The sequence below is a fragment of the Dysidea avara genome, chromosome 8, assembly GCF_963678975.1.
Source record: "Dysidea avara chromosome 8, odDysAvar1.4, whole genome shotgun sequence".
In the NCBI taxonomy this organism is placed as follows: Eukaryota; Metazoa; Porifera; class Demospongiae; order Dictyoceratida; family Dysideidae; genus Dysidea; species Dysidea avara.
This window is the reverse complement of record NC_089279.1, coordinates 12,528,902-12,639,176: the sequence shown is the minus strand read 5'-3', so window position 1 is coordinate 12,639,176 and position 110,275 is coordinate 12,528,902. Positions and strand designations below refer to the sequence as shown.

At 37.3% G+C, this 110,275-nt stretch overlaps 7 protein-coding genes, 1 long non-coding RNA gene and 2 other non-coding genes across 15 annotated transcripts; 8 read left to right on the top strand and 2 right to left on the bottom strand.

Annotated features, from left to right (window-relative positions):
• The first annotated feature begins 5,792 nt into the window (after positions 1-5,792).
• Positions 5,793-18,285, top strand: LOC136263387 (uncharacterized). The gene is made up of 2 exons (XM_066057898.1): positions 5,793-6,167; positions 17,880-18,285. Exons 1-2 carry the CDS (start codon positions 5,828-5,830, stop codon positions 18,158-18,160), a joined length of 621 nt encoding a protein of 206 aa, XP_065913970.1. The 5' UTR covers positions 5,793-5,827; the 3' UTR covers positions 18,161-18,285.
• A 15,383-nt stretch (positions 18,286-33,668) lies between these two features.
• LOC136263961 (uncharacterized) lies at positions 33,669-35,524 on the top strand. 2 transcript variants are annotated; one of them, XR_010704882.1, is made up of 3 exons: positions 33,669-34,065; positions 34,151-34,689; positions 34,748-35,524. It is a non-coding gene; the product is annotated as an uncharacterized lncRNA (long non-coding RNA). The 2 variants fall into 2 exon arrangements; XR_010704881.1 differs by having other exon boundaries at positions 33,669-34,566; positions 34,622-34,689.
• A 617-nt stretch (positions 35,525-36,141) lies between these two features.
• On the bottom strand, positions 36,142-51,380 carry LOC136263953 (codanin-1-like). Of its 5 annotated transcripts, none has more exons than XM_066058619.1 (36): positions 51,066-51,376; positions 50,105-50,526; positions 49,893-49,970; positions 49,756-49,831; positions 49,644-49,698; positions 49,237-49,305; positions 48,834-48,946; positions 48,696-48,776; positions 48,500-48,569; positions 48,215-48,309; positions 48,048-48,158; positions 47,930-47,981; positions 46,508-46,654; positions 46,219-46,385; positions 46,076-46,160; positions 45,953-46,024; positions 45,842-45,896; positions 45,734-45,793; positions 45,604-45,677; positions 45,373-45,446; positions 45,223-45,321; positions 45,130-45,169; positions 44,800-44,882; positions 43,394-43,457; positions 43,269-43,347; positions 43,141-43,215; positions 43,021-43,086; positions 37,658-37,710; positions 37,259-37,313; positions 37,119-37,201; positions 36,932-36,992; positions 36,832-36,881; positions 36,725-36,779; positions 36,457-36,671; positions 36,343-36,406; positions 36,142-36,294 (listed from the first exon to the last, which is right to left on the bottom strand). In XM_066058619.1, exons 1-36 carry the CDS (start codon positions 51,323-51,325, stop codon positions 36,164-36,166), a joined length of 3,489 nt encoding a protein of 1,162 aa, XP_065914691.1. In that variant the 5' UTR covers positions 51,326-51,376; the 3' UTR covers positions 36,142-36,163. The 5 variants fall into 5 exon arrangements, 4 of the variants coding, with proteins under 4 accessions (XP_065914691.1, XP_065914692.1, XP_065914694.1 ...); XM_066058620.1 differs by having other exon boundaries at positions 45,740-45,793; XM_066058622.1 differs by lacking the exons at positions 49,893-49,970; positions 50,105-50,526; positions 51,066-51,376 and having other exon boundaries at positions 49,644-49,681; positions 49,756-49,798.
• LOC136263952 (E3 ubiquitin-protein ligase MARCHF6-like) lies at positions 51,355-62,500 on the top strand. Its single transcript, XM_066058618.1, has 32 exons — positions 51,355-51,465; positions 51,793-51,889; positions 52,588-52,620; positions 53,312-53,352; positions 53,591-53,734; positions 53,928-54,000; positions 54,801-55,722; positions 55,839-56,015; positions 56,199-56,268; positions 56,536-56,582; positions 56,627-56,659; positions 56,717-56,768; positions 57,407-57,465; positions 57,516-57,596; positions 57,810-57,838; positions 57,898-57,937; positions 59,137-59,211; positions 59,267-59,321; positions 59,400-59,479; positions 59,616-59,684; positions 59,738-59,788; positions 59,917-60,017; positions 60,276-60,416; positions 60,536-60,575; positions 60,665-60,817; positions 60,975-61,044; positions 61,096-61,274; positions 61,393-61,527; positions 61,682-61,768; positions 61,821-61,953; positions 62,104-62,239; positions 62,300-62,500. The coding sequence occupies exons 1-32, from the start codon at positions 51,420-51,422 to the stop codon at positions 62,343-62,345; spliced, it is 3,495 nt and encodes a 1,164-aa protein (XP_065914690.1). The 5' UTR covers positions 51,355-51,419; the 3' UTR covers positions 62,346-62,500.
• LOC136265271 (U5 spliceosomal RNA) lies at positions 58,080-58,198 on the top strand. Its single transcript, XR_010705465.1, has one exon. It is a non-coding gene; the product is annotated as a U5 spliceosomal RNA (small nuclear RNA).
• Positions 62,423-69,016, bottom strand: LOC136263958 (WD repeat-containing protein 88-like). The gene is made up of 12 exons (XM_066058628.1): positions 68,800-69,016; positions 68,637-68,747; positions 68,498-68,583; positions 67,784-67,847; positions 67,499-67,622; positions 65,010-65,133; positions 64,842-64,955; positions 64,167-64,234; positions 63,756-63,838; positions 63,354-63,422; positions 63,180-63,275; positions 62,423-62,639 (listed from the first exon to the last, which is right to left on the bottom strand). The coding sequence occupies exons 1-12, from the start codon at positions 68,857-68,859 to the stop codon at positions 62,526-62,528; spliced, it is 1,113 nt and encodes a 370-aa protein (XP_065914700.1). The 5' UTR covers positions 68,860-69,016; the 3' UTR covers positions 62,423-62,525.
• Positions 66,301-67,297, top strand: LOC136263959 (CBP80/20-dependent translation initiation factor-like). Its single transcript, XM_066058629.1, has one exon. The coding sequence runs from the start codon at positions 66,344-66,346 to the stop codon at positions 67,166-67,168; it is 825 nt and encodes a 274-aa protein (XP_065914701.1). The 5' UTR covers positions 66,301-66,343; the 3' UTR covers positions 67,169-67,297.
• A 21-nt stretch (positions 69,017-69,037) lies between the features above and the next one.
• LOC136263957 (pyruvate dehydrogenase phosphatase regulatory subunit, mitochondrial-like) lies at positions 69,038-85,560 on the top strand. The gene is made up of 19 exons (XM_066058627.1): positions 69,038-69,332; positions 70,280-70,413; positions 70,501-70,582; positions 70,683-70,764; positions 71,035-71,116; positions 71,965-72,086; positions 72,886-72,906; positions 72,957-73,029; positions 74,871-75,047; positions 75,724-75,848; positions 76,569-76,702; positions 77,816-77,932; positions 79,716-79,813; positions 79,862-79,989; positions 81,488-81,630; positions 82,085-82,286; positions 82,332-82,421; positions 84,802-84,981; positions 85,034-85,560. Exons 1-19 carry the CDS (start codon positions 69,121-69,123, stop codon positions 85,388-85,390), a joined length of 2,559 nt encoding a protein of 852 aa, XP_065914699.1. The 5' UTR covers positions 69,038-69,120; the 3' UTR covers positions 85,391-85,560.
• Trnae-uuc (transfer RNA glutamic acid (anticodon UUC)) lies at positions 70,848-70,919 on the top strand. Its single transcript has one exon. It is a non-coding gene; the product is annotated as a tRNA-Glu (tRNA).
• Positions 85,561-88,499: 2,939 nt separating the features above from the next.
• LOC136264629 (uncharacterized) lies at positions 88,500-92,322 on the top strand. Its single transcript, XM_066059409.1, has 2 exons — positions 88,500-88,594; positions 88,725-92,322. The coding sequence occupies exon 2, from the start codon at positions 88,725-88,727 to the stop codon at positions 92,262-92,264; it is 3,540 nt and encodes a 1,179-aa protein (XP_065915481.1). The 5' UTR covers positions 88,500-88,594; the 3' UTR covers positions 92,265-92,322.
• Positions 92,323-110,275: the final 17,953 nt, after the last annotated feature.

Here is a 110,275-nt window from a genome sequence, read left to right as displayed (position 1 = left end):
CAGCTTTGTAACTGTGGTCAAGCTGGCAGGCAGATGAAAGTTTGAGTTTTGGTGATTTTTAAAAAATTCTATATCCGGCTGCCTGTAAGTGTTTTCATATTTGATGGACTAATATTATTCTGTAAACGTGGTTTTAGCCATGTAAGATGTTTCTAGTATGATTTTTAAAGGTAGAATTTTAGGAAGCGTGTGTCATTTTTGGGAATCCCTACTTAAACAGTACAGTACTACCGTACTGTTTGAAAACATGAAGACAAACAAAATGGCAAATTTCAGATTTGTCTGAAATACACATGCTGTTTTCTTTCACTTACTAGCTCATTCAAACATAGGCTTAAACAATATACGTGACCGGATCTGGGAAAACCAGACATAATGGTACAAGCTTAAAAATTTTCACTTTTTCAGTATAGGCTATTGATTGCAATGTATAAAATATTTGCGTAAAAGTCGTAAAATTTTTAAATGCTTTGTTCTTTATGAAGAAAGGGTGCAATGATAAACACATGGGTACCATCTTATTCGCCTACTCAGGAGGAGTCCGAAAATCTTTGTTTCGTAGCAATAGCCTAAATGATACATGAATTATCGGAATTTGTTTACGGCATGTTGAAGCGGTCTTACGCAATTGATTCTTTATTCACTGATTTCATCTCTGTATGTAGTGAAGAAAGGTGGTAGGAAACAAAATTCACCATGTAATGGACTCCCCTATTCATGGCAAACACGATGGTGCAAGTTGCAACTCTTTATTCCATTGCGTTTGTAAGTTAAAGTTGTTTTTGTAAGCACCTGTAATTTATTTTCCTATTACTTGCTGTACAAATTAATCTTTCTGTTGCTGCTACTTTGTAGGGCTGTAACTCTAAAAGTTGTTGGCATACAAGGCTGAAACTTGGCCAGAGCATGCACTTGGCTAAGTAGATTATAAATATTTAAAAATAAAGAATTTGAAAAATGCACCATTATGTTGGGTTTTCGCAGATCCAGTTACATACATATGCAAACACAAATACCAATACAAATACACACGCCTGTACAAAAACACTTGCCTACACAAACGTACAAACTTGGACATGGTCTTCTAAAAAAAAGTTTTTAATGTCTTGAAGTGTCAACTATTCTACGAAAATATCTTGACACATCATACAGCTACCATGTTGTGTAATTTTAGGTAAGAACTTCTATTTTCCAGATACGTAAATTAATGTTCCCACCTCATAGAAGGCCACGCCCTAGATCGCACATGATCTACAGGTACCTGGACGTTGCTTTTCAGGCAAATCCATATACACATCCTCAACAAGTTTCTTCACCACCAAGTCGTTATTTCTATCTCCATACTCACACAGTGCCTCTAAAAACTTCTCGAAAGTTTTGGTCTCACCGATCATCAGTCCACCTCTCATTGATTCTAATAAAAGGCGTGTCTTTCCACTGTCGGTGTTTTCGCAAGCAACACTTTGAAGTAACATGGTATCTCCTAGTAATCCTTTGCTTATAAACGTAGACAGCATTAAGTTCGCCGGCAAGGCCTGCTCTAAATTACGGTAATGTTTTTCAAATGCAGCGAAATACGTCATGCTTGGCACTCTCGTCTACTAAGAACTAGTCTCGCCCCCAGACAACAAGGGTCTGGTGACACGCAATAAAAACGTTAGGCAGTATAAAATAAAGCCTTACAATTTCCATATGACATCACGTATTACGTAATCTGAGGCATGAATTCAAATAGTCAGCGATGATGGAGCGCTGCTAAAGATCCATGATGCTGCCGTAAAAAAGCATCGGTGTAGACCGTGAATGGGACACAACGATAAAGAACAAAGTGAGTTCTAGTTGCGTGAAAGTATAGGAATATCTGACGTCAGAAGCGTACTCGAATCTGATTGGTGACCGATGAATTCTCGGTCGTATACGTCACTGCCAAGAGTTTGTATTGCGTGTCACCAGAGCCTTGTGGTCTGGGGGCGAGACTAACTAAGAACATGGTCTTAGAGAACACGTACATTTACGAGACTATAGGTTTCGTTTTTTTCCCCTACCTAGGGCTACTTATGAGGCCCATTGCTGGGGAAGCATCTGATGATCTGCAAGATATGGAGCGGCTTCCCCGGACACACATGGTCGCTGATCACTATAGAGAAAAAGACGGTGCAGCGAAGCCATGCCAAAGTGTTGCTAAATAGCTTTGTTTCCGTGTTTGCTGATTTCTACTAAATTATTAACAATGTTGTACAAAAATATCAATTTGATTCATTTCTTCTCTCTGTCTCTGTTTAAGTCTTAAGCCACTCCAAATAAATTCTCTGTTTCCAGTCCACCGCCCGCATCATACTCGTGCAGGCCTAGCCTTTTGGTGCCACCCCTTCCTATTTGGATGAATTAGATAGTTAAAAAATAAATAAATAAAAAAGCTCTAAACATTCCATTATTCCGTATTCTTCCAATTATTCTTACATACTGACAGGCTCACCTTGAAACAATGTTAGCTCACGTGTCCACAGTGCTATTAAATCGGCACAAACTTCACATTTGTGTTATTTTGCAACTTAAGAAGAAGAAACAAGTTTAATCATGCTTTTATGCAGCTTTTTATGGTTGTGCCAGACAAATAATGGCTTGAAAAACTGCCAATATTATAATGAAATAATGGAAATGGACCGCCCGCCCGCATGCAGATATGCCTGAGTCCAGGACAGGAAACAGAGAATTTATTTGGAGTGGCCTTAAAATCAAGTTTGTTTAACATAACGCTAGCATAAATTGAGTAGCTAATTATTAGCTACATGCATATAAACCTCACTGCATGGTCATCTTTAGACAGCTTCTACTAAATCAACATTCCTTTGAGTAGCTATATGGAAACCAGATGGCAGAGGTATATTCTATAGTATAGGCTGACTAATCACATACTGTTATAACATCTTGCTTTCATACTATTTGGACAGTGCTTAAGATTATGCTGGAGAAAGCCTTTCACTTTGTTTGCTTTACTGGTAGCAGTCTTAACATGAACATTCCATGTGAGATGTTCATCAATCAATATATAGGATGATATACTCCGAGGAATTCCCACCTTGCTGAATTAAACAGCACATTCCACTTTTTTGGCCCACTATGCAAGAGAATACAGATCATGCAGCCTGCATGTAGTTTGTGGCATTCATCTATACTGTCCTTTATCTTACACACACATCTAACATTGGTTGGTAAATCATTAATAAAGCATAAGAAGAGTAAGGGCCCTAAAACAGAACCTTGTGGTACCCCAGAGGTAACTTCAGCTGAAGAGCTATGATGCGTGCCTATCAAAGCCTTGTTGTTTTCTCTCAGAAAGAAAGGCAGTCAATCAGAGCTGCATGTCCACAAATATCATAATGTTAGTTCTAGTTTGTGAAATAAAAGGTTATAATCCACTTTGTCAAAGCCTTAGAAAAATCCTAAAACATAACTTCTATTTGTAAACCATCATGCAAGTTAGTTGATAGTGTAGTTGAGTCTCAATAATCAATTTTGCTGGAATCCGCGTGTTGTTCATCACATATTATATGTAATGGTTATCTAAGTAAGTGAGAAAATACATGTGAATATAATATGATAGCTATGTTCCAACTGTTTACAACATAGCTATGCTCTAGTCTTGTGACTAGTTATGGCTTACCAACTTATAAACACTCTCACATAGGCGGTGGAGACGGGGGGGCCATGGCCCCCCACTTTTATGGGACACTTTGCAAGAAAAGATCGAGATACTCTAATAGAACAGGTAACATGAGCCCTCTTCAAACTTGTTAAGAAGATCGATATACTCTAATAGAGCAGTCAGGTATATACTCTAATAGAGCAGTCAGGTATACTCTAATAGAACATGCATTTAAATATCCATGTCCATATGAAGTTTTTCAGACATTCCAACCAGCGTTGAAACCGGGTCGGGTCAACCGGGTCACATTTTCTCCGGGTCATCCGGGTCTGACCCGGTTTACAAATTATCCGGGTCTGACCCGGATTGTATCACGTGAGAAACTAAATTGATCGTTTAACGACGTGGAACCTATAAATGCTAGTCGTGTAGCTCTTTCGTGAGCCACGCCCACTTATCGCGTTACAAACATACGCTCAGCCACGCCCATTTATTAGTAAGTGCAGTCTGTGGCATGTAACTGTGTCCGTTGCTGTGAGCAAGCTTATGTGGAGCCACGCCCACTAATCGATTATTGTATGAGTTGTATATAGTCTAGGTCTAGTCTTGCAGCAGGATAAGTACTTTGTGAGCCACACCCATTTTATTATATTGGGAAAATGCAATACTAAGTATGTACGAAGCCACACCCAATTGCTGTCTGTAAACTCACAGTAACTACGTGGAACCAAACCCACTGACTGATTTTAAATTATAAACTTACCGGCGTAGTTATCACATAACTACTCGTTTACTCAACATGAATCGAACGCTAAAAACGTAGTCTCGCTCGCTCAAGAATACCCGAAACATAGCTCTTATCGCGCGCCTCGGCTTAATTCAATCCGGGTCACATCCGGGTCAAATCCGGGTCTGACCCGGATTGCTATCCGGGTCAGTGGGTCATCCGGGTCTGACCCGGATTGCTATCCGGGTCAGTGGGTCATCCGGGTCAGCAGTAGTGACCCGGTTTCAACGCTGATTCCAACATTAAATGCAAAACTTAGCATGACCTTATACTGCTATAGCTTTAGTGTGCAGTGTTTAAAGATATAGAGCTCCAGTAATTTATCACTTGTGTTATGCAAAATGAATTCATGCTATGCATATTTGTATAGTATTATTGTTTTGATTGTCATTTGTATCAGTGGATTCATGGCTCCTATATACCACAGTGAGATATAACCATCACTTACAGATTACTATGTGTTCTCTCTATGTGTTATGCTGTCTGTTTCCACTAGGTGACTTTATCTAGTACTACCTTCATCCCAGGGGCACTTAATGCATCATAATTAATGTACTTTTTTGCATAAAATATAGCAATTTGCTGAGTTTTGATTTATTAAAATATTGAAAGTCTCCCAGCGGCTGGGGGCTGCGCCCCCAGACCCCTGCTTCTAGTAACTCAATGCTGGTGCTGGAACCCCCCTTCAAAACATCCTGGCTACGCCCCTGAGTAGGGATCTAGATACTCTAATAGAGTAGTCACAGTATTCAGATTTCTGAACACATAGCTACATGTAGGAAATCTAACAACACGTCAAAGTTTTGTCAGAGGAAACGTCCAGATACATGAAATTTCCGATGTTTTAGGAAATGTCACAACATGTGACATTTATGGTATACTGATTTACTCCAGGTTTGATATACTAAATTCAACACTGACATTTCCATGCTGATTTTTGGTCTGGAAATGTCACTTTCCCTGTGTTGCCATCACCATACTGACCATAGATAGCATGTACTACATACCCACGTAGTATATACTATCTATGCCATCACTAAAATACCGGAGGTGTCGGAGGGATTTGATAATGATTGATTTTCGTATGATTTACGTGAATGACTGCTCTATTAGAGTAGTTCGATTGTATGTACTGAAAATCAGTTTTACTGAGTGGACTCCCTGCTTAAAAATTACAATTACAATGTAAAAATTTTCGTGTAAACTTTTTGTACAAGTTTTTGCATACGAAATTATTTTACAACGATAAAGTTCTAATCGAAGGGCGGCTGCACCAGACTAAGGGTGGCAACTCCGGCTGTGGGCGCACTCCTGCGTACACAGAATAATAACCGGAAATATACGGAGCAATTTAGATTTCGGATTTCATTTAGATTTCAAAGCATCTACAGCTCATGGCTCACTTTGCTGTATTTGAAAAACATTACCGCAATTTGGAACAGGCCTTGCCGGCAAATGCAATGCTGTCTACGTTTATAAGCAAAGGATTACTACGAGATATCACGTTACTTCAGAGAGTTGCTTGCGAAAACACTGATTGTGGTAAGACACGCCTTTTATTAGAATCAATGAGAGGTGGACTGAAGATCGGTGAGACTAAAACTTTCGAGAAGTTTTTAGAGGCACTGTGTGAATATGCGGACAGAAATAACGACTTGGTGGTCAAGAAGCTTGTTGAAGATGTGTACAAGGATTGGCGATTTCCCGAGAACCTAAAGAGACAACGTTATGCAGGTATCTATCTATCATTGTTCAGTGTTATTGGCAGTACAACACACACAAACGGTATGCAATTTGCCTGCCCTAGTATGCCCTATAGTTCCAAAAGTACTCAATCTGTGTGTATGCCTATATAGTCTTGCATAGCCAGACCACTACTTTTTCTTTGTGTGAGGGTGGGGAACTACTCAGACACTGAAAAAGTAGTAGTCTGGCTATGTGAGACTATGCCTATGAAGTGTTTGAAAAAATAGCTCTAGTTAGCTAGTTTTGCATACATCTGATGGAACATACGTAGCTAATTATGAAGAAGGTTGCTATAGACGGGTTGCCTATTTAGGGCATGTCCCTTGTGTAACGCGAGCAAATGCGACTTTCCGTTTTACGCATGATTACAATGTTGGTCTAGAAGTCAATAAAAAACCTATTTTTAAAAATAGTTTGACAAACATTTTTGATTCTTCAAAGGTACAAGGTGAGTTAAAATCATCCAGTCTATCATTCTAAGTAGTAGCAAAGTCTTACAAAGAATGTTTTCAGTGAGTTTTATCGCTATCCAAAAACCCGAGATTGAGAGAAAAGCATCTTCTCGTTCAGCCTTCACCTTACACGCTGGATATGTTATAGCTCGAACCTTTCTCTATAACATACTTTCTGTTCTGAAGGCTGGTTAACTCTTGCTTGCTAAAGTTAACCGAAACGTTCATTTTCTCCATTAGCCGTAATATATTTTTGACTTAGCGAACTTGGAAAGTATGTGGAAAATTTACGGTAAAACGACCACGCCTTAAAATGGCAACCCGTCTATAAAAGCAGACAATATAATCATGACGGAAACACTGTAATTTTTTTTTTCACAAACTAACCTGTAGAACTATTTCACTGGTTTCATTGTAACACTAATGCAGTGAATGTTAAGATGTCATCAGAACGTTCCCTTCCAAATATCTGTCATTCCATTTGCCATAAAAACATTACGTGATTTTCAACCTTAAAAATGACATGCTTAAATTTCCTGTGATTTCTTTCTGCTAAAGCTCATTTTAATTGCTATTCACTACTCTTCCCAAATCTAGTCCAGAATCTGAGGTATCTATCACATGTTGCGGGTTGTTGTGCCTTTCATTACATGCCCCTGAAATGTCCAATACAAAATGGATGGGTTTGATGCCCCAACATCTTCTGGCATCATTGTACTCACAGAGAGTTGTTCTACACATACCTATCACACCTGGAAAGTTACTAAACAAACACCAGGTGGGCAATACACAATAATTATTTAATGACTTTTCAATCAAAATGTATTGGACATGCCTGTTCCAGCTGGTAGTTTTGCCATGAGCAGAAGTATAGCAAATGTCCACAAACTTCTTGATGTGACAAAAAAAGTGTACCAAAAAGGTACAGTTAATGAAAACACAGGCAGGGAGATTGAACCCTGGTCAGTTAATAGCTTGAGGTTAACAGGTTAGTGCACAAACACCAGCTATGCTGGTAGACCTTCAGTGTATCTGTAACCAGTCTCTGTCTTTGTAATCCTACCCCCTGTTTGTGTCATATATACATTGTAAAGAATAACAACAATGTTGTTTGCCTGACAGGAATGTATTTCTGTGAATCTTCCTTATACCAGTGTATTCAACACACTATAAAGAGCAAACAACAACAAGCATAACGTAGCACCAAAAACATGTATTGGGACGGTATTATGATTTGGGTGAACATAATCTAGCAACTCAAATATTATTGTTGTAAAGTGATGCTATGTAACAGTTTTTTTCCACAGCTGTGAGGGATTTTACTGATATGTATACCCAAAAGCCTGATTGAATGTAAATATTGGCAAGACCCAAAACAGTCTGGTATAAGCATCCTGGGCACACTCCCCTGATAGGTAAAAGAACAAAGAGCACTCACCCTGTTTCTGTTATGCATCAATTGATAGCAGTGTTAATTGCATGGGATGATAGCCCTCAGAACGTTATTCATGTACCACTATGCTTTAAATACAATGCCAGAAAAATTGTGTTTGTGGGATTAAGCCTACCAACTTTGCTATTGGGAAGGTAAGGTAATACATTACATGAAGTACTTAGGACTACGTATAAGTTACTCACCTATTTATATCTAGTTGTCCTCTTTGTCTTGTTCTGTGGTCTGCTGAATGGCTGACACATGATAGGTGGAAATACACATATATGCATTGCCCAGACAATTATTTACATATCATTATGTTGTTTAGTACCTAGTGCAACTACTAGACTAACCTGTAAACCAAAACCCACAATTTAATGCTCCATGCCAATCAATATAGCGAGTCAAAGTGTATCATATCTTTGACCTGGTTGTGCATAAAAACCATGAGCAAACCGCATTCCCATGATATTGCCTGGGCAATGTGCAAGTTACACCCTCAGCGGCGCCTTTGAACACCCTCAGCGGCGCCTTTGAACACCCGTACTAAAGTGAGTTAAAAGTTGAGCCTTAAAATGTGTGCCCAAAGAGGTATGCTTAAAAAGAAAAGATGTGTCAGTACCTGGATTCAAACCCACTACAGTGGATCCCCAAACTCCAGTAATCTGAACGCTTGCTAATCTGAACAGTAGAAATGACTGTTCTATTAGAGTAGTTTGCCAACAAGTATATGTTCTATTAGGGTATTTAAACTGGGCTCAGTATATAATCAATGGGTTCACTAATCCAGACAATTTCACTAATCTGAACAGACTTGTGTCAACTTGAGAACAGAGCTGTTTGGATTAGTGAGGATTCACTGTATCTTCTACATGCTAGTTAAGTGCTTTACCACTTCAGCTATTTGTACTATGATTTTCAAAGGAATGTAGCCCAAGTTTTCTCTAAGCCATGGCCTTCAACGGGCTGTAGAAGACACGGAAGCATGTATAGATAATAAAAAAATTTAAGTAGGCAGTTGATGAGTTCTTCATTTTGAGCATTAATTGTTGGAAAGACTGGCAACTAAACAGCATGACAGGCAGACAGACAGCTTTATATATAGATAAAAATCAAAGTTTTCCATTCGGGGGAGGAGGAGGAGCTTCATGTGGCCATTAATGGTCTGCAATTCATAATCTTTGCTATACAATCTTGTTCAGCTTTATAATCTGTCAATCTCTGAAATGTTATCTGATTGTAAATTTCAGTTTTAGCGACAACCGAAGTTCTTGTAATTGTGTCCTAGCATGCTGACACAATATATGGCTTATTTCACAGGTAGCGCTCATCTTTGAGAAGGCTAGTTATTCCTGAAGTATTGTTGAGCTTGGCAGCTTTATGTTGGCATATACATGTACAACAGCAGATGTCTACATTTGCATATAGGTTCCCTATAATTTTGGTGGTAAGTGTGTTTTATTTTAATGTGTGTAGAAGAAAATTAGGCAAATGTAGGAGACCTATATCTCAGCTGGGACAATCTCTGTAAGATAAGTACTAGTAATAGCATGGGTAGCAGTGAAATTTGGGATAAATACCACGAGTGTTGTATTGGAAAATGGGGATAAATTTCATGAGGCGAAGCCGAGTGAAATTTACCATTTCCAATACAACAAGAGTGGTATTTATCCCAATTTCACTGCTATACCCATGCTATTCCCAGTTAATACCATACTCGCTGCACATAGGAATGCTGTGCATTAGCATTGCTATGTACGCAATTTGTCACTATGTACTAAACACACGTCAACACTAATTGGCGCTACATTGTTAACATAAATTCTAGCCAATGAAATTGCAATTACAACTTTTTCACTGCTGTCAGTGAAATACGGGATAAATTTCACTGCTACTATTGAGACTTTTGTATGGGCAGTGAAACAGGTATGGTATTTTGCACAGAACTTGCACTATGAAAAACAGATGCACGTATAAAGATTACTTCCAACCGTGCCCTATCAGATGTGTGCACAAATGCAACAGTAGGATGGCATGCAGCTTTAGACATCCATAAGACAAATTAGTAAGTTATACTTAGCATCAGAAAATAATTTAACCCTGAAAACCACACCCTTTTTGTGGCTTGGATATTTTGGTGTGGATATCCATATTTACTGGTGTTGGTACTTATAGTACTTTATACTTATATCTCTATGTTTTCTACAAGTACAATTTAATAGTCATGACAAGTAATTGCGCCCACAGAAAATTATATGTTGTATTGTATATCACAAGTGTAATGGAAAAATTAGAATTTTATATTTAGGTAGGGATCATATAAATAGAAGCAATGAAACAAGAGAGGTCAGCAGCTATACTAGTGGACACTTAATCCCTAATTCAGTCATATGGCTACAGAATATATTGCCAGATTGAATTAAATGTCCATGTATATACTGTATTGCCTCGAATTACAGCCAGTCTTGTATAAATTCCTGGTCCCGAATATACAGCATATAGCATCATAACAAAAATAAATGCCGGGCCTTGAATAAATGCTGGGTTTCAAATAAACGTCTAGTGCAGTCATTATTTCTAACAATTCCGGGTTGTGGTATCAACAATGAAGTGAAGAATGTTTTATGGAGTTCCTTTTAAGCTTGAATCTGTGAAATATGCTGAGACAAGGAGAGTACAACACCCAAGGTATGAAGTTGACTCGTGAATGCTGATCAGGTATATAAACGCCGGTTTCATATAGTCGCCGGTCTCATTTAGTAGCCGGGATAAAAATTTGCTTGAAAGAAATAAATGCCCGGGCTGTAATTCGAGGCAATACGGTACATTATAAACTACCTTTATTTCTACAATCCCTACTCAAATACAAAATTTCGTACACTTGTTTGTTTACTTATTTGCAATATAATTATGACTGGTGAACCAATGCATACCACATCAAAAGAAAGAATAGTACTGGCCAGATATTATAAAAATCAATAAGTGACTTAATGTGCACCTCAACTATCAATTATTGAAAGTGATGTGGCCATTATATTTTATCTTTAGCATTGTTCCATCTGTGGTACAACATTACAAATAATCAACTGTATAAGAAGTGCCAGGTCATTACGATTATAGCAACTATAATGTGCACCCTGACTGAGAAGTGAAGTGGCTAATAGGCTTCATTTTCAGCTATGTTCAGCCCATTACACAGCATTTCAAATGAAGAACAGTACAATAAGTACCTCTGCAATCAATCTAGCCAAATTACGGACGATTCCTCTTGTGACACCCAGATGAACTGAACCCATCTGGCATTACTGCGAATCAACAACTAGCTATGCAGTAGTGAAGAAAGAAACAGAACATAAAAGGAGGACAAAGGTAAGTCTATGATACAAGCAGTGCACTGTAACTGCTGTAGTTAGCAAAATGGCACATCTTGGGTCAATACAACATTGAAATCAAGCCAGAAATCAGCTAATAGAAAATTCAGCTAAACAGGTTAAAGAAAAAAAACAGCTTGGCAGTATTGATTATACATAACCAAGCCCAAAAATACCTTCAGAGCAACCCCATGAAACCCTTCCAACAGGTTATATTGAAGTTTTTTTTGTGAAGGAAAAGTGACACTGGTTGTACGTTTGGTGATATTTTTGGGCAAGTAAGTTCAAACCTCATGTCCTACTATTCTACTGTTAATACTGTAGCTGAAATGTAAGCCCAGCTGTGAAAAAGATGCAAAGACCTTTAGTTTGAAAAAGGAGTAATAGTGGCAGCTATACCGTACTATAATGTCAATAGATTTGTAATATTGTTACAAATATATCGACACTGATTGATATCATTGCAGCTACCATTGATATTATATAAACAGAGTGATTAATGATTGGAATAGTTTACCAGATTATATCATAAATGCTGCTGGTTTGTTAACATCTTTCAGGAACCTTTTAGATGAACATTGGATTATTTTTATATTAATTGATTTGTATGTATGTATATTGAGCAGGATTCACATGATTGTGCCTTTTTCCTGAAATTCAGCCATTCTTGTTTATATAACAAAGCTGTAGTCAAGAGTTTATACTGTTGTATTAAAAATGTTCAATTTGTTACTTGCATTCAACCTGATTTAGAAAATGTGTGTATTAATGCTGTATTAGAGTATCTCATACACTTACACACTTGATACCATCTAATTAAATGTGTGTAAATGTAATAAATTTTACAAGCTAGTAGGGATCAAGTACTTAAACCAGGGAGTGCAAATTTAATGCCTACTTTAGCTCATCTAATTAACAACAAAGTAGCATACATATGGCTCACTTGTTTGTCAACTTTTTTATAATCCCACCAAACCAAAGTGCCAGCTTATGGTCATATGCAACAAAATGTACACCAATATTTTAATTGCTACTGTAGTCATTTTACATGATTTTTTACCTGTTACACGGTCCTACATATAAAGAATGATGTGTGAAGCTAGCCTGCAATCAATCTACTTGCATGGTATAAAAATTTCCATTTTATTCATATGTGATAGGCAAAACATATCCATTGGTGTGCTTTTGCAAGTTGACACCTCATGGTGTCAGCAAAAGGAAACAGGATGCAAATGCGGACAAAGATCATGACACATGCATTGTATGTACATATATTGTGGTGCCAAGTGAGACACCTGTTGAGGTGAAGTGAAGTCTAACAGTCAAAAATTGAACCAGTAATCTTATTCGCCATTCGTGAGATACGGATAAGCAGAATTTGAGGAAAACGGGACGGGAACGGAAAGTGGAAACAGGAACGACCCACGGAAATTCCTGATAAAGGTCATCAAGGGTCATGCAATATGCAGGTTGGACAGGTTGGATTTTACTTCTTTGCGGCATTGTTTGAATCCTTCGCTAAAACAAACAAAACATTCTAATAAAGCAGTCACCTGCATTAAAATACCCTAATAGAGCAGTCAAGAATGTTTTCTTAACTATCCCACCGGGGACCCACATTGATGTCCTGTGAATTGATGGGCTACATAGCTGTCATATTATAGGTATCTAAGTCATCAATATTGAAAGTTAGCTACTTCCTTGAAACCTTACAAAGGATTCTAATTAACTGACAGTGGTAGTTGTACCTGCAACCTCAGGAATAAGTCACATGATGGGTATGTGGTAGCTGGAGTATGTGTATAGGTACATGGCTCCAATGAGGAGACTAAGGACAATATGAACAGTCATGCATGGCGACTCCTCTTGGAGCCACTTCACTACAAGCATACCAGTGCTGCATACGTACTCCCATCATATGACTTCTTATCTGGAAGCAGTAGTGTGCAGGTTTCAAAGCCTATAATAGACACTGTCAGTTAACTAGAGTACTTTGTGTATCGCAGTTTTCATCAGTATTAATTTCAAGTCAGCTATGTTCAATATTTTAAAATGTTTATGCCAGGTTTTCAAAGAAGTAGCTAACTTTCAATATTGATGACTTAGCTATATAGTCTATCTATGACAGTTATAGTCCATTAATTCACAGGCCATCAATGTGGGTCCCTGGTGAGATAGTTAACAAAACGTTATTGACTGCTCTATTGGAGTATTTCAATGCAGGTGACTGCTCTATTAGAGTGTTTCGATCATTTTAGTGAAAGGATCCAGACAATGCTGCAAAGAAACATTGTGCTGTAAAATTCAACCTGTCCAACATGTGTTATTGCATGATGACCTGTATTGGGTGTTTTCTGTGGGTAGTTTCCATTTCCGTTCCTGTCCCGTTCCCATTTTCCTCGAATTCTACTTACCCATGAGATACACGCATTCTCTGACAGGAAAATCATGAGACATTTTAACTATGTAATTATTGTCTGTAGTTTATTATATTCATGTGTGAGTAATTAGCTTGTGGACTGGTCTATTGTAGAGAGAAACTATTTTTAGTAAATATTCATTAACTGTAGGCTATGAATATATGAGGGGGCATAGGAAAAGGGACCTATAGTGGTTAACATGGAATTTGAGTTATGCTAATCAAAGAATTCTACAACTCACCAGCTATTCATATTTCAAGTCAATACTCAATTGTTTCACATAGTTATGAAGAATTTAAAGACAAGTGTGATTTCCCAATGTATGTAATTTACTATAATTACCTAACAATAAACGGAAATTTACTGACTTTTACTCAAAAGTTAAAAAGTCTCTATAGGTCCCTTTCCCTATGCCCCCTCACATATGTTTGTATTTGTCTATGTATTGCAGAGCCTGCTCTCACTGTGGTAGTTCCTGTGTGTTGCAGACTTGGGATCAAATACAGTGCATAGTATTTACTAATACAAATACTAGAAATTTTACAAATACAAATACAATTGCAAATACTTTTGTCAGGATAATATTTAAATACAAAATACTTTTCAAAGTGTTTAAATAAAATTTTAAATACTTTGTTGTTAATAGATTTTCCAAGTGACTCAACCATTTAATTGTCTATCTACACTGCAGTGACTGTACGCGTGCATATACCTTCTAATCTTTACACATAATATCAGATTGTTATTACCATGAACTACAGTACTGTTATTAAATTGTAAGGCAACATGCTAGCTCTATGTATGTACAAGAGGTGTACATATGTGTATTGTACACTAGTGATTGCATCATTATATCTAGTAAATATCAATCTTTTATCTGTTTGCCTACATCTCTCAAACAGAAATGATTTTCATGCAATGCTGAAAAGTCTTTCAATGGGTGCATACAAAGCTGGCACACACAAAATTTGGGTTGCTAGTTTAGCCAATAGGGAATATTTAGTTTAGTAGATCCTTCTCTTGTGGTAAGTATGGTGACAGTAAATATTCTTCGACCATTAAAGTGGTATAATAGTATTAGATGATACTGTACCACCTATGAAGTCATTGTAAATGTTATTTTCTTGGTTGGGGGCTCCGACTCCTGATATTCAAATGACATCGCATATGATCACTTGGGAGTCATGTATATAAATGCACTATCCCCTGCTACTTAGGTCTTTACAATAGCTTGAAGTGTAAAGCTGCATATATATATATATATATTTAGAAGTGCTAATGAAAACTTGCTGAGGTATAGTTTTATGAGAAATGCATGCAATGCCTACTGCCATTAAATGGTAATTTGATTTCACTATAATTATGGTGGAGAGGAAATAATGAGCTAAGAAGGAATCAATGCAACTTGCACTCTTCTAGATATGTAATTACACCACTGAATGAAGTTTTGACAGAAGAAAAATTGACAAATTTAATGAATCAGTTAAAGTTTTTAACTTTTTCATACTACAGGAGTTCAATTCTATATATCTCTGGCAGTAAAACATTACCCATTATTTACTCTTGACATTATTTATATATAGAAGACTAGACTGAACAAGCAAGTCAGACATACCTATGTAATATTAGTGACCATAAACACCATTACTTCCTAGTAGTTGCCAGCTCTTTCACTTACAGTAAGCACATGCCTTCTGCCATTTACTGAAATCATATTATGTGCATTATGGTCTGTTCTTGCTCACCTGAGCTCTCCTTTCTTACCCCCCTCCCTCCCTCTGTGGAGGAGCTAGCTGTATTTCTTTTGATTAAAGCACTAATGTATGTGTTAAATTGTGTTTATGTTCTCTTTTGTGTGTGTGCTTGCCTTGCCAGGGCTCCAGCTGCTTTAAAGCTCCTTGGTACCCCTGCATCTAGGCCCCTTATTTATTTCCTGTACATTTGTGTTGAATCATAAGATGTATAAATCAATCTTGCCATGCCAAAATCAATTTACATAACCAGGGGCGGATCCAGAGTTTCGAAAGAGGGGGGGCACCTTTCTGAAAAACAGTTGAAGACCAAAAAAATTTGCTGAAAACCAGTTGAAGACCAAAAAAAAAAAAAAAAAAAAAAAAAAAAGGTCACAACAATAATAGCTAGTTATCCTTACCTACTATATCACGTCTGTTATGTAAAATAAAATCCTATTTGTAGCTTCATAGGTAAGCTACACTGCCTCATGAACATTGTGACTGCTTTATTAGAGTAATTGACTGCTCTATTAGAGTATATCGATCTTGTATGCAATTTCTTGAAGGGGGGGGGGGCATTTGCCCCAAATGCCCCATCCTGGATCCGCCACTGATAACTCATGAAAATATGCATATTACTGCCATATTACTGGAACCAAAATCAAAGCAGCTGTCAAACTGTCACTCAGCACGTTTGTGTGTAATAAGCACCTCTAAAAATAATTATATATTGCTGGTATTTACCATGTTCATAGCCTTTCAAACAGCTTTTAAGCACAAAGCCAAAATGTCAAAGTCAACAGTGAGACACTACTAAGAGATGATTATTTTGTTACTTCAAATATACAGCAACTATCTGCTCTTCCAAACCACCTACAACTTACTCTGTTTGTGCCCCTCCTCTCTCCAGCTCCTGGATCTGCCTTTGGGCTAATAGCCTGTGCTGTGCTGGCTGACCAGTTAACCCAACCAGTAAGACTAGAATCACTGGATTTAATTTATAGGTATGCTTGAAGATTTCGATGATGGTTGTTTGTGGTCAGCAGCAGTGAATGTTCTTACTACGTTTTGTTCACATAAATGGACGAGTCCTGGGAATATCATAGAAATATGCTTATTAAGTATATCGCAATCAAAACTTTTAGTCATTAAGAAGACAGACTAGACTTATCCAAGTCCGCAAATAGATTGATGCAGGAGCAGCACAAGTGCAATACCTGTTCTACTGATGATGATAAAACTATTCCATGAGTTTCTAATTGTTTCATGTTCTTGTGTGTATCTCAAGTTGACAGTTGTCTATACCAGTTAAAGCACTGCCTAGGCTCATGCTATACATCAAATATACCACTCAAAGAGTGCAGTGGTCCCGAGATGAAACATAACACTTGACTTTGCCTATTTTCTGTGCTATATTTGACGTCAAACACTCGCGGCAGTGCTTTATCTCTCATGAATTTATTAGCTATATACTCAGAGAAGCTAACTATATCTTAGAAGTTAAAATGGGGTTTCTGGACAAAAAGACCAAACTTCCCTATATCCACCAAAACTATTATGTTAATCATGCTTATATACTCATACACATATGGTATAATATCATATGCGTGTGTGTGTGTGTAGAGACCCGCCGATTATGCTGGCATAATTATGAGCATAATAGGTGTCTGAAAGCATTGAGCATAATGCTAGCATAATAGGTAGAATATTTGTGTAACAGTATGAATTCTTGCTTATCAAAATAGCTATCACAGAAAGATCGATATACTCTAATAGAACAATCACATAACTGACTGTTGTATTAGAGTATATCGATCTTTTCTGTGATATGCATTTTGAAGAGTAAGTTTGTGCTTCAGCCACTTGTTATTTATCCATAAATTGAAAATTATTACTAGAGCATGAGAACTGAGGCATAAATAATTGGGCATAATTTGAGCATAATGGGTAAGTATTGAGCATAAATTTAAGTATAATAGGTAAATTTTAGAGCAGTGCAGCATAGCATAATAGGTAAAATTATGAGCATAATCGGCGGGTCCCTGTGTGTGTGTGTGTGTGTGTGTGTGTGTGTGTGTGTGTGTGTGTGTGTGTGTGTGTGTGTGTGTGTGTGTGTGTGTGTGTGTGTGTGTGTGTGTGTGTGTGTGTGTGTGTGTGTGTGTGTGTGTGTGTGTGTGTGTGTGTGTGTGTGTGTGTGTGTGTGTGTGTGTGTGTGTGTGTGTGTAAACAATGACGTACTACACAGAACAATGTTCACAATTACACCATGTATATTCTGTTGTTTTGTAGGAGATAGAATAACTCCTACCAACATTGCTGAAATACTTAGACAACAAGGCCCTAGCAAATGGTTACGTATCACTGTATTTGTAATTGCTGTGGGTGTAGTCTTGTTTTGTTTTCTACAAGCAGAAGATGCAAATAAGCCAGAAACAGATATTACGGATGATATTGATACAGATAATTATCATAAGCAGGAAACAAATATTACAAACATGCTGTTCCTTGTGATAATGTTTGCTATAAGCATGTCTGTTATTCTTGTTATCATTGTTGGTAACTTTATATAACCACAAGTTGTCCTTTTGTGGTACTGTAATATTTGTGTTGATTGTATACTTTCTGTTAACTTTTCATCAAGTTACGTTGTTCTGTTGTAATGACTATGAATTTCAAGATGGTCTCTAAACTTTGTACATCATTAACTTTTAGTCCATTACTTCAGAATCTTTAGTATCAAGAGCTTATGAATTATTGTTAGTAAGTATCTGTCAATCTACTTGAAACACTGCATATCGAGATAACACACTCAGTCAAGCTATATAATTTACTTTGTAACTAAATTAATGTAGTTATGGATCTTGAAGTGTACCACATTGCTAGGCACCGGCCGATTATGCCGGCATAATTTAAAGCATAATAGGTGGCCAAAAGCATCAAGCATAATGCCAGCATGTTTGAAAAATTAATTAAATGCGCAATACGCGCGCCTGAAAGAAAGCAAATATTCACTGCCAATAGTATTATTAGTGCGTTTTATAATCAAAAACACGTAATACAACTTATTAAACCGTTTCTTTGTTGGTTATTCACACTTTGCAGAAATAAGATCGAGATACTCTAATAGAACAGTCACTTACTCTAATAGAGCAGTCAGGAAAGGCTGATATACTCTAATAAAACAGTCACTTCTAGAGCATAATTTTGATTTTGAAAGCATAATTTTGAGCATAATAGGCTTAATTTTTGAGCAATGCTCAAAAGCATAATAGGTAAAATTTCGGGCATAATAGGCCGGTGCCTACACATTGCGTTATATGTACTACTGCAGTAAATATAATTTATTACTCGGTAACCACTGTGGCATACACTTCAGAACTGACTGATTTGATGAAATATTGGTAGACTACAAAACTGTTCTTCACTTTATTTAGTTAAATGCACTGTATCAGGGTACTTTAAATGCACTGTATCAGGGTACTTTAAATGCACTGTATCAGTGGTACTTTAAAGAGCAGGGTGGAGAATAGTATGCTGGGAAGTAATATAGACATTTAGTAGTATGTACACGTTGAGCTGAATCCTCAGAAACATGAAAATCACGATCTTGAAAGTTGAAACTTGGCTCATTTGTAGTACTGTTTGACTCACTGAAAATATTTTCAAAACAAATGCCTGACACGATACATAAATGTATGGTCAATCAAAATTTTCACCATGAATTTCCTATGTGGAAGCCATAAATAAATTATAGATCCATTATTACTCAGGAACTTGTAATGGAGCCAAACCACACATGTCTGTTGTCAACACTTACTGTCACCACTACTCAACTGGTTGGCTGAATTGTTAATTCTCTTGAGAAAAAAAATCTATTTTTCATTTTTAGCTGTTTTTCAGGATCCAGCTGAACTCATAAATACTGAATATCAAATCCTTTGTTTCCAATGTAAGGACAACTGATGGTCAGTTGTAAGTATTGTAGGTATTCTGGCAGGTCTTGTCAACATATCATTTTCAAGCTGACAGATTGACCAAACGATTAAAAAGAACTCTTGAAACTGCTGCACAATGTTGTGTCAAAGTGAGGAAGCAGATTCTTGTAGTACGTGAGATAAATAAACGTGGAACCAGTTGGTGAAATTGACATCTCTATCTAGCTGTTGCAGACTCCAAATAGTTCCACTACTTTCAATTTATTTAAATGGAGCTACATACATATTATATCGAAAATATTATTGAATTGTACAGTTAGCTGACTGGAGTATATAATTATATAGTATGTATGTAAAGACTTGAATGTTATGTCATATTACGTGAGATTTAGTACTTAGCACTCTTCCATAGGTAAAGAATGCATGTAATGGCATCATTACTGTTGTTGTTTTTCAGAATTAGGTAAACTACAGAAAAATAAAAACAATCACATGCATGAGCCATACACTTGAGGGCTGTGATACTGTATTACATATTATGCAATGTTTATATATGGAGACAGTACCGGACCATGACACTGATCGTTCAACACAGTGTGGTGTACATAAACAGTTTTTATTTACGTATTTGGCTGATTGAGTGTATGTATAAATTGGTGACTGAGCATTGACAAATCCCAGAAACCAATTTTCTTTTGTCTTATTACCAAAAAGTAACACCGGCATGCCGTGACAAATTAATAATTGGTTTGCTATAGAAAGTTTTATGCATAGGAAACATTTTAAGGCAACTTTTCACTATAATGACACTATTATACATCCTCACTTATAATTGATCTGTGCAGAGACTTCGGCACTTTAAAGTAAGTGATCATAGCTGCCTTTTAATCACTACTATATGTATGTACATGTGTACTGTGAAATGTCCACTGGTATATTTGCATGTATAACCTACATATACCTACAGATATACTAGTAGATATTTAATGCATAATTCAGTAGAGACTGAATTATCTAGGGATTAAATGTCCACTAGTATATCTGCAGGTATCTCTTATTTCACAACTTTTAGCTATTCCGGTCCTTTTCCCACTTTTTAATTTGATCCCTAATCAAAGTCATGAAGGAGCGTGATATATACTAGCAAGGGTTTATAATATTTGTATGTGGCGTGTGTCTATAATTGGCTTAACTTTGAGTCTATTATGTTCCAAAATTCACCTATTATGCCTTTTGGAATTTCCCCAATTTTCTGCCTATTATGCTTGTTTTTATGCTTTTCAGAAATGCAGTGTGCTTTTATTTTGTGTTTTTTTCTTTGTGCAGAGAAGTTCTTTATATGATACAATGTAAATGGAGAAGTGTCACTTCAACTGCTACATAAAAATAATAGCAATAGCTTGAAATTGGATATGCTCCAGAGTTCGTAGGCATATTAGAGCAGGGGGTCTGTCTAATATCTTTTGTATGCAAATAAAAAGTTATGTATTGTTTCTGATTGATCTTCTGAGTAGTACCAATTGGTCTTCAAAGGACAGCAACTGCTCAGTATAATATGTAATTTGTATTTGCATCACCATGTCAAGAACATATTAGCCTCCTGGTGATAAGCTCTTAATGGTTCTTATTCTCTCTCTTTGCATGCAATGACTGTTCTATTAGAGTGTTTGACTGTTCTATTAAAGAATTTCGATCTTCTTGAAATACTTCCTTGGTTTTATATCATTCCAGACCTCATGCACTATTTTCAATGTCCAGACATTCACTAGCTATCTGACTCAACACTAATTTTATTATCATCAGAACTTCTATTGTATTGTTTTCCAATCGAGCTTCCATTATAAGGCCACTAACTTGTCACAGTCATCAACCGCCTGCACCAAAATTTTCTTTTGCCCATACGCACTCATTATTGCACAAGATTGCAGCATGGATTTTTTGAGTGTTGTGGTAGTGGGTTTATCACGTAGAAAAGTACTATTTCCATGGAAAATTAACTGCAATCCCATTGAGATACAGACACTATTTATGAATGTTTTTTTACTTCTGTGTTGATTAGAGTGCTTTCTGGAGTATCAACAACCACCAAGGCATCAACAGTGAGTGCTACAGTGTACATTAGATTATACACTAGCATTGGTACCGTGACCTGAGCTGCATGCCCTATGTGCAGGGCCATCATATCTAAGAGTCATAGTAGCTTTAGTGTTAGCGATTCCGGGAGAATTTTAAAATTAATGGAAATAGTTTTTATTTAGCATAGCCTTGTGCAGTAATCCCTGAGGATCTCACAAACACTTAGTTTTTAAAAATCCGTCATAGGATGGTAGAGCTATAAGCTATTTTGTCCTTAAAAATAGGCAACATTTTCTCCGTATCTTTCCATTGAAAATAGTCCCTAAAATGGCACAATTGAACAAATGCTTATAACTGAGCTTTGCAATAACATTTTGAACTTCTGTTTTCTGTTATAAATGCCTTAATACATGGACCACAGTGTAACCTTACTTGTAAGATCTTCTGAATAAAGGTCACCAGCCATTAAATAGTTACAGGCATTTAGTATCTCGCGGCTGGCAAAACAGCACACACATGGTTATTTGCAACCATTCTGTAACAGTCACCTCCACTCAAAAATACAATGTGCATGCAAAGCAAGGAGTTGTACTGTTGATTTATAGCTGCTTATATGATTATTTTTTCTCTTAATGTACAGCTCCTTGACAGCTACCAAAATGGTGCATCAAAGAGATGAGCTATTTGTGGTGCAAATTTGCTGACTTTTAGCATATATAGTAATATTGAAAACTACATGGACAAAAATGCTCACCTTGACATAACTAACATGTGCTGTGTCGTTTCTTGCAAAGAGAACATAACATTGTGGTGGCTATATTGCAAAATAATCTTATAATTGGCATAAAACTCCACAAACATATTTGTAGCAGAAAACTAACTGCACCATCGTATTCCTTGCCCCCAGAAACCCTAGAAACGATCCAATTGTATGATCAATCACTCGTACGGCAGCGAATTGATTGTGCCAACTCTCCAATGGAAGATTCACGGAGAAAATTTTATGCAAAATTTATGGAATTCCGGAATCGCTATTAGCGTTGCTACTTCAGCTACAAGCTTTCACAGCCCCTCCCCCTAATAAGACTGACTAGCCTACACGTGCTAACACCGCTGCTGTTTGCTGCTGCTGTACTGGGGTATGGTACATTACCCCAAGACTGGTGGAACTTTCATAAAGGACTTGAAAGCTTTGTTATTGAAGTTGAAGTTTATGTGCACTTGTTTTACCCTCAGTGGGCACCAGTGCTTGGTGTGCACCCTGCCAATAACCTAAAATAAAGGATTATTATACTTGTTTAGTACAAATATGCTATGGCTTGTGCAATAATGAGATAACCCGCCTGCCCGTGTTACTCTATGGAAAGTTGATGAGAAGCAAGTTAGCTCATTGTAGTGGCCTATATAATCATCATTATCACATTTTATCCAAAATCTGATGATGAGACAGTCATGTTATATAATACAAATTTTCAATGATTGAAGCTCAGCTAAACTGCTTTGCCATGCCTTGGTGCTAGTTGGCATGTGTCCAATAAATCTCAAACCCACAATGAAAAATATTATTTCGTCGAGAGCGTAAACTTGTAGTAGTGCATTTTTCTACTTGTTATCAGGATTCATTTCACCATCCAAAACAGGTTAGCCCTTGACTTTGTGACTATTATAGCAGAAGTTATACTTAATGTGGCGGAAATTTGCCCATTATGCTCCTAATTATGCTCCATTATGCTTTTCATCCCCTATTATGCCAAAAATTATCATGTGCCGGCATAATCGACGCAAGCCTAGTCTATAACTGGATCGGAGTACATTCAGCAAAGACACTAGCTGCTGCAAGTAACACTTCAGCCTTCTGTTAGAAGATATTAGGCTTGATGTCGACCTTATCAATGTCAATTGTCACCTGTTAACAATTCTCTGTCATCAGTAGAGGTATACATATAATGAAAGTGAACTTGCAGCAGTGCTTTTGTACAGCTGGCCATACTATATATTATTAGCAGTTATACTATGATACTAGTGGTTTCAACCATTGTTTAATCTCATGTGCATAATAGAGCAGTCATCCTATAGCTATTTACTCCTGCTCAGTGGGTTGTTGCATATCACTTTATATACTGGCTTTAAAAAAGGAAGCCATAGTGAGTGAAAGTCAATACTTGCAATTGTGTGCTATTTGTAAATTTAAGGGTCTGAACAGCTCTTGCAGTATAATATTGTAACAATGAACTCAGCAATCATTTTATTTACTCTCTCCGTTATAGTGTTAACACTCTATGGCTGCTTATTAACTGTTATAATACAATCAGGCACAACCCAAGCAATTACTACCACTATAAGGACAAATTAAAGGCATTCCACAATGGTACAGATATATCCTAAGTGTTATGCTCCCTTACACCTTAACTTGTGGTGTTTACATATGAGCTCCTATCTCATAAAGATGAGTGATTAGCCTGATCACATTATAGGTACAATGATCTTAACGTTATTTTGGTGTGATGGCTGCTGTTTTCAGATCATGCATAAGTCACACACAATTATGCTTACCAGGATGCCATGGATAGCGAGGTAATTCTTAGATGATGAGTACTTAGTTTGGCACAAAAAACGCTTCGATACGTGTATCAGCTGGCGAGAAAATCGTTGGACGCCATCGGAATTGTGGACAGACAGATGGCTTTTCAGCTTTATATATATAAGATATAGATGATAGAAAAGCTGCATGCTGTATCATTAGCTTTATTCAGTGATATCTTTGTACTTACTAGTACATTAAAAATTATAAAATAAAAAATGAAGTAGGGATCCAAGTGATAAAAAGTAGTGAAACAAGAAATGAACGATGGTAGCTATTACAGCATAGCTCAGTGGGAAATCCCTACTTTGGCACTGGACACAAAGTAATTGCTATACCATGCCAAAGTAGGGATTTCCCACTGAACTATGCTGTAATCGCTACCATCGTTTATCTCTTTTTTTCACTACTTTTTATTGCTTGGATCCCTACTTCATTTTTAAATTTATGATTTATGATATACTAGCAGGGGCGGATCCAGAGTTTGGAAAGAGGGGGGCACCTTGCTGAAAAAAAGTTGAAGACCAAAAAAAAAAAAAAAGGTCACAATAATAGCTAGTTATCCTTTACCAAATATATCATGTATGTTATGTAAAATAAAATCCTATTTATAGCTTCATAGGTAAGCTACACTGCCTCATGAACATTGTGACTGCTTTATTATTAGAGTAATTGACTACTCTATTAGAGTATCTCGATCTTGTATGCAATCTCTTGAAGGGGGGGATTTGCCCCAAATGCCCTATCCTGGATCCGCCATTGACTAGTTTTAGTTTTTTGTTAAAGCATACAATCCAGTCGCTGACACTTTATCATGTTTGGAAGCCAATGCTCTCCACACAGATACAGTTATAGATCTTAAGGCAATTGCTGCAACACAACAGACTGATCCTACACTCATTCAACTTCAAAGTAAATGTCCATCACTAAAACTCCAAGCTATGCCCCTACCTACATCTGATATGACAATACTATGTGAAGGGTATCTCGTCCTTACGTACCCAAACAGTTCCGTCATGCAGTTTTTGATTGTTTACATTGTCTATCTCATCCCAGCATCCGAAGTACAGAAAAGCTCATTACTGCTCGTTACATTTGGCCTAATATCAATAAAGATGTTCGCCACTGGACCAGAACCTGTTTGCATTGTCAACGATTTAAAGTTCACAGACATACCAGAGCACTACTGCGTACGTTCAAGACACCAGACTGTAGATTTGATAATATTCACATAGATATAGTGGGTTCCTTGCCACCTTCCAATGGATTCACTTATCTATTAACTTGCATTGATCGTTTTACCCACTGGCCAGAAGCTTTACCAATCAGCAACATTACTGCAGAGACGGTGGCACAGGTTTTTGTTCAAGGATGGATTTCTAGATTTGGTGTTCCATCAACAGTTACCACAGACCTAGGGAAGCAGTTTGAGTCAACATTATAGAATCACCTAATGCAGCTCTTGGGATGTAAGTGTATCAGAACCACCTCCTACCACCCAATTGCAAATGGACTTGTGGAGCATTTCTACCGTCAGCTCAAGTCAAGTATTAAGGCATATGTTGATACAACTCAGTGAGCCACAATACTCCCTATGATTCTATTGGGCATTCGCACTTCACTCAAACTGATCTACATTGCACCACTGCAGAGCTTGTATATGGCACCGCCTTAAGACTGCCTGGAGAATTTTTCAACACCTGTGCAGACACCACTACTCCTGATCCATCATATTATGTCACCAAACTTAAAGCTGTTATGTATCACCTCAAGGCAACACCTCCCAGACAACCACTACACAAGAATACTGCTGTAAGTACTGCCTTATCAAACTGTACACATGTTTTCATTCGCCACAATGCAGTATAAGAAGCCCCTGCAGCAGCCATATGATGGACCATTTCAAGTAGTAAGCAGGGCAGATAAGCATTTCACAGTGGAGGTTAAAGGGAAAAGGGAAGTTATTTCCATAGATCATCTGAAACCTGCTTTCCTTGAATCCCCTTCCCTACCACAACCAGACGTCAGCAATACTCCAGTTCCCCCCTTCCCCCCACTGCTTCAAATCATGACAGAACAATTACTCATTCAGGTTGTCATCACTGCTTGAAGGTTCTTAGTTTACTAATTTGTTAAGATGCCTTACTGTAGATATACTGATAGTAAAGTGTCAGTAAACTTAAGTATATGGAACATAATTATTTTACTAAGTTTTAAACTCTCAGTAAAACATCAGTGAATGCGGGTTTACTGAAAAACTATTAAAATAACAAACAATTAACTGTTCCATGTACTGGGGATATACTACTGTAGTAAACTAAGATACTTCAAGCAGTGCATGTACACAGGCCAAAATATCTTTCCTAACTTTTTTTCTGGTGGGGAAGTATCGTAGAGACAGTTCACGTGAACTGATGACTTCCTTAATTAGAACCTTGGGACACTGTGACTGTGTTGGGTGATTTTGTGTATTGACTATTGTGGAGTACGTTTGAATTAGTGTATGAAATTACAACAAATGCTATCCCACTAGGGACCTGTGAGAAGCCTTAAAGCCTGTAAATACAGGGAGTCCTGAAATATGTAACTAAAATGTGAAAAATGCAGAAAAGACTCAGTGGTGATTTGTCCCAATATGCCAAACTAAAACAACTATTACCAATCACCTATCGTTATTATTACTGGATTGCAAATTTACACTGTGGCACGTGATCACAGCAAAGTGAACTGATCACTGAAACAAGTCAGCATAACAGAGCAGGTGTAAAGTTAAGGTGGCGCTGAACCAATTAAGAGCAGCCACACAAAGTTAATTGTACAGCATGTTTGTGGTAATGCGTGAACAAACGCGCATAGACCACAGCGAAGTGCCTTAGTGGATGAACAAAACAAACTGTCAGACGGGTGTTACTATTCAGTGGACTGGACTACTGGACTGGAACACTGGACTGGATTACTGGACTGACATATTTTTGGTTTTTGTACATTCTATGGTTGGATTTATGGGGTCTTGCTAGTAGCTAAGCACCCTTAGGGCACCTGTAGCCCACTTCTAAATGCTGAAGACGAACAGTGGAATATGCGAAAACTAGCTGTCTCTTAATAATTTCGCTATTATTATATAACACTTATTCCTTACCCTGGTGTGTAGTAATGCTGCAGGCAGTGCAGGGAATGTGACAGCAATAGTTAACCAGCGATCAACTTTCTAGTAGACAATATCCTTCGAAATATCCTAAGCAAGCTTGAGGAGCAAGCTAGTCTTGCAAGGCCAGAACCTTAGTTCAGTGCAGGAGCTTACCAATTCGATTTTTCAGCACGGGCACTTAGCTACAATCTTTAATTGATAAGCCCCTGCACTGAAACAGAAGTCTATAGCAGTGAGACTAGCGAGACTAGCTTGCTCCTCAAGCTTCAGTGCTCTAAGGGTATCTTGAAGGATATATTGTCTACAGGCAAGTTGATCACTGGTTAACTAATGCTGTCACATTCCCTGCACTTACTGCAGCATTACTACACACCAGGGTAAGGAATAAGTGCTGTATAGTGGCATAATGAACGGTAGTAAATACAGTTTTCGCATATTCCACTGCTCATCTTCAGCATTTAGAAGTGGGCTACAGGTGCCCTAAGGGTACTTACTAGCAAGATTCCATAATAAATCCAACTATAGAATGCGTAAAAACCAAAAATATGTCAGTCCAGTAGTCCAGTCCAGTATTCCAGTCGTCCAGTCCAGTAGTCCAGTCCACTGAATAGTAACACCCCTGTCAGACCACCCAGCTACTTTTGTTGATACAACTAATGGGGTGTAACTAATCACTGGACTGGACTACTGGACTGGAACACTGGACTAGACTACTGGACTGACATATTTTTGGTTTTTACACATTCTGAGGTTGGTTTTATTACGTCTTGCTAGCTAAGGGCCTTCAGAAAACTTGCAGTCTGCTACTAAAATGATGAGTGTGAGGAGAGAAGTAAGCAAAAACTGACTTTTAGTGATTTCACCTCTATTTGTTATATTCTTCTACAGTACGTATACCTATACTCCTTATCAGTATGCTGCAGGGAATGTGCTAGTTATGGTTAACCAACAATAACGTCTTGGAGATAGTAGCAAGCTTGTACAATGCTAATAAATTTGGTAACATTTTATAGTACGCCAACCAGCACATGTAAGAACTAATCATGATAACAGAAAAAACCTACAGTTGTGCAATGAGTTTGTATATTGCATGTAGGAATGAACTTAGCTACAATAGATTGTCTTAATTAGGAAGCATAGGTTGTGTCCCAGGGGTCTGAGCTATTTAGTTGAAGGATACAGTATATCATTATAGCTAGGTAGCACAAACATAGTAAAATGATTTTTGATTAGCTACTGCTATATAATTATTACAATCTCCAAAACACAATAATAAGAAGTGTATAAATGCTGTAGAGCATAACAAGTAGTGAGAAGTCAGTTTTTGCTTACTCCTCACCTCATACTCATCATTTTAGTAGCTTCATCATTTTAGTAGCTGACTGTGAATTTTCTGAAGGCCCTTGGCTAGCAGGACTCAATAAAACCAACCTCGGAATGTGTAAAAACCAAAAATATGTCAGTCCAGTAGTCCAGTCCAGTGATTAGTTACACCCCAACTAATGTTTAGTCCCACTTTAAAATTATTAACTTGTCACAACTCTGGCTAATTTATTGGCAAATGGCCAGCTGCCATCGTGTGATTCGAGGCGTGATTACTATAATATCAAGAAGTTTGCGGAGATTTGGTCCAGCTGCACCGATTTGTTCACTATAAGTTGCATAGTTTCTATTGTACTGACACTTTGTACTCACATATCTTTTCACTCAAAAGATGAATTTCAGATTCGCAAGTACCATGAGAAAGAGCAACTCTTGACCAACAGGATGGTACCAAGTGAAGTTCAGTACACGAAAACTCTGCTCGTCATTTTCACAATAAAAGAACATAATCATCTGCAATACATTTCCAATGGGCATTTTGATTATTCTAATAGATTCATTCATATCTCGTGACATGTTTGGATTATCCCGGATTCGCTGCTAGATTCTTTTAGCTTATTCTTGAGCAATTCCAACAAGCCATAGTGAGCACATATAGCGTAAACTATCACTCGTCAAAACAATGGCAAAGTTGGAGGGTAAGTAGAATTCTAGGAAAACGGGAACGGAACGGAAACGACCAACGGAAAATGCCTGATGAAGGTTATCATCTCAATATACGGGTTAGATTTTACAGCATGATGCTTCTTTGTAACATTGTTGGACCCTCCGTACTGTTCCGCTAAAATGATCGAAATTCTCTAATAGAGTATTCACCATCCATTAAAATACTCTAATAGAGCAGTCACAGAATGTTTTGCAAACCATGTATCTCACCAGGGGCCTTTTAGTATTGAAAGCTTGTGAATCATTGTACTATAGCTGGCAACCCTCAGCCTCTTCATTGGAGTCACCTCAGCCTGACACATACTGTATCTACCGCCTACCTAACTTTTATCTTGACAAGGAACATCTTTATGTAAACACTGTCAATTGATTAGAATACTTTGTAAATCACTTCATTCTTAATTGTTGAATCTTTTGTATGGTTTCAAGGACAAGGAGTATAGTTATTTCAGTTGTTTTTTCTCCTTTCTGCAACTTTTCAAACACACCTTAAGTAGCTAATGTCTTAGTATCTAATGTCTTTGAGCAGGCTGTAGGACCAGGTGTCTTACAGACCTTCAGCACTTGTGCTGTAAAGCTTTAATGAAAACAAAATTAAATAGAGTGTTGATGATATAGCTAGTGTGTGTCATATGAGACCAGCCATGCACGTCTTGGAGCTGACAAGCAAGCTAACAGCACACCTTATCATACATAACTCTTATCAGGAAGTTGCATGTAAGTGCATAGCCTATATAGACACTGTCTTCAGTCTATATAATTAGAATACTTCACAAACTTCTTCAAGCATGTTTCAGTGTTGAATCTTTTTAAATGTTTATAGTTTTAAAGGAACAGTTAACAGTCAGTGTTGATGACTTAGCTAGTCTACATACCTAATCTTTGCCAGCCATATCATTCACAGGTTTAAAGCAGGTCCGCATAGTTTACAAAAACATTCTTGACTGTTCTAGTAGAGTATTTTAATACACGGTGACTGCTCTATTAGAGAGTTTCGATCGCTTTAGCGCCGGAACAGTACGAAAGGGTCCAACAATGTTACAAAGAAGCATCATGCTGTAAAATCTAACCCGTATATTGACATGATAACCTTCATCAGGCATTTTCCGTTGGTCGTTTCCGTTCCCACTTTCCGTTTCCGTTTTCCTAGAATTCTACTTACCCGGCCAAAGTTGGAGGTTAAATATGTGCGTGATTCTGAGTGAGATTATTGCTTCGATTTGGCATGGACTCCGTCTGGCTAGGTCTGAGTAGTAACGCACAGCAAGGCTTAACTATAAATCACTCCTTAGAATTAATACAGAGCTTTAAAACGATTTTATTGAAGAAGCTCTGTATGCGTACTAAAGTTCTAATGCACCTGTCATGAATACACTATACGCAGCTTAGACAGTCTGTGACGACTCCTTTAAGTAGAAATCTCTCAAAACCTACAAAAGTGGAAAAATAGCAACAATAAAGTCTTTAATCAATGAAATATAACAAGTAAAAATAATTGCAGCTGCTAAATTGCTTTGATTATAATTAGACTAATAACCTGCAGCTGGCCTCAAACTTCCGTTTTTGAGCCAAATTTCCTGATATGCTGAGATACGGACCGTGCCCTAATTAGCCACACCATCTCCTTTCTCGCTAAATAACTTCGAAGTTATGGGCCACCCAAAATAGTTCATTAAGCACGTGGGTTGAAACAAATTTTGTGTGACCGGACTTAATCGATTCAGCGCCACCTTAAATGGGTAAGTGCAGGCATTACTAGACTTTTAGGGTCCTTGCTGAATAGCAGCGATTCTGCATCTGAGCATGTCTTGAACTTTGAAGTGACAATTCACATGCCTATTATGGCATTTTTAGTAATAAAAATATTTATCTATAGCGTCCCCCATTCTACCAACCCTTTCAATTATCCTCACCATTTACACTAGTTCTGATATCTTCCAGCGGTCTAGGTTTGGTGCGAGATTCGGAGGGACTTCCTTGTGCCATCTGTCGTAGTAAAAGACTGATACTGACTAGACAGCTACTATATTTAGCCCGGTAGCTATCCCTCTCAATTATCCTCACCATTTAGCTACACTACTTCTGAAATCTTCCAGCAGTCTAGGTTTGGTGCGAGATTCGGAGGGACTTCCTTGTGCCATCTGTCGTAGTAAAAGACTGATACTGACTAGACAGCTACTATATTTAGCCCGGTAGCTATACGTAATTCATTAGCTGCGCGCACGAAACCCAGGAAGTTCTCTGCAGGAAGTTAAAACACTTGTCACCGATCCACGTGATCCCTTCATTCCACTGAAGCTATCCATCAAATACCGACTGAGATAACTGCCTAACTCAGTAAAAATGGAAGTGACTAAATTTATCTACACTTGTACACTAGTGATCTCTTCAATTACTTAATTACTTATCCTTAATTAATTTACTTACTTAATTACTTATACTTAATTAATTTACTTACTTATTTACTTACATTCTAATTTAATTTGTAACTAATCATTGTACTATGCTCATGCATATGAGTCTTACAATTATAAAATATAATAATAATAATAAAAAAATGGTCTCCGTTTATAGATAACCATAGATAACAGCCTAGAGAGAACTGAGAAACCATCATGATTGATGAAAATATGAGCAACAAACAAAAGTGCATGTGAGCATGTGAATTCTCGGGCAACATGTGATCACAATCAGGACCACGAATGGAACCAATGTGGGCATGGCAAGGAAGAACAAAACACAAAAATATGTTATAAGCTACCGAATCAGTATAATGGTAGGCATTCCAGTATCCGAGATTTTTTAATAAAAAAATTCTCCGTATATTCCCCAATAGAACCCTGGCACAAAAGAACAACTCGTATTTAACTTGGGATTGCTCCGTCATCCAAGCTCCAATGAGGATGAAAATCACTGTGGGGTTTGTCCACACGTTGATCATCATGAAAATCTTAGTTTTATCGTGCGCGTTACATATAAGTAAGTTTTGTGTTGTTTTGTAATCTTTTCAAGCCTTATAATGTATGTAGAATACTTTAAAACTTAAAAAAACGTACTGTCGGGTGGAAGGTAGTCACTGGTGCTTACTTTAAAGTGCGTAGTTACTTCGCTCGGGTTAGCGATTTTCAGCTCCAGAGCAATCTTCTGGTGGCTGTGTCATTAGCTCAAAAGTATAAACCACTTCAAAGTCGGCATAACAATACCATGCATAATTGAAACCACAACTCCACCTTAGGTATTGTTGCGTCATTGCGGCACCTCCACTTTAGTTGTTTACCTTACTGATAAGTTGTTAACTTGATGTTTTTACTTACTTGACATAGCCTCTTGCCTATAGGTATACACCATTGTATTGAGAAGTGTGCAATAGGTGAAACATATTTGCTCACCACAAAGTATACAAAGATAGCTGAGATCTGATATAATCTGAAGTTACTCTCATTACATGTACAAACTTGCAGATAGAAGCAACTGCAGTTTCAAGATAGTCCAGATTGCTAGATGGCTTCCTGATTCAATTGTGCCATTTTTCCCTTTAAAATGTATGGGGAGCCCCGGAGAAAAAATGTACCTTTTTTCACTGAGTTTTTAAGCACTGTGCATGCCAAAGTAGCTAATTCCAACCCAACAAACTATATATTTCTGAGATCGGCAATCAATACTCTATCTATTGAGCATATAAAAAGCCAAAATTTAAAAATCGGGCTGGAATGCCTAATAATGATAAGCACTTAACCTAATTAGTGTGCCACTCTTTACATTCCCTTGCTCCTATCTATATATGAGCTAACCATAGATATGTTATCTATGAGCTAACCAACACGATTATTGTTTTTAGTACTCAGTTACAAGTATAGCATGGGGTCAGAACCAATAGTGAGTAAAGCCTGCATGAAGACTTAAATCTCAGGCTCTGGGCAGGGGCATTTCAGGGATTCCCGGAAGTGGGGGGGGGGGGGATTTTCTGGTCCCAAATGCCCTATCCTGGATCCGCCATTGAACATACATTTTATAGCTAGCTGTAGCTATGTTCTGCATGTGAACACTATCCCACTAGCAATGGCGGATACAAGCATGATGGGGCATTTGGGCAAATGTCCCCCTCCCCCGTGAAGGGTCATAGCTAGCTATTTCTTTTGATAGAAATATTATACACTTTATGAAACAAAAGTCATGCATAAAAACTGCACATTCCAACCATTTATTGCAAACTCACTTGAAACCAAAGTCAAAACAACAGTGAAAGCGTTTTCCGCACTTGCGTACGTACTAAGCGCCTCTAAAAGTATTTATCGTGTTGATGGTGTTTAAGACTTCACAACCATCTGCAAAGACCATAATGACAAAAATCAACCTACTAAGGAGTGATCACTGCTGCTTGAAAGGTACAGCAACTAGCAAGAGAATCTGCTCTCCCCAACCACCTACAACTTAGCCTGTTTGTGCCCCTCCCCTTGCCAGCTCCTGGATCCGCCCCTGACTAGGGACCTGTGCAGGCTTAAATCCTGTGAATACAGGGAGTCAAAAACAAATGTGAAGAATGCAGAAAAGAATCCCAGACCCAGTGGTGACCACAACTTGCAGTCTGTTATTTGATGTTTAAGACTTTTATACAGCTTTTAAGACTTCATGACCATTTGAAAAGGCCAAAGTGGCAAAAAAATCAACAGCCTGCAGCTGAGCGAGGTACTATAATGGCTAAGAAGTGATGATTATTTTGCTAATTGCTGCTTCAAAATACAACTAATAAGAGAATATGTCATTTATGTAGATCAGTCAGGAATAACAGTGGGCCAAGGATGCTACCTTGTGGTACACCCGACAGTACTGGTAAAAAGTCAGAAATAGAAGAACAGATTTTGACACACTGGGAACGATTGGGCAGATAATTGTTGAACCAGTTCCAAAGATTACCCGTAATGCCATTGTGTGACAATTTAACTAGGAGTTTGTTGTGTGGCACGCTGTCAAAGGCCTTACAAAAGTCTAGACATATGGAGTCAGTTTGATGGCCTTGAGATGTGGCTTGATAGATGTCATTTAGATATAGCAAAAGTTGTTGAGTGGTGGACCTGCCAGGCAGAAATCCAAACTGGCATGTAGTGATGTTGTCAAGTACATGATTGATAATTCTATTGTAAACAAGAGATTCAAGGACTTTAGAGGTGTTGCACAGAAGGGAAATAGGTCTGTAGTTTTGCACAGATGATCGTTCAGCTGATTTGTATACCGGTACTATTAGATGGACTTTCCATTCCTGAGGGATAGCACCTGTTGAAAGGCTTAAATTGAATAGACCAAAGTGGACGAGTGAGTAACAAGGCACAGTGTTTCAAGATCTTGGGGCTCATTGTGTCAATTCCTGTAGCTTTAAAGAAGAAGAAGACTGTAGTGCATTTTACTACTCATTGTCAGGAATCGTTTCACCATTCAAAACAGGTAATATGCTCCTTTATGCTTTTCATCCCCTATTATGTCAAAAATTATGCTGGCATAATCAACGCAAGCCTGGCTTCCATATGTTTATATGTGATGGTGATAATAGGGCAACCCAATTTTTAATTCAGAAGATTGCTATCGATGTTCAGTGTGGCAATGCTGCTTCAGTGATGGCAATGATTCCTTCATCATAGGATTGGACAGAGTTTGCCTCTCTACCCACTGTTTGAACGTGAAGGACTTTTATTGATATAAATTATTGTTCGCAAAAAAAATAGCTATATAAAAAAAGCTAAATAAAAAGAGTGATGGTTAGACAGGAGTGGCCACGGGGGAGGATTTCTTAAGTTCCCAAAAGTAGTCAAGCAAAGACCAAGATACCCTAATAGAGCAGTCGCCTTAATACTATACACAATCAAGCATAAAGTCATAAACTAACTGTCAACAAGAGTACTTAATAATAGAGGGAGGCCTCCCTCCTCTATTAATATGTACTCTTGCTGTCAATAATGTTGTAGATGCTGTAGACCTTCAAAATGCTGTGCTGGACACAAAGCTGTAATAATAGTGACTACTTTAATTTGTTTTATTTTCGTGCAAAATTTTTCTGAGTACTACACTTAGCTATTTTTAAATTATTTTTGTTTTAATAATTTTATTTTACACTTAGCGAGTATTTCATAGCTAACACAAGCTGACTATATATGGCTACATGTCATTTTTTACTGAAGTTTTACATGGATCAATGTGTTCATAACAGTGCTTTGCACCAATATTATGCCTCTATAATTTTAGGTTAGTGATGACAGCAAGGTGTTAAGAGCAGACATGTGTAGCATTTAAAGTTCCATACTGTGTGCTTTCACATGGAATACATTGTAGTCAGACACTTTAGTGGTTATAAATAAAATGGCAGATATTTGTATGAATATCAGAGGGGTAATAGATTAAGCAGTACTGCAGCCAAACATAAACTTGTATTATTACCCCAAGTTATTGTGTAAATACTTTTCCAGGAATCAGCTTAATAAAAATGTACTATCTAGTGCATGCTACCGATGTAGTAATTATTTCTATGCAAGAATATATGCATTATTGCATCTTACTATAAGAATCCCTAAAATTTCTATATGAAAAAGACAATTTATGCAACCCTCGTTTTATCCGAAAATTGATTCAATCAGCATTTCGAATGCAGGTGACAGTAGCATTGAAACATGTGTGTGTTCTATTAGAGTATTTGAATGGATCCAAACATTTCACTAAATTGAATTGTCTGATAGTGAGACCATGGGGTTCAGATGACCAAGAGTCTACTGTAAATTCATGTTTAAAATGTTGGCTATCATATTGGATGAATTAATTTACAATAATGACTATATGACTTCAACACAGCTGGTATATCATCAATTCCTGACTCCAAAACAACAGCCAGTAGCCTCAAAAAGTGTACATCTTTCATCTCCACCATACTGCCTAATAGGGACATGCATACTTGATATACTATGCACAGGGTCTCCATACTTGAGATATCTTGTGTAGAATCAGTGTAAAATAGTTTCAGAAACGTGTATGCACCTTGAAGACACTAAAAAAGATCAGCCATTTTGATAAAAGGTACGTACACAATGTTCTTACTTGAGCTTTTTTGGTGGGATCATCATTTAATTCCTCAATTCTACACACCCACAAGGCCTCGATGATGGGTGATGTTAATATGTTATGGCAGAGGAGGGTAACTAGTGTTTCACTGAGGCTGCTCCAGATGTTAGCCACACTGGTCTGACTAGTTAGGTACAACTGGAATGACTTGTGTGATAACAACTCGTCACATGGCAGACTTAATTTGGCAGCTACTGACACAAGTACTATTTTCAATATGTGAAAGCTCAAAATCCAACGCTACCTTTTAACAACTTCCATAGATGTACAATTGCATCCAATAATGAACATTGCTTTGCCTGAGTAGAAAGACACTATTCTTGTTCTTTCAACTTTTTAAGAGTGGCCTACCATGGTTGTTGAATGTGGTATATGACTCCTTCTCAAATTCCCAGAAGACACTATTAATACACACTCATACCGAGATATCAGTGAGGATCCTCATACTAACCTAATATTACGCTCAATTGAAATGTTACACTGGCTATTTCAGAAGAACATCTTGGCAATAGCTGGACAAGGAATATAGTCATCATCACACCACATATGCATGTGCACACACACATTGTGCGTGAGTTAGTGAGCGAGTGAATGCATGCGTGCGTGGGCGATCAGCTATCACTTACAATACTACTAACCTGAGGTATTAATACATCTGGTATTATGAAGAGTTCTCTAGCCAACCAAGTGGTGACTGAAGTTACCAGATCCTGCAGTTGTCCTGTACAACAACAGTTTACTAAATACAGTATAGTGTGTGCAAGTGTAACACAAGAACCTTGATCAAATAACGTGGTGGCATGGAGTGATGACTCGACTTCTTTGACTTTACCCTAGAAGATGGTAATGTATTGATACACAGTACATGAGTGTACAACACATTTGACACCACAAGATCCACATATGTACATACACTATTGGGCATTTTGCTCACAAAACTAGTTACCAGATACTACAGTAAACTTTTTATGGCAGACAACAACAGGTACGTGTATTTAAATATGACTAGGGCCAACCTTTAGGACGAAACTATGATGATATGGCCATAATAATTGGGTCATGAAGTATACTTTGACTCCACCTGACATTCCCACATTAACATCTGGGACATACAAAGAACTCCACTGTACTGTACATTACTACATGGTACAATTTCATCATAAACTCTTGCTCATACCATTAATACATCATATCCCGGCAGTGACTCAAACATGGTAGCTGTGGGTATCCCTGTAAAGTGAAAACAGAGTATACATGTGTAGCATTCTTCAATAAGTTTAAGGTACTCTTAGCAAAATTATTTGGACTGTGTTACTCAGAGGAATAGGAAGCATGGGGCTAGCCCAAATGTGGACTTAACACTTTTCACAGTGCTTGATAACAGTATATAGACACCAGACAATTTCTGGACAAATTGGCCAATTTCTGACCATAATTGTATTTGGCAAGACATAAAGGAGCCAAAAAAGCCCAGAGTGTGCATATTTGGTTTACTAATAATAGCTGTCTCTTGGTTGCTAGGAGATTATACCATCACAAAATTAATGCCAACCCATCTGCTGTACAGAAACCTCACAAAATCAGGTTGTATACAATTACTGGACTGGACTAGTGGACTCAAGTATTTTCCCTTTTTAAAACCAAATATTTGGGCAACTGGTTGTAAGTATGCTAGTCTCATGTAGTTAAACCACTCCCCCACACAGAAAGAAACCCACACACAAACAAAAGAAAGGTGTGATCATGCCAGACTTGTCAACATTGCCCAGTTTCAGCTCTGTACAGAGGTTCTAATAATTCTTGTATGTCAACAAATCTAAAAAAAGAAGTCACATGCGGTAATTATAGTTTAAAGTTCAAAATGAATCAATTTGATTGGTTGAAATATTATGCACGTGATTTCGACTGTCATTGCTGCCATGTAAAAACTGTAGAACCTTTGTATCAACTACGGAATAGCAAGACAGTTAACTGTCACTAGTGTTCTACGATACAGTACATTTTGTGTATCATCATGATGGTATCAATAAACTGTTTGATACGATACTGTATCATGATACTATAATGAAGTGGTCATGGCTGGCATATTAGCTATTAGTTGTAACAACATCCAATTTATCAGAGCTGACACTGATTCTACATTCACTGCATATACAAACTTCTTTATTCAGTGAATGCTGATAAACTTAACTACAGTATTATACTGATGTGACAAATAGCTAGTGTGTTCTGATATATATGGAAAACAGAGTTGCTGTTACAAAGCACATCTCCCTGGATACCTGCCTCTATTACACCACCCAGACAATTAACTACCACAAACATTTTAATACATGTTCCCACAAAGGCTTGTCCAGATTACTCCGCATTTTGATGAGTTGTCAAGATGGCTACTATATACAGCAGATCGTTTACTGCTTAGTGGTACAGTTCTTTGGACTTAAAGTGTAACAGCTACTATTTTCAGAAAACCCAGCTAAGAATATTTTAGCCATAACAGCAGCAACACTTATACACACATATTTGTATGGCTTCTCATAACATTGCATTTTATAGCACAGGTAAATAGGGGGGCTTTCTATTTGAGTATCTAGATCACTGTTAACTACAGTAATAGAGCAATCACTGACTTCTATATCGATATTTTCTAAGTACAGTATCGTATTGTGATACTTAATTGCTGTATCAATATGTATTGCAGATCCCTAACTGTCACCACTTAAATTAGCTACTCCATGACTAGGATACATGGTTACTACAACACTACATACACATGTATTGTATGGTTTGTACTTCATGATAAGACAAACGGTAGTTGTACAATAGAGATTATACCAAAAGAGAGAATTGCACGCAATCCTAAGATAACAGACAGTGCCAAGTAGACAGGTTCACCTGCACATTTTACATCCTTGTAGCATAGGCGGTGGAGACGGGCCAGGGGGCCATAGCCCCCCCACTTTTATGGGACTTTGCAAGAAAAGATCGAAATACTCTAATAGAACAATCAGGATCTAGACACTCTAATAGAGCAGTCACAGTATTCAGAGAAATAAGGAGATATAGTTGCCGGTGGAGGCAGCTATTGTCAGCAAGTAGTTACCTTTTTTTGGTCCACTTCAGCTTACAGCTGGCCTAGCCCCCTCACTCTTTAGCCTGCTCCACTGCCTTGCAATGTAGCAATAGCTACAACCACTTGCCCAAATATGCGCTAAAATGAATGGGGAAAAAAAACTGAGTCCAAGTAGTCCAGTCCACCAGTCCACCAGTCCAGCCCAGTGATTGTATACAACCACAAAATCAATTGTAATAGTGTATCAGCACATAAAAGATTGTCTATCCTCAGCACAACAAAGGGAATGCCTACAGCCAGAGTGCCTTACATCAGAGAAAGCCTACTACAGGCAGTGTTATAGACCACTTGTGTCTGTACAAAGTGTAAGTATGCCCAGACAAGTTTGGATTTGTCAGGACATTTTGTCCTGGCACTTAGAATTCTTATCGGGTGCACTTTTTTCCTATACTCTAATTTTAATAGAACAATCAGTGAGCAGTAAAGTGTTCAGGCACACTGCACGAAACAAATATTAGTTTACACTAGGGTTGGAACAAATGTACAAGTACATCCTCAGAAGCTTCTTTTGAAAATGCTACTGAATCTTCGAAGCTTTGTGACAAATATCAAGACACAGAAACCGGCGCACCACACTGTGGGTATATTGACAGAAAAAAAGAAAACGTCATTTTCACACTTTTGTATCTCAGTGATCCCTTATCCGATTGGAACCAAATTTGCTACAGAGTTGCCCGCCAGCCAGGGGAGTCTACATACCAAATTTGAAGGAAATCGCTCCAGCCATTTCCGAGATACGAACTGCCAAAGTTTCGATTTTTTTTTCTTCGTGTTTTCGCACACTTGCAAAAATTGCTATAAAACGCGAACGCGTGCTCCGATCGCCTTGAAATTTGGCACACAGATAGGGAGTCCAAAGGCGAATCCTAGCATCAAATTTGGTGTAAGTCCGATGAATGGTTCGGGAGTTATGACCGATTATTCGCGTAAAACAAGATCGATTTGTTGTCACGCCTACAGGGTAAACCGCTTCATGGAATGAGTTGAAAATTGCTATGTAGATGGAGTAACCATCGTAGGAGTGCCTTTTGGTGGTTTGAAAAGAATCGAGATAAAGACCATGGAGATATGACACAAAACCCAACCTGTGTCACAATTACGCGATCGATTTTTATGAATAAAAAAAGTATTAGCTTTCACGCCTACTAGGCAAACCGCTTAGAGCAATGAGTTGAAAATCGGTGTATAGCTGGAATAATCTTCATAGAAAGTCCTTGCAATAGTACAGAACAATCGGATTACAAACCACTGAGTTATGATTCGAAAGCCAACTCCGTGTAGCAAATGCGAGATCGAGATACTCTAATAGAACAGTCACCCTAATAGAGCATTCAGCTAATTTATTATTCCATTATAGAATGCTATTACATTACAAGTTATTCTGTAGGGAGTTCAGCTGCAAAAAGTTTATCTTATAGACAGTTCAGCAAGGAGCAAGTCACCCTATAGAGAGTTCAGCTATAAATATATTGCTGTAGTGATTCAGAACATTACAAGTCACACTGAAGAGAGTTCAGCTATAAACAAGTCATGCATCCTGCAGAGAGTTCAGCTACAAACAATTCACTCTGTAGAAGTTCTGCTACAAACAAGTCTTCGTGCAGACAGTTTAACAACCAAAATCCACCATGTAAAGACTTCAGCTTTACTAGCAAGTTACTCTGTAGAGAGATCAGCTAGAAACAAGAGAGAGCTCAGCTAGAAAACGTCACCTTGTAGAGAGTTCAACTACAAACAAATCACACTGTAGAGAGATCAGATAGAAGAAGCCACCTTGTAGAGGATTCAGCTGTGAAGTGATCACCCTAGAGAGAGTTCAGCTACAAAGAAACCATCCTGTAGAGAGATCAGCTAGAAACAAGTCACCTGTAGCGACATCAGCTACAAAGAAACCATCCTGTAGAGAATTCAGCTACAAACAAATCACCCTGCAGAGAGTTTGGCTACAAAAATCACCCTGTAGTATTCAGCTACAAACAAATCACCTTGTAGAGTGTACAATTAGACACAAGTCACCCAGTAGAGCGATCAGCTACAAGAAGTTACATTGTAGAAAGATCAGCTAGAAGAAGTTACCTTGTAGAGAATTCAGCTACAAAGAAGCCATCATGTAGAGAGTTCAGCTACAAACACATCACCCTGTAGAGAGATCAGCTACAAACAAGTCACCATGTAGAGATATACAAATCACCATGTAGAGAGTTCAGCTAGAAACAAGTCACTCTGAAAAGAGCTGGTTCAGCTACAAACAATGGGAGTTTCAGCTACAGTTCAGTTATGTACAAGAAGTCACCTTATTACCTACAGTATGATTATCTTTCATTGTTAAATATACAAATATTTTTAGTCAGACAAAAACTGTACGCAACATTTCTTCCTTTGTTCCACAAATTCCTGCAGAAAAGAAAAAAAAAACAAGTTAGAAGGAAGCACCAAAGCCAGTTAATGGCCGGCTTTGTGGCTTGCAATACAAAAAGAAGTGATATCTAAACCAAAACAGCCAAGCTGTAAAAAAAGAGTGCGGCCCCCAAAAAGGCCAGGATGAAAAAAGATGTGAAATCCAAAGTGGCGGCCAAGAAATGGCCGTGATGGTAGGTTAATGGCAAAAATTTTAATTACGACAATTCAGGTGAATTTGGTGCCGAATCCTAGTGGAGGAGGCAACGCAAATTCACCTGAATTGTTGTAATTAAATTTTTTGCCATTAACCTACCATCACAGCCATTTCTTGGCCGCCACCTTGGATTTCACATCTTTTTTTATCCTGGCCATTTTTGGGGGCCGCACTCTTTTTTTACAGCTTGGCAGCTAATGAACACAATTGGGTATACACTGTCATAGGGATGCCACCTCATATGTCACAACGTAATTTGCTCTAAAAAAATCTAGCAAAACATGTTTCCCTTTGGTGAACTTTCAACAGAATAATACACATAGTTTTTGGTCTCAATATTCAATTTGTACATTAAAGTAGCCAAATTTGTGTGCTATTTTTCTGTCACGACATAAATGGGCCACCACATACATGTCACGGGATTTTATGTTACAACGATATGTCATGTCACAACTATCATGGCATCCCTACACTGTAGTACAAACTCCTACACTTTGTTATAGCTCCAGTACAACCATTGTTTAAACCACAACTACACCAAAAAATATATAAATAGCAGCTTCCACATGCAAGGAGTGACATTGTGCAACTGGATTAACTTTTTTAGTATCCATGGTAACGAAGCTTTGGTGGGCATCCAAATTTTATGAAACTGCACGAAGCTTCGGACCATTTGTCTCAACCCTACTTTACATTTATGCCAGTGCCTCTGTTCCTAAACTAAAATTATTTTTCCACAACCATTACTTTATATCAACAAAACATTTAACTCTAGCTACACATGTATATTTACCACTTTGGAGTTCCTCTGAAGCGTCTTCACAGCAGAAGTAGCCCTTACTGCTCAGTACTCTGTCTCCTTTTAAAGTTCAATATAATATATTTAGCAACTAAAAGTATGTACACAAAGTACCAGATTTTTTTGCAGATAATGAGATGATTTTCTTCGTGCTTGAAAGTTGTTTGTCTAATTCAGTGGATAATAGTCCTATAAATGATACTATTGTAATGTACTACCATTATAGTAACAGATCATGTGACCTCTTGCTTCCCGACACACCCACTTCCGGTGATGCTCTTTTGTCATGGAAACGGTAACACTGGTAGAAGCATCCAACACCTTCAGTGCCACTGGTTTAAGACTTAATCTGAAACAATACACTCACTGTTTCCAATGGTGTTCCAACAAGAAGTGGTTGTAGCGCTGATCGCACAGTAACACTACAGTAACTAAAGCACATTTAAGAGATATGATACCAAGTATCTTGCATATTCAAACTCCATGATATGTTTTATTGTCCGAAGGCTATTCTGCTACTAATGTACCATAAGATATATCTTTACTACTGAACTCTTCACTGGCCACATGTACTTACATAGATGCAACGATATACAAATGAAGAACAAAAAGCAGTCTAACCAGTCCACATTTAGTAAGCCAATAGTGGAAAGGGGGACCAGGGTTGTACTTAATTTGTGGTACCACCTGGTTAATACCAAATATCACCTTAGTTCTCAAAATCAATGTGGCAATTGTTTAAAGTCTGGCCACCACATGATGCTTGAAAACATTGTTGAAGTCCTTATTCTCTAAATCGATCATTGCACAACTTGAGTGTGGCTACTGTTGAAGGAGTGGCGCTTAACCAAGTAATACGGTATGCAAAGATTCCTATCCAGAGGCTTTTTGCTCTGGTTTTATCACCTGAGATGTTCTATAATAGAACCATCAGTGGTGTCCAAATAAGTGATTTAGAATATTGTCATACTTTTAATGTAAATATTTTTTTTTTCAAAATTTGATGACTCATGGATTGATTCTACACAATATCGATGGTAATTACAGAATTTGTTCCCTACCCAACTTGTACTGACTGTACATGTTCCTCTGTCTCTGATTTGACAATTCATTTACAAAACTATAATATTTTAACCCTTAAACAAGCCGGAAAATTAGCCCAAATACACGTGCCTTGCACAAAGCATTGTAACTTATCCTATGGCTACACACTTTATGTCATTCTACTTGTGATGTAGCATGATACCAAGGGTTTTTCCTAACACTAAACAGTGAGGCCAAAACTAGCCATGTAAATAACTTTTTGGCAAGGAAACATGCATACCTTTATAAAATGATCCATAACTCGATGGTGATTATTCTATCAACCTGCAACAAGTCCTGCTTGTTTCATCAATAAATTTTCTATCAGGCCATATACAACTCACGTGAGTAAACCCACAATCAAAATTAAGGACATGGCAAGAAAGTCAAAACATGGAGACGTGACTCGCTCTTGTTCATCACTTCATAACATGTACGTAAGCCACTGTAGTTACAGTGTTCATTTAACCTTCTCCAAGTAGCTCAGTGAACAAACTTTTGAACAATATTGTGTTTTAGATTATAAAAATTAAGTTACCCTACGTAATGTCACCATGCGTGACCATATTGTGTAAACACACATTCCCCAAAAGTTTTTAGCGGGTTTAAGGATTAAGTGTATATAGGCTGTTCAGCATAAAAGCATTCATGGTGACTATCTGAGGTGGGTTTAACTCCATAATGGCATACCTGTCAAAGTGCTCCTGTGTTTGCTGTATTACAAGTTGTGTATACTTCTGGATGGTCTGAGATACTAAAACTGGTGACACATCCTGTAAAAGAAATACATAACATCATAGAGTAAATAAAATTTGCACATCTACAAAAGTCTTCCTTATATCTCATTTAGATCATGCACACGTACGTACAGTGAAATAAATATTACACCTATGATTAAACCTAATTAATGAGATAATAAAGTGCTATGTTGAGGACCTACAGACTAGAGGTGACCACTGTTGGTCTCATTAAAAGTGGCCACCGAATGATGTTTCACAATGCAACTAACTATCTCCTTACCAAAAATGTTTCCACATCTTCATCACTGTCAATATCACCACTGTCATATACAAATGTTCCATCATTATTACACAACAGTTGTGAGGTACTTACATGTTGTGTTTGATCACATGTACTAGGTCCCTCAGGCCTAACAAAACACACTGAGGCAATATGTGTTGTTCAGTGTGTACTACAATATTGGTTGACATCCTAGGGGTATATATTACATGTTATCAGAGTGAGCAGCTGGGTTATTCATACCTTTCTGCAATCATTTCACAAAGCTTCTTCAGATAAGATGGTTGATTTCTGAAGAAGTTTTCTTGCAACTGTGTCTATGAGAGATTTACAACTTACCAAAACACTTAATTAAACATATAGCATATACCATTGCCACAATTGAGGTATTGTGCAATGTTATGCACTAAAACACAAACACGCTGCACCCAAAGAACACCACCCTACGTACATACACACATACTACAAATGTACCTGTATTTGTTTTTCTTTTAGTAATGACGGATCCTCAGATATCATTGACACTGGTTTGATCTTACGAACACTAGCTATAGTAAAATGCCATATCATACAAATTAAATTTAAAACATACAAAATGAGGTACTTTTACGTGTCTTGGATAAGCTCCCAGCACTAAACTCAGACAACAACCTGTGGAGCTCTCCTATTAGACACAGTATAACACATATGTCTTAAATTCAAGCATGACTACCTAAATATGGACAACATCTTAATAGCAGTGAGTCATCAATCATCTCCAAGTAACTCTGTTACACATGACAGAAGTAAAGATGACATGATACTAAAATACTAAATGCCTTACTATAGTGTAATCACTGGAGGTGGAATGCTTTGGTGCTTCATTGTAAAACAACCCATTACTCAGTGCATGGAGCTATATAAGGAATATTAATAGTTGACATGCACACGTAAAGGTTATATGTACCTCAAACAGCCACCCAAGTGATGCCAACAGCAACATATGACCTGCTGAGAATGAACCACCATCTTCTTTTATACTAGACAATGATCTGTATTAAGGTAAAATGTTACTCTTTAGGTGTATGTTCTATTAGAGTGTTTAGTCACCTGTATATGCCAATGAGGCTTGTCAACAGCTCACAGTAGTATGGTACGGTTAAGGCTTCAGAGTCCATCATGGCACAGAACTCCACCACCCACGGGATTGTAATAACCAAGTTGGTACCATCATTGCAGCAATCCTTCACACACTGTAAAATGTTGAAGGGCTCCACCTGAATATGTACAGTAATAGAGCAAGTAAATATATACACCTGACAGCATACGAATTGCATGTTTATTTTAGTGTATCATAAATGTTGTTAAACTAACACAGGCAATGTTTCTTCTTACATACCTGAGTTCTCTTTTCAGCTGAAAAACTGGCGGGAACGTTCTGGTAGGGAAGGAACACAAGGAAGCCAAGGTACTTGGCTAGCAGTCTCAGTGTTGTGATAGTATCAGCTAGTTCTGTAGTGCTCTCAAACTGTGACTTAGTGTTCAGCTGAATAACAACATGAAAACATGACTCCTAGGTATTTTAACCCTTAAACCCACATAATCCAGAAAACTGGATTTAAACTTAATAAATATGCATACCTTGCACAAAGCACTATAACTTTTGAAGCGTCCATCCTATGGCTATGCAATTTACGTCATTCTACTTGTGATGTAACAAGGATTAAAATGATACCTAGGGTTTCACCCTAATGCTAAATGATGAGGCTAAAACTATAGTATGTATGCATTGAGCTGAATCCTCAAAAACATTTGGATGCAATTACACATGATCTTGAAATTTACAGTAGCTCATTTGCAGCACTGCTTGACCCGCTAAATATATTTTGAGATCTTTTCGTTCAAATGTCTGACACAATATTTATGGCCAATTAAAACAATTATTTCCTATGTGGAAGCCATAATAGTACAGTGTCCTGGAGCCAAACTAGACATGTCTGTTGTTGGCACCTTTGCTGCCACCACTAATGATCTGGTTGGCTGAAATATTAACTCTCTTGAGAAAATCCACTTTTAATTTTTAGCTGTTTTTCAGGATCCAGCTCAACTTGCACATACTATAGCCGTGACATGCAATCCCTTTACGTAGTTTTATAAAATGGTCAATAACTCGATGGTGGTTGCTCCTATCACTTTGCAACAACTTCCATTCAATTTGATGTTAAATCTTCTATTGGGGTATATATATATGAATCACGTGAGTAAACTCACAATCAAAATTAAACACATGGCAAGAATTTTGAATACAGAGACATGACTTCATCGCTTCGTGACTTCATTGTTCATCGCTTCATAACAAGTAAGCCAGTGCAGTTACAGTGTTCATTTAACCTTCTCCAAGTAGCCCAGTGAACAAACTTTTAATTGATGTATATTTGTAAGCTGTAAGAATTAAGTTACCCCACCTAGTGTCGCCATGTGTACTCATATTGTACAAACATGGATTCCCCAAAAGTTCTCTGCAGGTTTAAGGGTTAAATACAGCTGGCAAAACAAAACGAATGTTGTTTGACCAAAAACTGTCTGTTGGTATCATTTTTGGTACGGTGGGACCTCCATTATGTGAACACTTGTGTGCTACAAAAATTGTCCAGAAAAGAATTTACCAGATAAGTGCCACTTGTTGCTCCGTTGAACTACTATACAACAATTGATGAAATACTCTAATAAAATAACACTTCCATTGTTCCCATTAGGATTACTGCACCCAATAAAAGCTTCCAGCAATCATGTACGTTTCACATTTCTATTTATAACTCACTCTTGTTATTTCACTAAATAACTGCTGTTTTAAAAGTTGATTGAAGGTGTAACTATGAAGAGATAAAAGTTACACTCAACTAATAGCACACTGCATGCTGAATTACACAAGTCGCTACCTGTCTGTGGCTAAGAGGAATTCAGTGTAGAATTGTTCTTGTTGGGTGAAGTGTGGTGAGGGACATGGTCCACCATGTGAAGATGACAACTTTGAGAATCTTTCATGAAGTCTGGAGGGTTACAGTGTGGGTCACTTAATTGATAGACACAGCTAGTATACACCCACCTTAGAAATTTGTTGGGGTTAGACTTTTTAAGATTATTGACCACTTCATTTTCTGGATCTTCAACATTCCCAATCTTTTGTGTGTGCTTTGAGTTCTAAAGTATATTATAAAAATATAAAACTGTAACATGAAAGAAATATCAGCAAGTGCAAATGGCATTAACTTGTGCTTTAGGAACAATATGTTGTGTATATATTAATGTATGGCATACAGTTAGTAGACGTTGAGAAACATATTGCTTGTCACTTTTGGTATCACATCAGGTAGTACACACAATACTTCACCTCTACTAATTGTCTCTGAAACAATTTGGCAAAATGTGGCATCCCAGAAGAGTCACAGTCCATCATTGACCTGTACAGTGTAGTACACCACAACAAAGCAGAGAAGAGAACATTAAAGGTAGTGATTACAGAATGTGTTAGTGCATATGCTTGAATACCAGTATGAGATTAAGAATACACACAACACATTATTTACCTGATTTTCTCCTTCCCTCTATGCCAGTTAGGGTTGTCCTGATTCTTCTCCCATTCTTTAAGCAGCTCATAAAACATGTCCCTTTAAGAGTATAAGTGTGTACGGCCTGTGAATTGTACTAGTGATGGTGTGATATACCTTTGTTTCTTGAAGGTGTGGAATGCTCTGTCTGAGATGAAGTTCTTTCTGTTGTCAGTTTCCACTTGGAATGGTACACCAAATGTATGATGATGGGGTAGTAGATCTGGTCCCTGTAAGATAATGTGTGGCATGTATATGGTATTCTATACTATGTCAGTAGTAGACTCAGTAGTCCCTATACATACATGTACATGTATTGTCAATATGCAGTGATACATACACTACACTATAGCACACATGTACTCTACACACACACACACACACACACACACACACACACACACACACACACACACACACACACACACACACACACACACACACACACACACACACACACGGACACATACTAAAACAACTACTATACACATACATATACACGACATGTATTGATCATTACAGTTTGTGTTTCTTTCATCTGGTAGCAGTGCAGAAAATAGTTACTCAGACCAGGAGAAAACTCCTCAACCTGCCCATATCAACAACAAGATAACACACCCATATCAACAACAAGATAACACACCCAGCTCAACAACAAGATAACACACCCAGCTCAACAACGAGATAACACACCCAGCTCAACAACGAGATAACACACCCAGCTCAACAACAAGATAACACACCCAGCTCAACAACAAGATAACACACCCAGCTCAACAACAAGATAACACACCCATATCAACAACAAGATAACACACCCAGCTCAACAACAAGATAACACACCCAGCTCAACAACAAGATAACACACCCAGCTCAACAACAAGATAACACACCCAGCTGCAGTGACACAACAACAGACAAACTCACTCGTGAGTTCTGTGATAGCAGGTGAAGTGTCCGTCCATCTAACACAGCAAATAGACTACATGAAAATGCACACATAGACAAACAAGTTGGAAACATCACAAATTTAACTCACAATTTAACATGACTGATCACAGCAACAGAAAAATAAACACAATTAGAAATGTTAGAAAATGGAGCATCCTTCAAAACTGTAATATAAATTGCAACAATAATAAATTCAACATGTCAAAATACGTAACATATATCTACCTGATGCTTTATTAGGACGGAGAGTTAGCAACTGTATCAGAAAATAAAGCTCTGTAGTGATATTGGGAACAAGCATCTCTGTACAAAAACATAAGTATGACGGTTAAATATTTACATATATTCCACTGCATAATTGTGCACGTATGAATATCTAACAAAGAAGTAAACTCACTACACCACACAAATACACAAACATCAATATTGTTCATCACCTTTAAGTAATGTGGAATAGCAGAGAGCAATATTATCAAGTTGAACTTTATCAGAAACAGCTGACAATGATATCACTTCAAGATCAGTAGTAACAGTACTTCTGCAGTCATGTGGATGAGTCCTGCTATCCTTACTATTAGCAATACTACTTGTTTCGGGTAAATGACTTTCAAGGGAGAACGATTCTAGTTTGTTATCTAACTGCTTGAAACCTTTTCTCTGTTTCTTGTTGTGTTTATTGCCTTGTTTGTTTCTCTCCTCGATGAGTAGTCGATGTTCTTCATGAAGAGTAGATGATGCCAAAATGGTGGGTGTGGAGGTGAATACTGAGTTAATGGCAGGTGTAGATGTGCTGGCCTGAAATACTGTCGTGGCCTTTCCAATGGGAGTTGGGTTGATTCTTCTTGGTTTTGAGTGATTCCTACACATTGCATATGTGACATACTAACCAAAAAGCTTGAGTTGATCAAGTCTACACACGCTTGTGCATGTTACATACACATAATGTATGCCAAATATACAAGAGAGGGTTTCAGCCAGAGGACGTTGGAAGCATTCATGTGAGCCCAATGGTTTTGTATTATAACTATACTGACCTCCTTGGGTGGTGAAATATTTCTCAATTGATGAAAATTAATGCTATGAGTACATGCATTAAACCCCGGTAAGCCCCACTGAATACGTACGTAGGTTAGCTATTTTTTTTTAAAACTTGGGTTACATATAAATCACATGAGATCTCGTGCCAGGCCACAGCAGCAGTAAATGTCTTTGTTTACGAGCTAGAAAGACAGAGAGAGGAGTCACACTCGAGAAAATAGTATGAATAAACAACCCAAAGAGTCATTCTATGCAGCGTACTTCACTTTACTCACATTGTAAGAGTTAGGTTGACTGACAAAACTTAACAGCAGCACAAAACATGTAGACTCTGCACATATGCCACGCATCAAAACATACCATGTAGACTTCTTTGTCTGCACCCCAAGTGCTGGAAACTCTTCAGGTGACTTAACATCCGGTATCTTTTTGTTCTGACAAGGACTGTGCTTCTTTAAAACTGGTGTCACTTTGGTAGCATCCAGTGTTTTTACACTCTTCCCACCATCTCTCTGAGTTATCAATGGTGTAAACGTCTCCTGGAGGAAGGTAAGGAAGTTTAGGATCTCTTTGAAGTTTGGAGCACCAGTCTCATCCCTGATTTTTGTTGTAAACTCCATACACGTGTCCCTGTGACGTCACATTTTCTTGATAACAACATCGCGTGATACTAGTTACGCCGAGGGGCTTTCCGAGGACGAATCTTTGGAGAAAATGACGGACACGGCAGCTGAAACTGAACAACCTCGCAGAGAGGAAGGTAAGCCTACCTTTCAGTACTAGGCGCAGTGTCTAATAAAGCAATTTGTACTGTTTAGGAAGCCACGTTTGGCGCGCATTAATTAGAATTGTCTTATTTCTAGTACACACACCACTTCAAGTATTTGTCCGTTGCACTTTTTATAATTTTTAATGTACTAGGGTATTTATCCGTCTGGTTGTTTAAGCTGTAAACTGACCATATTTTGCTCCACTGACATTTTAAAACTATGAATATAAGAAATGGTAGTATGCGAACTGTGCACAAATGTGTTAACGAATCTTATGCAGTATTGTCAATTACAAGTATAATGTTTTGTATGTGTAGACATATGTCGAGTGTGCAGATCAGGACCTACCCCACCCAACCCATTATTCCATCCATGTATGTGTACTGGCAGTATGGGACATATACATCAGGAGTGGTATGTGTGTATGTGTGTGGAGTGCTTATACAATGGTGTTAGAGTTGTATACACAAACGACTCATTGCATGTGTCCACAGATCTATTCAATTCTATTGGTGTACAATTGTTAGTTTGTAAAGAAGAAATGTACTGCATGTATTTTATTAACGTGGATAAAAGTTAGTTATTGGCAGGCCACCTGACGGTTGAAAAACTATCAAATAGTTCCATGTGCTTAGAACTTCTTGTGTACATGTACATGGTTATGCAAATAGAAGTACATATGTACTGTAAGGCTGATGAAAGGAATGTGCCACTGTGTGATGCAAGACTAGGCAACACTGCACCTAACATGTACACTAGTTATACATTATAAAAATACAGCTCAATTCTTGCATCATACTATCTGGTCTCTATATGTATACTGCACACGTAATAAATACACTACGGTTTTGTGCAGCTGTGCCATAGTTGAGGTGCTCAATGTACAGTGTAACTTGGCCAGCTGTTCAGAAAGACTCAACCCCTCTCAAATAACTGGCCATCTTAAGTAAGAATGTTGCAATACTTGTGATACACCACAAATTCTAGCCGAACGGTCAACAGGTCCAGTTGTGGTCTGTGTGATAAGAATTTAGTGCTCTGTTAATAAACGAGTATGCCTTCAGAGCTATATACACATCACATGTTATTATACATGTTATTTATTATTTTAGCTTGTTGCAGTGGTTAAAACACAGTGGGAAAAAGTAAGTTTTGTTTATACATGTGTAGATGGTTCTGTCTAGATATGGTTTGTAGTGTGTCCATATGTGTATATGTTTGCCTGTGCTAGAGATCAGTACCAGAAATTGTGATGTAGGCAATCAATGGTTTTCCTGAACCTGTAAAGTAAAATAGTTGAACTAAAATGGAGCAGTTGTGTTTTCAAGTGGTATAATTTTGCCGACATACATGTAGCACTTTAAACTGTAGTTTTCTAGGTATGTATGTATCTGACAGAATGCCTTGTGTGTGTATATATGTAACAAAATTTACAGGTGAAAGTGATGCATGGCTTTAACTGAACTCTCAACTTCTTCATCTGACCTTTGTCCTGAAATTAATAATCCTGACATTGACATTAATGCTTTGGAGTCTGGGACATTCCCCAGGATTTTGTATTTTACAATTTACTGCCTATTTTCTTAATATCTTTCTTTGTGTTGATGGGACCTGGAATCTAGTGACTGTTTAATTTGTTAGATTGAGATATGTGGAATAGAAAAGTTCTACTGAGAATGTTATACAAACATTAACTTCTTACACTTGATTCCTCATACATATTGTCTCTGCTATACTTTTTGCTTGAGTTGTGTACATGTGCTAGAGTTTTTAAAAATTAATTTTTGTACACTCTGCTATTTCATCCTGTATAAATGCTGTTATATTCACTTGCAGGTATTGTGAAGTATGCAATCATCAATTCACATTTGCTCCAAGTAAGTAGCAACAATTTGACATCCTGAGGTGATATAGTTGGTGTATATGGTGAAGTTGGGTTTGTGAAAGGCAGCTAGCTATATAACTTTGTACAAAAAAATTAGGGTTGCTACATACGTATTTACAAAAATCATTTACATATGCAAATACTAGCTTGATCATGCACGTATGAAGTTGAATGAAGTTTATTCACTTTACCTGTAATCATTGTTACTGTGTTGTTGTTTGTGTTTGCAGTTTATCGGTCGGACATGCCGAACAGATTGTCAGTATCGGACTTAGTAGGTGGTATTAGTAACAGTGCTGTCCGTAATGTCAAGCAGTGGGCACACCTCGGCTTTGTGGCCTTCATCTGGTTACTCTTTGTACCAGTTTGTGTGTGTAAGTCTGTGAATTATAATAGTGATGAGTATTACTGCTGTACTACTGCCACAGACATGCATGTGTGCACACATACACACACGCACACACATGTGTGTGCACGTTCATGCATGTACAGGCAAATTTTATGGTACATCATTGTGTGTGAAATGTATAGGTAATACACAAATAATTTGGTTCTGTCATTGCACAGGTCGGATTTACAAGTTCCTTTTCTTTGACTCATTTTGGTCCATCACTACTCTACCAATAACTATACTATCAATGTAAGAGACACAGTATGGACTTCTTACTACATGTGTTGTATCAACATATTGTGTGTATGTGCATTTGTGCTTACCTACATATATATCACACTGGAATGTGCACCTAAACTTATGACACCAGACACTTAATACAGTAGCTCTGGCCCCACAACTGATCATACACTGGAATCTGTTATTGTGGAGGTTTCAAAATAAGAACACATGACGTAGTTAAGGTCCAATAACTCTATTAAGACTTACCTGAAAAGTAGGACACTTGTCCCAAGATGTCTTGGTTTCGTTGTACATGCATGTTGATGGTCATGATGTATGATCCCATAAAAGTGTATGTACATCAGGGCTGAGCGATATTATCATTTTAACGATATATCGCGATATTTTGAAAGTATCAATATCGCGATATTTTGTTATTAACTATCATGATGCCATGCCTGTACATTATTGTCATTAAAAATCCATTTGTTGTGCAGTACTAGGCTAAGAATCCAGAACCTGATTACCCCTGCAGAGAGGTGTGAACACCATAACATAACCTCAAAGCATGTGTTACAATAACTGTTACTGTAAACAAGGATGATAGTGGCTAGTTTGATGCTATCTTTAAAGACTTCCTGCAGGAATACTGAGGCATACTGAGCAATACACTATGTAGCACCTGACTTATTTGTAAGTATAGTGAACAGTATCATGAATAGTGGCTTTAGTATCGATCGTGATACTAAAATGGCAGAATCGCTCAGCCCTAATGTACATGCAATTTGTTATCTTTGCCATTTATTGTCCTGTTACAATTTCTGTAGAGACAACTGGTTTGTTGATTGTGTCTATGGGATAGTACTGGTGATAGTCACGTTAGTCGGGTTTGTTGGGTTAGTCTGGTTAAAGGACCAAGTTGGTGGAGGAAAGGGACCTGAGTGGCATGAGAACGATCAGCGTCTCTTACAGCAAGCAAGACAGCGAGCATCAAGAATTAGACTGCAGGAGATGCATGAAGAAATGGAATTGTCTAGTGAAAGTAGTACTCACCGTACCACCCACCCAACTAGACTGATGTTGAACCGGCAGACTGCTGATTTGAAGGAGCTTATACAAACTCAAGTGGTTATTTTACAGCAGATTATGTCAAAGAGATTTGATGCTCCATTGGAGGAAATGCAGTATCGAGAAATGGAGTTATATCACAAACTGTCAACACCCCAGAGAAGATTTGAACAGCTGTTGAAGCATGTTAGGGAGCGGGAAGTTTTATGGCAGGAACGGCAGATGAATAATTTTCTTCGTGTAAAAGAAGGCCTCCCTCCTGAAGAATGGGTGGACCCAGAGTTTGATTCCTTTTCACCAGTTGCAGTTCAAGATGAACCACCTCCAACAAGGCTCACTCAAGAACGCATTAACGAGGCACGCTCACATGGAGCAGAACTGGAGCAATACATCGCAACAGAAAAGACTAAAATCCCTCCCAAAACTTATCGGGGATTGTATTCATCTGGTGGACAATTTGACTTGAGAGATGTTCGCATACTGTCAATATTTAACAGTCCTGCACCTCAACTACTCACTATTGGAGATAGAGCAGCACTACAAGGTGAACTGGATGCTCTACAGTCTCAGATTAGGAGTACCATCGAGGAGCATGAGCAGCACAAGGCAAAGTTGTTTAGAGTGTTAAAAGTAGAAGAAGAAACTGATGTAAACATGGATGGAATGAGTGCACAAGAGCAGGTACTTTGTTATTACAGAATTTTTTTTGTTATATTAGATGACTTGCTTGTGTGGTTTATATCAGAGCAACATGGCAGAGCTTTCTTGTATATTTGCTTGTTCTTGTTGCATTTTAGTTGCACATTAAGAGGATTAGAGATCTCCAAGATGAGTTGAAAAGGGTTAAGAAGGATGAACGAGTGTTGCAGCATGAACAGAACAGACAGGCTGACAGAGAGAGGAACCTGGATATGCCAGACCGGCACAATCGATGGATTCCTAATATACTCAGGAATGATGAAGTCCAGGACATGGTGTGTTTATATGTATACATGTGGGTGAGCACATGTACTTATAGTGTACCTGTGTGTGTTTGTCTGTCTGCAGGTTATGTATTCATGTTACGTATGTACATATATGTGAGTGTAACATAGTGTGTGTATTTGTTTGAATATGTGCGTAACACCTCATGACTGCATTTATTTGTTTTGTTTTAGTTGGATTTTCGTCGACAGCGAAGACATGGTCACATTGGAGATGCCCTTGCAGGTCTTGCTAGAGATGGAGGTAAATGATCTCCGCACACTATTCACTTTGCAGCATTCACACCAAACATTGCTGTGTATGATGTTTTATTAGTTGTACTGTAGAACCTGTTTTCAGTAAGCTCTCAAAAATAGGAGCAAGCATTTTGGTACCAACAGGTCTGGCTCCATACATTTACCTCTTAAAGAGAAAATCCACTGCATTGCAGCAAGGAAATGTTCTAGTTTGCTGTGAAATCCTCCCATATACCAACTATGTATGCACACTACTGTCTTGTTTTCTATACAGACTTGAACAATGAATTAGACAACCTTGGAGATCTCACTTGGGATAAGGTACATATCCTCAATCTTTACATAACTAACTTACCTGTTTACAGCTACTTGGATTGGATGGCTCCTTCAAGTTTCTGGTGAGTATTTAACAAAGTTTCATCTGGAAATTAAATTATTTTTCTCTTCCTTTTTAGGAACATGTGTTGTGGGTCATCCTATTAAATTCTGTCATCATTTTTGCACTTGGTGAGTCGAGGTATTAGTATAGCGGCACAACCAAAAAATCATGCACTTTTTCATAAAGTCATGAAACTTTCCACATAAATAGTACTCCTCAATACATGTATTTTTAGATATAGTGCCATCGCTGATTTGACCTTTGGTGACCTTTACAGCCATTTTTGTACAGAAAATTGATCATTTTTGTCTTTAACTCCCTGAGGCAGTAATTAACTTGTTAAAACATGGTACCAAACAAAAGATCTTGCTGATAGAAACAACTTGGTTTTTATTTGAAGCCAATAGGTAATTTCATTACAAAGTTATGATCATATGTTGTTTCTATCAGCAAGATCTTTTGTTTGGTACCATTTTTTAACAAGTTAATTACTGCCTCAGGGAGTTAAAGACAAAAATGATCAATTTTCTGTACAAAAATGGTCACCAAAGGTCAAATCAGCCATGGCACTATATCTACATGTATTGAGGAGTACTATTTACGTGGAAAGTTTAATGGCTTTATGAAAAGGTGCACAATATTGCCAATTATGAGGGCTACGCCGCTGTACTATATTGAAAGAATGTTATGCAATTCCCAAGCTGGATAATCTTGTGATTAAATTCTTAGTAGCATTTAAAACTGTATACTGTTACCTTTCTTGCAGGATACCTCCCGTACAAGTTTGGCAAGATAGCTTGTAAGATTACCCTCGTATGGAGCTATGTGAGTGTCATAACAGTATGTATCATTACCAGTCTCTTATTCTCTAACAGATTGGAGTGTCACCGTTCAACATCGTCTATGCTCTCCTTGTTGGCTATGTCATCATCGTTTTGTTTATTCTTGCTATATATGTATCCATTGAATACATTGTGTGTTTGTTCTTGAGTTGTACAGTGGAACCTCTCTTAAATGGGCTAGGTGCTTGAGATTTTGTTGCAACATAGGTACCCTTTTCTTGACAATGCAAAACAAAAGGCTTATTATGAGTGCGCGGCTGTTTCCGCAGTCCGTTATAAAGAGGTTTCGCTGGATTCTGAAGGTTTTAATTCCTTAATACACACCAGTGGCTCTGCACTTCCCTGTATTTACTAAGGTGAGTGCTATAAACGAGAACTTACTTATTGTTTTTACGCATTTTCGTGATCTCTGCAGAGTGAAAATGTTCCTTGGCGTGGTGTACATCTCACTGAAGGTAAACTGATGCTATGAAACGTCGTGATGAATACGATGCCGCGAAGCACTTTAAGTGCGATGACGATGTTTTAACGTTTATTTTAAACCCACAAGTGAATCGTACGCGAGCGTGTATAAAAGCATTCGACCTGTAATATGCGTTACTCTGGTCTTCCTTCAGAGCGAATAAATCTTTCGCCTTTTACTAAAGATTTCCGTGGAGGAGGACACATAATGAGTATGAAATGAATATTTTTTGTACGTCCCACTATGTGGGGCTTAAAACTTAAAAACAAAATTGAAATATAGATAGCTAAGTTGATACTCTGCTTGGCTTTTGAAAGAAAAAAAGTTACTCCTAGTACGAAGAGTTCATAATTATACATACTGAGGAGAGTATCCTACTCTCATATACCCCTGTAGAAGGGCGTATCGTAAAGTTATGACGTAACAACTTCATAATACACCCTGTAGAAGGATACCCCCGTAAGTTACGTTGTAACTTCACGATACACCCTGTAGAAGGGCATATCATGAAGTTATGATTTAACACTTCTGGGTTCGCCCGTTTTTCTTTGTATAATTAATGATGTCATTAGTTGAACATGGTATCGATTGAACGCGTGCCTAACAACGTCGCTAGCAACCAAATTAACTCCAGCTCTAAGCATTTCTCACCGAACTACAATCGTTCCTTCATGGGTTAAGACTGCTTCGTAGGCGTTTCTTGCTAGGCCATTCACAAATACGGCTATCCTGAGCGTCGCGAGTGTGAAATGGTGCTAACGATTCTTGCACTTTTACGGCTGCTTGCACGTCACAAACCACAACATCTTGTCGTTACGTCATAACTTCACGATACGCCCTTCTACAGGGGTATATGAGAATAGGATACTCTCCTCAGTATATATATTATGAACTCTTGCCAGTACCAATCATACCTTCAGTTGGTAATTTTGGTTTCTGCATATTCTGTCACTTTGTTGCAATAATTATTCATAAGCACTTTAAAAAAACATTCTTGAGGAGTACAGAAAATTACTGCATGTTTTGTGAAAGCTTTGTGATGAAATACATGTGTTATCAGACAGACAGAGTCTGAATTTCCTTTGTAATCTATTGGGTTTTGCTGTCCATTACTGGATTTTTATATTCACCCTTGTTCTTTCAGTGCCTATAATATACACAGTATTTTAAGCCTGACACTGCACTCCACAGGTTGGACTGTTGCTAGGAGTAGAGGCTGGAGTGTTCCCACTGATGTGTGGATGGTGGATTGATATCTGTTCTTTTGTGAGTGACTTGTGCATGTGATTTGTGCTAGTATTAACTTGTTGGTTTTCCATAGTCACTGTTTGGTAGTATGTGGAAGGATAGGCAGCAAAGTCTTGCAAATACTCCAGGTGGGTGGGTGGGTGGTGCTTCTGTCACTGAGAAAGTTGTTCACTAAATATACACTCACCAATACTTGTCTTCGTCAGGAACGATAACTTTCTTTCATTGGCTTGCTGGGATGGTGTACATCTTCTACTTTGCTTCACTAGTGATGTTACTCAGAGAGGTAGGTTGGTAAAGTTTCACTGCTGTGTTGTCCTTCACTGAAGATTTCTTGTAATGCTTTCCACCAGTATGGTAGTCATATGTAACTGGATATGCCACTACAAGACATTAACTGAATTTATTGCCTTTCACCGTAGGTGTTGAGGCCAGGAGTGCTGTGGTTCTTGAGAAATTTGAATGATCAAAATTTCCACCCTGTACAAGAGGTGAGTGAGTAGTGTGTGTATTACCCTAAATGTTATCTGTACTAATTCATTAGATGATTAATCTTCCAATGACTCGTCATGCAAGAAGGTTTATAATGTCTTCTGTAAGTTTTCATGATAGTATACTATACATGCGTGTGTGCACGCACGCATGCACGCACTCACATTTGTAAAATTCACTTTTGGTATAAGGGAAAATGAATTAGACATCATCGTTTCTTTGTCACTATAGCTGATGTTTGGCACAAGTGTACTACTGGTCTTATGGCTACCATGTGCCTTGCTACAACGACTATGGCCAGGATTTTTACCTTACAACCTCAGCCTACCCAGGTGTGTATTTGACTAGACTGTAACATAGTGTACGCAAACTACAGCCAGCTTGCTATTGCTGGATATCATGCTTCAGCCTTGATGCATAATGTGGTAGATGTGAGGTGGAAATGGGAATTTAACTGTCCTTTTTTGTAATATGAATGCTGTATTAATGCTAGACACTTTGTTATGTAAAATAGTTCTATAATGCATTGTAGAACTCAGTATGAATGCTTTCAATTGTAGAGTATCTGTTATCCTTTCTCTACATTGTAGTAATATTGGTCCACTACATGAGATCCATTTGGAGCTGCTACTACTTCACTTTGTGTTGCCAACTTTATTGGAACATGGCAATGCTCGAGCTGTCCTGAAGGTCATAGTTAAAACATGGGCTCATACTGCAGCTAAACTATTGTAAGTATTAATGAACCTATTTGTATTCATGTAAAACACATGTAGAACTTGTTGTATAGCTTGTTTGCTATGCTATTAGTTTTCATGTACCTGTTTTGAGCATGTATAACCTGTTGTAGTTCTCTTCAGTCATATCTCCTTGATCTTCCACAAACTGGGGTAAGCCACAGTTTTGTGTGCTTGTGTATGTACACAATTATATAGTACTACTAGTTGAGTTCACTGTGTGTACCATTAAACTGTTTTAGGGTTTTGTGGTCAGCATGCGTGGTACAGTGATCCGTGAGTTGCTTCCTGATCTCAGTTATGACAAGCCAGCGTATGAGGGAGAGCCGCAATTACCCGGACCAGGATTTGCTTCATTTAAGCCGTACCTACGACCATATTATTTCAGGCTAAGAGTAAGTAGTTGTTAGTGAGATACTTGCACAAGTACACATGTGCAGAGTCTGAGACACATGAACACAGAGGCCTGACTGACTGACATGTGCACACACACACGCACACACACACGCACACCTTTGCTGTACACAGAAGTTATCATGTCTCTGTCTGCAGATGATTGGATTTTTAACATTCACAATAGCCAGTGCAGCTATTTTTAGTGCCCTCATCTTGAGTGTACCAGGTAACTTGTACTGCCTTACCACTTGATTGTTACTAAATACATCTATTGTAGTTCTGCTGGGTCGTAGTATTCTATCCTTGTTTGGCATCTTCTCTGCACCAGAGATTTACACAGCAGCAATTGGATTCTACCTTATATGGGCATTGATAAAGTGCATTGCAACCCTAATGCAGTATGCCACTGCTGGCATGAGATCCTTCATGTCAGAATTGTTGAAGTGGAGCATCATAGTATGTGTACCTATGTATTGTGGGATTAGGTTTTGCTTCAGTATTTTTTTCTGGCACACTTTTATGTCGATAAAAAGCAAACCAGGACAGTTTTCATTATCTTTTTTATCCTTGGCAGGGTTGCAAGGCTGTAGTGGCTGGTGCTCTACTGTTCATTGCAGTACCACTGCTACTGGGACTACTGTGTGACTTAGTGGTGATCGTACCACTGAGAGTACCACTAGATCGTCACCCTGTCATCAGCCTCACCACTGTGAGTGCAGCAGCAATAGTGTTTGTGGCATACTTTGGTAGTAACCTTTTAATTTGCTTTGGTTTTTGCTATCGTAATAGTTTTCAGGTTTTTTGCAGATGGGCACTTGTGTTGGGATCAATAAGTGATTTTGTTTGTGGTTGTGTTTTCTCAGGATTGGGCCTTAGGCCTGCTCCATTTGAAGTGTCTGTGTGGTGCCATCTGGTTGGGCAACTCGCAAACAAAACGGACCTTAGAAAGGGTAAGACTAAAACCAATGTTACTAGTCTTTACATCTTACTATATTTCTCCAGATATACACTGCAGGTGTGAAGAACATAGACTTGACTTTCATCATCAGTGAGCTAGCTGCCCCTGCCATCATGGGCTTATCATTGACAGCTGCCATACCTTATGTACTTGCTGAATTGATGACAATAGTTCTTGGTAGGTGCTTAAAACAGGCGGTCACTTAGCAGTGGTAGTAACTTGTTTTGAAGTTGTGGCTTATATCCAAGCATTCATTGAGAGTATGTAGTTTTTTTTAAAGTGTAATTTTTATTCTAATAATGTATTCAATACCCTATTCTTTTCCAGGTGTATCAGATCCATTCCAACACTTTGTACACAGGACAATTTACCCAGCCATCGCTTTACTGTTAATCTTTGCGATCCTGATGCACTCCGTGATCAAACAGTGCCGCAAGATGTATCAAAAAGTCAAAAACGATAAGTACGTAATCAACATGTGTATGGTGTGTGCTTGCTTATGCAATGGTTGTTTTTCATGTAGATATTTGATTGGTCAAAGATTGGTAAATTATGGAGAACTTAACTAGGAGAATTTAGCTTCTTTATATTTCATGTAGTAGAAGTCACATACATATTATAACTATATATCGTATGCTACTATGACTATTGTGATTTTCTTTTTTTGCTGTTTTAAATGGTATATGATCCATTGCACTTTTTATATACATATTTGTCAAAGTGATCGGGTTGTTGTTGTTGTCATAGTTTTATACTACTTGATCCATAAACGTTCTTGATGGGTTGCGTAGTCGGCAGAAGACACACTGCATGTGTTCCGATGGCTCCTCACATCTGGCAAACTGTTTTCCACATATGTAGCACTAGAAGGAAACATGCAGTACACTGTGTACAGTATTGTGTTAAGAAAATGTTGACACACAAGATGCAGGGCTCGAGAAGACCTCAGAACAAAAATTACCTTGCTATATAAATACCAATTTATGAGGGGGTGCACTATTATAGTCAGTGTACAGACCAGTCTACTTGAGGATCATTCATTTTTTGTAATTTCAAGTAAATCCAAGGATAGAAATTTCATGGACAGCTGAGCAACTACAAAATTCACATGCACATGTCTCAGACCAACTATTTTATCTTGTCCTTTTCCAGAGGTAAAATGGAGTCAGAGAGGTCTTGGAGAACCTTACAAATGGAATTAAAATGTATGTTCCTTGAGAAAGGATCCACTGTATAACGTATTCAAAATTTTGTACGATACGAAGAATTCATTGTTAGAGTTGAATCTGGGACCAACCACTAGTGTTTTAATCATCAAGGTAGTTAATGGATATTTTGGGTGTGCCATTTATGAGGTGTCCAATCCTCATTAACAATTTCATTATAAACATGATGCTACTCACTCTGGCCATGTCAATGCCAAATACTTTCTTCTTTTTCTTTTGCTTGCTGTGCTCCACAGCATCGTGTTCAGTGTTCCACACTTTTACCATACCATCCTGAGTGATGACAACACTTAAGTTACATGTGCATGTGTGTGCGTGCATGTACATACATCCATGGATGGTATTACATACCTTACTACAAGATGCTATCCATTTCCTGTCCTCTCCAGTGGAGACACAGTTCACCCAACTTGTATGACCCTAATGTACAATCACAGGTATCAGTTAAAAAAATGTTGCTATTAATATGTACATGCAAGCAAGAGTTTGCAATAGAAACTGGTTGCAAGACCATAGGAATAGTGTGGATCCAAACTTTGATTATCATCAAGAAACATTGTGATGTCCTAATTTCAGGGGTGTATAAAGTACACCATAATGAACCCGTGCATTTACAAGTGTGAAAGTGTCCTTTTTGAGGGGTCCCACTGTACGTACTTTTCATACGTATCATATCAAAAGAAGTAAATCACAAAATTCTATGAGGTACGTACGTAGTAGCTACCATTTAATATACTGCTAAATAATGTATACCTTCAGTCCCAGTTTGAGTTTATTAATTCCAGTATTGTAGACGTTGATGTTGAGGTCATAACCTCCAGACACTAGCAGAGAACCTGTGAGAAATGGGGGACTATCAGTTGTGATTGAAGTGGCGATCACCTTACCAGGGGTTAATCTAGGGAAACACAGGGGTTAGCTATTCCCCCCCCCCCCTAGGTTTATACCTAAAGTCTTGAGAAATGGAAAGGTTTAATCGATCCCAAAGCTGTATAATCAAATGGTCAATATTCAATGACATCACAGTAAAATTTCACCAAAATTGAGTATATTTACACCTAAATTTTCCTGGGGGAGCATGCCCCCAGACCCCTCTAGAATCCAAAGCGGCTTACTTTGCCTCCCTCCCCCACAGCTTAATATTCTGGGTTGAGCCCTGCTTACCATCTCTACTGAATGCACAAGAACTAACAGATCCTTCATGATGTCTCAGTATAGCTGGTCCCTCACTCCTACAGTGAAATAGAAGTGACACATACTTGTGATGTGAGGTACTCCTCATCAAATGAATGGATCAATAATAGGAGCTTAAATTACTACAAATCACATGTATGGAAAACTAGAGAGAGCAGCTGTACGAAATTTTAAATAGAACCTCTAGACACTTCATTTATTGGCTACATCATTAATAAGACCACCTCAGCATGTCAAGTACGTAGGTCCCAAGGTGTTCTTCATGGCCTTATTAATGAGACTACCTCATTATGACCCCAATACAGTGGAGAGTCGATTATCCGAACTAATATGGGAGGATGGGTGTTCGTATAATTGAATAGTACGTATAATCAAACATCCAATGATGTATATTGAGAGTTTTGTTCAATTACTCTAATAAAGCATACACCTATTGACAAAATACTCTAATTGAGCAGTCACTGTGGTGTGCGGATAATCGACTCTCCGATGAACCATGCCATGTAGCTCCCAAACATAGCTTATAAAGGTGTACTTCATTATTACCTCATTGATAGACAACTTCAGTATATACAAGCTGTTGCTGGCATGGCCAACCCAGCCATTTAAAGATATTTTTTTTACAAACTGTATTTACACACATACCTGTATATTCCAGTAGCAATATCATACAATTGTACAGTCTTATCCCATGAAGCAGTGGCCACATAGTGAGAGTCATATGAGAAAGAAGAAGAACTGACAACATTAATGTGTCCCCTGCAACATCACAGCACTGTTTAATTCACAGCATATACAAAGAGACAGACATACTTTAGGTTGAGAAGAATATGTAACATTCGGGTGTCCCAAACTTTAGCAGTTTTGTCCATGGAAGTTGAACAAAGTTCAGTTCCTCGAGATGACAATGAACACCCCATTACTGTGTTGGAATGACCTGCAACAAAAAACATGAGAGTGATTCCTCTTAGTAGCCATTCTTCTTAACCATGCACACACACACACACACACACACACACACACACACACACACACACACACACACACACACACACACACACACACACACACACACACACACACACACACACACACACACACACACACACACACACACACACACACACACACACACACACACACACACACACACACACACACACACACACACACACACACACACACACACACACACACACACACACACACACAAACAAATACCACATGCGTAACGGAGCCTCCGTAAACTAACAATATCAACATTCATATCATATTCTAACCAATCATATTGTATTTTGTGTATGTGCGCATATTATACTTAGTTACCATTTTAGTCATTAAAAAGAGTAGCTGTTATTTACTGGTAACTCACTAATTCGAAGGCACTCCTATGTACACAAGCAATGAAATGACAATTATTATAACGCCTGGAAATTTTCTGAGAACTAGCAACAACGTTTAAGCGATACAGCATGTCTAGCCTATGTGTTGTATGCTACTAGTAGTGGCATGGGAGAATGGCTCGAAATACTACATACATTGCTGTATGTCCACATCAGGGATCTTTTCTGCATGCTCCACAAAAATTTGGTTTCAAGACCCCTGATTCCCTGTATTAAGTGTGCAAGATCCTTACAAGGCTAGCAAGAAAAGGGACATTTCCCTGCAAATTTCTTGCTATTTGTCCTTGGGAGGTCCTTACCGACAAATTTAGAGATAAAGAACCCAAAGTGCTCCTGAGCAGTAAATTAGATTTTTGAAATAGAGAAGGTGTCTACTGATATCACCAGCAATACGTTGTATCACCACATGCACAGAAAGTCAGGGTGAGACAAGTAGAATGATGGCTTTCTGCACAGCATCACATATAGTACTGAATCAATCTCATTCAGTCTCTGCAATATCATTGAAGAAGAAAACCATGGTTATATGAGAGTACAAAACACACAACCAGTGTACATGTGAATATTATTCACATATCTCATCAACACAATAGCTAGGTCAGGTTGTGCATGGGCATGGAAAAATTAAGGAAAATACCATTATGATTGTTTATTAGCAAGAAGGGCTACGGGGGAATACCCCAAGGGATTGAGACATAACACTTATCACGTAATTCCTATTAATGCGTATCATTTAGGAACAACATGGCACAGGTGGGAATGGGTAGAGGCTCGAGCGCGATTAGACGCGCGTCAGACAGTGGACCAGGGAAACAATCCACACAAGATAGAGGTGTAGACGCACCAGCAAATCTTGACAAACTGAAGGAATACCTCTATTCGTTGACTGAAGAGAATTTCAACCAGTACGGAGCGAAATTTGGGATGATGACACTGGCGTATCTCACCAAACGACCCAAAGAAGTCTCTTCCGTCGCGTCATTGGTATACGGGGCAGCTACTACATCGAAAGAGACTACCAGACTGGGCGCCATGGTGTGCAAAATGATCATTTATCCAGCCAATATGTTAGCAGAACACGAAAATGCGACGAAGGAATTCAGAAATACTATCGTGACGTTATTGCATAAAAATTTCGATGATAAGAAACAAGTCCGCGTGAAATCTATTGAAATGTGGCTGGCAATCTTTTCTTTCCTCAGTGACATGTACTATTGTATGCACTCTTCAAACAGAAAGGGCTGGAATTTTATTGGCAAGGCCATCCTGGATGCATGCCGGTTCATGCTAAACAATGACGATTGTGATGATGATGAAATTGAATGCCTCTGTCAACAGTTGAAGGATAATGGCAAACCACTTGAAGAGACAGATCCAACTGGAATCGAATGCATCATCTCTGAACTTCGTACTAGAGTAATAATGAAAAACACTACCCAAAGAGCTCGGTGTCTTTGCATGGATTTAATAGAATACAGAGCCCACGGATACAGTGATCCTGGTAACAAGCTCTCTGACTTCTATCTTGTAGCATTACAAGATGCAATTGCTAATGATGAGACACAGTAATGGTTTGCCAAATTGTATGGATTTTGTGCTGGCAACTATATCATGTGAATGCTACTACAAGTGTTGATGGTATTGCTATGCTTTGATTTGTTTTTAACCTGTGAATAAGTGTGTATGTGATTTAATTTATCATGGGTCCAGCAAATTGTATAGCATATACAAACGTGTCACTTAAGCAGTGTGCCTGAGTCCTGTGTGTTATACCCATAGAGTTATTGAAAACTGCCAGTGAAATTTAATCCCAGAAATGAGCAGTTCAATGTACAATAATTCAATTCCATCAATACACAAAAATACAATATTTTGAAGGTAGTGGTATAGCTAACAAACCTTTAGCAGTTGAGATGAGTTGCCCAGAGGCAGGGTCATGAAGATAGATCGATTTATCAACTGTTGATACAACATAACTTCCAAGACAACAGCAAGTCACCAGACTATCATATACCTGTGACCACTGCAAGGGATCATGAAAGACAATAAATATTGTTCTTTACACACCAGGGGTATAGTGCTATACATGTGCAAACATGTACGATAAAAATTTATTGGCAGTTATTTCAAGTATCAAAATAAATTTCATTATGATTGTACCTAACAGTATGTGTAAATACTGACCAATTTAGTTTCAGTTTCAATGTCCCATAAACACACTGACTTGTCCCAAGATCCAGTCAATACTCTACAGCAGTTAACACAGTATTAAAGACCATATATTGTTATAGTTATACAGACTAGTACCCTCTATGGTACTGTACACTGTTCTGGGCACATGCTGCAGGTAACACATACACCACTTGTGGATATGGCTATAATGGCAGGAAACCTACCCCTGAAGGTATGATAGAGACTCTCACGTTGGCCTGCAAGCCAACAACAGGACTCACTCAATCATTTTTTTTCACTGTAGCAGAGGGTGTCTTGATACTATAGACCAGGTCAATGACTTGGGTCCCTATTAATTATCTATCCATATATGGGCCCACTCATCTGGTTTAAGTATATATATTATATATATATATATATAGGTAGGTACTCAGCATCACAGGTGGGTGGATACGTCACTTGAAGTAGAGTGAGGTGTGCACATGCAAGTAATGTGAGTGCTCCAGTCATTCGCCCAACATTTCGGAGGCCCCAGGATATGGCAAGGCATAAGTGTTTTATGAGCAGAAGATCATGATGGTTTTTATCAACTCAGTCTGCCACTATTATAGGCAGAAGGACATCACCTTATACACCATAGATGATTCGACACATGCAATAAATAACAACAGACCGCTATTAATTTTATTGTGACAAGTACAAAATGATTACCACTCTACACCATACCTATTGTTGGTTTCATCCACACTACAAGACACCACGTTGTGCTCATGAGCCTTAACGGATGTCAGGTTCCTCCCACTAACTGCATCCTACACACAACAAACCCTGAGATATAGGATAACATGTCACCTAATGTTGGTACCCATAACGCCACTGTATTGTCATCAGAGCAGGTAACAAGATGTTGATCATTGTGGAATAGCTGACAACAATTAGCTTGTGACTTGTGAGCACGAAATTCTGTGATCCTCTCCTTGAGCATTACAGGGTAATAACACAGTAGTGTACTGTATGACTTGCGTTACTTTATCTGAGTGATCTTCCTTAGTCGATACCTCCATCGTTGAGTTTGAGGTGGAATCCATCACTGAACTTCTTTAAAATACATAAATTGTTGACCGTTTGTTAAACTGCTAGGGCATGCGCATGTTAACATTGTAGATTGTGTCTACAACCTTCCTAGTCTTCGACAGCACATAGTTAAAAGCGCGCTTCTAAACAAAATACCACAATCGAATAACAGTATATTTTTTGTATTTAGCAACCGAATTTGAGTGCGCTAAAGGGCGCCAAAGATTGCGTCATGATTTTGTTGTTCTGCTCAACAATGTAACCATGTTGTAACTATGCTGGCCTCGATGCTGACACTGGGGACGCTGTGCAGGGTGACAACACGATGTACCGTCATGTCGCTCAATGGAGTACCACTCAGATGTTATTCTAGTTTACCGGATCAAAGCCAAGTCGTTATATGTGGTGGAGGTATAATTGGTTGCTCCGTGGCTTACCACTTGGCGAAATTGGGCTGGACTGATGTCCTAGTGTTGGAACAAGGAAGGTATGTGTTAGATTACCGGGGGTCGTAGATCACTAGCTCATTTTAAAGGTATGTGTGTACATTTTTTAGCGGGACTCCACTTGCACCAATAGATTTAGTGCAAGTGGAGTCCCGCTTGTCTAATGTCAGAGTAACATGCTGGCTGCGTTACTCTGCTTTTCTATTGTCTTTTACAGTTGTCCAGCACGTGCCTTTCTTTGTGCTGGGGGTGGTAGGCAAGGGCAGTCCATCAAGCCTGGGTGAAAAAAAAAGTATGTAGGCTCCGAGGGCTCGGTAGGCTCCTCGATGGAACCCAGTTAGTTGAAATTATAGATGTATTAATTAAGTAAACACCACACCATAGATCGTATGGGTACAGTTATTACTAAGTCAAGATAAAATATAGTAGCTAAACAGGTTAGCTACAGGACTGCTTGACCTGCTAACATTATTAACAGTTAACCACTGTCATTGCAGCAGTAACCACAGTTGTGACAACAGTAATTTAGCTCACTGTCATAATATAGCCTGCTAAATGAAGTTCACCAGCTATGCATATGCACACTATTTGTCTGCTGGCTGTGTGAAAATACACTTTAGGTACAGGGTTATAAAGTTTCCATTATACAGTTGCCGAAGACATTTTCATTTGCGTGGCATTGTAGGCAAGTGTGGTTGTGGATTAAACCATACTGAGGTTTGATACTTGTATGAGTGCGCCATTCTCTCAAATTTTGTCTTGGCCTATGTTTTGCTTGCACCACAGAGATGTTTAGTCATGCCATACTACCATAGTTTATTATATGAACATGGATGTGTGTACATGATATTTTTCAGTGGCAACATTATTTGATACACTGACTACATGCACACATCCATGCTTGTGCACGTGTGTGTACATAGACACGTATTCACACCACAACATGCACACTCATACACACAGATGTTCATCAGGTTTCTTTATGCAGCATTACTGGAGGCACAACATGGCATGCTGCTGGTTTGATCAATCCTCTCAAGGGTGGATTCAATGATATTAAACTTGGAATGTATTCTGTCAACCTTTTCCCCCAATTGGAGAAGGAAACTGGTTCATCCACTGGTAAGTGTGCATGATAAATGACACCACTACTGTTGCTTTATACTTGCACTGGGGTCTTTGGATTTCATATCTTTGTTGTTTGTATAGGTTGGAAACAGTGTGGTAATCTTCATGTAGCCAGAAAAAAAGATCGAATGACGTCTTTGAAGAGACTTGCTATAACTGCTAAGTAAGTCTAATTGTAACTTTGAAATGTTACGATAACTTAGTTTAACTATTTTACACTAGATACTAGATAGAACTGGTACCTTTGTGTATTCTTTGTACAGGATTTGTGGAGTAGAGGCAGAGTTGCTAGCACCTGAAGAGTGTTATAACAAGTGGCCTTTGATGAGATATGATGATATACAGGTAGAACCTGTTGTGCATATTTGTGGCTAAAGCTACGCTACACTCAGTTTATTTAGTCACAAATTCATGGTTGAGTGTGTCAATCCCATGTGGTCTAGTGGTTAGGATTCCTGGCTTTCACCCAGGCGGCCCGGGTTCGATTCCCGGCATGGGAAGACTTTTTTTTTCGCTTTACACATGCTTTTGGTGACACGTTTTTTTCGTTTTGCGCGACTTTTTAGTGACACGTTTTTTGACAACTGTTTATAGTTTTTATTTCCTTTTTTCTAGGGTGGTCTATGGGTTCCTTCTTGTGGCTGTATTGGTCCCAGTGACCTGACCTATGCCTTCATGAAAGGAGCTACCAATAAAGGTACACACTTGCACCCATTGTGTTTGATGATCATTGTATACATCATTTCTTACTATTTACCGTTGGTCCTTTTTGTGTGAGTATCTTGATTGTCATCCACAAGCTAGAGAAGCGCATAAGTCTTGACTGTTGTGGATCCTGTAGTGCCAATCAGGGTGTTGTGATAAGGCAGTATGACATTCTGCTCCGCACTATAGTATGTTCACGTTGAGCTGTCCTCTAAAACATTTAATAACTCATGAATGCAATTACACACGATCTTGAAATTTGGCTCATTTGTAGTACTGCTTGACCCGCTAAAAATATTTCAAAATCTTTTTGTTCAAATGTTGGCATAGTATTTACAGCCAATCAAAATTTCCACAATACATTTCCTATGGGGAAGCCATATAAGTGCAGTGTCCATTACAGCCCTTTCCCGAACTTGTAACGTAGCCAAACCGGACGTGTCTGTTGTTGACACCTTTGCTGTTACCAATAATCATCTGGTTGGCTAAAATGTTAACTCTGTTGAGAATAAATCCAATTTTAATTTTTAGCTGTTTTTCAGGATTCAGCTCAACGTGAACGTACTATAGTTCAGTTTTGTAGCTAGTATACTTCAAACTTCCAAGTGTGAATTACTGTAGATAGAGCAGTAGATGTCTCAAATCAGCCAGTTTGACTAAATGCAGATACTTATCAAAGTCTACTTCTGTTGTGCTTTGTGAACCCTTAGCAATAGCTTAATATTTTTTGAAACCTCAACACTAAAATATTGTATATAGCACTGACCACATCTTCTATGCCTCTATACTTCTTACTGGATATGCACATTATTCTTCTTTCATGTACTCGTGTTACTATAGGAGTGAAGATAGTAGAGAAGGTGACTGTTGATAAAGTGTTGGTCAGTAATGATAGAGTGTGTGGTGTGAGGACTAACCAGGGAGATGTGAAGTGTGAAGTGTTTGTCAACTGTGCTGGACAGGTAAACATGTGATTGTGTACAAAATGATAGATTACAGTTGATTTCTGGTTGGTTGATTGATCATGAACATCAAATATACAAGTCACGTGTTTGAAAGTAGCCAGCAATATTCAGATTAGTTTCATTATGCACATGACATTTTCTGTATACTTCATGGACAACCGATTGTTAATCGACTATATATATATGCAGTCTAGTTGGCTGCTTTCAAAGGGTATTGGGCCTATTGGCCATCTTCAGCCTACAGGTCACATTTTATGTCAGAAAACCTTCCAATAGGTTGTTGAAGGCTCACAATTTTTCTACTCTCAGCTAAAGTGCTAAGGCCATGCATTATTTGTTGTATGTTTTGCTCACCTCTTAACAAGCCACTTTCAATAGCAGTTTACTTACACATACCTTTAAATGTGTCATTCATGTCAGAAGTTATTACTTACATAATTGAAATATTACTATTGATTCTCAAAAAAAAGTTCCAAGCGTTTAAAAAAGCAACATGCTACAATGGGATTAGATGTAGCAACAAAGCCTCTCTTACAAAGCCTCTCAATAACAAGACCTATGGAACAAATTCACCTGTACTAAAGTGGTAGCATCCATATTCCAGCAACAAAAAGAATTTATAGTCCCAAGAGTTCATTACACTATATGTATGTCATTTATAAACTTGTCATGTATTTTAGTAGAGTGATCAGACTGTAAATAATCAAATGCATTCAAGAGCTAATAACATATGACTGTAATGTATATCACTTTCTGCATTTATCATTCTGTTATCACAATGTTTGTATTTTTCTAGTGGGCAAGAGACCTGGGACAGGTCAGTATACAGTATATGTCACTAGTAATTCATTACATGACCCTCAATAGCTATCTGATCCTCCTGTTAGAATTCCCATACATTCTAATGAACACTTCTACATTGTTACAAAACCGCTAGAAGGTATTTCTGTCTGTACTACACAAAGAATAAAATGAAATACATGTGTATTATGTAGTACAGTTTGTATGCTAAATGTGTATATGTGACCAGATCTGCGAAAATCCGACACAATCGTGCAAGCCTAAATTTACAGTATTAATACCATACCTGTTTCACTGCCCATACAAAAGTCTCAATAGTAGCAGTGAAATTTATCCCGTATTTCACTGACAGCAGTGAAAAAGTTGTAATTGCAATTTCATTGGCTAGAATTTATGTTAACAATGTAGCACCAATTAGTGTTGACGCATGTTTAGTACATAGTGACGCTAATGCACAACATGCATATATACAGCAAGTATGGTATTAACTGGGAATAGCATGGGTAGCAGTGAAATTGGGATAAATACCACGAGTGTTGTATTGGAAATGGGGATAAATTTCACGAGGCGAACACTTGTGGTATTTATCCCAAATTTCACTGCTACCCATGCTATTACTAGTACAAAGCATTGAATACATTGGGTGAAATACTATTGAAAAAATTCCGTAAATTTTTTGAACACCACTTTCTTAGTGAAGGAAGGGACTAACAATAAAACCCTGGATATCGTCTTATTCACCTGCTCAAGAGGAGTTGGAAAATCTTTGTTTCGTTGTAGTAGACCCAAGGATACAGAAGTTATGAGCGTTTGTTTACGTCATGTCAAAGTGATTGTATGCGATTGATTTTTCTTCACGAAGTTTGCCTTTGTATGCAGTGAAGAAGGGTGAGTAAAGAAAAAAACTTACCCAGTAATTGATTCCCCTGTTCATGGCGAACACGGTGGTGAAAGTTGTAGCTCTGTACCTCAATTCGTTGGTAAGTTACAATCGTTTTTGTAGGCACCTGTAATTTGTTTTCCCTATACAAATCGATTTTTCTGTTGTTGCTATTTTGTAGGGTTGTAACTAGGGCTGGGACGAAGCTTCGAATGCTTCGTGGGTTCGAAGGTTAAGTAAACTTCGAATTATAAAAGTATCCTTCGAAGCTTCGTAATGTACTCATAGTCTACGAAAGAATTACAAATATACGTCGTCATCTTTATTGCAGCTACTTATTTCTCTTGCGTGATCAACGTTCGTCTCTTCGCGATCGATCTTTGTGTGCCACGCCCACTTTTAAAACCATTGCAGTTCAGCTTGCTACCATAGTTGCAGCCTTAAAACACCTTATAAAGTGATAGATAATGTATGGAAAACATACTTTTAGCCATTACTTGGTGTTTACCTATGCATGATTGCGGTATAGCAGACACGCCCATTTGCAATCGATTGATCGCGTCATTCAGTACTGCTGCTATGCACTTTCCAAATGCTTACAAACTTATTAAATAGAGGTAAAACTTAAGAAGGATGTGCATAAATGCAAGAAAACCTGTAACTTGAAAGCCAGCACCGAAGCTTCGAATGTTCGAACATTTTATTAGCGAATATTCGAAGGTAAATTTCAATATTCGTCCCAGCCCTAGTTGTAACTTCTAAAGTTATTGGCATATGAGGCTGAAACTTCGCCAGAGGGTACACTTGGCTAAGTAGATTATAAATATTTTAAAAACAGGAATTTGAAAAATGTGCAACTGTCGGGTTTTTGCAGATCCGGTCACATATGTTGTAACCATCTGTATAAGGATGATATTCCATCCAGTTCTTGTTTTTTTATTTCTGATGTACTTACCTTTTAAAGAAGTCCTCAGTGCTCAAATACTCTAATATAACACACAACGCACATGTAGAATGACAATAAACTACTATTCTACCCCTTGTATACTTTCTGTATAGTGCAACTGTTATACAAACTCTTTTGCTGCCATTGTTTGTAGAGAAGGTTGATGCAATGCTGCCATGCCTGAGAGACATGGATGGGTGTGTGTACTTCCGAGAGTGGGGTGGAGGAATATTAGCTGGAGGATTTGAACCACTCAGTAAACCAATCTTCACTGATGGAGTCCCCACTCCTTTTGAGTACCAACTACTGCCTGAAGACTGGGATCATTTTCGTAAGCTAGCAATAAAATAGAGGTTTGCCATAGATAGAAAACAAGATTTTATGAATCATGTGATTGGACTACATGAATAGCAGTTATGTGAACACCTAGAATGTTTGCATGAACTTGTGTGTGTGGAAACAATTACTTCTTGTTTTCCAAAATTTGAAAGCATCTGTTTAGAGATTGTATGCTCTATTAGAGTATTTGAACATATACTCTGTGTATAAATGAGTGGGCTTCAATCATCCAAGCAGTTCACTAATTTGAACACTTTATTTACTGCTTGAGACTATTAGGGTTTGGGTAACTGTGGTTCTAACATTTAATACGTCTCAGTTATATTAGCTGCTCTGTCATCTTTCTTTCTTAGTAAAGCAATTATTTGCTTCTGTTATGAAGCTAGTGTTCAGGTAATTGACTCCTGCTGTACATTTTATAGCATTCAAGAAGCAACAGCTTGTGAAGTTCACCTCCTTAAAATGTTTACTGTATGTTCACAATTCAGATAGTCAAATATTCTAATAGAACAATCACCCATGGTGTTCAAAAACTGATTTTTACTGCCACAATAAAGTCTTATACATGCATAGCATATAATATGGACCTACATAACTATAAGATGTATTCTGTACTACACTTAATATTATCCTGCTGACTTCACTATCTCTGCACTGTTGTCCATCAGAGCCGTTGATGGATGAGATGTTACATAGAGTCCCAGCACTAGAGAGAGCTGAGATAAGACAGATGGTTAATGGACCAGAGGCCTTCACCCCTGATGTTCATTCCATAGTTGGGGAGGCACCTGAAGTGAGTTGTATACTGTACCTAAATGACCATTGGCAAATTTCTGACTGCTCTATTAGAATAGTTGTATGTTGCGGGTTTACTCAGACTGTAATACATTTGTTTGGCTATTTACATTACTAACTGGTCCTGTGGAATTTGATAAGAATTTACCGAGAGTATGTCCACTTATCAAATTGTTTTCTATGATACGTGTGTAATATGGTAGTATACAATATGCATGAAAATTGTTCTTTCTGTTAACATCACACTGGTGTGGTGCACCAGCTTCCTTGGCCAACTGAGACACTACTGTACCTTGTGTCTTGATATGATGACAATGTACACGTAGTTAGCATGATGTCCACAGGAACCCATGCTGGTAGTGCCAGTTCTGCACTTCTGTGCCAGGGGGGAGGGTGGTCACATGTTATCATTCATCTTGTGATCTCAAAGAAATGTTAGACTTTATGTTGAACTACAAGGTGTAATTCAACATTGAAACCTTCTAATATTCTAAAGGACAAATTTTATATCCATACCAGTGCGTCCTAGGGCTCTTACTTCTCAGTGCAATTTACTGCTTTTCTAGCTGTTAAGCAGCACCTTTCAAAAATGCTTGATTGCATAGTTTCACATCACAATATGACATGTAACCATTATTAATCAACCTCTTCTGATACATAATCTGTTGTCTGAATAATGTTTTTTTATCTGCTTTCTTCCTTCTGTGTGTGATTGTAGATAAAGAACTACTATGTTGCTGCTGGGTTTAACTCTAGTGGGATAAACAGTTCAGCCGGTATTGGACTAGTGATGTCAGAGTGGATTGTGAATGGCTACCCTCACATTGAGATGTGGCCAGAAGACATCACCAGGTTAGCTTGGTGTACTCCAGTGAAATATTGTACTGTGGGAAAGCTTGATGTGTGAAAGAATTGATATACAGTATCTCTTTGGAAGTTACAGACAATTACAGTGGGACCTTCGTTATCAGAACACCTGTGTGCCAGTTTATTTGCAGCAACAGTGTTCGTGTACAGTACCACTCAAATGCAACGTTGTCTCGCAAGATTGCGAGTGGTTAAAAAACTCACTAATTAAGGGGCATGACACCTGTTTCGCTTGTGAGTATTTATCCCAAACGAAACGGGATTAATGCCCAATGAATACTTGTAATTGAAACAGGTGCCACACCCTTTAACTAGTGAGTTTTTTTAACTGATCGCACTGTCGTGAGACGACGTTGCATTTGAGCGGTACTGTAAGTGAGCATATTGATTTGTATACACATACAGTGTATATAGCTTCATTTAACTGCTCTAATAGAACATACACTTATTGTACACCAGTTAATAAAGTTTTCTAATAAAACTGTAACTTAGGCTGTTCAGATAATTAAGGGTTGATATTCAAATAATCATGGCCATACTGTATTGGCATTTTAGTAGTGATACTGATTTACTGTATTGAGCTGTGTATTAGGCTTGATTGAGATATGTGTGCCGACACAATACTCTGACGACTCAGCACCCATACTAAATTTTACTTGCATCTGCAAATGCTTACTAGTAGTCCACTAAAATATTGGTACCAGAAATTCATCAGCAGATCAGTTAAATAGTGTAAAACCCAACTAATATAACTGTTGCTAGAGTATCAATGAAAAAGCTCTGGAATATGAAGTGGTTAAATCTTTGCATGAAGGAGAAAACAGCTTTGGGCCAGTCAGGGATCAATCCCAGAAAGTTGAAGTGAAATAATTATAGTTGCCTAGTAAGTTAGATTAGAAATGAGATAGTACTTTAGTGAAGGAATTTGTGACTTGTTAATACTGCCAATGCGTATATGCAATATTGGTGGTAGCAATGTACCAATATCAGTTGATCATGTCGAAAGGATGTAAGAATATATTGTTCTCTTGATTCCCCATACTTTCTTGTTACACATACTTAACAAAGACTACAATTATACTTGTGCCTGTATTGCAGGTTTGGTGCTCACAACCTCAACAAGAACTACCTCAGTGATCGTATAGTGGAGGTACTGGGGAAGAGGTATACTGTACCATATCCCAAGTTACAACATGACACTGCCAGAAGAATAAAGTGAGTTGTTAACTTGTTCATAGCATGGTTTAGGATTGTCATTGCATTCATCCTCTATAACACACCATCTTACCATGTTGAACAACACATAATGAACAATTTGATAGCTAATGATTACTTTTCTTGCTAACACAATAATGGTTCAAATGGAAATTTTTACATTTGAAAAGCTTATTATAGCTGTTACAGGGGATTTATTACTTCTTGCAACGCAAAAGGCAAAATTCAAAAAGCGTAAAGCGTCATATGGCTTCTTTAATTGACCAGTGTTGTTCTATAGTCCATATTAGGAATGATAACAGTAAACAACCACCATAATGGGAGTGAACTACACATGTTTGTGGCTAGTTAACATGTAAGAAGCCATACCACGCTCTACGCTTTTTCACTCTCCAATGTTGCAAGTAATAAATCCCCTGTATCTATCATACATGTATATATGTAGGGAAGATGAAAGTGATGTACCTTTGTTGTGTCTACTGCACTGTAATAAAACAGTCACCTAGGTCCATTGTATGTGATTCATAAAAGACAATAATGGTCTGGAGTAGAGCTGAGTATTGTTAGTAATCTGTGGTATTTATGGTTTTAATACTGGTTTTAATACTGGTTTTGATACCGCCTGTTTTTTTTTTAATACCACCATACTGTCTGGGCACTATGGCCTCCCTGTGGGCTTGTTTCATCCCATATTTAGAAGGTAACCAGACATGTGACAATGTTTGTAGGCAGGTGGTGATGTAGTCAGCTAACCAAACTATGTAAACAAGTTTGTTTGTGGTAAAGGCTTGCTGAGCTACCATGGGTATTTGGTTGGGAGTGTATAAACAGTGGAATGGACTACTGGAATGGTGGAATACTGGAATGGTGGAATGGAATTTTTAAAAGTTTAATATCAGTTTTTACATCCAAATAAGTACAACTCCTCCCATTAAGCAAGCAAACAATAGGATTCCCATTGAAGTCAGCTCATTTAACATACTTTTCCTCACCACAGCACTTGTATGACTTATAACTCAATACTTTAATACTTGTCTGAAACTAACTGTCTCAATGAAGGTTCAGTTCAGTGTGCACTGTGGCACTGCCACAATGAACTTTGGCTTAAATTTTGTTTTCTGACATAATTGTAGAAAAGGCTCATTGTAAACGCTAACAAGATAGTCCAATTTCACTTTACCCAAAGATTTTTGCTTAGGCTCCTAGGGTAGTGGTAAACACCTCGTACAGGCTCTGCCTTCTGTGTTCACCCTCCAGTGCCTAACTGGTAAAGTTGATAATAAATAAATGAATACTTCATTATACAGTGAATGTACTTTTACAATGCATACATGTAATCAGCTAGCTAGCTAACTTCTTTACCATTTGGGAACAAGTGTTAAGTCAGGAGTCCCAATAAACTGCTATTGTGCATGTTCATAACTGACTTGCAGTACATTACATTGGTAAACTTTGTCTATGGTGAGGTGAATTATGCTAAAAGAGCTGACTTTAAGTGGAGTCCTATTTATTTGCTTACTTAATGGGAGGGGTTATACTTATTTGGATGTAAAAACTGATATTGACCTTTAAAAAATTCCATTCCACCATTCCAGTATTCCACCATTCCAGTAGTCCATTCCACTGTTTATACACTCCCTATTTGGTTGGCTTTCACAGTAATACCGTGATACTTTGTAATACTGTGATACTTTTTATGGAATATATACCGTTTGCTATTTTTCAGTACCGCCCAGCACTAGTCTGGAGTGATCATGTATTAGTTGTTGTTGTTTTTGTTTAGGTGTTCTCCACTCTACTCAACACTTGACAAAGCTGGTGCTAGTTGGGAGGCTAAAATGGGATGGGAACGACCCAGCTGGTTCACAAGATCACCAGATGGTTAGTAGTAACTTGTACAGGTCATTGTTGTGATGTAATGCTCTACAGAGTCTCGAAAATTTGTGGGGACATTTGGTAAACCAAACTGGTTTGATAATGTGTGTGAGGAGCATACAAAGTGTAGGAATGAAGTGTGTGTGTTTGATATGACCTCATTTGCCAAGTTTGAAGTAGAAGTAAGTGTGATAAGCACTCACTTCACCAATAATATCTTTTTGCACTCTTACACATAGCCAGGAAAGTTTATTGAGTGAGACACACATAATCATTCTATTTAGAGTAATGGGGTGTAACTGCTGTGTTAGAGTTTTTTTTATCCTGGATTCTCTCCAGTGTTTTTTTTTCCCCGAAGCTACGTACCGTGGTTGCCTCAAGGGTAGCTACTTCCTTAGCTGTGGCCATGCCAAATAGAAGAATCTATGCACCAAAGGAGTACACATGCTAAAAGTCATTGTTGGCAAATACTCAGTAATAGTAGCACACAGGCCATGCCTTACATCCTGTTCACACTACCTTCTGACCCAGGTACAGCACGGAACAGCTCGAAATAAATTACAGTGTAAATCAAATTCAATCAATCAAGCTATCTCGAACAGTGCCCAGCATGGCAAACAATCGGCTTGCATGGGTTGGCCCAGGCTAGGATACAATGTGAATGCATCCAGTATGGCCAACTCGGGTTGACAACAATAATTTGCTTTTGTTGGCCACACAGTGAGTATATTCTACACTCTAAAAGTATTCTATAAGCATGCATGGCTACAACGTGACATGCAGCAAGACACACTATGCCTCCAGTAGACTCCAAGTTTTATTCTACTGACATTAGCAAAGGGGGCATCCGCTGGCAATTCAGCAACTTTAGTAATTTTCAGTAGTTGTATTGTGCACTTAAACAATAAATGGCTTATTATACATTGTGCACTTGTTTTGTTATAGCTCATTATTATTTGGCGTGTGCAATCCCTAGCCCACTTGTTGAACGGGCTGACTCGAGTTTGGTTGGCCCAAGTTGAAAGTAACCTGTTGGCTCAAGGATGACAGTGTAGGCACCCAGAAGGCTCACCACCTGGACTTCAGTTGTTACATGAGACTTGTGCAGTTGACATTTACTCCCCCATTGTACCACCAAGTCCATGCAGTTTAGTAGACTCTTCAGGCAAACAAACCTCTGGAAGGAATGCAAAATAGTAGGACTGGATCATTAACCTGTTCCAAATCTTACAAAAAAAATGCTTGAGAGTTTGCAGGCCAACACGAGGGACCCATCTGGCCTCCACCACACAGTAGTGTTGCTGGTACCTACACTGCCAACAAGTAGTATAATATTACCATGCCCGCAAGGAGGACACATACACACACATACATGTACATGCATACTGGTAAGCACTTTAATAGAACGGTCACTACTTTGTTTATGTGTGGTTTTTAGCAATTTCACTTGACACAGTGCAGTAATAAATATCTGTAACTATAATAAGATAGCCAGATAACTGCTTACTACTATCCAACCTACCAACACTATCCTCTATAATGCAACCACTTGGATTTTGTAGCCAGTAGCTCGTAGAGCCTTAGGGTTCTTATAAACCTATGTTGTGTAGAAAAGTGGAAACCATCTTGGTTAACATTTTATGCTGTATTGTAACACACTGTTTTCTGCTGCATATACAGGGTGATGGTGTAGTGGAGAGTATGCAGATGTTATGTTCTAACAATGTTGATGTACCAGTTGGTAAGATAGTGTACACTGGTATGTTGAATGAGAGAGGTGGATACGAGACTGATTGTACTGTCACCAGAACTGCACCTAACAAGTGAGATACATTTATTCACTCCAACACAGTTTATCCTCAGTTATCCAAATAATTTTGTTCCTAGAGTTAGCCAAAAGTGTTCTTATAAGTGAATTGTTTGGATAACTAAAACCAAAGTTATTGCTGAAACCCCTTGCAAAGATCCATTCAATTACTCTAATAGAACACACACTATAATGACAAAATATTTTAGTAACTGGGATTCACCAGTATATATAGGGTGGACTGGCAATGGATTATTGTGTTCATTTTCTCTGTACAAATCATCCCATATTGAAATGGAGGATGCACTGCATAGCACTATGTATGCGTTTACATACTTTTGTGTCATGGCAGCTTCCTTGGATGAAAAATGCATGTCTTACTATGTGTGAATGCCAATTATTAGTTGTCCAGGTTTATTGTCTATTCATCTATTTCAAGTGATGTTTTCTACGTTTTGTAAATTGTCTAGATATTTTGTGGTATGTCCTACGGCTCAAGCCACTCATGATGCAACATGGATCAGTAAACACTTACCATCCTCAGCACAACTAAGAGATGTGACCGGTCAGTATACAGTACTTGCTGTGATGGGGCCTCACTCCAGAAAGTTACTGCAAAAAGTCACTTCTCATCCTCTTGATAATGACAACTTTCCCTTTGGAACATCACAGGTGGTTAATGTTATGTATTCAATACTTTATGTTGATGTGTTATAGGTAATTGAGATTGGATATGTACCATCAGTGAGAGCATCTCGTGTATCATATGTTGGTGAACTGGGATGGGAACTGTATGTACCAAATGAGGTGAGATGATATTGAGTATATACAAATGTATGTTTCGCCAACTATAGTACATTCGCGTTGAGCTGAATCCTCAAAAACATTTAATAACTCATGGATGCAATTATACACAATCTTGAAATTTGGCTCATTTGTAGTACTGCTTGACCCGCTAAAAATATTTCAAAATCTTGTTGTTCAAATGTTTGACATAATATTTACGGCCAATCCAATTTTTCACAATACATTTCCTTTGGGGAAGCCATATAACCACAGTGTCCATTACAGCCCTTTCCCAAACTTGAAATGGAGCCAAACCGTACGTGTCTGTTGTTGGCACATTTGCTGTTACCAATAATCATCTGGTTGGCTGAAATGTTAACTCTGTTGAGAAAAATCCACTTTTAATTTTTAGCTGTTTTTCAGGATTCAGCTCAACGTGAACATACTATAAGGCTGTGTGATGCACATCTGAGTAAATTGTTTTTATCCATATGCTGTGTAATTGAAAATTACTGTACAGGTTATATAAAATGCCACAGCATAAAGTGTATTTGCAAAGCTCTAGTTCCACCGTAGGAGCACTTATACTTAGTATTATTACCAAATAGCCAAATATGGAAACAGTTCAGTGTTGATGCCAGTAGCAGTCCCAGTGTAGAGGCAATTAACATTTTCCAACAACGTATCATGGTACACTCTACTTATGCAACCTGTTTCAGTCTGAGATTATTGCTTATAGCCCTTCCATGTCAAGTGAATGATGTGATGACTCCTCACCCCAACCAAAAGACGAACCATGTGTGACTAATGTCTTCAGACAAGTGTAACACAATAACGGCTAAGGCTATGGGCTTGCTTTTTTCACTATTCAATGTCGCTTCAGCCTGACAGGTGCCTTTTGGCATACCACAGTACATACAATGCATGCATCATGGACTTACCAGTGTCCTCCTTTGTGTCCCATTTCTTTTTTGCTGATAGTCCAAGGTGTCAATTTGTGGCAGTTTGATGGCTTCCCTACCTTTGTAAACGGTAATCATCCATATTTTCTGTGGTGACTGAATTGATTGCAGAGGCGCTTCTACTCTTCTTCGTTAGTAACACTTTGTAACAGGCTGAGCATAACTGAAGGTGAAACATAATGACCACTTCACTTTTGAGTCAGTAATGGATAGTTGGGACACATGAATCGCCTGTATTTTCCATGGTGACTGGATTGATTGCAGAGTCCGTTCTTTGCTTGTAGTGTTGTGTTACAGGCTGAACATTGCTGAAAGTGAGGTGTAATACCCATTTTCTTTCGAGTTAGTAATTATTGGGGCGTGCATTCAGACAAAACACTGATTAACTCAGACACCATTCTTTCTTGTGATGCAGTATGCACAGGTTCACTACCAGTCATAATAATGTTACAAAAAAAGTAAACTATAAGGGAAATTATGTTACATTAGGGATTGTAGAAAAAAAAGTAGGGAAACAAGAGAGGTTACCTACACCTGCAGATATACTAGTGAACATTTAATCCCTAATTCAGTCTTGGATATACTCTGAATTAGGGATTAAATGTCCACTAGTATATCTGCAGGTGTAGGCGACCTCCCTTGTTTCCTTACTTTTTTCTATGTTCCCCAATCGACCTTATAATTCATAATTTCTCCTTACACTTGCCAAGATGTAGGTTTTGCTATTATTGCACAGTAGTAATGCAATATTATCCTCATAATGTGATAATTATATATTTGCATGTAACGTGTAGTGTTGCACCGATAATTGGTTGAATAATTGGCAACAGCCGATATAAGATGATTTTGCAGGTATCGGCATCGGCTACGAAGGGGAAATTATTTGCCAATAACCTAAACCCATAATGACAGTAATAAATACGTGACAGTATTAAAATAAAGTAGTGAATACAGAGGTAAGCGGTAAACATTTATTTGTTGTACCTGTTTATAATAGTTAGGCTTGTTTATCTGTGAATAGTGTGGCTGCAAGGCTGTAATAGGCTGTGTATATTTATCGGCTGCCCACGCAATTAACCAATCACTATTTGCAAAGGGTCTGGAATCCCACTAAAACTCTGTTTGAGAAGCTGACTTAGGTGTTTTATAACTACTTGACTTTCATTTCCATGAAAGGCACACTGGTAGCAAACATTGTAGAATCAGCTGCCCACGCAAGTAATTAAATTATTGCAATTAATGTTATACACACACATAAACTTTAGATGATTTTTGCTCCTTCTCCTGTGACCTATAGAATTGAAGAATATCGGTAAATATTGGCATATCGGCTACAAGAATGAGTGAAAAATTGGTATCGGTAAATGTGAAAATATGCATATCGGTGCAACACTAGTAATGTGGATTGTACATTATAAAGCTTGAATTCTTTTCTGCAGTATTCTTATGGACTATACGACAAGTTGTTCAGTGTTGATGGTATTCATCCACACAATGGCGGTTATTATGCTATTGATAGCCTCAGAGTTGAGAAAGCTTATCGTCACTGGGGAGGTGAAGTGAATGCTGACACTAATCCATGGGAGGCAGGACTGGGCTTTAGTGTAGATATGAAAAAGGTAATGGTACTCAATGATCTGAATGCTTGTCTATATATAGTCTTTCCATTAGAATTTTATAGGCAAGCAGGCACTTGTAAAACTAAAGCAAGAAGGAATCAAGCGTTGTGTTGCTATTTTCACTTTACAAGAATTTGACATGGACAATCTCATGTGGGGTGATGAGGCCATCCTGAGAAATGACAAGATTGTTGGCTACCTCACTTCAGCTGCATATGGCTATACTATTGGTAGACCTGTAGGAATGGGACTGGTCAGAAATCCAGGGAGTAATGGAGAACTTCTCCCAGTCACTAGAGATTACATACGAAATGCTAACTATCAGATCAACATTGCTGGTGTACTGTATCCAGCAAATGTCAGTCTATCAGCTCCTTATGATCCCAAGTCACTACGTGTACATATGTAAATTATCTTTTTAATTTACAATATAATGCCACCTAACTATTAGTATTTGTTCATGTATTTATTATGTGTACACATGTTGCTAAATGCCATGCAAAGTGGCTTTAATCTATATAGATGTAATCAATTGTCCATAGTTATTTTTCTATTATAATACATATGTACATATGCTCATATTTTATGCTTGCTTCATTGATTGTGGCTTTACCACAAAAATTTTCGGGTTGGTCTCCGCTGAGATAATTTTAAAAAATGTATTCACAATAAAAACATTATGTTGCACGCCTCATTATGGTTGCAACATTTAATGATTCTGTGGATAGCTGCAAGTAGAGGATCAGCTATATGGGGTTACATTTATTCATTCAATATTTTACATCCCATCTTACAGTACATACAGTGCTCCCTCCATTATATCCGAACTCATTGGGCCCTGAGTGAGTTCAGATATATAATTGAAAAATTTGGATAACAGAACTCCATTCAAATACTCTAATAGAATGTACACCTGGATCATTCCATGCCAAATCAACAAAAAAAATCCCAACCCCTTTGGATTTTCATGAAATTTGGCATAGACATGGACTCTACTAAGAAACTTTCTTGCACCAAAATTTGGCTCATTCTATTGATCTCCCTTTAAGATATGACCACTCCAAGTTTATTACAAAATTCTACACTGGTTTAATAAAATAGCCATAACTTTGTCAGTGATTATCACAAAACCTTTCTGTTTAGATTTTTGGAATGCTTATTAAATTCTCTTTCAAGTGATATATAATTCATTATAATTATTCAAAGGAAAAGGTCAAACCACAAAAACGTTACTTTTTCCTTTGATCTTTCTTTTTTTCAAAAAGGATAGTTCATTACTTTCATTTATTGTTCAAATATTCTTCTAATACCCTTCTTTCATTACAGTAAGTTTGAAGTTGGGATGGCAAGTAGATCGTGAGTTATGGCTACATTCGTAATTTTACATGCAACCGGGAGTATAAGTATGTATAACAATACGAAATTTTAAATTCAATTATAGTATGGAATCTCATCAGAACGTGGCCAAGTTGCAATACACATACAGTTGGAGGCATAGTATAGAAGTATGATAAGGTGATTAAACAGAAGTATCAACACTCACCATTGTTGAAGCCACACCAATATCCCCTATTGTTATGCATATTGATGCAGTTATGATAACCAGCATTTAGTGCAAACATCATCAGGAGTCCATAATAGAGATTTTATGAACTCCTGATGTTGGGTTTGGTAGCAAATTATCTTATGAAAGGTTTGACAAAATTGTGGAAACTTAACATTAACATCATGAAGTTGAAGGATAAATCATTCCTTATTCACCAAATTTGCTGGACATCTGTACATGTCAGCAGACACTACATAATAACAGAAAAGTTTGGTGGAGAATTTGGTGAATAAGGGATGATTTACATTGGAACCTATCTAAGCAGGTCAAAACTTTGGGCCAGCCACCTTCAGGCAGGTGGCTGCTTTTGACAGGTGGATTAGTGTATAGATATCTCATTTGGAGAATTTATAGTTGGCCCTTATATGGTGGCCTTTCACCAAATCAAAACCCTCCAACTTCATAATTTTAATAGAGGCCTATTGTGAAGTTTCCACAATTCTAGATCTGTCTAACCTTTCTCATAAAACTTACAGTATCATAAGACAATTTGCTACTAAATGCTCCCACTATATGGCATCAGGAGTTCATAAAATGGACTCCTGGTGGTGTTTGCACCAAATCATGTTGTTATCATAACTGCATCGATATACATAGCAATAGGGGATATTGGTGTGGCTTCAATATACTTCTGTTTAATCACCTTATGATACTTCTATACTATGCCTCCAACTGTATGTGTATTGCAACTTGGCCACGTTCTGATGAGATCCCATACTATAATTGAATTTAAAAGTTTGTATTGTTATAGTAGTGTTCATACTTATACTCCCGGTAGCATGTAAAATTACATACGTAGCCACAACTCATGATCTACTTGCCATCCCAACTTCAAACTTACTGTAATGAAAGAAGGGTATTAGAAGAATATTTGAACAAAAAATGAAAGTAATTGAAATATCCTTTTTTTGAAAAAAGTAAGATCAAAGGGAAAAGTCACATTTTTGTGGTTTGACCTTTTCCTTTGAGTAATTATAATGAATTATATATCACTTGAAAGAGAATTTAATAAGCATTCCAAAAATCTAAACGGAAAGGTTTTGTGATAATCACTGACAAAGTTATGACCATTTTATTAAACCAGTGTAGAATTTTGTAATAAACTTGGAGTGGTCATATCTTAAAGAGAGATCAATAGAATGGGCCAAGTCTTGGTGTGAGAAAGTTTCTTAGTAGAGTCCATGTCTATGCTAAATTTCATGGAAATCCAAAGGGGTTGGGATTTTTTTTTTGTTGATTTGGTGTATGGAATGACCCACCTTTGTCAAAATACTCTAATAAAACAGTCATTTCCACAGTTCGGATAACAAAATGTTCGGATAATAGAGGGACAACTGTAAACACTTTGCATGATGTAAATCATGATATGGGCATGTAGTGATGTATGGAATAGGGTTAACAAAATGTTACTATAACTGTAGGTATTTCTTATTTTGTGCCTAGACAATGACCATAATTATATTATTATTGTAATGATCGTTTGTATATATACCCCTAATATAGCAGTCACCTAAAAACCACATTGAAAAGCAGACTTGCTCATGAAACAACACTCAGAAACTTATTATCAATCACTGATGGTACATGGCATTGCAGTAGGTGGTAATAATGTAATTATATAAACCACAAATCTCTTTGTTTGAAAGCTTTGTCAAGTCAAAATAGGGATTTGTGGGTTTACATTACCACCCCAGCAATGCCTTCTTGTTTTGTGGCTTTTTTTCAGTGATTAATTATAATCCTATTTCCCTTTTTAAATAATTTATTTGTAAACAATGTCTTGTTGTCTAAAGCATACAAATGTGTATGAATTGATTGAATCCATTATATTTATTGAATGTGAAATTCAGCAGTCATTGTATGCTTGCATACATCATTATGTTTAGAACAGTGCACAAAACTTATATGTTAACATGTATATTGGCATTCACATTATCTCTGTCTGCAGGTGTGTTTTGTACACAGATTATTAAATTTTAAACATTTGGAACTTGCTTGAGGATTAAGGTATGCATGAATGCTGCAATTTGAATGTTATCGAGTCTTACAATCAGTATGAATGTTATAGGAAATAGTCATACTTTCATTTGTAATATCAATGTATATAATAAATATGATATGCAAGTGCTTTTTCTAGATGAAGTGGATAGTTTTATTTACAATCACACAATTGTGGATAAATGTAGTTGCACTGGTAATACATGTTGTACCAGATCATCCTAACATCATCAATTGTCCTTCCCAACCCTGTACTACACTGGATAATCTCCTACTGAATAACAGCCTATCCAATATATCAAATGTTGAGTTTAAGCTACTACCAGGAGTGTATAATGTTACATCAAATCTTGTAATACAACATGTACACAATGTGTCCTTTGTTGGTGTTGAGTATGCTTCAATGGATGTGATCCTGAAGTGTTTCTACAGAACATCTTTCCAAGTTGTTTATTCTTATAATGCAACCATATCAAACTTGGTATTTGAACAATGTGGTGGATATCGTAACTGGCTACTATCTATCTGTCCCATTGATGGATTTGTTGATGATGTTTTATTTCATTGGTCAGAGTCATATTCCCCTAGTTTACACATTGCCTGTTGCTCTTTCACTTCAATAAACAATGTAACTATTCAAGATCACATGCAATATGCAATAATAGGCTACAACATGGTCAGAATATCTTATTTAAATTCTATTACAATATATACTAGAAATGAAACAAGTTGGGGAATAATGTTGTGTTTGGATGACAATGAATACACATTTGACTATGATGATGAAAACAATACCATATTTGTTACAAACCTTTTAATAGGAATTAGCTCTCTTGGTTATGCATTTGCTAATATGGCAGTTGACATAAAAATGGCACAAGACCAATACAACATGAATCTTATAATACGTAACTCTGTGTTTGTAAAGCATTTCACAAGTGAACCAATGATAAGGATTTCTACTCATTCCGATGAAGGTTGTGATAATATTTTTCTTACAAATTGTGCCTTTAGTCATAACAAACAATATGGCATCAATCCCAACTCATTAGTTAAAGTAACAATAATTTCATCAGAAATGGCTGTCACATTACTGGACTGTACTTTTAACATGAATGAATATTCTGGACCATTAGTTTCCATTTACAGCATGCTAGGTGGTAACGTAAGTCTGATTAATGTCAGTTTTAATTATAATATATATTGCGGACTGATATTCTTCAGGTGTTATGATTTTGGGATTGACATACCAAATTGCAATTTACAAGCATTCCTTACTGAAATTTTCATTAACAAAACACAATCACTGTTTATTAATAATGATCTAATACTTGCTGAAAATGTATTATTGCATCTGAGTGGGAATATTCTCATATTTAACAATAAAGCTAGAAGCATCATCACCAGTCGTTCAAGTACTGTCACATTTTCTAACAATGTAATGTTTTTTAATAACACTTGTGTTAACATTATTGACCTTCAATCAAATTATATTAGAGTTTTGGAGTATACCACTATAGTATTTGAGTCAAACTATTGCTATGGAGAGCTGTTAATAGTTGAAACTGATGATACACTGTATCCATATTGTTTATTTCAGTATCTTGCACCAAAAAGTAAATTAGCAGTACTTCAATTTCAATATCAGCTTCAACTCTATAGCATAAAATTTATTGGAAACTCTCGAAATTTTTCTGGTTTAAACTATTACACATCTCACTGTCGATGGTTGGAAACTGCTGTATTTAATGGATATGATCCTGGACTGGTAAATAGTCACATTATTCACAGTAATAGTTTAGTACCGAACCACCATACCAACTTATGCTATTGTCCACAAAATGGAACTTACAATTGTACCACTGACACACTGGGACATATTTATCCAGGAGAAACATTACAAGCTGATCTCTGTCTACCACTTAATGAAGAAACAGAATTTTCAGAGTATTCCCAATCAGAATATTTTCTCATGTACATTGAAACACAGAATATTGTTATACAAAACGTAACATGTAAGATTGCTCATGAAGCTGAACTCACCGTCAAAATAGGCAGAAAAACTACAGTAACTAATTTTACAATTGTTTCAAAGAGAACTGATCAGTGTTTTGTGTTTCTAACAGCACAGCCCTATTTATACAAATATTATGATGTATTTCATGTAAAACTCTTACCTTGTCCAATTGGATTTACATTACTCAATGGAATTTGTGACTGTGATCCTTATCTTGTTAACAGTGACCTACAAATCAACACTTGTTACATCAATGAAGTAGCTATTCAACGCCCTGCTAATAGTTGGATTGGTTATAACAATCACAGTACTGAAACACACTATTCAATATCCTCCCATTGTCCAATGGATTACTGTTCACCCAGCACAACAAAGTTAAACTTGGAACATCCTGATTCACAGTGTCAGTTCCACAGGACTAGCCTCTTGTGTTCACAGTGTCAAAATGAACTTAGTATGATATTTGGTTCATCAAGATGTATGAAATGTACCAATGTGTATTTGTTACTGAGTATTGCTGTGTTGATTGCTGGAGTTGTACTGGTAGTGTTATTGTATTGTCTTAACTTGACTGTCACTAAAGGAACAATTAATGGAATAATATTCTATGCAAACATTATCAGTATCAATGGTTCTGTTTTTTTAGTCAATGATAATGTCTATAAGCCACTGAAAGTGTTTATTTCTTTCACTAACTTGGATTTGGGTATTGAAACATGTTTCTATAATGGAATGGACAGTTATGCTAAAATGTGGTTACAACTGTTCTTTCCTTTCTACCTCATAATGATGGCCACTTTACTAATCATAACAAGTCGATATTCCACTAGAATACAACGACTCATATTTACTAGATCACTTCCTGTACTAACTACATTGTTTCTCTTATCCTATACTGGTATTCTCAGAAATGTGTCAACAGTGTTGTTCTCTTATTCCACTATAACTGAACTACCAAGTAACCATCAACACTTAGTATGGTCCATTGATGCTAGTGTTCCATTATTTGGTGTAAAGTTTACCATACTCTTCATAACATGTCTGATATCATTTGTGGTGTTGATTCCTTTTAATATGACATTGTTGTTTACAAGATATGTGATGAGATTCAGGATAATAAATCGGTTCAAGCCTTTACTAGATGCTTTTCAAGGATCATATAAACACAAACACTATTATTGGATAGCAGTTTATATCATCATAAGAAATGTGTTTTTTGCTTTGCATATGTTCACAGCAGAAGTGAGACTGATTGTGGGAGCTATTATTCTTATTATTACTACTACCTTCTATGGATACATATGTCCACACAAAAGTATCCTTGTTAACATTCAAGAATACCTTCTCCTAATCAATGTCACTATAATATATTCAGCTTCTTATCACTGTAGTGATACCATATCATCCACCATCACAAATGTGATGATCACAATAGCTCTTATCCACTTCACTATAATACTACTGTATCATTTCCTCACCTTCACATGTCACTGTAATGTGGAGAACAAGTTATGGGATGCGAAGGAGAAGATAATCAAGTGTTGTCATCTCACACACTATACTCCTCATAGAGAAGATATGATGTCTTTTGAAATTCCTGAACTCACATGCAATTATGCTGAGTACAGAGATGGACTTGTTAGTGATGATTTCAAACAATAGTATCATTAGTTAATGCTGTTTAATTTATATGCATTGTTGTACTACGTATACACACTTTGCGGGGTTTTTTTTTTAATTGAAACATGTAAGACATGGTGAACTGTTATTGCAACTAACATATAATTATAGTCTTGGTTTAAATTAGAAGTCCCTGCAAGTGGAACTTTTAATCACCTGGATTTGTTCATGCCAAAAATCCCCATAATTATTTAGTTACATAGCTATAATGTTATATGTATGGCAGCTGAAATTGATCAAACAGTAAAGGCTTGTAGCCACATGTAGGTTAAAAAATTTTATTGTCTGCCACAACCATGATACAATTAACCTTGATTACTGCAGGCATCATCAGTACTAGAGACAAAATAGTTTTAGAATAAAATAGGAATGGTCAGAATGAGATGCTAATGCCAGCTTTATTATATGGAGTTGAACTTGTTAAATAAAGGTAATGGAGAGAGATAATTAATTTTGTCCATGCTTCGGTAGTAACACTAAACATCACAGCTAACCAGCATGCATGAGACAGTATTTTAAGACTATATGTACCATGAACGTAGGACACCTGTATCGCAGCTATAGAAGTAGCATAGAAGAGTAGGTATTAATAGCAAAGTGATATAAATGCATGTGCAAGAAAATATTGCCGGGGCATGTATGGGTTGTATCAACCATGTGGTCAGTGGAATGAAATCTCAAAGCTCACCGCTAGGACTAGTTGCGTTGTAATAAAAATGAAAATAAAAGGTAAATTTTCAATAACAACAACAAAAAACACTTCATGATATGGGATTATTCTGCGTAAATAGCTGTTAGCTATGATGAGTTACACATGTTGTAACAATCATACTTAACTCAGACAAATCCCTTATTGCTGAGCTATCCCTTTTCTGATGAACACACACATGCATACATACACTCAAACAAACACAATAAATATTTACATATCTGTCCTTAATCATATATAATTTTTATTTTATAAAAATAAAAAAAAGTTCAGTAATGTTGGAACTAGATGACCAACACCTCTTTATGGAAGACAATATCTTGGTCCCTAACAGTTTGGACTCTCCAACAACTATAGGAAAAACATGATAAGAAGACTGGAGTTATCCAGCTAAGTGGCAGAGACCATCAGACCCTCCAATAATAATAATAGAAATACCACATGCACAGACATGCATTGAATAGAATCTAACTTGTGTGGCAGACTCGAGTCCAACTTTTGCCATCCCAAGACTAGCTTGGGGTGCAATAGGGCAGGTATTTTTAGAATTGTTAGGATGGCTTTATAGACATAAGGAATCCCTATACCCCCAAGCTTCATGCAGAATTTATGGCTGATCATATCCCTGGTCTTATTGCATAATTGTACAACTCTGCACACCTACCAAATAGTATATAACCATCATTATTGGACAGCAGCTGACAAGTGAACAATATCAACTTGAGACAAATAGCTGATTGCTATTATTTCACCTACATTTAAAAATATGTTATTATATTCTCAGACATAATCACTGTCTTATTCTTAACCTCTGTAGATGGAGACTGTCTTGGCATATACTTACGTACCTGACCTTGAGCTCATGAACAATATTATTTAGTGTGGTTATGCCACAATTGCATCTTGTATACTTGCACCTTTCAAATTGCTGTTGATGCATTACTAATAGAATTACATTCTAATAGATAGTCTGATATAATAGTCACTGCTCAGATACTGTACTTTATAGAGCTGTCATTGCAGTGTCTACTGACTCCTATATACCAAATGTGGCAACCTTGCTGGGTCCTGTTTCAGCCACTGTGGAGGAAATGTCAGAAATGCATGTGTCAATGTAATTCTTCAAATACTTAAGTTAACAGATGGAAAGCTATACTTTTTAACCACACTTGGCCATGCAAGTTCAATTTTCTGAAATGATTGTATTTTGTAGCTGTAACATGCTCAGCTCTTTAGCATTATGATTTTCTCAATTTGGTGACTATAGATGTTAACTCCACATGTATCTAAGCTATAGCTGTGTGGCAATCTGTGCATGTAGTTGCAAAGATAACTAAATTATTTCTTGAACTTAATCAGCAAAAGTTGCATTGATTCAAAGAGTTAATTGCCTTCTTAGAGTTATAAAACCTATAAGGGAATCATAGATCGGGCAAACTTTAGTAGAAGACTAGCAGTCATGCAGTAATCCTGCATGTTCCAGACTCACCAAAGCATATACGTAGTTTAGAAAAGCATTTAATTATCTGCAGCTTGGGCCAGGGGGTATAATCTTCTTAGATTTTGTGCTATGAGACATCATCATTATAATGGACATTGTAATGAGTACTAGTGAACAAACTCAACGGAAGTACATTAGGACTACCACACACATCTATTGAAGCTTTTATTAATTTATTTCATTACATACAAGCTATTGTAAACAATGCTCTGTTGTATAGCAAACAAATGTGCGTATTGCGACTCACTGTGAGAACAACAGATAATATAGTCCTTTATATTATTGAATTTGACAATTCATCAATCACTGTATATATGTACACCCCAAAAACACCTTTGCTGTAAAAAAAGGCGTGTCCATGATACTACAAGTACTTGTAAAACAGCTCAGTAATTGTAGAGAAAGACCTCATGAGAGTAAAAATAACTAGCAACTCAAAGAGCTGATATCTGGAGCGGCCAAGGATCAATCTTATCATATACCTAACTGCCATGCATCATGCATGCATTGGCTGAAATAGGTGCACCCATCAAAGTGAAAGTAACTGGCAACTGAAACAGCTGATATCTGAAGCAGCCAAGAATGAATGTTTACATACAATCAATTGCAATTAACAAAAATTTAACATTGAACCTTTACTATTCAGCTGTGTTCTATATTCACTGTAGCTGCATCCTAAATTAATTTCTTTTAGCTCTAATTGGCTGGTAATTTGGCCGCCTTTTTTTTTTTTCTCTGTACACTAATTATTATAAAAGGTGGAAGAAGTTGTGTAAGTTAGTTACATCATTAAGAAGTTGTGTAATACACAACTTCTCAATGATGTAACTATGTGCAACACTTTCAAATATAACTAGCACAAGGAGGCCATACTATTAAGTCATGAAATCCTGAAGTGCTAGTTATCATATAACTTTAATTTGTTGAATTGTATGCTTGCAGTTGAAGGACTACATCTCTTATAAAGTACAAAAAGAAGTGAAATCCACACAAAAACAGCCAAGCTGTGAAAAAATGGTGTGGCCTTAAAAAGCTTGGGTGAAAAAAGTTGTGAAATCAAATGTGGCGGCCAAGAAATGGCTGCAATGATGTTAATGCTAAAAAAATTTAATAATGGCTGTGTGCATTGTTAAAATTTATTACATTAACATCACTGCAGCCATTTCTCGGCCGCCACATTTGATTTCACAACTTTTTTCACCCAAGCTTTTCAAGGCTGCACCATTTTTTCACAGCTTGGCTGTTTTTGTGTGAATTATTTATTAATCACACATTAATACAAATCCCAGCAAGGCAAAATCTATTAAGGGATTTAAATTTCAGAATTATTTCCACAGGATCTATTAGTTTTACTTAAAGAATTTCAGCTATCACTAGCATTCCAGCAATGCAGCCTGTTTGAGGAAAGATTTTCTGTAGTAACTGCAGCAAACTAAACATTTATTAATGATTAAACCATTATAGTTTAGAGGTGAAAACACTTAGCTGCTGTCAAGTCTAAACTCAACTTGAAAAGCTGCTAAAGTTTGATTTGTAGCCTAATTACCTAATTAATCACTACACATGCATTTCTCTTTAATTTCACTGTGAAGTTACTATACTGGACTCATCTCTCATTCCTGACATATCACTGACAACTCAATTACTTGCATATTAAGTTGCAGTGATGCCAACATTACCACAGCTATAAATACATCATGTTTTTATCTAAGGACTGAAATAATTTACATTTAATGGGATGATTGAATCAAGAGACTTATTTTAACTACCAACTCTAATCTTATTAATATATGATTGTTACCATTGTGTGTGTGTGAGTGTGTGTGTGTGTGTGTGTGTGTGTGTGTGTGTGTGTGTGTGTATGTGTGTGTGTGTGTGTGCATGTGTGTGTGTCAGTGGCGGATCCGGGGGGTACAGGGGGTACGTGCCTCCCCCCTCAAAAAATTGCATACAAAATCGAGATACTCTAATAGAACAGTAAATTACTCTAATAAAGCAGTCACAGTGTTCATGAGGCAGTGTAGCTTACCTATGAAGCTATAAATAAGGATTTTATTTGACATACATGATATTTGGTAAAGGATAACTAGCTATTATTGCTGTGACCTTTTTTCTTTCTTTTTGCTCTTCAACTTTTTTCAGCAAGGTGCCCCCCTCTTTCCAAACTCTGGATCCACCCCTCTGTGTGTGTGTGTGTGTGTGTGTGTGTGTGTGTGTGTGTGTGTGTGTGTGTGTGTGTGTGTGTGTGTGTGTGTGTGTGCATGTAATTGTTACCATTTGTGGCTTTTACCTAATACCCAATTTCAAATTCAGCCTGTATGGCAACTGATTATGCTACCAAAATGATGCAACTATGCACTCTATAGTGCAAGTGTATCATTACCAATATACACTTACATTAGCCGGTTATATATATGAATCACGTAATAGTGCTGAACTCTACAATTCTGTACTTTACCCATAACTATCCCACCTGAATTATTGGGTTGAAAATTACTCAGAGTAGCACAGAGTGTAAGGACAGCATGCGGACAGTGTGCAAATAAGGAAAATCTTAACAATAGCATAATATATAATAATAATAATGCTTTCTGCCCTAATTATACAATTGCATAATAATGAAGAAAATGAATAATACTAACATTGTAGGTTTATCTATAATTCAATTCATACCTTGTTCATGTATTTTCCCAGGAATCATAAAAACCTTCACAGTATACCTGCTGCAGGGGCGGATCCAGGGTTTGGAAAGAGGGGGGGTACTTTGCTGAAGTTGAAGAGCAAAAAAAAGAAAAAAAAGGTCACAACAATAATAGCTAGTTATCTTTTACCAAATATATTATATCACGTATATTATGTAAAATAAAATCCTTATTTATAGCTTCATAGGTAAGCTACACTGTCTAATTGACTGCTCTATTAGAGTATCTCGATCTTGTATGCAATTTCTTGAGGGGGACAGGCAGGGGGGGGCATTTGCCCCAAATGCCCCATCCACAGGCAAAGCACAATTTCCCGTGGTATAACTAAAATGTTTGGCCCCTTTTCTGTTACACCTTTTCAGCTATAAGTCACTAAGTCTAAGTCTTTGAAATTAGGTTAGGTAATCCTAAGGCTGCAGCACATGTTGCTGCAGACCTTCAGTTCTGGTCACTGTAAAGCATTAATACAATAAATACTTTAGGATTAAGGAAGAAAATCCATCCCTCCTGGGGGAGACTGAGTGTGGCCCCGACTAGACATTGGGTGACCTGCAGTTCGATTCCTGGGGTTGGAGGGATTTTTTTCCTTACTTTGGCCCCTTTTCTGTTACACCTTTTCAGCTATAAGTCACTAAGTCTAAGTCCTTGAAATTAGGTTAGGTAATCCTAAGGCTGCAGCACATGTTGCTGCAGACCTTCAGTGCTGGTCACTGTAAAGCATTAATACAATATACAATAATACAATGTTCTACTCTTTAGCATGCAGACTTACCTAATTGGCAAAATCTTTAGTTGCTAGCATAAGTTACCAATTATCGTCATGAACTTTTGGAAATTAGTACATTTTGCACCTCCATCAATATTCAAACTTTATTCACTCCACTGCCTTCCAAATTTGTTGAATCTTTGGGCTTTCAACTTGTATGATGTATTTCAATATCGTTTTTGTTGGGCTTTAATGAACGTGAGGCAATATAAGTAATCGTTTATTGTCGCCATGCATGAATTATCGGTTTCTGTACATTTCTCAGCATTGAATATCAGCACTTCAGCTACATTTGGGCCTGCTGATCCTACCAAGCATGAATGGTCACTTTGGTGTCCATATAGGGTTATAGCCATGGCACCAATGAATCTAAATATCCATGCACGAATTCCATATACGGATACAATTACAGTACACTTGCATTTTAAAAAACTTGTCAACAAAATGTAATTCACGATACTGTAAGAATAGCAATTTTAAAAGTAGTTAAAACTACTATTGAATGGAACATTCCCCTAATCAATTTAAGAATCTGCTGGACAGACACTATAGTAATACAATGTATGATTTTTAATGGACATAACTACTTTATTGTGTGTATGATTTGGATGTACAGGCTACACCTATATCCAAAATTTACAATTACAAATGTTTTGGTAAACAGAGTAGCTACAAGTGGGGTAGAATACAGTATGGACAAAACTACACTGGTACTTATATAACACAAAGCGAGGAAAAGTGTTTTTTACCATTAGCATCGTCACTTCATCAATATAATTCTCGTGTATCCACCTCTTACAAGCACAATGGACCTATATAAAGCCATCGAACATCATCTTCATAGGATCCATTACACTGACAACAAACCACGTCAGCATCTCTTACAATTCCATTATCACCATCCCAGTTGAAGGTTCCATAAATTCATCAGACTCTGACATGTTCTCCATTTCTGTATGATCAACATCCTGAGACTTTGCATGTTGCCAATCTTCATCTTTCAGCAACAGCAGCAGCCACAGTCTTCTTTTCTGCTTTTCATCAGCCTTTTGTCTTGCTAACCTTTCTTTTTCCTTCTTCTTGTTTTCTCTGTCCTTTTTCTCTGTTCTATTTCTTGAGATTTCTTCACCTTCTTCTCTTCTTTTTCTTTTAGTAAAGCCAAGCCTTCTGCACTTGTTAGCATTCTTTGTCCTGTCACTATTTTCAATTGCTCTTCTTCCTGACTGGAGTTTCAGGAACATATTTTATCAAACGCTTTGAAATTCTTTCTTTTGTGCTCGGTGTTAATTTACTACTGCTACCAGACTGAGTAGTATTCCAACTCTCACTTGATGAGTGCCCATCAATAAGTAGGGGAGATCTGTGCTCTTCTGGAGAACCTATTATAGGATAGCATAGCCTGTTGTCACTTACTACTTGTGATGACTCACTTCATCTGGTGCACTATTACCTATGGCATTCATACATGTCTGAGAAGTACAATCCCCTTTCTGCAATGACAGGATGTCTCTTCATGAAATTGGTTGTCATTCTCTACTGCAACTTTTTCTGCAATATGTATTTTACCAAAGCCTATCTTTCCTGCAGTAACTATATACTCACTAAGTTCCTCCTCTTCAGCTTGATTTAAATAGTATTGTTTAGCACCAGGCTTAGTTTCGTGGACTAGATTTCTTAGCATTCTGTATTGTAGTGTGGACCTGGGTACTGCGTGCTCTTCTGCAGCTCTTTTCATACACTCATTCGTTTCTTAACAGCATCCGTGGCTGCCCTCATCGTGGCTATCAGTCCACTTCTTTCTCGTTCTCACTTTATGAGGTGAGCGTAAAAGAGGAGGTGCCGACTGTGAATGGCGCAAGCCCCTAAGATAAGGTTTATGCATCATCTATATAGTAGTGGTGGTAGTTATGAGACACTTAACTTCAAAGCATTGAAGTTACCTAAAACTGTAACCCTGGTATTTCACACTAATACTATGGAAAAGTGTACCCATAAACTACATTAACCTAAAAATTCAAAACATTTCCTGCTTTGTTGTGGTCTGTATGATAATTTTTCTGGAACACTGTAGATGTGTGTATTATGAGACATATGGGGGTATTATGAGATGCTGTGCTTGAAAGTTGAACAGTTCATATTTAATTACGGTAGATTTCATATGTAAAGGGTAGCAGGGACACTGTAGACAGTCGAAAAAGATTAGTTGACTTCATATGTCTACTTTACATCTTTGTACTCTTAACTACATAGTAAGTGGTACAAAGAGAATCATCAACAGTATGCCAATATGATGTAGTAAATTTAAGGAGCTATATCATCCCATAATTAGCTTTGTGGTTGACTTCTAATCACTATCTGTGATGATCTGAATAGGTACTATCTTTTTACTCCTAAATCTGCAGGATTTAACCTGCTCAACTGGTTTTAAGCTGTGAGACCCATATTACCCCCTGTCCCACAATACCAGCCTCTACTCTATAGCAAAAAATACATGTAAACATAAATAGAAAACACTCTTTGCAGTTTAACATACAATGTGAAGGTTAAATTCAGCATACAAGAGGTGGCTCAGGTGATACATAACTCAGTAAACTGCTGTAAAATCCCGAATATTACTGTGATGATAATTCATACACTTTTTGCCGATGATAGATGATGCCGATAATTCGTAACTTACGCTATACCCTTCTCTTATTTAGGGGACCAAGTAAGCTGTGATTGTGGAACCGAAATTTGCCAAACTGACAAACTGTGATTGTGGGATTCAATTTTAATACATCAAACAGTAGTTTGATTTTACTTTTGCTAATATAGTAATTTGAAGAGACTATACAACATTTACAAAAAAACTACAGTTGAAGTATTAAAATTGAATCCCACAATCACAGGTTTTTTTGGCAAAATTCAATACCACAATCACAGCTTGCTTGATTCCCTATATAAGAGAAGATGTAAGAGAAGAGGATAACAGGAAATCTGATGATTTCTGGATATAGTGTGCACTCCCATTAGGTGCGCAATGTCTCGAGCTAACGAGACATACGCACCGGTGGCAGTTCATATATCTCGCTAAGGCAGTTTGTAATGAGATATACGCACTACCTGCCTTAACGAGACATACGTACTGCTACCAGCGCGTATATCTTGTTAGCATTTTGAGTCAGTACAATATGTGATATTATATTATATGCACTGGCTTTCCTTTGATCTGAGGTGTGAAAGTGGTACATATATATCTGTTGTATACTTGTATGTACCTGTGTATACCTGTATGTGTATACTCGAGTATGTATACTTGTGAATACCTCTGGCTGAACTCAATGGCATTCAAAATGATCTGTCAAAATTGCTGATCTTATCAACATATGTGACCTGATTTGCAAAAAAGGGTCTTCCACACACATCCAATATGCCAACTTTGACAATTCATAACTTCAGTTCCGAAAAAGCTACTGACCTGAAATTTGGTCAGTAGTGAGCACCAGCATAGAGCAATAGATGGCAAAACTTTCAGGTTTACATCTTACTTGCATACTAAGTTATGGTCTTCCAAGTTCATAGAATTGGATGTGTGTGGAAGACCCCTTTTCGCAAATCCGGTCACATATATTGTCTGTCATGCTCTGCCCCAAAGTCATTCAGGAGTTTCAAATGACCAATGTATTTCTTGTTAAGACTGTTCCCATCCAGGTGATGTGTATATACCACCCTGATTTTCAGTATGCTCCTCTTGCTTACTGATACCCAGTCTGTCATATTTCTTATTCGTCTTCTAGTGTTGGGGTTGTTGCTGCAGCTGTTAAAGATCGGAGACATCAAGATGCTGTAGAGGAGGAGGCAGGGCATGATTTTATCCTTCTTGTAGTAGAAACCTGTGGTGTTTGGTCACCAGTGGCTGAGGAAGTAGTTGATGTGAGGGGGGTGACCAGAGTATAGAACCGCTGGTAGCAGGGGGTCTGGGGGGCACAGTCCCCCAGAAGCTGTAGTCATTTTAGCTTTCATGATGTATGCTTGGTACAGTGGTAATATGCCAGCTTTTAAAGTCAGAGGTCAGTGGTTCTATTTCCACTGTAGAAAAAATATTTGGTTTTTCTCTTTGACTGCTCTGTTAGGGTATTGTTATAGACAAATAATGCACATATGACACTAAGATACTGGGCTTTGCAGTGTGAAGACACTGATTTCCCTTTCTCCAAGCCCCTCTCATAATTGTATTTGTTATTAAGGCAATTTTTATTTTATTTGACTCTTTGTTTTAGCTAGAATGGTGTTTACTTAGTTTTGTGTTACTGTCATTAATAAATTTTCCTTTTTAAACTTTTGCAAGCCAAACGAACTAGTTCACTTCTCAAAACCCTTGCTATAGCCTTCATTCATATAGGTCCAGTCTGGCAGCTTTCCATTTGCAAACTAAAAATCTTATAAAACACAGGTCTCAACCAATTTTCACCACATATAAGAAATTTTGAACATATCTAATGTGATGCTTTGCCACGGTAAACTCTTGCTGTACCCATAGTTAAATTCATCAACAAGGTAACCATATCTCTGGCGGCTCTCTTAGCAAGGTAAATTCATTAATAATGCTGATATCATCAATTTTTACTTGGTATAAGATTAACAACTTTTAGTGTGTATATGGACAAACAATATCAGTGGCATTGCATGGGTTCTGCAAGATATTGATGATGACTTTCTCTTTTCCCTGTAATTTTTATTTGTTATAGTTATAGCTAGTTTAGTTGTTGATATATATAGCCTACAGTGTTGGGAGTAACGCATTACTTATGTAACGCGTTACGTAATATTATTACTTTTGTGGTAACAAAGTAATATAACGAAATACGCTATGAAAACAGGTAATATAACGCAAGATACTTTACTTACAAACGTAACGCGTTACCTAAGTAATGTAACGAGTCTAATATGACGTAATATTATTACTAAAAGTAACGAAGTTACTAATCTCGTTAGTGATCCACTGAGTAACGCCTAACCACAACGAAGTAACGAGGCCTACTGAATGAAGCTTATTCACTAGCTTCTTACTTATAACCAAGATTTGCACATTGTCCAACAACGTAATCATGTCACGTGATAAGGTAGTAGTTTCACACGTGACAGCTTAAGGCTGTGGACACAAAGTAATATAATATGTAATATTATTACAGTTACTTTATTTTATGGGTAATATGTAACTGTAACTAAATAGTTCTGTTGCAAGTAATATGTAATATGTAACTAGTTACTTTTACAAAGTAACTTGCCCAACACTGATTATATAGCTAGTTATAATCATTGTGCATCTTTCCAAAAAGAGTTGACTGAAAACAGCTGGTTTCTATTGTATCTTGTACCAAATGTGACAAATTTGGATTTAAACTCTTTTATAGGAAATTCCTGCTTTAATGGCTAAACCTATATTAATCTTCTTCATGTTGGCAGCTGCAAAGCTAAAGGTTAGCCGCTTAGTAGAGATAGGATATACGTATATATAGCTAGATCAGCTTTCCTGAGATGATATAAATTTGCTATGATTTTGTAACACAAAATGCTTGTCTTTATCATTAGCTACCAGGTGATTACAACTCAAGTATCTATTATAGCTACACATGTGTCTAAGCCATTTGAAAACTAATTTAATAAACAATTATCTTATTTCTTCAGTAAGTATTGGACTCAAGTAGGTTTAATTTACCTTCTTAGAATAGTAAAATCTATGATGAGCATGCCCCCAAGTCCTTTTCCATTTCATAGCAAACATGCACACAATAATTCTGCACTCTATCCTACCAGTAGAGATATACATGCTACTGATTGTGTAATGTATATTAGGTTTTGTACTTATGAAACAGTTATCATACAATGATAAGTACTTGTGAACACATTCAGCAGACACAAATATCTAGTAAGCTTTTAATTTATTTCACTACATATAAGCTATTGTGAACATGTAAACAATGTTTTGTATAGCAAACAAATGTGTGTATTGTGACTCAATTGTGAGAATAACATCATAGATATATACATGCAACAGTCCTTTATACCTGATAGATAAGCCTTAATGCAGTGACTGCTCAATAAATCTCTAAAGATGCATGTGTACAAGATTCAATTAATGCATAGCCTCTGTACAGGAGCTCAAGATTACTTTTATTAATTGCTTGTTTCCTGTCACCCACCTGCATGCCACTTTGCCTACCGCATTGATAATTATTATTGCAATAAATATTTAGAAATATGAATAATTTTTGTGAAGATTGAGATACTCTAATAGTACTGTCAGCAACTCTAATAATAACACTCATACAGCAATCAAAACCATTATTTATTTATGTGGAGGAATTTCATTAGTTTCAAATTCCTCTAAGAAGTTCACTTTGTTATTGGAAAGTGCTTTGCTGTTGTCTGTCACATGTATGAAAAGCCACAGCCTTTTGAAACATCTACACCATTGAGTTGGCTGGTGGACAGTACATTGTCATTTTGAAACCTCACCAAAAATAATGAAATTTTAGCTATTAATAATAATAACCGCCCACCCTCACTGTCTGATTGCTCTCAAGGTGACAGGAAACAAGAAATTTTATTATGTTAGCCTTATTGTTGTACATCATGGCAGACTCTATCCATAATATTATATATAGTTCAGACTTGGAATACATTTTTAAAATGTTCCATGTGTATTGATTCTTTAAACCCAGACCAATAATATTGAACTATTTTAACTTACATATACATGTTTTTGAATTGATAGAAGTGTACATTACATAATTGTGTACTGTATGTGTTTTAAATTTTTATTAGACAGAAATATGTACCAAGAAATGTAAATAATCTGGTGTAGTGCAGCAGTGCAACTATGCATGTATGCATCTAAAACAGTGCATATATATCAAGGGTTAATTTATTTATTTTATGTTATTACTGCTTGAAGTCATCACTAACAAGTCCATCTCTGTACTCAGCATAATTGTATGTGAGCAGGGGCGGATCCAGGGGGGGGCACAGGGGGCACGTGCCCCCCCCCCCCCACCCCCCCTTAAAAAAATGTATATAAGATAGAGATACTCTAATAGAGCAGTCAATCACCAATCACTCTAATAAAGCAGTCATAGTGTTCATGGGGAAGTGTAGCTTACTTAGGAAGCTATAAATAAGATTTTATTTTACATAACATACGTGATATAATATATTTGGTAAAGGATAACTAGCTATTATTGTTGTGACCTTTTTTTTTTTTTTTTTTTTTTTGCTCTTCAACTTTTTTCAGCAAGGTGCCCCCCCTCTTTCCAGACTCTGGATCCGCCCCTGGTGAGTTCAGGAATTTCACAAGACATCGTATCTTCTCTATGATGGGTGTAGAGTTTGAGATGACAACAGTTGATCATCTTCTCCTTCACATTCCACAACATGTTCTCCACATTACAGTGACATGTGAAGGTGAGGAAATGATACAATAGTATAATAGTGAAGTGGACAAGAGCTATTGTGATCATCACATTTGTGATGGTGGATGATATGGTATCACTACAGTGATAAGAAGCTGCATACATTATAGTGACATTGATTAGGAGAAGGTATTCTTGAATGTTAACAAAGATGCTTTTGTGTGGACATATGTATCCATAGAAAGATAGTAAAGGAATAAGAATTACAGTTCCAACAAGCAGTCTTACATCTGCAACAACTATGTTTAACACAAAAAACATGTTAATAATGATGACATAAACTGCTATCCAAAAATAGTGCTTGTGTTTATATGATCCTTGAAAAGTATCTAGTAAAGGCTTGAACCGATTTATTATCCTGAATCTCATCACATATCTTGTAAACAACAATGTCATATTAAAAGGAATCAACATCACAAACAATATCAGACATGTGATGAAGAGTATGGCAAACTTTGCACCAAATAATGGAACACTAGCATCAATGGACCATACTAAGTGTTGATGGTTACTTGGTAGTTCAGTTATAGTGGAATAAGAGAACAACACTGTTGATACATTTCTGAGAATACCAGTATAGGATAAGAGAAACAATGTAGCTAGTACAGGAAGTGATCTAGTAAACGTGAGTCGTTGTATTCTAGTGGAATATCGACTTGTTATGATTAGTAAAGTGGCCATCATTATGAGGTAGAAAGGAAAGAACAGTTGTAACCACATTTTAGCATAACTGTCCATTCCATTATAGAAACATGTTTCAATACCCAAATCCAAGTTAGTGAAAGAAATAAACACTTTCAGTGGCTTATAGACATTATCATTGACTAGAAAAACAGAACCATTGATGCTGATGATGTTTGCATAGAATATTATTCCATTAATTGTTCCTTTAGTAACAGTCAAGTTAAGACAATACAATAACACTACCAGTACAACTCCAGCAATCAACACAACAATACTCAGTAACAAATACACATTGGTACATCTCATACATCTTGATGAACCAAATATCATACTAAGTCCATTTTGACACTGTGAACACAAGAGGCCAGTCCTGTGGAACTGACACTGTGAATCAGGATGTTCCAAGTTTAACTTTGTTGTGCTGGGTGAACAGTAATCCATTGGACAGGTGGAACACATAAAGTATTTCATTTCACCACTTTGATTGTTATAACTAATCCAACTATTAGCAGGGCGTTGAATAGCTACTTCATTGATGTAACAAGTGTTGATTTGTAGGTCACTATTAACAAGATAAGGATCACAGTCACAAATTCCATTGAGTAATGTAAATCCAATTGGACAAGGTAAGAGCTGCACATGAAATACATCATAATATTTGTATAAATCAGGTTGTGCTGTTAGAAACAATGAACACTGATCAGTTCTATTAGAAACAATTGTAAAAATAATTTGTGTGTACTGTTTTCCTACTTCAGCAGTGAGTTCTGCTTGATGGGCAATTTTACATGTCACATTTTTTATAACAAAACTGTGTGTTTCAATATGGATGAGAGAACCTTCAGTTGCTGTAATGAATGGAGCACAGAGACCAGCTTGTAATGTTTGTCCTGGGTACACGTGTCCCAGTATGTCAGTGGTACAATTGTAAGTTCCGTTTTGTGAACAGTAACATATATTGGTATGCTTGTTTAATTGCAAACCTTGTTTTATGGGGTCAGCAATGTGTATAATATTTGCATTAATTACTCCAGGATTATATCCATAAAATGTTGTTGCACTTAACCATCGACAATGAGATGTGTAATAGACTATAGCAGTAGAGGGTGCTTCATTTGGGTAATTGCTGATTACCCTTATATTGTAGAGTTGAAAGAATTGTCGTAATGACATTGTCTTTACTATAGGAGTAATATACTGAAACAGACAGTATGGATACAAAGTATCATCATTTTCAACTGTTATCAACTGGTTACAGCTGTTCAATTCAAACAGAATAGTAGAGTACTCCATAACACTAATATATGTGTATGCTGACTTGAGGTTAATAAGTGTAAAGCATTCATTGCCTACAAATGTCATATTTCCAGAAAAAGTGACTAAACTGGAGACAATGGTAATAATATATCCACCATAGTTGTTTGATATGATATTATTCTCCTTAAAGTGTACATGTATTACTCTATTTTCAATGTATATCAGATGATTCCTTAATAATGAATTTGTTCCATTAATCAATAGCCCAGTAAAGTGTATATTCATCACATATTTAATTTTTGTTGCAGGTAAGGAAGCATAACAGAAGAGCAGTGGACAGTACAAATTTGATTCAAACGTAACATTTATAAAAACTGCGTTGGTGTGCATCCTTTTAAACTTTTCTAAATTATCATCAGAATATATGATAACTACTAGTGGCACAGTATATTTGTTCATGTAAAAAGTACAGTTTAATAGTGTGATAGTTACATACCCACCCATTTTTATTTCAACTAATGACTTAAAAGATATTCCACCTTGCTTGTTATGTTTAAACATCAAATTTTTAAGCAATATATTGTTTGATCTAGTGCTTAATCCATGATTGTATCTTTTGTCTACCTTTATGAATTGGTCTACAGTGATATGGTTAGCAAAGACAGAGTCTCTTAGTATAACTGTTACAACATATTTAGCTTGCATCATTTCTATGCGTATTGCCTTGTTACCAAATGCATAATGAACAAGAGAGTTTGTACTTACTGAAAGTGCTGTAACAAGTATGGTATTGTTTTGAAAATAATAACTTTCAGTGTATCTACCATCATCATACAACAAAAGTATTCCCCAGCTTGTTTCATTTCTACTATATGCTGTAATGAAATTTAAATGAGACATTCTAACCATGTTGTAACCTATTATTCCATATTCAATGTGGTCTTGGATGGTTATATTGTGTATTAAAGTATCTTCACAATGAGTAATGTATATGCTAGGAGCATAGTATGGTGACAGCATACCATCATCCTTGCAAGCAGTATCATAGTCAGACAGTAACCAGTTACTGTATCCTCCACATTGTTCAAATACCAAATTTGATATGGTGACATTATAGGAACAAATAACTTGTAAGGATACTCTGTAGAAACATTTCAGGACTATACTCATTGATTTGTACACAACACCAATGAGGGAAACATTATGTACACACTCTATCTTAATGGTTGATGTAACATTATACACTCCTGGTAGTAACTTAAACTCAACATTTGATATATTGGATAGGCTGTTATTCGGTAGGAGATCATCCAGTGTAGTACAGGGTTGGGAAGGACAATTGATGATATTTGGATGATCCGGTACAACATGTATTGTCAGTGCAGCTATGGTTGCACACATTTGTGTGACTATAATGAATACTAGCCACTTCATCTAAAGAAAAAGATATTGCACTGTCACAGTTGTGAAACTAAAATTACAATAATGATGTGGCAGATTGAAGGGATCCATGGTGGAAGATCAGAGTATGCATCACTTACTGATTGAAGTATTTTTAAAACTAATTAAAGACCAGCTTTTTACTATAACCCATGGTTTCAAAAATGCTCATTTGTAACTGGATTTGCAAAAGGGGATCTTCTACATACACATTGCATTTACTAGCTTTAACGATTTGTAACTTCAGATTGGAAGACTATTGATTTAAAATTTGGTCAGTATAGTGAGCACCAACATAGCTTACAAGATGGAGAAAATTTCTGTACTTTATGTCTTTTGATCATGGAGTTACAGTCTTCCACATTCAAAGAATTGGATGTGATTGGCACACTTTACATGCTAGTGTGCTTCACACATTTATGTATGTCAGTTACCGATTTTTAAATATGTACTTTGTTGTAACTGCCAGCCACCCCACATGATGACTCTCCTCACTTTGGAGTACTGTTCTCCACCCCTGAGGTCATTATAAACTCTATATGAACTTTCATCCATAAATTTTTAATAATTGGTTCAGATATAATTATATGAAAACTAAAGGCAGATTTGAAATCTCCACATTCTAGCTATTAAAGTCACATTGTCATAAAAGTAAATCACATCATTAGTAACATCATTAGTAACAGACAATTACTTTAATAGCAAAAATTCTTGTTTGTATTGATTACATTCTATTGTAATTGCAGTCAACAGTTATAAAGAGTCTTGCACCCCTTTCATTTGCATGATATTTGTGGCCCGAGGGTGTGGGCATATATATCTGGCAAATCCCAAGTGGCCATGGTATAAGTAACAACTTGGGTATGCTCACCTAATAGGTGAAGAGACAAACCTACATTCACCACATTATACTTTTATACAAAGGCATCTAGATATTGATTGTGGGTTTAAATTTTGGGCTATGGTATTCACAAAAAAGTAATGATTGTAGGTTTTGCTGGTTTTAGTGGTACCATTTCTAGCCAAGTAACCAAGTTAAGGATGACTAAAATTTTTTATAGTCTAAGGTGCAAAAGTAAGTGCTGAAGATATAGGTTACTGACCTTGAGAATGTCTTAACCATGGTTGAAATGTGCTGTATCATACAGTACAATAGTACTGTACAGTAGGGGTTGGTAAGAAATCATATGGTTTTGTGGATTTATGCACCTTAAAAAACTGCCTTGCGATAAGTTTTACCTGGAAAAAACACCTGGAATGCATTAGTACTGCTATAATGATGCTGTACCTTGGGTAAATGAAGCAAAAAGTTGAATGTTTCCATGTACAGTGAGTTTTAAAAATTTCAAAATTTACTCAGGCCACTCCAAGTCATACTTTAGTTTCTGGTCACTCCCTAGCCAACAAATGGATGTGGGTGGGCGGATGATCAGGACTATAGACTCTTACATATACACCAGTAATGTATACTGTGATGACACAC

Bases quoted from the DNA above. Each gene is read 5' to 3' on its own strand.
- LOC136263957 (XM_066058627.1), top strand. From the start codon at position 69,121: ATGCTGGCCTCGATGCTGACACTGGGGACGCTGTGCAGGGTGACAACA. The intron at 72,087-72,885 runs GTAAACATGTGA...GTATTTTTCTAG, and splicing joins TTGTCAACTGTGCTGGACAG to TGGGCAAGAGACCTGGGACA. The intron at 79,814-79,861 runs GTTAGTAGTAAC...AATGCTCTACAG, and splicing joins GTTCACAAGATCACCAGATG to AGTCTCGAAAATTTGTGGGG.
- LOC136263959 (XM_066058629.1), top strand. From the start codon at position 66,344: ATGGCACAGGTGGGAATGGGTAGAGGCTCGAGCGCGATTAGACGCGCG.
- LOC136263387 (XM_066057898.1), top strand. From the start codon at position 5,828: ATGGCTCACTTTGCTGTATTTGAAAAACATTACCGCAATTTGGAACAG. The intron at 6,168-17,879 runs GTATCTATCTAT...GTTGTTTTGTAG, and splicing joins AAAGAGACAACGTTATGCAG to GAGATAGAATAACTCCTACC.
- LOC136263953 (XM_066058619.1), bottom strand. From the start codon at position 51,325: ATGGAGTTTACAACAAAAATCAGGGATGAGACTGGTGCTCCAAACTTC. The intron at 46,655-47,929 runs GTGAGTTATAAA...GTTGTTATTCAG, and splicing joins TATTTAGTGAAATAACAAGA to CTGAACACTAAGTCACAGTT. The intron at 45,447-45,603 runs GTACATTTGTAG...AATCTCTCATAG, and splicing joins TAAAAGAAAAACAAATACAG to ACACAGTTGCAAGAAAACTT.
- LOC136263952 (XM_066058618.1), top strand. From the start codon at position 51,420: ATGACGGACACGGCAGCTGAAACTGAACAACCTCGCAGAGAGGAAG. The intron at 59,685-59,737 runs GTGAGTGAGTAG...CTAATTCATTAG, and splicing joins ATTTCCACCCTGTACAAGAG to ATGATTAATCTTCCAATGAC. The intron at 61,528-61,681 runs GTGAGTGCAGCA...GTGTTTTCTCAG, and splicing joins CTGTCATCAGCCTCACCACT to GATTGGGCCTTAGGCCTGCT.
- LOC136264629 (XM_066059409.1), top strand. From the start codon at position 88,725: ATGAAGTGGATAGTTTTATTTACAATCACACAATTGTGGATAAATGTA.
- LOC136263958 (XM_066058628.1), bottom strand. From the start codon at position 68,859: ATGGATTCCACCTCAAACTCAACGATGGAGGTATCGACTAAGGAAGAT. The intron at 67,848-68,497 runs GTATGGTGTAGA...TAACTGCTGTAG, and splicing joins GTGGATGAAACCAACAATAG to AGTATTGACTGGATCTTGGG. The intron at 63,423-63,755 runs GTATACATTATT...ATTGTACATTAG, and splicing joins AACTCAAACTGGGACTGAAG to GGTCATACAAGTTGGGTGAA.